Source organism: Callospermophilus lateralis, chromosome 2, assembly GCF_048772815.1.
Source record: "Callospermophilus lateralis isolate mCalLat2 chromosome 2, mCalLat2.hap1, whole genome shotgun sequence".
Classification (NCBI taxonomy): domain Eukaryota; kingdom Metazoa; phylum Chordata; class Mammalia; order Rodentia; family Sciuridae; genus Callospermophilus; species Callospermophilus lateralis.
The window spans coordinates 148,744,408-148,880,584 of NC_135306.1; the positions used below are offsets into that span (position 1 = coordinate 148,744,408).

The window sequence follows — 136,177 nt, forward strand, 5'->3', positions numbered from 1 at the left end:
CCCAAGAACTCAAATCTGGGGTCAGGGGTACAGATAAATAAATATGATAGGCATCTCAAGTGTCATGGTAGGGATAACTGGGCACTGAGGGAGCATCTAGGAGGGCAGGGAGTAGGGAAAAATGTCACAATGCTCTAATCCTTGAGCTGAGGCTCCCAAGAGATGTGTGTACCAGACCATGGGACACATCAGGCAGAGTGCTTGGGCTAAAGCCTTTGGGGACAAAAGAACATCTTGAATTATAAAAATAGTTTTATTTTTCTGATTCAAAATAATAAAATGTTTTCATTAAAAAGGGATTTTTTAAAAAAGGAAGAAAAATGACCCAGGAAAATAAAAAAGACACTGTGCTGGTTAATAAAAACTTTGGGCACATGAGATCTCTCCCTAGGATCAACATTCAGTATGTAGATGTGTTATCACCTGACCCAGCCCTGGGACACATAATACACAGGTGCACGGGAGAGGCTGGTGCCATGCTTGGAAGGTGGAGAGGGAGTGACAGGTTAGGAGAGGTGGCGAGGTAGGGAAATCTGCAGCCAGCTCAATGTGTTTCACATTACAGTGCTGCTACTCACAAGCTCTGTGAGGTCAGGCAAGTCATTTAACTTCTCTGAGCCTCATATTCTTCACCTGAAAAGCGAAGAAATTATCATTACTCTCACAGACTTTCTGTGGTTGATTGAAATGATATCTGTAAAGCTCTTAGCTTGGTATCCAGCACATGGAAATTATTTGTTAGATGGGACAGATTATCATTGCTGTTAAAGCCAACAAACACCTAAGCATTTAGGTTTACGTTATTAATCTTCAATGATTTTGGTTAGGGCAGGTCTCTTTCAGCAATGCCAACATATGGTTCATAGACAACCAAAACACCACTGCCTTTCATTCTCAAGCACACAGGACAGTCACTATTTTACTACCATGCAGCAATTCCAGGCTGAATATATAGCCTAGAGCCCTAGTCCTCAAAAAATTTGTGCTTACATTCACCCTTCAAAAAGGACTCAGGGCTGGGGTTGTGACTCAGTGGTAGAATGCTTGCCCAGCACATGTGAGGCACTAGGTTCTATCCCCAGCACCACAAAACAAAAACAAATAAAGATATTGTGTCCATCTACACCTAAAAAAGATTTAAAAAAATAATTTGAAGGATTCAAATTTCTTTGACTCTTAAGTGTGTGTGTGTGTGTGTGTGTGTATATATATATATATATATATATATATATATGATTTATTTATTTATTTATTTATTTATTTATTTATTTGTGTTTGGGCTGCAGGAGATGGAACCCAGGGCCTCATGCATGGTAAGCTGATGTTCTACCACTGAGCTACATATCCAACCGAAGTTATGTAGGACTTTAACATAGGTAGACCTTTCATAATGAGTTTAAATAAACTTGAAGAAACTATAGTTTCCAGTATTAATGTCAATATTTGAAATAAAGCTCACTATTTTTAAATGTCCCCTATCCACCGGGAACATAAATACCACAGAAATTTGATGCAATTATCCACTTAAAAATAAGTTTTCCCAGAACAGTTGCACTTATGTTGTTATGTTTTCCCCTCTAACTTGTATTTCCATTCCACACAACCCTGGGAATATCTTTGTGCACCCTTGAAAATCCACAGTTCCAGTGGAGTTGATCCATGACCTCTTCCCCAGCCGCTCCTCTAGTCCTAGTTGGCAGAGCTAACTCAAGTTCAGTCTAGATGGGTCATTTTCCAAGAAGACCCAGCTGGGTATTTTCCCAGCCTAGTGATCCAATGAAATTTAGTTTCTTTCCATTCCCTTTATTTACTTATCAAGAAGGTTCTGAACCAGAGTCCCAGCATGCAGGGACAAATAACACTCTTACAAGATTGCTGCTTACATAAGTAACAATTTCACATATTAATAGCTACAATAACTGAGAGTTTATAATGTACCAGGAACTGTACTAAATACTTTTTATATGTTTCCATCATCTTTACAATGCAGTTTAACCTGTTATCATACTATTAACACTTTTTACCAACAAAAGGATTCTGTCTTGAGATCAAACTCCTCCTTCACTAAATCAAATTACCAGAATTTAAAGGGAAAGGTAGCATCATTTTTCTAGACATAATTGAACCAGAAGCAGCACATGAAGAAGTTAAGAGATACTTCAGGCATTTGTTTGTTTGATTGTTTTTGGTGGTGCTGGGGATTGGGAGATTGAACTCAGGACCTTGTGCATATGAGGCAACCACTCTACCAACTGAACAATATCCCCAGCCCAAGGCATCTTAATTGTATTGATACCTGTTGTGAAAGTGATGGATCAAGACAGTGAATGGTGGGGAGGGGGAAATAGTAAATAGAAACCAGGAAATGACCTAAATTCCTTCTATCAAGTGCTTTTTTCCTGGTGGCACTGGGGATTGAACCCAGGGCCTCGGCACATGATAGGCAACAGTTCTACCACTGAGCTATACCTCTAGCACCCTATTGGATGCCTATACATAACTAAAATGATAGTAGGTAAGAAAAATAAATGATTTGGGACCACAAAGTGTTTCAGGATAGCAAGTCCAATACACTTCCATCCGTGAAGACAGGATGTCGCTTAACAGCCGCAGGAACGAACGCTTGGAAGACAAACCACTAGAGGGCGGCAGAGGACAGCGGCGGGGTGGTCCATCGCCGGTGCCCGGGGCGGTCCAGCGGCAGCCCTGAACCGTACTGAGGGACACGTCCGCCTACCTTCTCTGACGCGGACTCAGCTTCTCAGGCAGTGAAAGGGAGGCAGGTCACCTGTAGGCAAGGTTATGGTCCAAAGCTGTCCAATAGAAATATAACGTGAGCACATTTGTAATTTCATGAGCTGAGCACAGTGGTGCACTCCTGTGAATACCAGCTGAGGCAGAGGATTCCAAGTTCAAGGCAGCCTGGGCAAATTAATAAGATCTTGTCTCAAAAAAAAAAAAAAAAAATAGAGAAGAAAAAGATTATTTTTTTCCCCCAGTATTGTAATTGAACCCAGTGGCTTTCTAACACTGAGCTACATCCCCAGTCTTTTTTTTTTTTTTTTTTTTAGACAGGGTCTTGCTGTCTTGAATTTGGATCCTTTTGCCTCAGCCTCTGGAGTAGCTAGGATTACAGGCCTGGCTAATAATATTTTTTTTTCTTAATTCCATAAATCCAAAATGTACTTCAACATATAATTAACATAAAACTTATTCAGATGTCTTACTTTTTCTTTTTTTTTTTTTTTCAGTATTATGTCTTTGAAATCCAATGTGTGTTTTCTATTTACAGTCATTCTCAATTTGAACTGGTCACATTTCAAGGGCCCAATAGGCACTTGTGGATATAGATAATTTTAATTAGGTAGTTGCCTGCTGCAGAACAAGTGAGGCCAAGGACTCCTCCTTGTAGCCTTGACCTCCAGCCCCTGCCACTCAACACCTGTCACAGATATTCAGGATGCATTGACCAGTGTCTCCTCACCCCTCAGGCCGCCTCTTGATACACTAGAGCTGCTTTCTAAAATGCAGCTCAGCCTATGGTGCCCCAGATTAGGACATGTTCACAACCCCTCTAGCCTTCTTCCTTCAGTTTGAGACCAGAGATGTTCAGGCTAGATTTAGAAGTTTCAAGGGTTCAGGCAGCTTAACTTCAAAAAGGCACAATGACTGGGAAGGCACTGGTGACAGTAATTGGACTCTTGATCCAGTTTCACATGGAAACGGCAGATCTGAAAAGAGGTGAGAGAAGGCCGGGGACTCATGAAGCCCAGTGTGCATCCCAATCGTGTGGCCCTGAGCAACTTGCTTAAAAATTTCCCTGTGCCTCAGTTTCTTCATCTGTATAACAGGGGTAATAGTACTTGTCCAAAAAGATTGTTGTGAGATACTTACATAGTAAGAGCAAAATAAATGTTAACTTTTAAAAATCTACATTTGCAGCTCTAGTGTATCAAGAGGTGACCTGAGGGGTGAGGAGACAGCTGTCAATGCATCCTAACTGTATTTCAACACTTTTTAATAATTACTGTTTGGCCATAAGTATAAACTACTGAGAGCTATCTCAGTGGCCGTGCTGCCGAGGATCAAGACCATTCTCTGTGGTGCTTTGACTGGGCCATTACAGCATCACTTTCTGTCCCATTTAACTAAGTAGAGCCCATCATTACCACTCTCTGCCAACTAAAAATTTTTAACAGAATACAGAAAAAGATTGTCAATTTTAAAAAACCTCTTTAAAACAATTTAGTTGTTTGCTAATAACTGGATACCACTTATTGAGTACTTGCCAAGAGTCAGATATTTTCCTACTTTGCTTTTTTTAAAACATGCTTGAAATACTCCATCCCTATAACAACTTTGTAAATCACATTCTGTATTTTACAGAAGGGGAGACAAGTCTTCAGCTAAGAAGGGGAAGAAGTGAGACTGAAATCCAAATGGTCTGACTCCAGAGTCTGAGTTCCACTCTGCGCCACTTCTTCAGTGTTCAGATCCCCAGATAAGTAAGTGATCTCCTACTGAAGAGCCAAGCGCCTGACAGCCGCATGTGAGGGGTTCTTCACCACCTGCCTGAAACATACCTTTCCAGCCTTGGCCCCAGACCAGTTCTGCTCTGCACACATTTATTCTCCTTTCTGGAGCTGATTTTCCAGTTTCTATGTCTTTGTGAATGTTGGTCCCTCCCCACTGAGGACCCTTTTCTACTTCTCATCAGCCAGATCTGTTCCTCCAACATTTAAGCCTCACCTGGAAGGCCTTCCGTCTGTGAATCCTTTTCAGATCCTTGCCTCTGCCTGACCTGTCCCTGTGCTCTGGGTCTGTGTTCTGGGGCACTGGTCACATGACATCACCGTGAGTTACCCTGGAATCTAGTTCCTCATACCAGGTGTCAGCTTCCTGCATAGTAACAAGGACCAGGATCAGGCCAAAGCTAGAGCCTGATAAGCCAAGGCTTGGTTTCTGGCTCCCTCACCCACTCTGTGGGTATCTTAAACAAAGGGCTTAATTCACGGTGTCAGGAGTGTTTTGATATTATGTGTACATTCCTGACACATAGTAAATGTTTCAAAAATGATGATCTCTTATGATCAAAGACAATGACTATGTTATATTTTTCTCTGAATTAAAATATAAGCAGATAGTTTATTCATAATCATTAATATGACAATCAGTAAAATGATATGAAAAGCGATTTGGTAATAACCTTAAATATGTTAAATACATTAACCCTTTGACTCAGAAATTCCACTTCTTGGAAATTATCTTACACATATGTTCCCATATGTGAGAAATATATATGCATAAGAACAATCAGTGAAGCAAAAGATTGGAGGCCACCAAAATTTCCAATGCTAGGGCACGGTTTAAACAAACTATAGTACGTTTACTGAATGGGAGGGATACTAGAAATCATGAACAAGAATGAGATGGCTCTGTGAAGAGTGGGATAAATTACTTTTTAGTATTAAGTTGTTAAAAGAGCAATTACTTTTTAGTATTAAGTTTTTCTACACCATGCAGAATGGTGTAGAAAAATGTTATAATTTGTGCCAGGTGCAGTGTGTATGCCTGTGACCCAGCGACATGGGAGCCTAAAATGGGAGGATCACAAGTTTAAGGCCAGACTGGCCAATTTAGGAGAGAGATCCTATCTCAAAATGAAAAATAAAAAAGGCTAGAGGTGCAACTCAAGGGTACAGTTCTCCTGGGTTCAATCCTTAGGACTGCCAAAAAAATATATTTGTGTGTAAAAACTGGAAAGGCAATACATATAAGTGCTTATATATGCACCAAATATCTCTGAATGGAAACTCTAGAAATGGCTGTCAGACATGGTCTGTGTATAGAAGGTCTGCAGGGGCTTAGCTTCAGATCCATGGGAAAGAGACAAACTTTTCTTTTTTGGTTTTTGTTTTGTCCAGTACTGAGAATTGAACCAAGGGCCTTGTGCATGCTAGGCAAGCACTGAGCTATATCCCCAGCCCTTTTTATTATATTTTGAGATGGGGTCTCCCTGAATTGCCAAACTGTCCTCAAACTTGTGATCCTTCTGCCTCAGCCTCCTGAGCAGCTGGGATTACAGGAGTGTTCACCATGTCCTCTGTGAATGTTGTATGATGTGCATGTATGCCAATTAAAATCTTAATTAGAAATTTAAGATCATTTTTTGCATTTTTGCATTATCATAAACCTTTAATTAACTTAAAAATAAAAATAGGATCAGTCACAATGGCACATGCCTATAATTCCAGCAGCTTGGGAGGCTGAGGTAGAAGAATTGCAAGTTCAAAGCCAGCCTTAGCAATTTAGCAAGGCCCTAAGCAACTTAGCAAGACCCTGTTTGGCTCAGAGGTAGAGTGCCCCTGGGTTCAATCCCCAGTGCAGAAAATAATAATATTTTAAAAAATAAAAATAGGGCAGTGGTAGAGCACTGGCCTAGCATGTGCAAGGCCCTGGGTTCAGACCCAACACTGCAAAAAAAAAAAAAAAATTAAATAAAAATAAAAGTGAACACCTGAAACTGTTCAATCTCCCCCCCACACACAATAAAGGAAATGAAAATTAAAACAATGAAATTCTACTTCTCAACTGTCAGATTGGCCAGCATTTCAAAGCTGGTGTCACCAGGCATAGCAGCACAGATCTTTGATCCCAGCAGTTTAGGAGGCTGGAGCAGAAAAATTGCAAATTTAAGGCCAGCCTTTGCAACGTATCAAGACCCTATCTCAAAAATAAATAAATAAATAAAATAAAATAAAAAGTAAATAAATAAAAAGGACTGAAGATGTGGCTCAGTAAAAGAACACCCTTAGCTTCAATCCCCAGTACCAGAGGGCAGAGGTGGGGGGAACTAAAGCCTGGTGTCAGGTACTGGCTCACTCTGGTTCTGTCATACCTCCTGGTGGTAGAGAGAAATGGTACAGCTAATTATAAAGCCACTAGGCAGTATCTGGTAGAATGTACTGGCTCCCTGTGACCGGGTAACCCCATTTTCCAGTGTCAGTTCAAAGCTGAAGGCAGAGCTGTGTCCCTGCAGTGCTTAGCATCAACCTTGCAGCGACAGTTTCCTGTGCACTGGTCTTAGTGTGTCATTTCCAAGTTTGTTTTAGTTTTTTTTTTTTTTTTTTTAGTACTGGGAGAATATCATGCATTATATGTATATATTAAAGGTCTAAAAGTTTAGAAATATGAACCAGGTATGGTGGTATATGCTTGTAATACCAGTGACTTAGGAGGCTGAGGCAGGAGGATCTCAAGTTCAAGGCCAGCCTGGGCAACTTAGTGAGACCCTGTCTCAAAATAAAATATTAAGGGCCAGAGATATAGCTCAGTGGTAGAGCACTGTTTAACATATGCAATTTCCTGGGTTTAATCCCCAGTACTGAAAAAATAGTAAATAAATAAAAACATACGTATATGCATGTGTGTGTGTGTGTGTGTACCTGAATAATCCTCTAGTTTTCCCTTACCCTTCATTGTCAGTTAGTTGGTTGACTTTGGGTTTCAAGTTTCTGGGTGTGTCTGTTGATATTTGAGTAAGAATTTGAGTATATATATATATATATATATATATATATATATATATATATACTTGTATAAATAAACATATATTATCTACATAAACATTTTATGACATGGTTCTCAGGAAATATTAGGGAAGAAAAAAAGGGAAATGAGAGGGAAAAGTATTTCTATCGCTTAAGTTCACTACCCTGACATTTTAGTCATTTTTCCTTCGTTTTTTAATGCATGGTTTACCCCTGTGCAGTGTTGAGAAAGTACACAGTTTTGCAAGATATTTTTTCCATCAACTTCCTAATTTGGTATTGACTAACATCTGTGACAAGTAGTGCAACTGTCCCTGTACATCTCTCAGTTGCTTGCGGGTGGGAAACAGGGGGGCAGGTTGTGAGGGGGAGGTGGGGGAGAGCTCTCTGTGCTCTGGCTACACACCAGGGCAGAGTTACTCAACCTTGGCACTGTTAACATTTTGATCAGGATAATTCGTATAGTGTAGATGAAGCTTTAGGCTAAAGTCCCAGAAATGGGATTGCTAGGTCAAGGAGTAAGTGCACTTATACTTTTGTCTTACTGATTAATTGTTTTTTCCTGTTTCTGACTAGCTTGTAAACTACAGGAGAGCAGGAATTTTAAAACTTTTATGCATTGCTATATTCTCTAGTTCTTCAAACAAGACTTGGCACAGAGTAGTTGCTCAGTAAATACATGTCGAATGAATGAATGAGCCTCTTCCTGGAAGCCTGGAGATGTGCTTCTAACAACCATTCCAAACTTGGTCTCCTTCCCACCCTCAGGGCTTCAGATCTTTAAAGGCAGCAGATAGTCACTGTCTGGTCCCATTGCCTCTTCCAGAAGTCTCTAGCTTTTTTCCTTTGCTGCTAAAGGACTGTCGTTCTAAGGCCTGGTTATTCTCTTCCTCTGTTTCCCTTTCTTTACCCTAGAAGGCATTAAAAAAATCCTTCTGCTAAGCAGCACACATCATTTCCCCTCTAAATTCTCTTCCCTGACTATAGTTTCCTCTTTTCTAAAAATTTACAGTCACCAAATACTTGAAGGTTTGTCAGGTGGCAGAGAAAAGGGGATAATTTTCAAAACATAAATTCATTCATGAAGTGGTATTTTTGTGCCAGGCCCCTTATTGGCAATGAGATGAGAGACATAATGAAGACTGTTCCTGCACAGGAAGGCAGCGCCCATGAACGGCTTCCTCAAGGAAAGGGTCTTGTCTTCTCATCCTGGAGTCCCGGGTGCTTAGAGCAGTGTAAGGCAGATTCAAGATGTCCACCTGTCCTCCTCACCACCACCAAAAAAAAAAAAAAAAAAAAAAAAAAAAGTTAGCTGGTTAATATTTAAGTCCCTTAGGCATGCGTAGGGTAATAAAAAGGTTGACCTGCATAATTCTCTGGCTTTCCCTCACCCTTCTTTGTTAGTTGGCTGGTTGACTTTTGGTTTCGAGTTTCTGGGTGTGTCTGTTGATATTTGAATCAACTATTTAACAGCAGGAAACTTGGCCATTCTGATTCCAGGCATTCCTCTTCTCAGTGAATACCTAAATCAGCATTAGAGTTTCTCCTGGGCTTGCAGATCCCATGGGAGTGGGGAGGGAGAAGAAGGGGCTCACATTTGGAGCCAGTCTGATCTGGATTCAAATTCTAGCTTCACAACTCAGTAGCTTGGCAGTCTTGGGCAGCTCAGACTAAAGCTCTCTTCTTCTTGGGTTCTAACCCTGCCTGCCTTCTCCTCCCACCCCCATGACCAACCACCCCAAAGGAGAGGGATGGGGGTAAAGTCCAGAGCCCATGACTCAGGATTGGGCAGGAGGCAGAGCTTCACAGTGGCAGTCTGTAGGCCCAAGGTCAGGCTACGTACTTCATCTTCAAGGCTGAGTAGATTCTATAACAAAATCTGGAATCCATGGCCATAGATTATTTCTGAGGATCTTTTGTGGCTGCAGCTCTAAACACCTTTTAGCTCTTAATCTAAACTTCCTGGGACTTTCTGAGAGGTTCAGATATAAATTAGAGCACTGTTTGAGTGTCTTTAATCCTATCTGGCACTCAAGTATCCATAGCATGTGTAACCAGGAGAGCTCTTAATAAACTTAGACAAACAAAACAGTACAGAGGATTTATAGACATTGGATACCTTCCTCGGTATTTATGTTGGAACAGGGGAACCCATATTTCTGTATTGACTGGGCCACCAAAGAAAGGTCATGTAAGAACAAATAAACTAGAGGTTCTTTTAATTTAAAAAAACTGAGCACACCTGTAATCCCAACGACTTGGGAGGCTGAGGCAGGAGGATTGTGAGTTCAAAACCAGCCTCAGCAAAAGTGAAGCACAAAGCAACTCAGTGAGACCCTGTCTCAAAATAAAATACAAAAAGGGCTGGGGATGTGCTCAGTGATTAAGTGCCCCTGGGTCAAACCCTGGTTTAAAAATAAATAGAAAAAAAAAAAAGAAAAGAAAGATTTTTCTGAAGATTTGGCTGGCATGGTGGTGCATGCATGCAATCTCAGATCTCAAGTTTGAGGCCAGCCTCAGCAACTTAGTGTAAACCCTGTGTCAATATAAAACAAAAAGGTCTGGGGAAGTGGCCCCTGGTTTAATCCTCGGGTACAAAAAAAAAAAAAAAAACAACAAAACTAAAGAGACATGTCAACTCAATGCAATCTGTTGACTAGTTGGATCTGGATTTCAAACCAGCTTAAAAAAATACAAACAGGAAACACATATGCTCAGAAGCGTTCACATGTGGCATTTAGGGAACTTTGGAAACTGATATCTGAGATTGACCATATCTTGATAACTGCTGAAGCTGAATCATGGGCACTGGGAGTTCATTTTGCTATTTTTTGCTACTTCTGGATACGTTTAAAATTTTCCATAATAAAATAAAATAAAATAAAGCCAGAAAAGAACAATATAAAATATTTCAAATACTCATGTCAAAGATTTCTTTTTCCTTACATGTCATCAATTGCTTAAAAATCTCACCACATTTTTATATTGAATCACAGTTTCTGGTATAGATTCATGTTTTTCCTGGAATTTATTAGCGTCTTCCCCATTTTTCAGAAAAAAAAAAATGTGCTTTCTTTACCTTATGACTAAGAGAGTCTATCTTCTTTAATTGTATTGTTAACTGAAATTCACTTTTTTTCTTAAAGACGTTATTATGAGAGCCTTCTTTTTCTGTGTTCTAATTTAAATCCAATACATGTAGGCAAACAATTCTCACTGCAGGGTTTCTTTTCTTTTTAATGTTGTTTTTCTTTCAAATTTTTTTTTCAATGTTTGTCAGATTTGTTTTATTGTTTCTTGGTGTGTTTTAGGTCAGGCTCCCCAGAAGCAGAGCCTCAGGTAGTGTGTTAGTCTGTTTTCTGTTATTATAACAATATACCTGCAGCTGGATATTTTCTAAAGAAAAGAGGTTTATTTAGCACACAGTTCTGGAGGTTCAAGGAGGGCATGCTGTTGGCATCAGCTTGGCTCTGGTTAGGACCTCATTGCTGATGGCGTCAAAATGGTGAGATGTAGTTCAGGGATTAAGAACCTCTGGGTTCAATCCCTGGTACCACACCCCACTGCCCCGGGCAAAAAAAAGAAACTGAGATATATGTATATTAATCAGATTTGTGGTATAAGCCATAACAGCTCAAAGCAGAAAAGGTTAAAACAGGGTTTTCTACTTTTGTTTTTTGTCCCCTGCCACTTCCACTCCCCAGATCAGAGATTGAGGCCAGGGCCATTCTACCACTAAGCTACATCCCTGGTCCTTTTAATGTTGTGTTTTTTTTTTTTTGTTTGTTTGTTTGCCAAACAAATCAGTTAACAACTTTATTTTTTACATATAAAGGCTGATGAAAAACCATTACTGGTCCTATTAAAGAAAATCCAACATTGCAATTAAGAATAAGAACTATTATTTACTCATTAAATACTACTTAAGTTTTCTAACACACAACTTGAAAACATCCAGCATGCTTCTTTAATTTCAGTACAATGGATTTAAGACCAAGTTTACAGGTTACATACGTCAAAGCCAGATTACAAATTATCATAGTCATCATCATCATCATCGACATCGTCATCATCATCATCACGTTTTCTTTTCAATGCATCTGATGATTCATTGGCAGTATTTTGTGAGGATACCATATTAGTAGTAATAAGAATGTTTTTGAACCCAATTAATGATGGATTAATCAGAACATTCTGAACTGCTGATGTTGCAGGAATTGAGGCTTTTACAGCAGGGGACTGTGAAGTAGGCATCTGTACTGTAAACCTTTGCCCTGTTAGAGACATTGGAGTCCCTACCTTAGTTGAAACAGACATGGTTTGTGGGGTTGGTGTGCCTAGTGTGGGAGTACTTGGTCTGCTAGTAACTGAACCAACACTTAACCGTGGTACTGTTATTCTTCCTGCAGAAGTAGATGCTTTCTTCTGTAAAGACTTGAGCCTATAGTTTGGAGCTGTTAGGCAATATCTATCAGGAGGCAATCTAGGACCCGAATATGGCTTGATCAATGGCAAAGGGGTTTGATTTCTTTGCCTTGCAATATCTAATAAAAAATCTCTCGGGGGAGGAGAGGTAAAAGACTGGTCAGCTAGACACTGGATTGCCAATCGCACATCATCTGCATCAACAGTAGCTTTCTTAGCATGGCTTGAATAAATTTTAGCATCATCTAGAATTGTGGTCACATATCGGAAGGCAAATTCCAACATCTGATTTATAACTCTTGGCTCATATTCTGTAATCCCCATATCCTTCAGGATTTGTGCCATCATCTGTGCATCTTTCGGCATGCTCTTGGGAGAAGCCATCTTGCCAGACTCCATGATATCCGGTGATCAAACTTCTTGAGCTAAATCACCCACATTAATGTATTTCAGTCCTGATCTTGAGGCAAGTTCTTTGCCTAGTGTAGTTTTTCCAACCCTTGGAGTACCGGTGAGCAGAATGTTCGGTAACAACATAGTCCTCCACAGCAACCACACAAGCGCCGAGGCTCACGCGCTCAGCGCACTAGGGAGAGGAGTAATGTTGTGTTTTGAGACAAGATCTTGCTAAGTTTCTCAAATTGGTGATCTTCCTGCCTCAGTCACTGGCCTGCAAATAGGTTTTCTTTAGAGAGGAGGTGAAGAGCACGGTAGGATGGGTGGAGGGGAACTTTAAATTTTTCCTTACATTTGACATTAATCATGAATAAAAGCATTATTATAATTATTATTTAGTTGTTTTATAAAAACAACCATAATGTCTGTAATCGTTGGGCAGGGATAGGAACTGGTCAATATAGATTCTGTGCAGGAAGGAGGGCCTTGGTAAGGGGTTCCCAGAGAACAAACTCTTTCCTCTGCTTCAAGGTTCTCATTGATCCAGCAATTTGCCCAGCACTTGCTAAACTCCGGATCCTATTTTAGATTGAAGCTTCCTGGGGAGCCACCTTTGCCCTTGACCTTTAAACCACTTGTTACAAAAAGATTGCAGATAGGAAGGGTACAGTCCATCCATGTTTCCCCTGAAAAAGTTGGGGGATTCCCAGAAAACACGGTGACCAAGCTTGCTCAGGGTTGTTCAAGTTTTAAAATTCCAAGTCTAGCTTTTCAGGAAACCCCTTTGTTTTGGGCCAACCTGTGCAGTTGCTCAGCTCCCCTTTCAAGGGAGTCTTCTGAGAGTGCGATTCCAGTCCAGCCTCTCATTCTTCATTCATCTTGCTTCTGCTAGAGGAGACCAAGGAACCCTTAGCTTGTGAGTCTTTTGAAGTATGTTGTTGGGTTTCACTTTTTTAATTCTTTCAATTGGAATGTTTAGACTATTTCTTTTCTTTTCCTTTCCCTTCTTTTCTTTGGGAGCTGGGGTTGAACTGGGGCCTCACATATGCTAGGCAAATATTCTACCACTGAACTACACCCTCAACCCCAATTTCTTGTGTTTTTAAATGGGTTGCTCTCAAAATTACAATGTGCATTCTTAATTTATTCAGTTTAGATAGAATAAAATATATGAGGCTGCAACAATATAATTCCATTTGTTCCCTGCCTTTGATGCTATTATTAGCTTTTTTTTTTTTTTTTAGAGAGAGAGAGAATTTTTAATATTTATTATTTTTTAGTTTTCGGCGGACACAGCATCTTTGTTTGTATGTGGTGCTGAGGATTGAACCCGGGCCGCACGCATGCCAGGCAAGTGCGCTACCGCTTGAGCCACATCCCCAGCCCCCTTTGATGCTATTATTGCCAGATATTTGCCTTTACATGCATTAAAAACCCTACAATAAAGGGGTTGGGGTTGTAGCTTGGTGGTAGAGTTCTCGCCTCACATGTGGAGGGTGCTGTTAGGTCCTTAGCACCACATAAAAAAATAAATAAATAAAATAAAGGTATCGTGTCCATCTACAACTAAAAAAAAAATATTTTTAAAAAAGCCCTACAATAAAATGTTATTATTTTGCACTTAAAAGTGGAGGATGAAGCCAGGCCTGGGGAACACACCTGTAATCTCAGCAACTTGGGAGGTTGAGGCAGGAGGATTGCAAACTGGAGTCAATCCTCAGCAACTTAGCAAGACCCTGTTGCAAAGTAAAGAACTGTGGCTGTGGCTCAGTGGTAAAGCTCTCCTGGGTTCAATCCCCAGTGTGGGATGACAGGGAGTTGAGGGGGGAATATATATATATTTGCTATTTCTGGTGCTCTTCACTCCCCTCTGAAGAGCTCACTTTCTACCTGATGTCATTTTCCTATAGCCTGAATAACTTCATTTAGCATTTCTTGTACTGCCATTCTGCTGGTGACAAATGTTCTCTTTCATTTATCTGAAAATACCTTTATTTCAGAAGATTGATGGGTTTCTTTGGTTCTGTTTTTAGTACTTTAAAGATGGTACTCCCTTGTCTTCTGGCCTCTGTGGTTTCTTGGTTTTCTCCCTCCCTCTCTTCTTTCCTTCCTTCTTTTTCTTTTTTCTTCTTGGTACTACAAATTGAATCCAGGAACCCTCTACCATGGAGTTACATCCCTAGTCCTTTTAAATTTCTTTTTTTTCTTTTTTTTTTTTTTTTTGAGACATTGTCTTGCTAAATTGCCCAGGCTTGAGATCCTACCTCCTCGGCCTCCCAAGTAGTTGGGATTACAGGCATGCACCACCTCACCTAGCTCCTCCATGATTTCTGATGAGAAATCAACCCTCATTTGTAGTGTTTCTCTATAGACAATCTATTTGTAATATGTCTCCCCCAACCCATGCCCTTGTGGCTGTTTTCAAGATTTTCTCTTTATCTTTGGTTTTTGGTAGTTTGATAATGAGGTGTTTGGGTGTTGCTTTCTTTGGATTTATCCTACCTGGGTTTTGTAGAACCGCTTGGATTTATAAGATGGTGTTTTTCATAAAATTATGAAATTACTAATAATTATTTATTCAACTATTTTTTCTGTCCCATTGCCACTTCTTTTTCTGAAATTGAAATTACATGATTTTTGTTTCACAAATCAGTAAGGCAATCTTTTATCTTTCTTCATTCTTTAAATTGAATAATTTAGATCTATCTTCAAGGTCACTCTTTCTTCTGCAGCCACCAATCCGATAGTAAGCCCAATCAGTGAATTTTTCTTTTCATATATCATATTCCAAATTCTAAATTTTCTAGTTTGTTCCTTTGAAGGCTTTTTTTTTCCCCAATTACATGTTGAAATTCACCTGTCTGTTCACTCATTATGAATGTGTTTTCCTTTAAACCCTTGAACATATTTTTACTGGTGGATTCAATTTCTTGTCTAATAATTTCAACATCTGGGTTATCTTAGAGTCCGTTTCTATTGACTGCTCTTTTGCATGATCTATTTGGTTTTTTTTTATAGTAATTTATATTATTCTGGATTCGTTTCATAATAATGTTTACTTTGCATTTTTCATTATAGATGCTGCGGTGACTAGATTTTTGTCATCTTTAGAGAGTGTTGAATTTTTTTACAATAGGCAGTTAAACTGCTGGCTGGTTATCTTGAACTTCTGGAGTTTTGATTTTTGTGCTTTGTTAATAAGGATCTATTTCAATCTTAATTAAATTTGGCGCTGGGGATGTGGCTCAAGTGGTAGCGCGCTCACCTGGCATGCGTGCGGCCCGGGTTCGATTCTCAGCACCACACACAAACAAAGATGTTGTATCCGCCGATAACTAAAAAATAAATATTAAAAAATTCTCTCTCCTCTCTCACTCTCTCTTTAAAAAAAAAATCTTAATTAAATTTTTTATTATTTATAGTTTAGAAAAGTTTCTTTCAGCTTAAAAATCTGCAATTGTTAGTATCATATGCAATGTTAAGATTGTCAAATTTGGAATAAATCTTTAATAATTTTCTTTCATATATGAGCTGTAAGATTTTGGATGTATCTATTATATATGTGGATAAATCTTAAATACTCTTTCATTTTTTAACTGGTTTCTCATGAGTTTTATATCATCTGCATCAACGTTAGTATTTCACATCAAATCAGGAAAAAACATTAACAATTTTTTCAAGGGACTGGAGTTCTTAGAAGACAAATCTAAACAGTCCCTGCCATCTTGGTGAGCTGCATTGTCTCTGAACCTGCTTCCTCAGAATATGGCCCCCATCTTCCTTTCCAGTCCCTCCCCGGCCCTCTGTGCTGGCCACGGGTCCATCTGAATTCCCCTAAGTGTCCTACTCTTTCTTTCTTCCCTGGCTTTACAGCTGTTGTGCATTTCTCCCTGGAGTGCAGTTTTGTTATTCTCCTGAACTGCTGGCACCTCCTCTAGTTGTTCTTCCCTCTGCATCCAGGGCAGTCCATGTAACAGAGGGATCCTCTCAAAACACACTCTGAACATGTCACCTCTCTGCTTAAATCCTTTAAAGCCTTCATCAGTATTTGGATGATGACCAAACTCTTTACATGGCCCTCCAGGCTCTGCATGGTCTGCCTATTTCTCTATCTTTATTAGGAGACACTTAGGAGCTCGAAGCCTAGGATTGATGGATATGGATTGAGGTGGCAAGGGATGAGTCAGGATGACAGATTTCTGGTTGGGCTGAGTTAGGGAAGTGCCTTGGTTTCTTAACCTCTAACATCTCAAAGGAAGGCATCAGTCGGCTGCAAATCTTTTCATGAGTGGAATGTTGAAAATTCATCATTCACTCCTCAGCTCACTCCCTCTCACTTCAGTTTGACATTCAACTACCGGGCCAGCCAAGCAGAAGCTTGGGTTTGAGCACTAGCTCTACCTTGCTATGTCCTTGACTTCCACACTTCCCCTGTTAGAGCTGTATTTTCTCACCTGTAAAGCAGGAAATATATTTTCTGTCTCTTTTTTAATATAAGAAATTATTAGTAGTAGTAGTTGTAGTAATAGTACCAGGAGTTGAACCCAAGGGTGCTTGCTTAACCATTGAGCCACATTCTCAATCCTTGTTTTAAATTTTTTTTATTTTGAGACAGGATCTCACTAGGTTGCTTACAGCCTCCCTAAATTGCTGAGGCTGGCTTTGGACCTGTGATCCTCCTGCCTCAGGCTCCCAAGTCACTGGGATTATAGGTGTGTGCCAGTGCTCCCTGCTAACATAAGAAATTATTATTGCAAGTGGTAAATTTCAGGTATGTGACAGCTGGGCCCTAGCTTGAGATGACCATCTCCTCTGAGCCTCAGTTGTAGAAGTCATTTACCTTTTTGGAAAATCACTCTGGTGTTCAGACAGAAGATGCACTGCAAGCGGACTGGGATAGGAAGGATAGAACTCTTTTATCCTCTCAACCCTAACTTCCCTTGGAGAAATTCATGGAGAGGTGGCCTGCATGGACTATGGAACAGACTCTGCCCCAAACCTCTGAGTCAGCTTTGATCCTCCTATCCACAGCTGGTCCTTCAGCAGGTACTGTTGACTCTGCCTACAAAACACCTAGGAGCACTTTACCGTCTTTGTTTCTGCTGCACCCACCCTAGGCCAAATCACCATTGTGGCTACTGTACTAATGAGATGCCAGCCTCTGCTTTTCTCTAGTGCCAAGTCATCCTCATCCAACAAGGCCAGTGTGACCTTAAAAAATGTAAAGTAGATACTGCTATTCATCGGCCTAAACTTTCTCCCTGAACTTGCTGCCCCAAACTTCTCACTTCTGACCTCAAAATGATCTGACTCCTGCCTGCCCCACCTGGCCACTCCTTCCCGGTTATCAAAACCCAGGCACACTGTCCTGGTTCCTGCAATTCTATGGTTGCTGATCCTTCCGCCTGTCAAGTCTCCTGGGGCATGCGCCTCACATTACTGGTTTCTAGTCTGGAGGTCTCAACCCAAAGGTCATCTCCTTGGAAGGCCTCTTCTGTGTACACTTGCCCCTATCACTCTCTTTCACTACTGTATTATTCATTTCCAATATGTATAATCCCTTGAAATTAAATTGTTGACACATAGTTTTTCTCAATATTATTACTTTTACATTTTTATTAATTTTGATATAGAAAGAATACATAAATATGTTTTCCATAGATCCTGACAGGTAAAGCAAAGTCCCCTCTTTTATATATCTATATCTATATCTATATCTATATCTATATCTATATTTTTTTAGTTTTCAGCCGGCACAACATCTTTGTTTGTATGTGGTGCTGAGGATCGAACCTGGGGTGCACGCATGCCAGGTGAGCACGCTACCGCTTGAGCCACATCCCCAGCCCATAAGTCCCCTCTTAACTAACCCCTTTTCCCCTGTCCTAGATTTCTTCCTCGAATGAAAGCTGTTTTGTCCTGTTTTCTACTGACTCATAAATTTCTAGAACCACGAGTTGCACATTCAATAAACAGCTATTGAATAAACATTAAATCAAGGGTCAAATTCTGGCTCTACTCTGTATTAGCTTCCCTTTGGAGGGTGCTAGAGGAAGGGAGGTTAGAGGCCAAGGTCAAGAGGAAGCAATGAATGTAGGCAAACTACTTAGCTTCTGAGTATCAGTTTATTCATTTATATAGAAAAGGAAAGAGTATTAATTCTCAAAGAACTGTGAGAATCAAGTTGTGCCAGGCACACCACAAACACCCTCACGAGGTTTACAGGCTCTTGGGGATGTATTTGACATCCTGCATGTTGACTCCACAGTCTACCAATCTGTTCAGTGTCCATAAATGCTAGAGCCACACTCTCCAAACTGGGCTGGAAAGAGCTCTGTGGGGGTGGGGGCTAACCTGAAACCATCTGGTGCATCTTTCTGGACTGTTTGTTTTACTTGGAAGTAATTTAAAACATTATTTGTTATAGTAAAATAAACACAAATACTTATTGAGTAGAATGAAGAATTTGCCTGAATTTTAAAATACAGGTGCTTTGGACATCAGCACCAGTGGAGATCATCTGCTTTGGTGGAAACTGTTTTATAGGTGGGGAAGCTGTGATGTGGCAAATGGCAGGACCAGGCCTCTCCATCCTGATCAGGGGCCTTTCTGGCTTACAAAGTGAGTCTCCTGCCATCAAGGAGGCCTTTCGTTTGCTCCTCTCCCTGAAGCCCTGTAGGAACAGCAGGTGGCTTTCCTCTCCTTCTCCTCTGGGGTGGGGATGGAGCCCAGAGGTTAAGAAGGGACACAATCAGGTTCTGGGCTTTAATCCATTTTCTCCTGGCTCCTAATGTTGCCCAGACATGGACCACCCTGCCAGCCCATCAGCCTCTACTCCCCAACATCTGGACATAATTATAGTAATTATTCTGGGATATCATTACCAACTCTATCTACACTGTATAAACAATACATTCTATATAAACAGCATAGGTAACTGCTTTTGAGCATAATTACAGGAGATGTTTGCAGACCCACAATTGCATCTTAGTAAAAGATAGCTTCTCTTCCTCCCATTAATACTACAATATTAGAGACCTATCAGGGTGAATTAGCCAAATTCCAGGGGTGACGGATGAGAAAGACCTCCCACTACCGGCACAGCAAGAAGGGACCTCCGGCAAAGCTGAGTCCCTCAAAGAGCCAAAAGAAAAATGGATTAAGGCCCAGAACCCTACCAGCCCCTTCTCCTCTGGACTCCACCCTCACTCCTACTGGGGAAGGAGAGAAAGCTCTCTCTGCTGTTCCTGCAGGGGTCAGGGATCTTGAGAGGAGCCAGGATTTCCAAAGACCAAGAAAACTGCAGAGAGGTGTGGGCTAATCTCTGCTGGCAGCTGCTGTAGGCTAGTCCCAGCTGAGACCCGCAAACTCAAGCGAGTCCAAGCGAGACCTTTCCACCTATCAACAAGTCAGTGGGCTGAAATTACTTTACAGGTATGGAAATCGGTTCTAAGGGGGCTGGTACCCAGGGTCCCAGCAGCAGGCCGTGGAGCTGGGCCTTGGCGCTTTCCACGATGGGACCCTGCCGAGCCACACTCACAGGCCGGCAGCAGGCCAGCTCTTTGCCCCCTTGCTTATCTCCTTCTCACAGCTTCCTCTTTCTGGCTGCCACCGACTGTCCCTGCTGGCCTCCGGTACCCCTCCACCCCCACCAATTCCCTAACGTCAGCGCAGTCTGCGGCCCCTCCACCTCCTCTTCCTGTCCCTGTTGGGTGGTTAAGTGTTATCTCTCTAGAAGCGCGGGGGTGGGGATGGGGAGGGTGGAGCGTGGGGCGAAGGCCTTGCTAGGCATCCGGAGACTCCCACTGTCCCAGCGCAGGGGTGCAGCCGGGAGCTCGGCAGCTCGGCCTCAATTCCCCGACCCGGGCTTCCACCCACCCGAACACACAAAGGCTGCCCAGGCGTGCACGGGAGAGCGCGCTCGCACCCACGGCGGTGCGCACACACACGCACAACTGCACAAAGACGTGCACACCCTCCCATCCACACAAATACACTCCTGACAGGCCCGCGCACAGCCGTGCACCCGCACCTACACACTGGCGTGCGCAGACGTCCCCCTCGGTGTGACACAGGGGCACGAACTCGGGTAGACCCCCGCCCCCAACAGAGAGCTCTCGGTCTGGAGGCTTCCCACCGGCTCCCTGGGCTCTGCTGGGAGGCGCGCGCACACGCAGACACGCACACAGAGACAGGCACACGCGCGCACACCCGCACGGCTCCACGCCCCTGGCCGCTGCCCGGGAGCTGTGCGGCGCGGCGGGCGGGCGGGCGGGGACCCGGGGCGGGGGCGGCGGCGGCGGCAGGGAGAGCAAAGGAGGCGGAGCGGGGAGCCCGGAGCGGGCTGGCCAGCGCTCCTCCTGCCGGCCGGGGATTTTCCAGACTGGGCGCTGACGCCGCGGACCTCCCTGCGGCCACCGCGGACCATGGGCGACAAAGGGACTCGGTGAGTGCGGGCGGCCACCCGGCCCCGCGCGCGTGGGGGCGAGCTAGGCGAGAGCATGGGCGGGGGGTGCAGTCTTCGTTCGCGGTCACCCGAGGACCTGGTACCCGGCTGTCCACCGCAGGTCTCCTGTGTGGTCGCTGGCAGGAGCTGGGGGGCGGGGGTACTTAGAGGCCAAAGACAGGGCCACCCCATCTGGCTTGTGGCCGCTGACCGGACGCACACAGACTGACTGACACCCAGCACTGGCCAGCAGACGCAGAGACTCCTGGGGCAGGCTGACACACAAAACACACGCTCATATGGACACACAGACACACTCATGATAGCACACACACTGACAGCCACTGACACACACTCTTCACATACAGTGACAGGATGTCACACACACTCCCTGGCACACATTTGCCTGCTGACACATTCCTACTGACAGCCCTGTTGGCATACGCAGGTCACACTGCAACACACACCAACTCTAACACACCCTCATGATGGCACACACATGTGCTGCACACTGATGCACACATACACTGTCACTTGGACTCTGTAACATTCCGGCTGGCATGCACACATTGTCACCCTCACATGACACTGACATGACATGAGGCTGGCATATGTCTCACCATCACAGTGGAAGGCCAGTGCTGACCCCCACAGAGGCACATCAGACTGATGTCTGCGGGGACTAAGCACCCAACAGGAGGGAGCTGCCAGACCTGGGGCTACTGACACCCTCATACCAGTATCCAGGTGACAGGAGTGGAGGCAGCCCCTCTAGAGTCTGGGAAGGCAGGTTCCCATCCACTCTGGTTCCTTTCCCTGTGACCTCCTGAGGCCTGGGGGGTGGGGGGGTGCTGGCAAGGGGCTGTTTTAAGAATGGAGAGGGGGTTCCTGTGTCTTAGGGCCTGCTCTGAAAGTCACAGAAAGGGATAGATGTGCCTCTGAAATGGGAAACTGGGACAAAAGAGGCAGGGGGCTGGGCAGGGCAGCCTCTGGGGTCAGCCCTTCTGAAGGAGACAGCTTGGCTGACCTCCTGCACTGTCACCCTCCCCACCCCTGGAAGTTCAGCTAGCAGCCTCTCCTGCGCTCCTCTGCTCACCCTTTCTGCACCTGCTCTTTTTTGTTACTTTCTTTCTTTACCTTATTCTGTTCTCCTGTCCCATTTCTCCCTTCCATCTTTCTACCTCCCCCTCCTTGCTTCCAACATTTATTTATTGAGCTCCTGCTATATACTAGGCTGTAGTGTGGGGGATCAAATTCGCGCCTCCCCTGAAAGAATCAACAGACCAAAGAGAAACCGCCCACTGTGGTCATCACATTTTGAGGCCCCTGACAAAGTGATTCCTCACCCACTGCCGCCTGATACTCAAAGGTCCTTCAGCGATTATTCCCATTTTCTAGGTGAGGAAACCGAGGCTCAGAGGTAACTTAGACTCTTACAGTTGAGAAACTGCTTCTCAGCCGTCCTCTTCCAGTAGGTTCATTTTCTTCTTCCTGTTTTCCCAAAGAGGAACCAGAGGGTTAAAGAGGTCACCTGACTTGTTAAAGGTCAAGAGGGGGTTGGAGGCAGGGCAGAGGCCAGAGCCCACTTGGTTCCTGTCTCTGTGGCTCTCCTTTGGGTACTGTCAAGCCCTTCAAGGGCCCCAAGTGTGTGGGTGGGGCAAGGTGCCTGCTCTGTGCTGGAGGCTCAGCCTTGGGGAGACTGCAGAAGATCATAAGGTGTCTGCATTCACCTTGACAGTTAGTCCCCACTGCAGCCACTGGCCAGCACCGCAATCCAGGTCTCTGTCTTAGCAGGAGGGTGTGTGACTCCCTTCTCTAACACGTCAGTGTCCCCCAGAACCAAGACCCCCCTGGCCTGTGAGGTCAGGTTCTTTCCCTGCAGGGCACAGCAGGCAGCCTGAGCCATTGCTCTTCTCCTTTGTTCTGTGCTGCTTGGCAATCAGGGTGACTCAGCCCCTCTTGGGCCTCTCTCTGCTGCTCTGTGACTTGGGGAGAAGTGTCATTGCTCCCCTGCTGGCATGAGTTGTCAGCAGGATGAGGACACCATGTGCTGCCAGGCATCTGTTGGAGACCCTGTCTCTGGGGTCAGGGCTTTTTCCTTGACTCCTCCTGCTCTGCCTCAAACTCACTGTTGGACCTTGAGGATGCTGGGCAATTGCCTTTCTCTTCTGACCTTAGTTTTTCCATCTGTAAATGGGAACTATCAATATTGACATTTTCCATGGTTCTTCCTGTGTTTACTGAATTCGCTGGGCATGGGAGGAGGTGCTGCCTATAGCCTAGAGACAGGTCTGATTAACTATCCCGCCGGTGGCCCTGCATGCCCGCCTCAGCCTCCCTAGCAGCCCCATGAGGTCTCCCTCTCCCTTTTCAGACAGGTTCTATATAATTGGGAAGAGAAAGGCAATCTCACTAATGGGCCATGTCTTGTTCTGAAGCCACGAGATTCTACTTGATTAATTGAAAGAGGAAACTGCAAATATCCAATACACTAAGCATCAGGCGTCATGACATCTATCTCTCCATCTGGGGGTCCAGAAATCAATGAATCCACTCTGTTTCTATCCCTTACTAATTTCTAATGACAACATCATGGATAGAAACATCAGGCATCATCTTACTGGATTCTCCCCATGATCTAGAGTAAAGCAGGTGATTATAATGCAGGGTGACATGTGCTTTGAAAGGCCTGAGGAAGAGTCCCCAACCCAGTCCTGGGCCGGGGGCATGGGAAGGAACTGGCATTGGAGTTCCTGAGTGTCATCTGGAAGGATAAAGAGGCCATGGGTGCAGGACTGGTGACATCTTGCCTGACCAAAGGTGCAGAATGCGCAGAGGCTTAGAGGCATGAAGCACTGCATAAGGCCTAGGAGTGGGTTGGGGATGAAGGATGAGCCTGAGGGGGTGAGCGAGGACAGTCTGCAGCCTGGGAATGGCAAGTTAAAGAGACAGGATTTTTCTTGGTGGTTCAGGCAAGGGTGTGTGGGGTGGGGTGGGCTGGAGCTGATTTTCCTTTCAGAGAAGTGCCTCTGGCAGTGGCCAAGAGTGTAGATGGGAGGTGGGGAGGCCCATAGGGGGTTCCCTGAGAACTAAGGCTTTGAACTCAGAACTACAGCTTTAGAGAGGATGGAGCTGAGAAATAGAATACCAATAAGGAAGTAGAGTCTGTCAGACTTGCTGGTTTGTTGGACCTTCTTGCTGAGTGACTGGTATGTGCTAGAATTATGTGCATCATCTTATTGGATTCTCCCCATGATCTAGAATTGTAGGGATTGTTGCTCTCTTTATGCAGTTAAGGAAATGGACTAGGAGAGAGTAAGTAATTTGTCTACTGCCATGTAGCCAGCAAGCATCTGAGCCAAGGCCTGCCCACAAAGCCCTTTTGGCTACTTTCTAGTTCCATTCAGAGCAAGCGGAGTTTGTTTGACTCATAGTTGGCCTCCCCAGCAGTGCCTTGCCTCAAGTATCCCTTTTGGGTCTTACTGTTCTTACTAATTTCTAATGACAACATCATGGATCAAATTTAGACATCAGGAGGGACTTCCTGAGAGTCAATGGGGTGGAATAGAATTTCCTTTCCTGCTGATGTTTATGAATTCTTTTTTCTAGGAGAGGAGGGTGGTTGTGATGGGAAAGTGTAATCACCAGCTCTCCGTGAACCTTGGCTGTCATTTCTCTTGGTGGTTAAGCCCTGCGTGACCTATCTTGGCTGGGACATGGGGAAGTCCTGTGGCTTTGGCCAGGACTCCTCCTGGGATTGCTGGACATGGTAGTGGTGAGCTGGCCCACTGTCTCTGAATCAGGCTGACCTCTGGGCTTCCGATGTCTCCAGTGGCTCTCTCCCTTCCACGTGTAGGCCTCCTCACCTGGGGCTGAGGCTTCTCATTGGCATGGGCACAGGGGTCCTGAGTTGTCGGCTGCCACCTCCAGGTCTTTTGTACCTCAAGCTGTGGCAATGAAAGAACAAGATACTGGGAGTCAGCACACCCCAAAGGGCTGCCAAGCCATCTACTGCTACAGAGTGGCTGTGCATCTGGCTGAGCCCCCTGGAGGGTGCACATGCAGCAGTGTGACAAGGGAGCAGGACTGCTGGCCACAGGCTGGCAGTGAGGAAGGTGTAGGGAGGCCTCTGATAGATGGGACCTGGATCCTGGTGGGAAGCAGGAATTTGGAAGTCTTGAGAGTAGAGTCGTGGGCTGTTACCTTGGGGAGTTTGGATAACAGTGTGTGGCGAGGCGGAGAGGATGCTCAGGGTCAGCGGGGGCCCTGGAAAGAGTCAGGATACAGGGCAGCTGGGTCCTAGGGCCCAAGAGACTGGGAAGGACCCACAGAGGTGGGGCTGCAGCAAGACCCCATGCTTAGCCAGAAGGCAGTGGAAGGTGACCTGGGATTTGGGTGGAGTAGGGAGGCACAGTCGAGCCACGGAGGCAGAGGGAAAAGTGGCAGACCCTGCTTTCCCACATGCCTGAGTATGCCCTGGGCTGGGAGTCAGAGGGGGCTGTAGTCATGGGGCCGGGATGGCCCTATCCACCTGCCCCTCTGCCTTGTGTCCAAAGGCAGAAGATCACTGCCCTGCACTGTCCTTTCAAAACCAGGCTGTGGGGTGGAGGAGCCTGGGTGGAGTATGAGCTGGCCTCAGGGGAGACATGTATTGTGCTGGCTCTTGAAAAGAGGGTCCTCTGACTCAGGCTGGGGCCCTTGGGGAGGCTTCCTAGAGCAGGTGACTCTAGATGGGTGCCGGAGCATGAGGAAGGCTTGGGAAGGGGCAGAGTTGTTCTGGATGGAAGGAAGAGCCTCTGCCAAGGTGCAGACACTGATCAGGTGCGAGAGTGAGGTGCCAGGCCGCAGAGGAGGTGGCAGCCCTGGCCAGCAGGCCTTGGGTACTGGAACAGGCAGGGGTCATGGTACTTCCTCCTTCATTCATACCTTATGTGTCTTTATTACTCCATTGGTGTGCTTTATTATTATTATTATTATTATACCAGGGATTGAACTCAGGGGCACTTGAACACTGAGCTACATCCCCAGCCCTTTCTTTTTTTCTTATCTAGACACAGGGTCTCGCTGAGTTGCTTGGGGCCTCACTAATGCTGAAACTGGCTTTGAACTCCAATCCTCCTGCCTCAGCCTCCCCAGCCGCTGTGCCACCACGCCCAGCAGTGTGCTCCTTTTGGTTCAGGGCTATCCACGGACTGGATAATGGGCCAACAAACAGGTTCCTGTTGATAGGAATGTCTCATAGAGGCTTGTTGAACTGGACCAAATTTTTTCATCCCTTCTTGCTTCTGCTCTCAGCCCAGGGGCTCCATAAGTGGTGAAGTGACTCTTTCCCATTGGAGAATTCCCAGTGTGAAAGGGATGCTTCCCACACTGGACTGGAGGCTCAAGGGAGGGTGTCATGCTTCTCCATCAGACTGGAGGCCTTTGAAGGGAGGATGTCTCCCCATCAGGTGGAGGACTCCTCAGGGTGGGACCTTGACTCTTGGGATTAAACTAGGTGTAGTCTAAGTGGTTTCCAGGCGCCCTCCCCCACGTGCAGGCTAGGTCCTGTCCCAGAGGTGGCGGGGGTGGGGTGGGGTGGAGGATGGGTTGGGGGTAGCAGGACAGGGTGGCTGCTTTGAGAGGGGAACAAAGGCCTCTCTTGTCCCTGCTCCCTCTCCCCCTCCCTCACCCAGGGACCTTGGCTGGGTCATCTCTCTGGAGACGGGCTCCTCCTTCCTGGGACTGGCCCCATCTTCGTTCCTACTTCAGAGGAACTGCTTGTTCCTGCCCAGGAGTCCTGATGCCAGAGGAGGCCCCCCAGAGGCCTGAGGGACTATACCTCACAAGTCCCTGGGGCTCCTGTGACTGAGGTCACCATGGTGATGGAGCAACTGTCCCTCTGCCTAGAGCTTGGGCCAGGCCTGGCTGAGACCCCCATGGAGCTTGGGTCTCCTGCATAAGGAGGATCTGACCCCTGAATTTCAAGAGCCTTCAGCAAGAGGCGTGCTGTGACTTTGTGTCAGGCCCACAGGAGGCAGGACTCTTTCAATGTCTGAACCATTCAGGGCTGGGTGAGGCAGGACCTCCCTTTTAGGTTGGCCCTGGGCCTCAGGAACCACAACCGGTCCTTTTGATTCTTTTGCAGCTTTGCCCCGGCTCCTTGCCATCAATGGGCATGGAGTTTTGGCAAAGAGCCAAGGGAGAGGTGAGGAGTAGGTGACTGGAATATACCATCCCTGGAGGGTCCCAGTGTTTGCTGTACTGCTTACTCATTGCTGTGTGACTTTGAGTGTGCCACTCACTCATTCTGGGCCCTGGTGTCTCTATGGAAGTCAAATCAGACAGCATGTGTGAGGCCTTCTCTTATGTTCTGTCATTGGGTTAGGGAATGACCTGTCTCCCAGGGACCAAAGATGGAGGATTGGGCAACTCAGTCTTCTGCTACAGACCTGTGGGTGGGACTGAAACTGGCAGGGAGCCAGGTCCTAGGTTGGGCTGGTGGTGGGTGCTGAGGGCCAGGAATGAGTCACCTTCTGCTTGAAAGTGTTGTCATCTCTCTCATGGGATCAGATCCTTTTTTAATTTTTAAATATTCATTTTTTCGTTGGACACAATATCTTTATTTATTTATTTATTTGTATGGGGTGCTGAGGATCGAACCCAGGGCCTCGTACATCCTAAGTGAGCACTCTGCCACTGAGCCACAACCCCATCCCGGGATCAGATCCTTCTTCACCTGCTGTTTCTACCTCTCTGGTCACATCTCCTGACTCCTCCAGGGGTACCGAAGCATCTGCAGTAACTGGCAGGTCCTCAAAGATCATCTGACTTTGCTCAGGCTGTTCCTTCCTTATGGACACCCTTCCCTTTCTTCCCTTCAAGGTTCTGCTCAGGATCATTTTCTTCAGGAAACATTCTGTGAGTCTCCAGGTTGCTCAGGGGCCCTTAGTGATCTGATTACCATAGATTAGAAGCTGATTAGCTTAGTGGTTAGGCTCTGGGAAGAACCAGATTTCCTGGTTTCAAATCTCAGCTCTGGCTGTCCTCAGCTGGGTGACTTCAGCCAACTTTTTAACCCTTTCTGTGCTATATCTCCTTCATCTGTAAACCAGGGTAAGAGGTTGTCTTGAGGATTAAATGAGTTAAATGGGTCTAGCTCAGAGAGTCCCTGGCACAAGCTTAATGCTATAGGAGTGTTAGCTCTAGGACATCCTCTTTCTGAGTCTGCTTCCATCACCAGGCTGAGCTCCCCCAGGGAGGGACCCTGGCTGATTCCCAAGGCATGGCCCCGTACTGGGGATCGGGGATCAACCCAGAAGTGCCTTGATACTGAGCTATATCCCCAGGTCTTTTATTTTGAGACAGGATCGCAGTAAATTGCCCAGGCTAGCCTTGGACTTGGGATCCTCCTGCCTCAGCTTCCTGAGTACCCAGGATTATAGGCATGCACCACCACTCAGCTTGGCCTCAAAGGATCCAAAATACTCAGCATTATCCTATATCATCGTTGGTCCTTGGTACCCAGTGGGTGACTGTCACTCAAGAAGATCTCCATCTAGAAGAGGGTCTTGGGGAGTTCCCAGAGAGGATGGGAGACCTCAACTCAGGAAAAATGAGGGTCTTTGACATATGTGATGGGAAAGAACGTCAGCAGGTGCAATAGAGGCACAGAAACTTATTTAGGAAAGCAAAGCATATCACCATCAGGTGGAGGACTCCTCAGGGTGGGACCTTGTCTCTTGGGATTAAAATAGGTGTCAGTCTAAGTGGTTTCCAGGCGCCCTCCCCCATGTGCCATGGGAGAATGTGGGCCATCCCAAGAGTGAGAGATGCATTTTGGGAAGTCCTGGCTTCTAAAAGAAAGTTAAGGAGGGGTGAGTATGGGAAGGTTTGTGGGGAGGACATCAGTCTGATTAGCTGGAGATGGTTTGTGGTAGCCTGGTCATTCTCAGGATCCTTAGGCTGATCCGTAAATAGTGCTAGCAAGTCTCCTAAATTATAGGTATCTCTCTTAAGGTAATGATCATAAGTGAGTTATGGTAACTTTAAGATTTACAGATTTCCCGGAAATCTGGGAGTGACAAGCCCAGAGAAGAGATGGGTTTGGGGAGTAACAGACCTGGAAAGGTATGCAGAATCTCAGACTATGTTTCCTGGTCCCTCCTTTATGCCTCCTTTCTACCTTTTTCCTCCTATCCTACCTTGACTTGACTCATACAACTCTCCTTCCCGGGCTTCAAGGCTTTGATCACATGTGTCATTCCAGGAAGTCCTAACTGATCTCCAAGTGCTTTTTGGTGGCCTTTTTCCCATCTTCTCTCTTGCACACACTTGTCCCTAAGTGAGGGCCTCATTGGATCTTGATTATTTGCATACCTGTGATATCCTTATATGAGGTCAAGAATTCTTGAAGGGCACCCAGCCCGGGTCTGCTTGTCCCTATCCGCTGTGTAGGCCTGGCCTGGCCCTGAGCTCCATAAATATTTGTTCAGACAAGGAAGCTGGATATAAGTATTTCACTGGGAGAAGATCTACTTGGGGGGGTGGGCAGTGTGGTTCGTGGGAATGATGGGATATTATTGTTAGTTTCAAAATATCGCAGAGTAGCCCAGAGACGCAGGGTTTAGATGAGTCTTTTTAGCTCAGAGGGCAGAGGTCACTAGATGATTGGATTTCCCTTACTGGGAGAAAGTGTTTTCTGACCACCAGAGCTTCCTGGCAGGAGGATTGGTGGCTCCTTCCAGCCTCTGGGCTTTTGCGCCTATTGCTGCCCCCGTTCGAGTGCTGTCCTAGTGTCTCCCTGGGTTCAAGTCTTCCTTCCCGTAAGCACCCCAGAATGGAGACAGGCTCTGCTGGCCCCCTCAGGGTGGGCACCGTTCATCATCCCATCTTGGACATTTACTGAGCCTTTCTGGCTCTGGGCAGTAGCACGGGAGAGTTGGGAGTCCCCTCTTTAGGGTGGACATCTAGGTCTGGCTATAGTATCCCCGGTGTGGTTTGACCTGGCCTGAGCAAGGAGCATGCTTCCGCCTCCTGCCTTGATCAAGGAGCTCTTTATGTAGCTGAAGAGCCCTCCCTTGGCGGGCAGAGCCCAGAGCTCCCCATCGACTGCCCACTGGGCAAGTGCTCAGAACCCACCTCATTACTAGGGACAGAATTCTGGGCACTGGATCCAGAAGGCTGTGGTTATAATCAGCTAATTAAACCACCCAAGAATTGCTCCTTGGCCCAGAGGAGTGGAGGGAAGGCGGAGGCTGGGAGAAGTGTGAGGGGAAGATGAGAGCTGGCCAGCTGTGGGCAGAGCTAGGAAACGGGAGGGGAAGTGGGGAGAGAGGCTGGGGGACAGGGGGACAGATGCAGGGAGTGTGCCATGTGGGGAGATCACCCAGGTGACATGGGAGCCAGGGACCCCACTTCTTCACTAATTCCAAGGCAAACCTCTTCTCCTCTTTGGGCCTCAATTTCTCCAGGTGTCAGGCAGGAAATAGAAGAGGCTTCAGTCTGGAAGGTCTCTCAGGCCTCTCCTCATTCAGTGAGGAGGGGAGAGGCCTAAACAGCAAGCTGTCCTCCAGAGATGTTAGGGCCTGGCCAGCCCTGCCTCTGGGAGGGCGAAGGTCCTGGCAGTTGTGTGGGGGAGGGTGTGAGGGAGGGGCTGCTCCCACCTTAGGCTCAGTGCAGTAGGTTGATCCCAAGGGAAGACTTGCTGGAGGCCTGCGGCTTCCCTGGCACATCCTGCCCTCAGGCTGTGGTCCTACCCAGTCCCCACCTTGTAGTAGGGACTGTCCCATGGTTCTCAAACTGGTGTTCTCAGGGAGGGACTGTTTAAAGCTGGGGCTCCCTCTCTTGGGCTCAGCAGTGTTTTTTTTTTTTTATCTGTAGGAATTTCCCAAGTAGCATCCCCCCCCCCCCCCCCCCCCCCCCCCGTGTACCTAGGGGAGGAACTCCCTCAGAGGCAGAGCCCCCAGGTTTGGAGTATGGATTTTAGGGTCTGACAGATGGGGCTTTGCTGTTCAGCTGTAGCTCTGTGACCTTGGCCAAGGGTTTTAGACTCTCTGGGCCTCAGTTTTCTCATTTGGGAAATGGGCTTAATAATGCCACCCACCTCCTGGGATAGCTGTGGGCAGAGGGTAAAGGCACATAAGAAGTCCTTGTTTTCTAAGACTGGGGGCAGAGCTCAGCTTTTGTCTTCTCTTCCCTCCCTCCTCCTCTCTCCCTCCCCGCCTCTCCCCAGCCCGTCAGGACTACACACAGCTGGGTGCCCAGGAGAGGGGGCCGAAGAGGCCAGAGGACAAGCTCACAGGATGGCAGGAAAGGGAAGTGAGATTGCCCATGGCCAGCCCTAGCAGAGTGGTGTGGTGCTGCCGGCCCCTCTCCGCCCCTCACCCAGAGCAGGTTTCCTAGGAGGAAGCGGGGAGAGACAGAAAGCTGGAAGCGGTTGTGGAGGGAGGGCCCTTGGCATCTCAGCTCCGGGGGCCTCTCTCCCTCGGTGCTATCCCTGGGTGCAGAGCCCAGAGGCTGGTTTCCTGCCAGGGAAGCCAGCCGGCCACTGTTTCACACACTCAGAAAACAACATCCCTTCCTGGTTCCCAGCCCCTAGCAGGAGGTGCCCGCCGCAGAGGACTACGGAGTCTGGGGGGAGAGGTGGCAGAGGAGGGGAAGGAGGCCTCCTCTCCCTTCCCCTCCCCCTGCCTCTCCTGCCACCGAGGAAGCGAGCAAGCGCTGGGCTCTGACTTGCAGGGGCCTCCCGACTCCCAGGAAGCTGGTTACATAAGTCAGCATGGCTCTCTGATCCCATCCTCCATTCCTCCCCAGAGGGGCCACACAGGAGGAGGCAGGCGCTGCCATGATCAGAATGCCCAGGCCCAGCGGGTCACGGTGACTGTCCCCATCCTGGAGTGGTGGTCCTGCTGCCTGCACCCTTTGGGGAGGAAGCCGAGCACGCGAGCCACTGGGGTTGGCTCGGAGCACTCTCTCCTCCCACACTCCTGGGAGTTGAGCTGCAAAGGGGAGAAGCCTCATTAGAGGAAACACAGTCCTGAGATAATTTGCCTACAAACTGCCCCCAGAGAGGAGCTGGCCTCTCAGCAGCCTGAGGAACAAATAGCATTTTTCAGTTTGTTTCATTGATTCCACAAACATTTCTCCAGCTCTGGCTGTGTAACTGGCAGGGCCCAGACTTCCACTACAGGCGTGTCCCTGAAGTGGCCCAGCCCACCACGGTGGCTGGTGAGAAAGCAACTTAAGGATCAGTTCTGCATGTCTCCCACCTAATCCTGGGCCCTTTCCTTAGGTTACGGTCCTGGCCTCCTGGCCTTCCGGGGACCATTGTGACCGAATGTTGCCTCCCTGGGCCTCTGGGGCAGGAGTCTCCAGGTTGGTTTAAATCCTTCCTGTTAGGCCACCCTGCCCACAAGAGGTTCCTGAGAATAAACGTTTCTCTGAGTACCTGCCACATCCCAGGCCCTGTGCTGGACACTTGAAATATTGAAATATGAAGAGGAAGCAGAGTCTTGGCCCTCGGGGTGCTCTGATGTTTTGGAGGAGAAGAAGTTAGAGGCTCACATCATGCCGTCAGGCGAGGGGTAAGAAGGATCCATTTGTACCTGGGACAGAGCAACCCAGCGTTAAGGATCAGAAGCTCTTCAGCAGAGCAGTCTATGGAAGGTGCATCTGATGGGAGCCAGAGGCGAGGCTTGTCTTGGAGGCATTTCTGTGATGCTAGGCTTCCTCAAAGACTGTGCCAGGCGCAGAGTCAGGCCCTGGCTTCCTTGCTGTCAGTAGGAGTGTCTTGGGAATGCAGACTGCTTGAAGACAAAAAAAAAAAAAAAAAACAGAATCTGGGGTAAAAAGTGAAAGTTCTTCTCAGTGGCTTCACAAACTTGTGTGTGTGTGTGTGTGTGTGTGTGTGTTTGTGTGAACTTAGCAGGGAGTGCTCTCTATCACTGAGTTACACCCCAGTCTGTCTGTCCTTCTTCCTTTTCTTTCTTTCTTTCTACTTTGAGACAAGGTCTTCCTCAGTTCCTCAGGCTGTCCTCAAACTTGCCATCCTCTAGCCTCAGCATCCCAAGGCATGGGATTGCAGGTGTATGCCACCATGCCCTCCAGGTGTATCAGGACTCACCCTGATAAAACCTATCATTGGAAACCAGATCTGCTTGGGTCCACCCTGTGGCAGGCAGGGAGAGTGAGCCCCCGCTGAGCAGACTGATGGCTGTTCACAGGGAAGCCAATGGACATGAAATGTTGGAGAAACAGTTCCCGTTTAGGGCCATGGCCTGATCTCTACAGCTTGGAGGGCTACCTTGGGGGGGACACTGAGCACCGTGGGGCAGCGGGCTAAGGTTCTCACATCCCCCTACTAGTTTTTCAACATCTGGGGAGAATGTTTTCCCCCTTTCTCTTTAGTATCTTTTTTTTTTCTTTTTGTACCAGGGACTGAACCCCGGGGTGCTTAACCACTGGGCCACACCCCAGCCCTTTTTAGTATCTATGCTAATGAAAGTGCCCTGCACTTTAGCAGAGCTCATCAAATAGGTCCTTAGGTCTATCTAGGCCCAGAGAAGTGTAAGAAACCTGGAGGCATTTAAAAACTCAGCAAAGAGATTTTTTTTTTTTTTGCAACAGATTTTTAAAATATCTTAAAAATGACAAAGAGGATGACATGTCATAATCAAGTGGTTAATATGCACGTTGTCGCTCCTCACATGTTGAGCGCTGCTTTTTCCACAGCAGCCATTCAGTAGGCAAGCTTGATATGAGCCAGCCATCTCGATGTTCACCATCTTGCAGAGTAAACGTTAGTGTAGAAAGAACTTTTAGAAGACCACGATGGGGCTGCAGGTGAGCCTTGGCCAAGACACAGACAGATAGGGCTTCTTCCACCTCCAGCATCAATTTGAGTATAGCACTGGGAGAGGGGTGCTCTGGGCTCCATCCCTCAGAAGAGAAACCCACTCCCTACAGTAGCCCCAACTCCAAACTGAAGGGTGAGAACCCTTCCACACCTTTCTGCTTCCCGAGAGGTCAGCTTCTGACCTGGATTGGTGCAGTGGTCTTCTCCTTACCCCTTGCTCAGTCCAAACTCTGAGTCATCCTCTTACTCTGAAATGTACACCTGACCATGTCCCTTCCAGCTTAAAAACCAATCCGTAACTTCCCATCCCCTACAGGACAGTCCACATATGTTAGGTGGCCCTGGAGGCCCTGCTGCATCTGTCCCTAACTTCCTTCCCAGTTCTCCGCATTACACAGCCAGTGTGGCTGCACTGACATGCCTGCATATTTCTCAGCAGTCATTGTACTTTCCACACTTTTGTGCCTTTGTTCAAGTAAGTCTTTTTGCCTGGAATGTTCTTCCACCTCTGACTGGTGAACTCTTCCTTACATTTTAAGTTTGAATTTAAAGATGCCTCAAGCAGTTCAGGGAGCCGTCACACTGGGTTCCAGGCAGAGACCCTTCCCTTGGCTCCATGTTCCCTCTTAAATCTAATGGATGCCCTCCTCCTGCTCCCTCAATACCTTGCAGGCTTCCCTGATGCCACTTTGTACTGTTGGTGGCTGACCTGTCACTTTCCTCTATCCTAATGATAGAGTTTGGCACAGTGTGGGGCCAGAATTAGGGGTAGAGGGAGTGAATCTGGGAAGATTTTTCTAGAGGAAGTGAGCCCTGAGCTGCTGACCCAAAGGAGAAGCGCTCTTTCCCTCTTCTCACTTCCTTCCTAATCCTGCTGCTGAAAGAAAACAGAGAAAACTGACTTTAAAAAGGGAAATGTGTGTATTTTGAATTGAGGGGGTGAGCTCCCGAGATGATTAAGTAAGGCATGGCGTCCCACCCGGCCCCCTTCTTCCTTCATGCACTTCCTGAACACCTAGGACTCGAAGATGTGGGCTACAGAAACGAATTGTGTAAAGCATGTCTGAATGTGTACCCATCACCGTCAGGTTCACCTGGACCGGACTCTTTCTTTTATCTGTCTCACTGGATATAAGTTCAAGTCCCAACATGCCACTTGTAGCTCTGTGACTCCTGGCATATTTCTGAGCCTAAGTTTCTTATGCATATCATAGAGGTGAATAATATACTAGGGTTCAAACCCAGGGGCACTTTACCACTGAGCTATACTCCAGTCTTTATTTATTTATTTTTATTTTGAGGCAGGATTTCATTAAGTTTTTGGGAGGTCTTGCTGAGGCTGGCCTCCAGCTTGCAATCTTCCTGCCTCAGCCACCCGAGTCACTAGGATTATAGATGTGCCACCACACCAGCTTTCAGAAGCTTCTTGAGGGCAGCAACCATATCCAGTTCATCAGTGCCTAGCCCGGGACCAGGCACACAGTCCATTAGGGTGGTCAGCCATTTCAGTCTATCTGGGACTGCCCCTGCCCTGCATTTTAGAAAGCCCTCAGCTTAGTTCTGGACAAAATGGGACTGGGGGTCCCCCTAGGGTACATTTTGCATAAAGGTCTATGGAATAAGTATATTGATGAATTAGTCATTAGTGCAGGACAGAGGTGGACTTGGACAAACAAGAGCAAGTACTGGGTGCTCACTTGTGTGTGAAGGGAGACTTGTGACACAGGAGATGGCAGAAGTGTCTGGAAGGCCCAGGAGGTGGACAGTGGGAAATGGGAAGCACTTGACAGGGTGTGGATAAGACCCGAGGCCCAGCCTGAGTCTGTAAGGTTGCTGCTCTGAAACAGGCTTCAGACTCCCAAGGCCCACGGCTCCTCAGACACATGCAGAGAAGGCAGTGATTGATTTCCGCTTTTCTGAGAAGGCCCTTAATGAGCCCCCAGCTGCTCCTCTGCCTCAGTAACTGAAGGCGGCTCACTAGCTGACCCACTGTGTTTCAGCAGGTAGGCCCAGGTCCTCTTTGGAATTGTCCCCTTTGGGCTGAGAGGAGCCTGGGCTGGAAGAGGAGAGCAGGAGTGCAGGTCCAGGCTCAGAAACCGAGTGAGCCTCAGTTTCCCTGCCTGTGCCACAGGGATACAGCCTTCCCCTGGGTTTCTGTGAGATGTCACTTGTGGAAAGCCCATCGGTCTGTTCGGTAGTGCACAGCAAGAGTCATTCGTTTTCACCTCTTATAACATGGGGACAATAGAACTTGCCCTGCATACCTGCCAGGGCTGTGGTGTGGGCAGCTGGGCTGTGGGATGTGGGAACACTTTGCTAAAATGCGTCACACCCTACAAATATTTGGGGGTGGGGTATAGTAGGGCTGCTCCTGCCAGCCAGGGTTTCAGGCCTGGGAGCAGGTTGGGGAGGCGGGCTGCTGACCCTGCCAGCCCAGATGTGGAAGGATCTTCTTGGGGAGGGACTCCGGGATCACAGAGAAATCTATTTGTGCTGCCCGTCTGAGAAGCAGACGCTGTGGGCAGGTCCTGGACTCATCGGAGCTCCGCTGCTCCCGAAGCCTCCACAAGAGACAGACTGGATCACTGCAGGGAGGGTGGAGTAGCAGCGGGACTCAGTGACAAGAAGAAGGATTGCCCTCAGTCCTGGAGCCTCTTCTGTCTGTTGGGCTGGGGGCAGGGCCTTTGTGAAGGCGGGTTGTGCTCAGATCGCCTCTGGGCCCTTCCTCCAGCCCCGAGGCGGACTCACCGGACTCACCGCACGGCCACTGCACCTTCAGCTCCAGGCCTTCACGTTCTGCAGCCCTCCAGAGGCTTGGCCATGCATCCGCAAGCTCAGGGTTCTTAGGAAATGTGCAAAGGAAGACATTTTTGTATTCTTTTAATTTTTGGAAGTGGGCTTCCAGACTCAGTAAGCTTTGAGCCCATCCGCTGGGCTCTGCCTCTGCCCTGGCAGGCGCTGGGTAGTTCTTGGTATGTCCTCCGGGGGCTCTCACCTCACATCGGGGACCTGGTCCTGGGTGAGAGCTCTCTCTTCCTGCTGAGGCAAGACCTGAAAGGCATTGGGAAGCCCATCCTGGGCCAGGCTGAGCAGGTAGCATCTGTTTGCTGTGCAAATGAGGGACTGGAATGGTCTCTCTGGCCCCACTCTTCCTCATCTGCAAAATGGACGTAATACCTATCTGGGAAGGCAGAACCAATGATCCACAAGTGGAGCTGCCTGGTGTGGCCCCGGCTTATCTTGGGAGTTGAGGAGTGCTGGTAGGCTGGATGCAGATGGCTCAGGACGCTGGTGGTGGACCCTGGGATACAGGCTGGGGCAGGGGTGTGGGTGGTGTCAAACGCACTAAGAGGGTGAAAGCATCTATAAACTGTGCGGTACAGCTGGCTTGGGAAGGGTCTGTTGGAACCTCAATGGGACCTTCTGTAGGGGTGGGTAGACATCTGGACGGGCCTTCCCTGCTCCTGGTCTGGTTGAATGAAGAGTCTGACTCGTTTTGTGTACGAAGAAGCTCAGCCTGAAAGCTAAGCTGCTTTCCTGCTCAGGAAGAGAGACAGGCCAGAGGTTGTGCCGCATCCTCTGCTGTCATAGGGGAAGGGTATTTTAGTGGCAGGGTCAGTTTGCCTCCTGTCCTTCTCCAACATCAGTGCCCCCTTCAGGGAGGGGACGGAGGTGGAGAGTGGGGTGGGGCGACTGAAGAAGGAGCAAGGGCCTGGGTATCAGGCTGATTGTCAAATCCTACTTGTAATGCTGTTATTTTGTTTTCTTTGTTTGTTTTGGTACCAGGGATTGAACCCAGGCGTACTTAACCACTGAACCACATCCCCAGCCCTTTTTATTTTTTACTTTGAGACAGGGTCTCACTGAGTTGCTGAAGCTGGCCTTGAACTTGAAATCCTCCTGCCTTACCCTTGGAGTCAGTGGGATTACAGGTGTGCACCACCATACCCTGCTGCTTGTCATGTCTGTGACCATGAGACAGTTACAGAATCTTTCTGAGCCTCAGTTTTCTCATCATTAAAATGGGATCATAATATCTTTTCCCCACCCCCACAGGGTTGTGGTAAAGCTTAAATGAGATAACATAGAGCTGGCACTTGTTATTTTTGTATTCTTTTAATTTTTTAGAAGTGGGGTTTCCCACAAGTGCCACTTCTGGCATTTGGTAGGTGCTCAATAAATGCTGATTGTGCCTCTTGCCTGCTTCATGACTTTGATCAGCCTCTGTCTTGCAGTCTATCCATCTGTCTGTCCTTCTCCAACATCTGTCTGTGCCCTGCCTTGGCTGTGGGCTCTCTGAGGTAAGGGCTGGGTTTCGTTCATCCATAAGGGCCTTCCCCTAGCTGAGTACAGAGCCTTTAAGACAGCTGGGATTGGTTGGCAAGAAGCCAAATGAACCCGGGGAAAGGAGCATTCCGTTTTAGCTAGGGCCTTGCTTACCACATACTCCCTGTGTGCTCCTGCCAGAGGACTACTGTGTGGACTTCCCGTGGCCACTGTGACTCCCACTTGGCTCTTCTCAGAGCCCTGAGCAGCCCCTGTAGTCACATCACTATTTGGTGAGCTACCAGCATCTGCTTCTCCCCACTGGAATGCAAGTAAGTGCCTCAGGAGCTGTGTCACCAGTGTACAGTGCCTGGCACCCGGGGCACGCAGACCTGTGCAGAACACATGGCCGTCTCTGTTTTTCCTTCTCTGAAGCCAGGCCTGTTCTCCCTTCCAGCACAGCCACTTTCTGGTAGTGGCAAATCCCCTGCCTCTTTCAGCTCCACTTCCCTTGTGTCTAGAACGGGAGAAAGAGCAGAACCAGACGAATCCAACATTCAGCCGGGCCTGGAACTAGTAATACTGTAATGTCAGCTGCTGTTTTTCCAAATGTACTCCCAGGGTCCCTCCAGTTCTGACCTTCCGTGCTCTCTCTGCCTTTGGCTGGGAGGAGACAGGGGAGAACATTCCATTCCGAACAGACCCTCTCTCCAGGCCTCACAATGGATTCGGGGCTCTGTACAAATTGTTTATGTTTCCTGGCAGAATTTATTACCCAGCCTGGCCTTCTGCAATTAATTACCCAGCCGAGCAAATAACTTGTTCCCGGGAGGCTGGGCTTGGCATAAACATTTACATACAGCTGGGGGCCAGCCCAGGGGCTGGGCTGTCCCAGCAGATTTTGAAACGAAGGGAAAGAGGATTAGGGTGGAGTAGGGCGGACAGCTTTCCTTCCACTAGCAGGACTCCTCAGCCTTCCCAGGGGCCGTGCTTATGCTTTCTCTTTCAGTCTTTGCAAATACACAATATAGAGTCCCTGTTGGCAGCTGGGGAGGCTCAGGGAGATTAAGCCCCTTCTCAAGGCTGCCCAGCTTGCAGGGGTGGCAGGATGTAGGTGAGTGGATTAGAAGAAAGAGGCTAGAAATTTGGAAATGGAGAGAGATTCTTCTTTCTTTCTTTCATTCAATATGTATTTGTTAGGCTCCTGTCACATGGGATCGGAGGAGGCAGTGGTGACTCTTTGTGACCATTTGTCCCTTATGCAGAATGCCTGAAACTCACCCAAGATGGTCCCATTAGCAGCCAGAAAGGGGGTGGCCTGGGACCAAGTAGTCAGAGCCACTTCATATATAGAGGGAAGGCTCTGTGAGGTCAGCCGTTCCTCCTTCCCAGGACCCAGAATTCTACTATCCTTCATCCAAAATGCTTGGGAACCAAATGAAAATGAATTCCAAAGTGAAAATGAAAGTGTTTCCATTTCAGAGTTTGGAATTTTGGCATATACATAAAGAGCTACCTTGTGGCAGGGACCCAAGTCTAACAATGAAATGCGTTTATGTTTACTCTGTGCCTTGTGCACATAGCCTGATGGCAGTCTGTACAATATATTTAGTTTTTGATTTTTAATTTTATTTTTTATTTTTAGGTGGATACAATATCTTTATTTTATTTTTATGTGGTGCTGAGGATCGAACCCAGTGCCTTGCATGTGCAAGGCGAGCACTCTACCATTTGAACCACATCCCCAGCCCGTGTACCTCTGTTTTGACTGTGACCCACCCCATGAAGCCAGGAGTGGAATTTTCCACTTGTGGCATCCCATCGATGCTCAAAAAGTTTTGGACCATGGAGTTGGATGTGGTGGCCATCCCTGTGATCCCAACAGCTCAGAGGCTGAGGCAGGAGAATCGCAAGTTCAAGGCCAGCCTCAGCAATTCAGCAAGGCCCTAGGCAACTTAGCAAGACCCTGTCTCAAAATAAAAACAAATAAATAAATAATAAAAGGCTGAGGATGTAGCTCAGTGGTCAAGTGTCCCAGGTTCAATTCCCAATACCCCTCACTCCCAAAAGTGTTTTAGATATTGAAGCACTTTGGATTATAGATTTTCCGATTGGGGGGGTGCTTAGCCTGTGTCCTTGAGCTCTGCTTTTGGTAAGAGATGGCTCAAAGCGGTTGGTTTGAGTTTTCACAGCAGGAAGGGATAGTGGGGACACCTGAAAAAATGTTTTTCTTGGTGCACTTATGATTAAGAGGCAGTCACTGATACCACGCCAAACCACTCCCACGCCCCTCCTCCTTCAGAGCCCTGAGTTCTGCTTTCTGACAGCTTCCAGCCCAGCCATTCCTGCTCAGCAGCCTTGCCCTGCAGACCTCTGGAGCCCTCTGCTGGGGACCATCTTCCCTCCTTGCAGAGAGGAAAACTTGAGACCCACCAGGAAAGGAGCTGGGCACTGCTGGCCTGTACCCTCCTTCGAAAGGGCCGGCCTGCCCCTGGCCCTGCATCCTGGAACCCTTAGCTGGTCAGGAGCCCCTCCCAGAGGGTGGGACCATAGCCCTGGGCTTCTCTGGCTTCAGGCTCTGGTGGAGTCTGGGGCTCAGCTTGAGATATCCGTGCCAGGCGGTCAGTGCCCTGTCCAGAGCCAGGCATGTGATAGGTGAGGCCCAGAAAAGGTGGGCTGGGAGAACGCTGGTAGGAGGCCACATGGGAAAGGGTCCTGTAGTTTGGGAGGCAGGAGATTTGGGTTCAAGTTACCATCTAACCACACATGAACCCAGCGTTGTCTTCTGGGGATGGAACAGAACAACAGTTTTCGCAGGTTTGGGGTGAGGAGGGACAGGCAGCATTTGACTATTCGCTAGTGGCCAAAATGTGGGAACAAAGTTGCCTTAAATGTCCGTCGCAAATTGTGGTATATCAGTGCCACAAAATATTATTCAGCTGTAAAAAGAAATCAACTATTGACTCAGCTATAAAGTGAATGAACCCTGAAAATATGAGGCTAAGCAAGAAGCCAGACACAAGGTCACACATTATCTGGAAAAGTTTATCCCAGCAATTCAGGAGGCTGAGGCAGGAGGATGGAAAGTTCAAGGTCAGGCTCAGTAACTTAATGAGGCCTTAAGCAACTTAGTGAGACCCTGTCTCAAAATAAAAAATAAAAATAAAAAAGGGCTGGGGATGCAGCTCAGTGGTTAAATCCCTCTGGGTTCAATCCCTGGTGCCAATAATAGATATGTGTAACAATTTGTGTGAAATATCTAGAATGGGATAAATCCACAGAGACTTAAAACAGACACTGGTGGTCACCAGGGGTGAGGGACAGGAAAGAAAGGGGAGAATTGCCAAGAAATATTCTTTTGGAGGAATATTTGGAAATGTGTTGGAACTAGATAGAGGAAGTAGTTCACCAACCTTGTGAAGGTATTAAATATTGCTGAGTTTTTTTAAACTTTAGATGGTTAATTAATTGTATATTATGTAAACTTCAATAAATCTCCTTCTTGTGTGTGTGTGTTTGTGTGTGTGTGTGTGTGTGTGTGTGTGTGTGTATGTGTGTTGTTGTGGATTGAACCCAGGGCCTCAGGCATGCTAGGCAAGCACTCTACCACTGAGCTGCATCCCTAGCCTCAACAAATTACTTCCTAAAATTAGTAATAATAATAATAATAATGGCAGTATTGAGCTAAGACATGAGTGTTACTGTTGGAGAAAGGGTAATGTGGGCTGTAGCAGGCTAAAGGTGGGATCAGTTTGACAGAGAGGTTAAGACCGAGGTTCTCAACCTTTCTTAGTCTGTTTTCTATTACTGTCACATAATACCCAAGGCTAGATACTTTATAAAGAAAAGAGGATCACAATTCTGGAGGTTTAAAGGCATGACAGTAGCATGATCTAGGCTCTGGTGAAGGCCTCATGGTGGATGGTGTTGTGGCAGGAGTGTGTGAGTGAGATCACATGGTGAGACAGGAAACCAGAAAGTATTTCTGGGGTCTGGCTTGCATTACTTATTTATTTGTTTGTTTGTTTATTTCATCACTGGGCATTGAAGCCAGGGTCTCATGGCTACCGGGCAAGTGCTTTACCACTGAGCTATATTCCCAGCCCATTTTCTTTTGTTCTGAGACAGCATCTTGCTAAATTGCTGGGGCTGGCCTCAAACTTGTGATCCTCTTGTCTCAGCCTCCTGAGTTGCTATGATCACAGGTACAGGCTATTGTGCCTGCAAGGCTTGCTTTTTTATGACAATTCTCTCTTTCAAGAATGAAGTAATGATCCCAGGAGAATTACCTTAATCCTGTCTAAGGGCATAACTGCCTCCCACCAGGCTCACCTCCTTGTCTTTCTTTCTTTCTTTCTTTCTTTCTTTCTTTCTTTCTTTCTTTCTTTCTTTCTTTCTTTCTTTCTTTCTTTCTTTCTCTTTCTCTCTTTTTTTCTTTCTCTCTTTTTTTTTTTATTGGTTATTCAAAACATTACAAAGATTGCAGAATCACATCGGTTACACATCCATATTTTTACATAATACCATAATAGTAACTGTTGTATTTTGCTACCTTTCCTATCCTCTACTATCCCCCCTCCCCTCCCCTCCCATCTTCTCTCTCTACCCCATCTACTGTAATTCATTTCTCTCCTTATTTTTTTCTCATTCCCCTCACAACCTCTTATATGTAATTTTGTATAACAATGAGGGTCTCTCCTTCCATTTCCTTTCTTTCTCTCTTTCTTTCTTTCTCTCTCCCCCCGCTCTTTCTTTCCTTCCTTCCTTCTTCTCCTCCTCCTCCTCCTGCTCCTCCTCCTCCTCGGAACTCAGGGCCTCGTGCATGTGAGCATGGGCTCTATCACTGAGCATCAGCCCCAGCCAGCCCCAGCCAGTCCCATGCCCTTTCACCAGGACCACACTGGGGGACATATCCAAGCCATAGGAGTTCTAGAACAAGATGCAAGGGTTCAAAGCTACGAGGCGGTGGGCAGCTTATTTATCCTCTGTTTTAGTTTCCCCATCTATAAAATGGGAATAATGAAAGTGTTTATTCTGGGAATTTTAATCTTTTATCATGGGAATTGTAAGACTTTCACAAGGATCACACACGTCCATATTTGTAAAGCGTTTGGCACAAAGTCGAAACTACATTAAATACTTTATTATCAGTCATTCACATTTTGATTTACTTGTTCATTTACTGAGCCAGGCCCTGGCGGGCTCCTGGGGACACAGCTGCGTGCGTGACTCAGTGCCTGCTCTCAGGCGCTCCCTCACATCCTGGTGGAGGAGTCAGCCCTGCCACCCTCGCCCCCTCACGGCACCTGCGACTTCAGCTGTTAATGAACATGTCGGTCATCTCCTTCCAGAGCTGTGGAGCAGGCCTCCCAGGTGGGCAGGCTCTCTTTTGACCTTTGAAAGTGTATTGGGCTTGGGCTGGTTCCCTGGGCTAGAGGAGACCTGTTCCCTGTCTGTCACCGCGGAGGACAGGCGGGCTGAGCTCTGACGTCCTTCTCAGCATTGCTAACCCCAGACCTTGGAGTGTCCCAGGCCCGAGTTGGGCCTTTGCTGTAGATGTGGGATAGGCAGGATTGGACCACAGAGCCCTGGGGCTTGAGGTCCAGAAGGGCTCATAGAGGTCCCTAGAGGTCCCAAAACGTGCAGAGATGTGCCTGAGAGTGCTGTGGAAGGAAACACAAGCCTGGTGGGGATTGGCCTTTGGTGGCCTCTGTCCATACCTGTCCTTAGCGTGGGCTGTGGAGTTCACTAGCCTATTTGGGGGTGGGTCTGTGCTTGTTGAGGTTTAACTTATAAGAAGTGTTCTGCCCTTTGGGGACTGGCATTCTGGGCGGCCAGGATAGAAGTTAGGGTGGTAGTGGTGGGGGTTCCTGCCTGATTGTCTGCCTTGGAGAACTGTCTTCTGCCTTCCTTGGGAGAGGCCATTGTCCCCTCTTCTTACCCCACAGGTCCCCCTCCTGCAGTCATTTAGTCTCCGAGTGTGACCTCAGCTCTCCTGGATAAAAAGAAAATCTGATTCTGGCTGCTGCCCCTGCCCCTCTGCCAACCCCTTCCTGGTTCTGTGTTTACACCTGGCTGGTGGCTAGCCTCTGTCACCACCGTGAACCCACCCACAACTATGACACCCACCCAACACACACAGTCACCTGTGGCCACGAGTTCCCTCCTGTTCCCTTCCAGCGAGGCCTTCCTCCGCTCTGTGCCCACATCCCCTGCCCAGCTCTGCCCAGTTCTCCTCCCCTTCCTCCATTGCCCGCCTCGCTCCCCATGCACCTGGGGCCTTCTGTCCCATACTGTCCCAGAGACCGTCCTTCGCAGCGGGATTCAGAAGCGTCATTGTAGGAGGGAGTTCGCTCTCCCTGCGCCTTCTAAAAACAGCTACATCATGAGAGGAGACACAGCAATACTCTCCTGTGGTCTCAGGAGGGGACAAAATGAGCAAAGGTGCCGCAGGAGGGAAATGGTCCTGAGGGGGCATGTGCTCAGCCCTCTGGTTCCCAGAGCACCCAGGTCTTCTCCCCACCCCTGCCCTTCCCTCATGTAGACCCAGGCCTCAGGAGACCCAGACCCAGGAGCTGGGCGCCACAGTCAGAGGGGCTTCCTGCGGTAGGATGTTGGTTTACTCATCCCTTGGTTCACTCATGGCCTTTGCTAATAGCTCCATGGTACCGGGTGCTGTTCTGAGCTCAGGGGACACAGTGAGGCCAGACCTCATCTCCACCTGGGGGCTGATAAGGGTAGCTGCATGGGCTCAGGACACAGTACAGTCCAAGGGCCATTCATTCAGTTCCTCTGCAAATGCTCACTGAGCGCCTGCTATGTGTCGGGCCCTGATCTGGCGCTGGGGCGTCAGGCCAGCCGTGAGCAAGCAGCGGGTCCTCCTCCTGGAGCTAGTGCCTGGTCTCCTGCGGCGGACACAGCCCCAGTGCTGAGGTGTGTGGAGAAGAACTAGCCTAGATCTTTCAGAAGTTCCCTAACCACAGCAGCAGCAGAAACCCTTCCCAGCAGGGCACAGGAGAGGATAGCCTCATCCATAATCTCATCATTTAGAAAGAGCATTTAAAACAATTTGTAGTGTTTGTCTTTGCTCTTTGTGTGTGTGATTTTGTGTGTATACACCTGAATTTCAAGCACAATGTGTGTGTGTGTGTGTGTGTGTGTGTGTGTGTGTGTGTGGTTTTTGCAGTGCTTAGGATTGAACCCAGAGGTGCTCTGCCACTGAGCCACATCCCCAGGCCTTTTTATTTTTTTATTTTGAGATAGGATTTTGCTAAGTTGATGGATGCTGGTCTTCAAACTTGCAATCCTGCCCCCCAAGTCACAGGGATTGTAAGAAGCATGCCACTGCACCCTGCTCCAGCCCAATGTGCCCTGCCCAAGCTCAGCTGTGACTAAACTCTTTATAAGATTTTAAATGCTGCTTTTTTTTTCAACATTTTCCATGCTGTTGATTCATAGCATCTACACATATCCCACTGTCCCACGTGTGGGGTGTGTGTGTGTGTGTGTGTGTGTGTGTGTGTGTGTATACACACATATTTATTTATTTTTATCTTTTTAAATTTTTTTCAGTACTGGGGATTGAACCCAGGACCTCATGCATGCGGGGCAAGCACTTTGCTGCTGAGCTGCATCCCCAGCCCAGCAACCATATTTGTTAGTGACTGCTTGAAGTCTCTCTTGTGGATGCTCCAGTTTATTTTATCCTCCCCTTATTTAGCTTACATTATTTCCAGGTTTCTTGTTATTGTAAATGATGCTGAAGTGATTCATCTTGTAGCTATTCAATCACTTCCTAAAGATAGGGCCCTGGAAGCAACAGGGGCCTGGGCATGGTTTTTGCCCCCTCTCCGGCTGCCGGCACATCTTTCTGCTTCTTTCCTGCTCAGCAGCTTCCCCTTCTTGCCCCTGGGGGGAGAGGAAGTTTCCTCTAGGTAAATCTCAGTGTAAGTTGTTCTGTATCTTTTGATATATAACCAATCACCCCAAAACTTAGTAGCTCAAAATGACAGCTTTCATTTCATTATTCGTCATAGTTTCTGAGGGTCAGGAATTTGGAAAGAGCTCAGATGGGCGATTCTGGCTCAGGTCTCTCATACAGTTTCATATGGCACAGATACTGAAGCAGCTAGGTACTTGGAACACCTGTTGATGATATTTCTGGAATCAACCCCCCACCCCACTCTGCACCATTGCTAGCTCCCTAATCTGGACCATCTTTATCACCTAGATGAATAATATTGGCTTAAACATACAGCACTCCTTATTGGCTTGATATTGTTCCTATTTCTTTACATACATGAAGTTTTCATTTAATCCCTATAATAATCCAAGGAGGTAGGTTCTGTTGTGATATTAATTTTACAGAAGAGAAAACTGAAGTTCTGAGATAATCCGTATCTAATAAATGGCAGATCCAGGACTTGTTTTTTTTTAATAATTTATTTTTAAATTTTAATTTGTTATATGTGACAACAGAATGCATATTACACATATAGAGCACAATATTTCATATCTCTGATTATACACAAAGTAGAGTCACACCATTCGTGTCTTCATACATGTACTTAGGGTAATGATGTCCATCTCATTCCACTGTCTTTCCTACCTCCATGCCCCCTCCCTTTCCCTAATCCTCCATGTGCCCCCCCAACTCTATTATGAATCAGCCTCCTTAAATCAGAGAAAACACTTGGCATTTGGTTTTTTGGGATTGGCTAACTTCACTTAGCATTATCTTCTTCAGCTCCATCCATTTACCTGCAAATGCCATGATTTTATTCTCTTTTATTGCTGAATAATATTCCATTGCATATATATACCCACATTTTCTTTATCTATTCACCTACTGAAGGGTATCTAGGTTGATTCCACAGTTTAGCTATTGTGAATTGTGCTGATATAAGCATTGATGTGGCTGTGTCCCTGTAGTATGCTGTTTTTAAGTCCTTTGGGTATAGACCGAGGAGTGGGATAGCTGGGTCAAATGGTGGTTCCATTCCAAGTTTTCCAAGGATTCTCTATACTGCTTTGCATATTGGCTGTGCCAATTTGCAGTCCCACCAGTAATGTATGAGTGTGCTTTTTTCTCCACATCCTTGCCAACACTTATTTTTGTTTGTATTCTTAATAGCTGCCATTCTGACTGGAGTGAGATGAAATCTTAGAGTAGTTTTGATTTGCATTTCTCTAATAGCTAGAGATGGTGAATACCTTTTCATATATTTGTTGATTGATTGTATATCATCTTCTGAAAAGTATCTGTTCAGTTCCTTAGCCCATTTATTGATTGGATTATTTTTTTGGGTGTTAATATTTTTGAGTTCTTTTAAAAAAATTTTTTTAGTTGAACATGGACACAATACCTTTGTTTTACTTATTTATTTATTTTATGTGGTGCTGAGGATTGAACCCAGTGCCTCACATGTGCAAGGCAAGCAAGCACTCTACCACTGAGCCACAACCCAGCCCCAAGAGTTTTGAGTTCTTTTGTGCTCTGTCTGATGTGTGTGTGTGGTAAAAATTTGCTCCTGTTCTGTAGGCTCTCTATTCAGGCTCTCACTGATTGTTTCTTTTGCTGAGAAGAAGCTTTTTAGTTTGAATCCATCCCATTTCTTGATTCTTGATTTTATTTCTTGAAGTTAGGGCCTCATCTGACATGATGGAGATTTGGGCCTATTTTTTCTTCTAATGGGTGCAGTGTCTCTGGTTTAATTCCTAGGTCCTTGATCCACTTTGAGTTGAGTTCTAGAAGTTTTCTGGTGGTAGTTTTTGGATCCTCTACGTATAGAATCATGTCGTTGGCAAATACTGATAGTTTGAGTTCTTCTTTTCCTATCCGTATCTCTTTAATTTCTTTTGTTTGTCTAATTGCTCTGGCTAGTGTTTCAAGAACTGTGTTAAATAGAAGTGGTGAAAGAGGGCATCTCAATCTTGTTCCAGTTTTTAGAGGGAATGCTTTCAATTTTTCTCCATAAATGGAGATGATCTTTACCTGGGGCTTAGCATAGATAGCTTTTACAATGCTGAGATATGTTCCTGTTATCCATAGTTTTTCTATGTTTTGAACATGAAGGGGTGTTGTATTTTTTCAAGTGCTTTTTCTGCATCTATTGAGATGATCATGTGATTCTTATCTTTAAGTCTATTGATGTGATGAATTACATTTATTGATTTCTGTATGTTGAACCAACCTTGCATCCCTGGGATGAACCCCACTTGATCACGGTGCACTATTTTTTTGATGTGTTTTTGTATTTGATTTGCCAGAATTTTATTGAGAATTTTTGCGTCTAAGTTCATTAGAGATATTGGTCTGAAGTTTTCTTTCTTTCATGTGTCCTTGCCTGGTTTTGGAATCAGGGTGATATTGGCCTCATAGAATGAGTTTGGAAGTGCTCGTCTCTTTTTCTATTTCAAGTGCTTTTTCTGCATCACCAGATCCAGGATTTGAACTCAGAACAACCTTATTGAACCTGCTCCCTTTCCTACCTGGTTCTCCTATTCCCCTCCAGCCTCTCCACCTTTCCATTCTCCATCCAGCAGCCAGAGTAAGCATATTAAAATAGAACTGCATTGTGTCAAGTCTGGGTTGAACCCCTGCCTGTATTGTATCATGGTGACAAGTAAGATCCAGCTGTCTGGCCAGGCCTCTTGGTGACCAGGCCTGCCCTCCAGCCCTGTTGGCCTCACCTCATTTCCCTCACATCTCCAGGGAGTTCCACTTCTTCCTCCAGAGTCTCCTGCTGCAGGTTCTACTGTGTTGGATTTCCATGAAGCATCCTTAGCCCCAGCCCCTTTCAGAGCTCTTACTGCTTCTCTAGCTCCTAGTCAGATGTCTCTCCCTTGGGAAAGCCTTTCCTGAGTCCTCAGCTACCATGCTGGGCTCTGGGATCCCTTGGCATACTTCCCTGAGAGTCACCATGTTCTTCTGTTGGCTGCATGTCAGTCCTACAGGGCTGCTGTTTTGCCCACTTGCAGGAGATACACTGTGGCCTGTTCCCATTGTGGGCCACACCGTGGCTCTGCCCAGAGTTGTGCAGTGCAGAGTCCTGCTATCTTCCCTGCAGAAGGGAAGCTTCACCTAGGCAGGTCCATTGCAGGAATCCTCCCTGGTCACTGTAGGTCTGGCAGCCAACAGGTCTGGTGCACAATAGGCACTCGATCAATATGTGTTGGATGTTATTAATAAAAGGAAGAACTAACATGCATTACTAGGTGATAGACACTCTAGGCTGAACCCTGAGAACTGCCATCCTCACTTTACACATGAGGACTCGGGCTGAGTGACAGGAGGTCTATTGATGGACGCCCTGTAGTGAGTGGAGGTTTCAGCCAGGACCGACTGGTTCTCTAAGATAAGAAAGTGAAAGGAAGACTACTAAGTTCCAGCAGCCTTGAGCAATTGGGATGAGGATTAGAAGAACAGGACAGATGAAAGTCATCCCAGTGTCTCACTTCTGCCACTGGAGGCCTGTCCTTTACCTTGTGCCTCTGCTGCCAAGAAGGGAGGCAGGAAGGCCCCCTGCTGCTGGCAAGGGAACCTGGGGATTCAGACACCTGGAGAATCAGGTCAAGGACCTCTGGGACCAGACTGAGGTCCCAGGAAGCCTCTCAGGCCCCAGTGCTGAGTGTGCGCTTGTGAACATGTGCACAAGTGTCCAGATGGTGGTGGGGACAGGGGCAAAGACAATGCCTCCCTCCTTTTGCTCAGTCCCACATTTCCCCCTGTCTTCTTGGCCCAGTCTGCTCTCCTGCCAGGGGAAAGGCCTTCATGCCCATTTGTGATGGACCGAGGGTGCGGGCCAGTCTTTTCTGGTCTGGGAGTCCATAGTGCCTCTGACCCAGACTCCCTCCTTTGGGCTTCTTGGGTTCCCTGCAGACTCCGGACTTTCCAGAGTTTAGGCCTCAACTCCCGTCTGACCAGTTTTGTTCTACTATATGTTTTGAGTTTGTGCTAATCCTTGTGTTAGAGCCCGGCCCAGAGGTCAGGTCGGGGGCTTTAGGAAGTGTTGGGGGACTGAGAGGGGCTTGAAGAGGAGTAGGAGTCACCAGGTGGAGCCCCCTTCCCTTCCCCAGGGAGCCTTCAGCCCTGGGGTACAGAGCTGGACAGGTTCCTATGACTGTAGGGCCTCCCCCAGACCTTCCCATCTCTGGTGCGGCTACCCAGCTCTGAAGCTTCCAGAGGCTCCAGCCCCAGGGCCACCATCCCACTCCTGCCCCTGGGGCCCCAGCTTCTTCCCTCCCTCCCTCCTCCCAGGTCTCAGTGTGCTGGGGATTCTGTTTTGGTTGGAAGGAGGTGTTGGAGGAGTTTGCGTGTCTGGCTCTTTCCTCCTCTCCTGTTCCTCCTCCCCTCCTCCCACTTGCCGCTCAAGATGTTTCCTCTGCCAGCCTGGCCCCGCTCCAGGCCCTGCTCCAGCCCCTGCCCCGCCTTGGGCAGGCAGCAGCCATCCTCCTGCGCCTGGGCTTCTGTGGGCTGTGGCTTTCCAGAGCCTCCCTTGATGCCTTCAGCCGGGTACACGGGTCTGTGGGGCAAATCCTCAGGGTGAGGGCAGGTCACCTCCTTTCTCTCCACTGTGTAAAACCCACATCTCCAAGAGGAGGGCGAATGCCCACGCCAGAGCTGCCTCCTGCTTTGGGTGGACTCCGGTCCATCCTTTCCCCCTCAGGGCCTCTGTTTCCTGGGGAGTCCAGAGCCCAGGCACGTAGCAGGCCTTGTGTTCATTTGGTAGTTGGGGCTGCTGCGCCAAGCATCTTCACCCTGAGCTTGGGTCAGTGGGAGGCCTTTCCCCAGCCTCAGTGGTGGTCTGCAATGTAGGATTTGAGGACAAATCCCCAACTGAGGTCCCGTCACCCCTGGGGATACTCACAGCCCCATCTCTGAGTGCCCCTCCTGGCAGAGGTTCACAAGGATGTAAGCAGACAGAGCCTGGGCTCAGCCTGTATCCTCAGAAGTTTCTACCGTGCCCAGGGCCAGAGCAGATGCACAATAAATATTGGTGGGATGAATGGCTGCAGGAGCAGTCGGGGAAGCAGAGAGTGGCGTGACAAGAAGTGAGGGCAGAGAAGGTCCTGAGGGAGCACTTGCCAGAGGAAGTAGAGCTGAGCCAGGTATTAAAGGATGAGCAAAAGTTAGGCAGAGTGGGGAGGGCGTTCCATGCAGGCAGAAGAGCTTGTGCAAACTCTGAAGCCACATGATGTGACCTGGCGCTTAAGGTATGTGTGAAGAAGTGGCCACAGAGTCTGGAAAGAAGGGCTTATATGTGGGGGAAGCCCCAGTGAGAGGGTGAGCACCCCGCCTATTGGAACGAGACCACCTGGGCTGGCCCTAGGTTTCTGGGCTGAGGCCAGGGCTTGGAGGGCAGGCAGGCAGTGAGGGGGCGATCCTGGGGCTTGCTGGGCTTGGAGATGTGCAGATCCTTCCTGAGGTTTTGGTTCTACTTTCCTGGGGAGCAGGTTGTGGGATCCGGGCCAGCTGTGGTTGAAATAGGCTTGTGCCAACATGTAAGATAGAGCCAGGTTCCATTCTGGTTTCTATACTTGTCTGGCTGTGACTGAGCTAATTATTGACTTCCTTGTGCCATCACAGCCTCTGTAATGAGGACAGTGGAACCTCCCAGGCCAGAGTGTTGGAAAAGCTCAACAAGACAGCCTGTGCAGAGCTTGCTTTCTTCTTTCTTTCTTTCTTTCTTTCTTTCTTTCTTTCTTTCTTTCTTTCTTTCTTTCTCTCTCTCTCTCTCTCTCTCTCTCTCTCTCTCTCTCTCTCTCTCTCTCTCTCTTTCTTTCTTTCTTTCTTTTCTCTCTTCTTCTCTACTCTTCTCTCTCCTCAGCACCCCTAACTAACTCTTTGGACTGAGGCCTAATTATAATTCGAAGGACGCTGGGCATCCACCGGCCCAATAGCCTGGTTCTCAGTGTCTCTGGGCTACACCATCAGTGTCTCCTTTAGAAATGCAGCATTGAAAAGTGCAAATTCCCGGGCCCTTGCATATCTTCTAAATAGGAGCTCTGCAGGTGGGGCCCAGCAAGCTGGGTGTTAACAGCCTTCCAGGTGATTCCGACCCCTGCCCATGTGTGAGACCCCCTGTCTTATAAGACTTACACCCTTGAGCACCTCAGTTGGAGGAGCCTGGCTTTGGCCTTGCCCAGGGAGGGTACTGGCCTCCTGGGAGGGCATTTGCACAGGGCCTGTGCTCAGCCCCTGGTGGGTTAAATGTTCTGCTGTATCTGTCTTGAGGTCTGCATAAGGAGCCCTGCATTTTCATTTTGCACTGGGCCCATAATTTGAGTAGCTGGTCCTGGGTGCCGGTCCCAGCTGGGATCCCCATTAGTTGGGTAATCTCAGGGAAGTCACTTTCCCTCTGTGGGTCTTCCTGTCCTTCTCTATGCGATGTGGGGTGGGTGGGTGGGGGTATGTGATAATCCCCCCTCTGGGTATAACTGTGAGGATTAAATGTGATGCCTGGTGTAGCTCTCAGCATGGGGCCTGGCAGAGGCCAGCATGGAGTGACATCCTGAGGCCAGGTGCCAGCACCATGCATGTCTCTGGGGATACAATGACCGCCACATGGACACCATCCTTGGCTTTGTGGGGCTCATGATCTGTAGGAGGGAGACAGCTGAGGGGCAGCGGGGGCCTAATGTGGGAGTCTGACCTTGTTGGGGATCATTGAAGGCTTGCTGAGGAAGTGCCAGGTGAGTAAAACTCCAAGAGATGCAGTGGATGTGAGCTAGGCGTGGCGGGGGTGTGACATCCCAGCAGAGGCAACAGCATCACGACGGTCATCAAGTTATTTATTTATTTATTTAGGTACCAGGGATTGAACCCAGGGGTGCTCAACCACTGAGCCACATCCCCAGCCCTTTTTAAATGTTTTATTTAGAGACAAGTTCTTGCTGAGTTAGTTGCTTAGGGCCTCGCTAAGTTGCTGAGGTTGGCTTTGAACTTGCAATCTTTCTGCCTTAGCTCCCGTAAGCAGCTGGGATTACAGGCGTGTGCCACCATGCCCAGACATTAAGTTATTAATAATAAGCCTCTGGGGAAGCCGAGGTGAGATGAGAGACAGGGAGGGTGGAGATGGGCCACCAGAGCTGAAGGTGAGTCAGAGGCTGTCTCATCCCCAGGTCTGGGCTCCTTTCCTTTCAAAAGGCCTTAGACTGCATCCTGTTAGAGAGGGAACAGGTCCCTCACCCAGAGCTCCTGGAGCGACCGGGAGGATAGCTTGGCCAGCTGGTGCCCCAAGCAAGTTGTTTAGCTTTGGAAAGCTTGGCTTACATTCCTCCCTTCTTCCCCTCCTCTCTCCCTTTGTCCCCAGTACTGAGGATGAACCCAGGGGTGCTCTGCCACTGAGTTACATACCCAAACCTTTTTAAATTTTTTACTTTGACGTAGGGTCTCACTAAGTTGCTGACACTGGCCTCAAGCTGGCTGTCCTTCTACCTCAGTCTCTGAGTCACTGGGATTACAGCCATGTACCACCACACTGATCTTTGGCTTTTTCTTAAGTGAAATGGGATTAATCAACCCCTCTCATTGGGCTATTGTGAGATTTAAGTGAGATATTGCATGAAACTCAGCACCCTAGCCCCAAAGGAAGTACTCAGCGAACAGTTCATTTCTCTGTATCAGTTTGGAAGCGGGGAGTCCCATTTTGGATTAGGAGTTTGTCTGTCTCAGGCTTGCTCTCTCAGGCCAGTGCTGAAGCCCTTGTTTAGTTGTCAGGAAGATGAGTTTGATAGTACCTCTCTAGAGATGATCAGATGAGAACAAGAACTAACCAGACTTAAAGGCCCAGAAGCGGTGACTGGTGACAGCTGAGTGTCCTCCTCTCTAAGAGACCCTGCTGATGGGTCCAGCCTAGGAGTAAATTAAATCCACTGGGCTATATTATAGAGGCGGGTGTTGTTGGGCATGGTGGTGCACACCTGTAATCCTAGCTACTTAGGAGGCTGAAGCAGAATTGCAAGTTCAAGGCCAGCCTGGGCAATTTAGCAAGACCCTGCCTCAAAATAAAAAATAAAGGGGTTGGGGGCATAACTTAGTGGTAGAATACACATGGATTCAACCTTCGCTACCAATAAAAAAGGGGAGGGGTGTTATATTTTTCTCTGATTTGATTTTGAGACTCTCTCTGGAGATGAACTATAAACTCTAGCCCTGTCCTGCCAGGGCTTCAGAAGAGGTAGACCTGATTTCAATGTGCTTTTCATGCATGGGATAATTTTTTTTTTTTAAGTACCAAGAATTGAACTTAATCACTGAGCCACACCTCCAGCCTTTTTTTTTTTTTTTTAAATCTTTTATTTAGAGACAGGATCTCATTAAATTGCTTAAGGCCTCACTAAATTGCTGAGGTTGACTTTGAACTTGCAAATCCTCCTGCCTCAGCCTCTGGAGCTGCAAGGGTGCACCACTGTGTCAGGCTCCAGATGGTGGGTTTAGAGCAAGGAAACAAAGTTCCCTAGAGACGTGCTGTGACTGAGAGGGGTCACTGCGGTGTGTCTGCACAGTCCAGAGTGGGCACCAGAAAATAGTTCTGTAAGGCAGACGCTAGGACTGAGCATAATAAAGACTGGGAGGAGGCACCAAACTGGAAACTGGGTGGAGAGTGACTGAACCCTGCACCTGACTTCTGCTCACAGCAGATGCTGAGGAAACCTAAACCTCTAAGACTTCGCTGCTGGGTGGTGGAATGAGCTCCCCACCCAGCAGTGGGCGCTGGTGGCAGCAACTGGGAGGCAGGCGCGAGAGTTCAGGTCCAGCTCTGTCAATGATGAGCAGCTTTATTTTATCACGGGTTTCACTGAGCCTCAGGCTCTGCGCGTGCATTAAAGCAAAGAGGTGTGTTACGTTTCCCATTTAGAAATGGAGAACACAGAGACTTGGTCCGGGCCCAAAGTTGCCCAGTTAGTGAGCCGCAGGCTCCAAAGCCTTCACCACCATGAACCGACTTCCATAGTGACACGCTGTGGAGCCAGGGGCAAGTCTTACCCTTCTGGAGGCTTCTGTGTTGCCATGCATGCCCTGGGGTGGGTGGGGGGCATGTTTCAAGAGGCTCCCTCAGCTCCAGTATCCTGGGATCTGCGTTTCTGAAAGGGCCTGTCCTCTGAGACCTGGGTCCCCACACCTGCCCCACCTGCTGCTGCCTTTGCTATGTAGGAAAAGACCAACTTACCTGGACCCTCTCACCCTAGTATCCCAGGCTTCCTGCCATCTCGGGCTGATCCCTGGCCCCTGAACCCTGTCCCTTCCACAGGAAACAGTGGTGGCCAGGACCTGTGGTTTTTGCACTCTGGGACTGATGGGGCTGAAGCCCTGTGGGAGGGCCCAAAGTGGGAAAGAGTTTGGTGGTGCCCCGTAGCTGCCCTCGGTCGGTGGGCTGGAGGGCATATGGGGGCAAGGAGCACATGGGGAGGAGGGGTCTGAGGGGTGGGCAGGGCCAGATTATGACGAGCTTGTGGGAAGGGGCTGAAAGCTCTCATTCAGAGGAGGGGCTCCATCAGGCTTGCATTTGCAGTGATTGGGAAAACACCTGTGACGGTAAAGGCAGCCTTCGCCTTCAGTAGCCCTTAGTCCTGTACTGGTACTATGAATTCCCAGATTCTGTGGCCTGTTAGCCAGGAGAACGTGGGCCAGTCACAAGCTCCTGGGATTTATTTTCCTTACCAGTAATGCAACAGGAAAAGGACCTTCCTTCCCAGGGATTTTATCAAGATCAAAGGGAGACGATGAGAGATTTTATTTAATTTCAGTTAACCCTGTAAACATGCAGTCATCCATGTCCAGCTGCATAGCCAGGACCGTCCTCTGTGTGATGGTCAGGATGTGGCAGGACTCAGACATGTGACGGGACTCAGGGCTCTGAAAGGGCCGTGTCATAGCAACCATCCCCTTGTGGGTGCAAAGCTTTACTTCCTCCAGTTCCCTGCCCTACGTCAACCTCGGCCCTGCAGTAGCACGTCTTATCTCCTCCTCAGACTCTCTCTAGCCTCAAGGCCCCAGCTGGGGCCTTGCAGCCTTATGAGCCCATAGAGCTTCCCAGTAAATGAGTGTGGTGTGGAGGGGAGTGTGCAGGACCCGAGGAAGTCACAGCCCCACTCTGAGCCTCAGTTTCTGCATCTGCAAAATGGGAATGAAATACGTACTATACTAGTCCTCTAATGTTCCTATGGCAAAGTGCCATCAATGTAGTAGCTTGAAACAACACAGTTATATTCTCTTACAGTTCTGGAGGTCAGAAGTCCCTAGAACGGGCCAGCAGGGTTACGTTCCTTCTGGATTCTTCCCAGGGGGGAATCCCTTCCCATGCCTTTGCTGGCTTCAGGATGCCACCTGCACCCAGTGACTCCTGGCTCCATCCTCCAACTTCAAAGCCAGAGCATCACATCTCCAATCTCTCTCAGTGCGTCTGTCACCACATCTCCTCTCTCTCAGATCCTCCTGTTTCCCTCTTATCAGGCCCCTCGTGACTACATCAGGCCCCTCGGGATCGTGCAGGAGCATCTATCTCCCCACCCACCTCGAGATCCTTAACTAAACCACTCTGTCCCTTTTACCACGTGAGGGAGCAGAGCTGTAATCTTAGCCTGGGCATCAAGTTGTGGGCACCTCAGGGCCATAATTCAGCCTCTCAAGTCAGCTGGGAGGAAACAGACTTGTGAAAGCCTTGCATGGTGCTGGGGACTGGCATCAGCCCCAGTGTGCCTGCCCGCCTTCCTCTCTGTGGCCTCTGGCTCCCCACCTGTAAGATGAGCCTTGCCCACGGCAGTAGTCAGAACTTACCTTCTTCAAGGTGCAGTACAGACAGGTGGGCTGTGCTCGGGCAGAGTGGGGCTCAGAGGAAGCATGGGACTGAGCCAACACCAGGACACCTCCTCTCCTCCTCCACGGGGCAGGTCTCCTCTCAGTTCCTGGCCCAAGCATTTCCCATCATTCCAGGGATGGCTGATGGGAAAGACTGAGCTCACTGCTCCCTGGGGAGGGCAGGGTGGGGGAAGGAGAGTCTGGCGCAGCTGCGGCTTGGAGAGAAGGGGAGAGGAGACTTTGAGCGGGAAGGTCCAGGTTGTCAGCACTCGGAGGAGTTGGAATGGTGTGCTCTTCTGCTCCGCTGCTGGCTTCTCTGTTGGTGGGGACAGGTCCTGGAAATAGGGGAAGGTGTCAGGGTCCAGCAGGGGCCAGCATGAGGAGTTGCCTGGGCAGGAATCCCCCTGCCTGTGAGCATCCGTACATTGCTTTAATGTTTTGTGACTTTGGGCGAACTCTTTGCTGTCCTTCAAGTCCCAGCTTGGCTGCTTCTGACTTTCTGTCACTTTCTCAGCTGCCTTCCGGGAGCCACGATGCCCCTCTTGGCAGTGCTCTCCCTCGTGGGAGAAGGAGGCTACTTACTGGTCTGCACATCTGTGCCCTCACGCCTCCATGTGGGGAGCGTGCTCATAACAGACCCCCAGCTTCCCACGACCACTGTGGTTGGGTGTAACAGGATGACCCTAGATGGCCTCCTGGGGTCTGGCCTGGGTAAGGTCACCCCATGGCAGTCCTGCCCTGAGCCTCCAGCAGGCCTCCACGACTGACTCACAAGAGACCAGATCATCTAGGTCCTTCACTTTCGGTGATGTGAATGCCCGTGCTCACAGCCCAGGACCTCCTACGGATAATCAGGACACCAAGAGGGCGTGTTAGTCATGAGGTTTCCCGATGAGGGCAAAATCTGAGCTATGGAGGGGTTGAAGGAGAGTCCGTTGAGGACACAGCGTGTACAAGCTCATCTGCTGCACTCCAAACTCTCTCAGGAAGCCCAGGAGGCCCACGGGGACCACCGTGTAAGTGCTGGGAGACAGTGTGGCATGGGGTAAGGCTCCTCCACTTCCTGGCCGAGTGTACTTCTGTGGGATTTCCTACCCACCCCTCCCCACCCTGCCGCCTCTGGAGGCCCTCGCAGCCCTGCTCACCTTGGTGCTTCTGTGCCTCTCTGTGCATAAGCCTCCCGGATACTGAAGCCGGGTTCTGTGCCAGGAATGCACACGGCTCAGCTCATTGACCACCCTCAATACCCTGAGGCCAGCGTGTCATTCCACGGTCCAGCTGAGGCCAGATGCCATGTGAATCAGACAGAACCGTTAAGTGCCAAGCTAGAGACCTTGGCCCTGTTCCCAGCTGCTCTTCTCCACCTCCTTTTCCAGGTGTGCAGCTCTCCCTGGGGTTTGGGAACCAATGACCTGAGTCTTGGGCCGGGGCAGCAGAGCTGGTTCTGGGGTTGTCACTCCAGACGGGTTGGCAGTTAAGAAGGGGTCAGCCCTGCTCCTCTTGGCAGGCTTCTCACAACCTCTACTGGGGCAATAGGAGGAGTAGGTGCAAGGTGTGAGGGTGGGCGTGGGGGTGTCTGTTACCAAGTCAAGGGGGTGGTTTGGAGAAAGGTCCAGAGATGCCCCAGAATGCTCCTCTCCCGCATGACACCTCACCGGGTGCAACAGCCCTTGGCCGGCTTCCCTGCACCCCATCACCTGCAGGCCTGTGTACGTGTTTCTTAAAAAATGCTCCATAGGTCAGCCTTGTCCTACTACCAGGCCTTCCTCTCTGTCCAGCACTGTCCTCCCCAGAGCTCCTCATGCCCGTTGTCTCCTCTCAGCTGCCCAGGCTCCCACCAAGAGCTGGTGAGCCCTCTGAAGCTGCGAGGGACAGCGACCTGCCCAAGGCCACCCAGCAAGTCTGTTTGCTGTGGTGCTGTTAGCATCATCACCACATAGCTCGGTGCCAGGGCCTCACATACACTCCAGGGCCGAAGTGCAGGACCCTGATGCTGCAGGCCCGCCTGCCCTGGCTGTGCCCTTTCTGAAGCACTTTGTGCTGACCACTTTCCCTGCCCTGGAGGCTCTCCCACCCAGAGGGAAAACACCCAAATGGATCTTGGCAGGCTTCTCACAACCTCTACTGGGGTAATAGGAGAGGGTAGAGATAGGGGCCTTCTACCAGGGAGGGGGGCTGGAGTTCCCTCTCCCAGGGCTCCCTGCATTGTGGTTAGGCCTGATGGAAGGCTGCCTGAGCACTTTGTTGCTGGCCATCCCTGTTGTGACCTCTGGCCTCCCAGGCCACCTTCTGAGAGCAGAGGATACATAACGGGCAGAGGGAGCAGCAGGGGCTTTGGGGCCGATGGGCTGGCATTGCCTCCTGGAAGTTGCTGGCTGACTGTGGCCTCATCTCTGTCCATCTGTGGGGCCCAGATTCCAGTTCTGTAAAATGGGGATAATGCCTACTGTCGCGTTCCTCACGACAGAAACACTCAGGGTCCCTTCAGGGGAACTGGGCTGCACAAAATAACCACACAAGAGATGGAGATACCTTTTTCTTTGGGGTCCTGTGACGGCTCCTCTGACCTTAAGGGTCCGCAGAAAGAGAGAGAGCCAGCACGTGCTGACCCTTTTATTGAGGAGAAGCCATTCAAATGAGGCCAGGGGTCAGGTTTCAGGGGGTTGAGTCTAGCTTCATGATGTCCACTGACATCTAGGAAGGCCACACCCAAAGTCAGAGCAAGAGAAGGGGACACACAAAGGGAGTTTCCATGGAACATTCTATCCCAAACAGGGCAAAGGGGTAATATCACAGAAACAGGTGAGTGCAGCTCAATCCATGGGGCGACATGCCTATGTTTGAAGACACGTCCTCAAACTTTTGGGACTAGGGCTATGTTCAGGTCTCAACGAGAGTGACGATCAGAGCCTCTCTGTCCGCTCTCAGGAAGGAGAACGCGAAATTATTCAGACTGGCTGCCCACACCTACCCCCACCCCAAGTTGTCCTCAAGATAAAACACAATAAACAGGCAAAGCTCCCAGCCCATGAACAATTAATGATAAATCTTAAAATAATAATAATAATTTTTTTCCTAGATTCAAATAAAATCACTCAGTTGAAAGTTTCAAAAGAAGAATAACTATGATTTTAAGATGTGTGAAAAGCATGTTTTATATTGCTAATACTCTTTTGGAGTAGTATTACCTCTTACCTCCTAAACTAGACCACAGGGTGTGGAATCATGAATGTTTTGTTTGGAACACACTTAGGATAAATTGTGTCTTTCAAGGAATATAATAGGGATCCAACCCATATGCTAGGCAAGCATTCTCCCACTGAGGTGCACCCGAGCCCTGCTTTTACTTGAAAATCTATTAAGTAGTTGGTTTGAGCTACCTACATTTTCTATTTCCTGTGCTGTGACCTTGGGCAAAGTATTTAACCTCTCTGTGTCAGTTTCCAGTTGGGTATAATAGGAATATATTGAGTGAGTATACATTGGATAGAGTTAATATGATTATCTACTTTACAGGATTCTTGTATTAAATGGGTTAATATAGTGTTTAGAATGGTGTTAGGCTTGTATTAAACACTTAAATATCACTATTAATAATAACAACAACAATAATAATGATGTCTTTTCTTCATCTTTTTTTTTTTCTTTTCTTTTTTCCCCCTTCCCAGTACTGGGGATAGGACAAGGGGTGCTGTACCTCTGAGCCACATGCACAGCTCTTTTTAAATTTTTATTTTGAGTCTCACCAAGTTGTTGAGGCTGGCCTCAAACTTGTGATCCTCCTGCCTCAGTCTCCCAAGTTACTAGGATTACAGGTGTGTACCACAGGGCTGAGCTAATAATAATAATTTCTGAATAAAAATATGCACTCAGATTTTTACTGAAGTCCAGTCAAGTTGCTATTCAGTAGAGTGCATTCAGCTCACATTTACACAGTGCTAGCTCTGGGCTTGTTTGGACTTTGCTCTTTTGATTTCATCCTTTTTTTTTTTCCTTTTCTTTTCCGGGCACTGGGAATTGAACCCAGGACCTTGCACACGCTAGGTAAGTGCTTCATCTACAGCCCTTGGAACCAGACCTCAAATGCTAGCTCAGCAACTCCCTGGCTCAATCCAGTGGCCCGGGCTCCTGGGTCTTAGTTTCTGCCTCTTCTTCCCAGCCCCCTGGGACTGGGTGAGGCTGAGCTCATAAAAAGTGTCAGCAAAGCACTTTGCGGATCGATGCTAACTAATAGCAGCTCCCAGGAGCTGGTCTGAGTAGGGAAGATGATTGTGGAGCTGCTTGGACCAATCTCAGGACAGAACCTAGGGAAGGCCAGTGTTGTCCTCAAAGCAGGATCCAGGAAGGGCCCTATTCTACCCTCTGCCTGATGCTCATGCTGCTCTGTAACCAGGAGGGGTTGCCAGCATGGTTTGGAGGTGGGATGGCCACAGGGGAAGGGTTTTCTCCAAAGAGACCAATCCAAGGCACATGTAGAGATCCATCCAAGCCACACACCTGGTTGCATTGAGGCCAGAATGAGTGCATGGAGTGGTGCAGGCATCCTCTTGTCAGGATCCCCCGGCTGCCCCATAGCTATCTCTCTAGAAGTTGTTGGTCTTGATTGAAATAAAGGGTCTCTGATCTTCACCCAGACACGAGGCTGTCTTAAGTTTGGTATGGAAGCTGTGTTCAGTGAGGGCAGGGATGGGAAGTTGGCATGGGATCCTATGCAGGGAAAGATGGGGGATAGGCCCCTCCTAGGTCTTCCCTAGAGGGTAGCCCACCTCCGTGTCTCAGACTGAGCTGACGTCTGATCTGGGAACCGCTGTGGGGGCAGCAGATAGTGACTGTGCTTTTTAAGAGCTTCTTTCTGAAGGAGGAGGCATGGCCCTGTGCTCCAGGAGAGAGGGGGTCCTGTGTGATGGGGGAACATGGCTTCTGTTCCCTGGGACTCCCTGTCACATGGAGGGGACATGGTCATCTTGTGCTCTGGCACTTCCCTGTCTGAGGAATGAGGCATCCCCTTTATCTAATCTGATGGAGGAGTCATGGCCACTCCTTTAGAGAGATCCCTATGTGAGACCTGACCAATGCCCTCAGGAAGGACCCCTGTCTGATGGGGGGGGGGGTTCCCTTTTTGTTCTCTCACTCAAGAAACCTCATTTGATGACCTCTGCCTTGGGACCTCCTTCCCTGCCTGATTCATGGAGAGCCCAGGCTCCACAGGCAATAGGCACAGAATGAGCTGGGCAGCTAGGGAGTTAGTTGACTTCTGTGGGGTGGCAAGTGAGGGTGACATGGAGGGCTTCCTGGGGAGGTGCCTTTGTGGCACACTCCTGGACAGGAGGTGCTGGCTGAAGATAAAGAGCCGAGGCTCCCTGGGACTGGGGAAGGAAGCTTGAGGAGCCATGCCAGTGAGCTCCAGCCTCACACAGACCACACTGCTGGAGTAGAAAGGGGTCCAGGAGACAGCCCCTCACCGTGGCCTGTCCCTGCACAGGCCAAGTGCTGCCAGCCCAGAGACATCCGCCCTCCTCAGCTCGAGAAGCCCAGAGGAGGAGAGGAAACAGGACGCGTATCAGGAACGCCTTTTCCTTTTCTTTGTAGCTTACCCCTCACTCAGGGCTGGGGAGAGAGATCTGCAGGGCTGGCCCTGGCCTGGCTGCTGCTGCCTGCAGTCCCCAGCTCTGGGTCTGACAGGCCGCCCTGCACCCTGTGGACCCTGCTCTGCTCTGCTCCAGGGCTGGCCCTGGAACACCACAGAATCTCAGGGATCTTAGCTGCAAAATGGGGTAAGGCTTCCTATTGGCCTCACCGGGAAGTTGATGCTGTTTTTCTCGCTGTGGGATTTGCATCATTATTTCTTGATCCCTGAGATGTGCATTGAGCACTTCCTTTGTGCCACCTCTGGGATGGGCAGGGACAGGGAGCACAGGGGAGCCCCATGGGGAGGAAGTTTGTTGGGATTTGTCTGAGGAGTTGGGGGACTTCCAAGTAGTGATGTCCTGTTGCTTGTGGGCGTGGGTTCAGAGAGGACCTGGCTGGAGATGGAGATTTGGGCTTACCAGGTCTGGTGGCAGTAGAAGTGGTCTTGTGGCTGGAATTCCCAGGGTATTGCTTGCCATGGGCCTGGGAAGGTGGCAGAGGCCAAATTCAGCTCTGGAGCTACTGAGAGCTGGACATGGAGCAGAGCTGAGGAACCGCTTGGCCAGGGGTTCCAGAGATACTGAAATGGGGTCACCTGGCTGGGTGCCTTGTAGAGGAATGTTGAAATGTCATCTTAGCAGGGAAAGGTGTGGGGAAGGGTAGACACAGAGGGTGTGGAGGAGTACGAGGGCCTGGACATCAAGGAGCGCAGTCAGGTGGACTGGCGTTCTTTTCTGTTTCTCTGGTCATTCAAGTGATTCCTCCACTGGGCAGAGGGCTCCTGGGGGGAGTGTCTGTGTGTCTGTGTGGTGTGTGTCTTGTGCAAGTGTGATGTGTGTGCATGGGGAATGTTTAGCATTTGGCGGTGTGCTATGTGTGGTGTACATGTGTGACGTGTGAAGCATCAAAAGACACTTGTGGTGTGGCGCGTGTGGTGTGTCTGTGACACGCATATGTGGATGTGAACGAGTATCTGGTTTGCATGGTCTGTGTGTGTGTGGTGGGTGTGGTGTCTGTCCGTGTGTGGTGGGGTGTGTGTATGTGGGGGGGGTGTGGAGTCTGTGCCCAGGGCCATGTTCAGGTTCTTGTTTCAGACTGCAGAGCAGGCTGGTGCTGAGCCGACCACCGGACTGGAAACTGGGAAGGCTTGTGAACTTTCTTCTGTCCTTAAAGTGACACTCAGTGGTATGCTGGTAGCAACTGGCCCTTTGGAGAAAAAAAGGAAGTTGGAGGGATTGCAGCATTTGCCAATTTCTGTGGTGTAAATACTCCTGCCGCAGATGTCTGTTCGGTGTGATGCTATTGAGCATGGATTTGAGGAGCACAGGAGACACCATTACACAGGATCCGCCCCCAACCCCACAGCTATCATAGACATAGGGAACCTCAAAGAAGATGATAGGAAATCCCATAGGGTCATTAGGGAGTGATAAGCTTGAGCATGATTCCCTTTGTTTTTAATGTGCTTTAATTAATTGCGTTTACTGGGATTTCTCAATATCCGCACTGTTAACACTTGGGCTGGAGATCCTTTGTTGGGGCCCTGGGACTAGTGCTCTGTGCCTTATGCAGGCAGCATCCTGGCCTGTACCTGCTAGAGGCTGGGGGAACACTCCCCCAAGACAAGACCTCCACATTGTCTCCAGAAATTGCCAAATATCCCCTTGGGTGCAAACTCAAATTCCTTCTCCCCTGTTGAGAACCACTGATAATGACTTTGTGTAACAACTAACTCAAAAATTCCTAAAAATCTGGTGACAGTCATCTCTTAAGGGTCTGGACAAGCCAGCTCCAAGCCACCACGGGGACCATATCTGGCTAAATAAAGGGCATGCCCCCCCACTTCGGGCCATCATTCGGGCCTTAGGCCTCAGTCCGTGCAAAGGCCCTGGGCACAGAGCTCTCAGCAGCCTGACCCACCTACGGAACAGCTGATATGAGATGAGCCCCCAGAGGATCCACAGTAACACAGGAAAGAAGTGATGTTTCTGAACTAGTGTCTTGTTCTAATATACTATACTATGTTATTTTACACACCTACAAGCTTGTACATTTAAACTGGCAAAACTTAACCCCCTTCAAACCACTCCCCATGTCTGCTTTTTATTTTTGTTGGTACCAGGGATTGAATCCACGAGAGCTTAACCACTAAGCCACATCCCCAGCCCTTTTTATTTATTTATTTTTAAATTTTGATACAGAGTCTCACTAAGTTGCTTGGGGCATTACTTAATTGCTTGAAGGCTGGCTTTGAACTTGTGATCCTCCTGCCTCAGCCTCCTGAGCTGCTGGGATTACAGATGTGCTCTGCTGTACCCAGAAGCCCCCCCCCTCCCCCCGCCTTTTTTTAAATTGTGAGACAGGGCCTCTCTAAGTTGCTAAGGCTGGCCTTGAACTTGCAACCCTCCTGTCTCAGCTTCCCAAACTGCTGGGATTACAGGCGTGCAACTGTGCCTGGCCCAACCCCCTTTAAATAAAATCTTCCTGCTGGTTTGGCGATGGGCTGTCGGGTACACTTGGTCTCTACAGGTTCCTGCCCAGGCTGTGCGTCATCCTGGTGATTAGGCTGCCGCCTCTAATTTATTTTTTGGTCCAGGTCCCATTTTTCCCCAGCTTTGAGCTCAGGGTTTGGCCTCTGGTTGGTTCATTTCTTCATTCATTCAAAATATTTATTAAGCATCTATTGTGTACCAAGAAAAAATAATGACTGAAGGAAGATGCAGTTCCTGCTCTCTGGAGTTTGTCATTCTTCCAGTTCCATAGTGTCCACTAAGGAGCAGCAATGGGCAGGCCCCCTGTGGATGCCAAGGGGACAGTGGGGAGGGGGAGGGTAAGGGGCTGATTAGGCTAGAGCCCAGCTGGGCACATCACACACTCTGTTTCTGGGGGAGAATTCTGTTTGTGGAGTGTCTGTGCCCCATCCCACCTCCATCCTGAGCGTAGGTGCCCAGGTACACACACGGGCCACTGGGACCTGGATCTCCTGCAGGGAAGAGCAATGCCCAGTGTTTTGGAAAATAAAAGGAAGGAGAAAAGGGAGTCCAGAAATGTGTCCAGAAATGAGAAGGATGAGGGGCTGGAGTTGTGGCTCAGTGGTAGAGTGCTTGCCTGGCATTTACGAGGCCCTGGGTTCAATCCTCAGCACCACATATAAATACATAAATAAAATAGAAAGACATTTACAACTAAAAAAACAATTAAAAAAAAAAAAAGAAAGAAGAAGGATGAATGGAAGGGAGGGAGGGAGAAGCCAAGCCTGGGGGGTGGGGACAGAGCAGTCAGGACAGGAGCTCTGATGCTTCTTGGTGACAGTTGGGAAGCTGGTGAGCATTGTCGTGGAGAGCGCTGATGGAAGGAGGGGCGGGGCAGGATGAGGGACTGGCTGGGCATGTCTCTGGGGATTTCTGGAAGATGGGGATCTAAATGGGAAAGAGAACATCACAAACTGTGCCTTCCATGTGAGACTGGCAGCTAAAAAGGCCTCCCTGTCTCCAGCAGGGGCCACATAGCCACGCCTCCTGTCCCAGGGCCTCTTGAGGGACATTTAGGGGAGGGCAGGGACTGACAGGGTGATGATGGTCATGATAGTAATGTTATCAACAATGTCAGCTCCCCTTTTTTGGCTCCCTGCTGGCTACCAGGTTTTAATATTGTTCCCAACAACCAAGGGGGAGGCCACCCCCATCCTCCAGAATTGAGGCTCAGAGGATGGGAGACTGTCCCAAGGTCATGAAGGACTAGGCGGGGTCTGCCTGCCTCAGCTCCTGGCTCTTTCCTCCGAGGCCTTTCCTTCCTGCCTCTCGACCCTCCGGCAGGCTCAACAGTGGTCAGGGCCGTCTGTGGGTCCTTGGTAGCCAGCTGCCAGCCGCTTGGTGAGATTTTTACCAGCCTTTGATTTTCACATCTCCATTTCCATAGGTGACCAGAAAATGGGCCAAGCTCCTTTAAGTAGCCCTCCCCTCCGTCCATGGCCTCCTGGTGGCTTCCCTCTTTCCTTCATCTGTACCCTCTGAAAACTTCACGAATCTGGATCACGGCCAGAAAAGTGACCGTGGGCACGCATGCTCTGCCTGGAAGCCCTCGGGAATCCAGAGCTCAGGAGCTGGACTTGGCCAGACCTGGCTCACCTTTACCCCTCAGGCCTCTAGGCACCGCCCTGTGCCCCAGGAGCCCCGGGCAGGCCCAAGGGGGACAGAGTGGGGAAGAGTGGCCAGGGGCAGCAGAAGCCTGGGGTGCTCCTCTCCGGCCCAGCTCTGCATGCACCAGGCTGCCCCAGACACCTCTGGCCCACAGGCTTTGATTTCTCCATCTGGGAAACAGCAGGTTGTTCTGTAAACAAAACCCTGTGGCTCCCCAGAGTTCGGAAATGTGTGAAACGGGGTGACATTTCCTGTCTCCCCCCCTGGGCCATCCAGAGAGGCAGGTGAGCAGGCAGACAGGGCTGTGTCAGGGGGAGGGCTGGGACAGAGGGCTGTGACGCTCTCGCGGAGAGGATGAGCCTGTACACAAATAACCCTGCCCCCAGGGAGAGTGTCACAAGGCCTCTCAGAGCCTCTTTGCCTCTGCTGCCACCTGCTCTCACGCCTCCCTGTTCCCTGATGGCTGTTCTCACACCCTGGAAAGTAGGTCAGAATGTAGGGCGCCTGCTTCTGAGAGTGAATGCCCCCTTGCATGGTGCCCACCCTACCCAACAGAGCCATGGCTGCTCTCAGGGCCAGCACTGGGGGAAGCCATCTCTGTATCCAAAATAAAGTTCTGGCCATTGGCTCTCCACCCCTCAAATGTGCATGCCTCCCCAATGACTGCTGGATGCGGTCCCAGGTCCTTAGCCTGATCCTCAAGATCCTTCCCAGCCCCCTCTACCCTCCTAGGCCAGAGTCAGCACACAGGGATGCTCCGTTACTATCTGGGGAGGGAATGGACCTTTTTATTTTAGCCCACCCCCTTCCCTGAGGCTCCTCCCAGGCACCCAGGACACACCCTGGCCACACCCAGCTACTTACCCTCTCCCCAGCACCCAGAGGACTCAGCCGTTCTCTCCAGGCATTCACCTCAGAGCCGTTACCTCCTCCACACCTCTCTGAGTCCATTAGGATCCCCCTCGTCATACCTCTGCTCCTGAAGTCTTTCTTGGCTTCCCAGACAGAACTCCACAGTTCCATGTCCCAGGCAGTATTTGGGGAGTGTTTAAAAGCATGGTCTCTGGAGCCAGGTTGCCTGAGCTCCAATATCTAGCTCTGCTCCTTACTTTGCTGTCTGACCTTGGGCAAATTACCTAACCTCTCTGTGGCTCCGTTTTCTCACCTGTGAAATAGGATGATGGTAGTACACCTTATAGGGTAGTTGAAAGAATAAACGAGTTAATATTTGTGATACACTTAGAGTAGGATCTGGTACCTGATTTCTCTCCTGATGAGTTTTCTGATGTTGACTAAAGATAGTGTGAAGCTGAAGTTCTTCCCATGTTCATTACATTCACAGGATTTTTTTTTTTTTTTTTTTGATTCTCACACAGGACTGAATTGTTCTTAGTGCTCTCCCAATTCCCTGGTAGTGGTGTTCGTGGCTAGTCTTTCCAGGATGAGTTTTCTGTGTTAACTAAGATATAGTTTGTTCGATGGTGCCCCATCAATGATTCTGTGAGTTTTCTGATACTGGCCTTGTGACTTTGGACAAGGAATTTGGCGTCTCTGAATCTGGAGTTTCTGCTCTGGAGAACTTAGATGGACCAACACAGCAATGTGCATGAAGTGTTTGGCTCACTCAGCACATGCCTGGCTGGTGGCCCACGTGTCTGGTGGGTTTCTCTGACTTGGCCTTGTGTCATGTTCGTTTCCCCAGGTTGCGGTTCTGGTAGGGCTTGGAGCAGGTTTAGAGCTAAGGGAATGATAGACGGGTGGCCTTGACCAAGGCAGGTGCCTGTTTGGTGTGTATCAGCTGCAGTGGAGGCTCGGCCTGAAGGTGGCTGTGACCCTGCCCCTGTGAAGCCTTTCCTAAGCCCAATGCCTGCTGATCCCAGAGAGTGAGATGGAAGTGAGACCATAGAAACCCAGGGAGGGTACTCACCAGGAAGGAGGGTCACCACCGCTGTCCTTTAATCTTCCTCTATCTCCACACTCCTCTCTTGAGGCCCCTCATTTAGCAACTTCCAACCTGTATTTATTGAGCACCTGCTGTGTCCCAGGCACCATGCTATACCCCAGGGACCCAGGGGCAATGCTGCCGAGAAGATCTCGACTCATTTCTGTATGAAAGCACATCAGAGGGGATTTAATGGACTATTACGTTGCTGCGAGTAGAGACATGCTGAGTGTGGAGTTGGGGCCTCCTCCCAGGCCTGGGAAGTCAGGGCAGGCTTCTTGCAGGAAGAGGTGGCTGAGAAGAAGACAGATGGCAGGGGTGATGGCAGTGGTTGCAGGCCTGGGGGCTCTGGGCTGTACATTCCAAACGAGGGACTCTGACCTCCAAGCTTTCAGACATTTGGATTCTGTTTGTTTTTGTTTTTTTTTTTAACTTCTCTTACTAATTTTTTTCCAGACTCTCCTTTCTTTAATGTTTGGGGCAGAACTTGTAAGGGAGCTCCAGCATCTTTACGAAGTGATTTATGATCACTGGAGAACATAAGAAATTCAGAGAGATAAAGGCGTGGGTGGGCGACTGAGTCCTCTTTAGATCCTGTTAACATAGAGGCACATTTCCTTACCTTCTTTCCTTTCTCTCCTCCCTCCCTCCCTCCTTCCTTTCTTCCTTCCTTCCACATTGAGGTAGAACACCATGACATTCACATTTTTAGTGCACAATTTGGTGAGTTTTAGCATGTTCCCAAAGTCGTGTATCCCTCACTACTATTTAATTTCAGAACATTTTCATCACTTCTCCCAAAGAAATCCCGACCTTCCTCCCTACCCCTCGCCTCTCCTGGCCATAGCTGATCCACTTGCTGTCCGTAGGCATTTGCCTCCTCTAGACATTTCATGGAGGTGGAATCAACACTATGTGGCCTTTTGTATCTGGCTGTTTTCAGGGTTCATCTGTGTTGTAGTATGAGTCAGTATTCTGTCCCATTTTATGGCTGAATGATAGTCATATTTTATGTATATGCCACATTAAAAATACATTCATTAGTTAATGGATATTGGCAATTTTCCCCACTCTTTATAGCTATTTTAGATGCTGCTGCTATGGATATTCATGTACAAGTTTTCTTGTGGACACGATTTCCATTTTCATTTCTTATGTGGACATTTCTTTCCAATTTCCAAAATCAATGGAAATTGATTTCTTCCAAGTCCTGGGAGTGGACTTTCTGGGCCATATGAACTCTGTCTTGTTCTCTGAGGAGCTGCCAAGCTATTTGTCAAAGTGACTGCACACTTTGCATTCCCACCAGCCATACGCGAGGCTCAGCGTCTCCTCGTTCTTGTCATCATTTGTTATTGTCCTTTTTTATCACAGCCATCTTACTGGGTGTGAATTAAACCTTATGGTTTTGAATTGCATTTTTTAGGATGATGGATGCTGAGGAACATCTTTGCATGTGCTTATTGGCCACTTCTGTGGAGACTGGTCTATGCAAATAAATCCATTGCCAATTTTTATTATTTATTTATTTATTTATTTATTCATTTATTTAGTGGTGCTGGGTATTGAACCTATTTGTTGTTGACATTGTAGTAGTTCTGTATATATCCTATTAAGACCCTTTCATAACCATTATTTGAAAATATTTTCTCTATTCTACAAGTTGTCTTTTCACTTTCTTGATAATGACCTTTGTAGCCCCAAAGTTTTAATTTTATCTATCTTTTCTTTAGTTGCTTGTCCTTTTGGTATCATATCTAAGAAATCATTGCCTAATCCAAGGAAATGAAGATTTACCCTATGGTTTCATCCAAGAATTTTGTAGTTGTGATTTTTACACTTAAGTCTTTATCTATTTTGATCTAATTTTTATATATGGTGTGAGGTAAGGGTCTAACTTCATTCTCTTGCAGGTGAATATCCAGTTGTACCGTTATCATTTGTTGAAAAGACTGTTCTTTCCTTATTGACTTGTGTTGGCTTCCTTGTTAAAATCAATGGACTGGCCAGGCACAGTGGCGTATGCCTATAATACTAGCTGCTCAGGAGGCTGAGGCAAAAGGATTGCAAGTTCAAGCTCAGCTATGGCAACTTAAAAGACCCTGTCCCAAAATAAAAAATAAAAAAGGGATGAGGATGTAGTCCAGTGGTAAAATGCTCCTGGGTTCAATCCCGTGTGTGTGTGCGTGAGCGCGTGCACATGCACACACACACAATCAGTTGATCATAAATAGATGTAATTTTTTCTGAACTCTCATTTCTCTTTTATTGATCTATATGTTCATATGCAAATACCATACAGTTTTGGTTACTGTACCTTTGCATTAAGTTTTGAAGTGAGGACATGTGAGTCTTCTAAATTTGTTCTATTTTTTTTTCCAAGATTGTTTTAGCTGTTCTGGGTCCCTTGCATTTCCATGTGAATTTTAGGATCAGTTTACAAATTTCTGCAAAAATCCAGCTGTTGTTTTGATAAAGATCACATTGAATTTATAGATTAATGTGGGTCTTCATAAATCAATTTGAATATTGTCATCTTAACAACATGTTTTCTCATTCTTTCTCTTGGGTATTTATTGAATATAAAGTTGAGTTTAAAGGGCTGGGAATATAGTTCAGTTGGTAGAGTGCTTGCTTCTCATATACAAGGATCTGGGTTCAATACCCAGCACCAAAAAAAAAAAAAAAAAAAAAAAAAAAAGTTGAATTTGATGCTAAATATTCTGTTTCTATTTTGATTCCAGATTTATTCTGCTTAACATTCTATTTTAGTCATTTCCCTGCATTATGAAAGATGAGAGCATAATTTCAGTGCTGTATTATATTCTATTGCTTAGTCATACCATACAGAATTATAAGTTCTATTTGTTGGGTAATCTGTCTTAAAAAGTACTTCATCTGGGTCCATTGTGGTGTAGCCCTTTCCCTGACAGGCCCAAAGGGACACTGGAAGGTCTGATGAGCCGGGGATGGGTTATGTTGCATGACAAAGAGTTATGACCCTTGCAGGTAGAATTAAGGTTGCTAAACTATTGACCTACAAGAGGGAGATTATTCTAGATTATTCAGATGGGCTCAGTGTAATACTAAGAATGTTTAAAAGGGGATGAGGGAGCCGAAGAGGAAGTCGGAGTGATGCAGTGTGAGAACTCCACCACTTTTATTGACTTTAAAGGTGGAGGAAGGAGGCCAGGAGGCAGGGAGTGTGGGCGGCCCCCAGAAGCTGCAAAGGGCAAGGAACAGATTCACCCAAAGGTCTCCAGAAACAAACCTGCCAATACCTTGATTTTAACCTAGTGAGACCCATTTTGAACTTTTGAACTGCAGAACTGAGAGGTTATAAATTTATACTGTTCTAAGCCCCCAAAGTTGTGGTTATTTTTCATTGCAGCCATAGAAAATGAATATAAGGGGCATGGAGATTCATGTACTGAAATTTAAATGCATCTGCCTGGAAGTGACATGTGACACTTCTCCTGCATCATTGGCCAGAACTTCTTCGGCCCAGCTTTAGAGGGGACCTGAATATTGGTGAATATGGCCATATCTGTTTATCCTTCCTGCCTGTATTCTATTCTATTCTATTCTGGTTCATTAAAAAACCAAAATTCTCTTGGGTTGATTTCACTATCTGGTAGTGGGCGTAACCCCTGGTTTGGAAAATCTACCTCACCAGACCCTCTTCTGCTCATTACCTCGTGGACCATGTGACACATCCTGGGCATGGCTGATTGGCCCAGGGGTGAGATACCTGACCAAAGCTAACCAATTGCTAACCGATTTGGAATGGGGCCACCCAGCCAGTTAGGAGCGGGAAGCTGAGCAAGAGGCAGAGTAGGAACAGGGTTGGGGTGTGAGTCACATGCAGCCAAAAGGATGGAGGAACAGAAAAACCCTGAGTAAGCAGAGACACGGGTCCACAGAGACAATGGAGCCGCCGCCCCGACAGCCGTGGAGCTGGGAGCACATGCAGCCCCAGGAGGAGAGGTGGAGAGAGGGAGCGACCGCCTGAGAGCCCATGGCTTCCCGGTTTCTGGGTGCAGCCCCCGTGCGGCCTGCCTGCGCATCCTTGTGAGAGTCTTGTCTCCTTGTAGTACCCCTCCTCCTTTTCTTGCGCTACCCTCAGTTGGATTTCCGTTCCTGTCTGCAGTGAGCCTTGGTCAGCCAGAAAAGGAGGAGGGGTACTTGCTCTAGCTATGGATCAGGCTGAGGGGCAGAGGGGACTTGGGGGGGACCAAGCCCAGTCTCCCACAACCTGGGGTTGGTTTCTTTTTCTTTTTTATCTTTTCTTTTTTTTGTGTGTGTGTGCCAGGAATTGAACTCATGGGCGCTTAACCACTGAGCCACATCCCCAGCCCTTTTTATTTTATTTTATTTTATTTTATTTTTTGAGTCGGGGTGTCACTAGGTTGCTTATAGCCTCGCAAAGTTGCTGAGGCCGGCTTCGAACCTTCGATCCTCCCGCCTCAGCCTTCCAAGCCTCTAGGATCCCAGGCAGGGCACCCGGCCTGGGGTTTGGCTTTAACCGCCAGCTTGTGTTCTTGGAAACAGGCAGCAGAGTGGTCTGTGTGGTGTCGCACTGTGGGGTCCTGGGAGACTGGGATCACCCCACAGGGGCCTCTTTTCTGATGGTGTTGGGAGTGGGAAGCTGGAGGAGTTTGGGGGAGGGCTTGGTGGTGTGAAGGAGGGGGTGGGACGTGGGCTCTGGAGACAGACTGTGAGTCGCCTCTCTAATCCTTAATTTCCGCATCTCTGAAATGGGAATGTCGTGAAGTTCAGCCGTGTTCTGGGAAACATCCCTGGAGATGTCCAGGCCATAACAAACATGCACTCAGGGAATGAGAGCAGCTGCTGTTGTTTTAGGAAGCTGAGTCCTGCTTCCTGAGGGAGGTGGCCCCATGCTGACTGAGAGCCAGGACAGTCCCCACTGCTGGCTGTGCTTCCTGCCCCTGGTCACTCCACTCTGCCTCTCACCCCCACTCACCCTTTTATTTCTTCTTCCCTTCCCCTTTCCTGTCCTCATTTCCCCTCTCTTCTGTTATTCCTCATGTTGATAAAAACACCTGCTTTGGGAAACAGCGGGGCTGGATATAAAGCACCCAGCCTCTGGAGGCAGGCCGACAGAATTAGGTCTGGATCCTGATCTAGTCCCTTGTTTGCTGTGTGCTCCTGGGCAAATTACTGCATCTCTCTGAGTCTCAAGTTAATTATTTATAAAAGGAGGGTTATCATCTCCATTTCACAGGGCCATTATGAGAAATAATTAGGTACTCAAGAAATGCTAGCTCCTTCTTCTCTTTCTCCCTGCCTTCTTGAGTACTGCTCCTCCCAGCCTGGCTTGGGTGCCGCTGGGTACCTCTTATCCTTCCCATCAGTCACGGACTGGCTTTCCCTGGCTCAGTTATTTGTGCCCTGAGGGGTGTGTGGCTTCTCCTTTCCCTCAGACCCTGGGTTTCCTAGGTGTAGAGAAAGACAGAGGTTTCTGGAAACAGCTGAGTTCCCTGCGGACTGTGCCACTTTTCTGGTCTCCTCTGCAGGCCTAGTCCCTCCTGGCTTGGGAGCTGCTGGTTCAAACCATGTGATCTGTATTTTTTCTCACTTGAGCAATTATCACACCCCTGCCAACTGTGGCATCTTCACACTCCCAACACTGATAAATATTGGTGAGGAGGGGAGAGCCTGGGGCTCCTGGGGAGCGGGGGAGGGCGTATAAAGCGATGCTCTGACCCCTCAGTGGTCCCTGGGGGCCCGGAAGTGAGCAGAGGACGAACAGGGGCCAGGACTACAGAGGCCATACAGAGCCATCCCCGGCCCCCAGAGGAGGAGCCACCGCGTTGGGATGAGGTGGCCTTTGCCTGGGCTTCCAGCTGGGGGTTAGGTGACTGGTGTCCCTCTCAGCCCCCTGTGGACTTGCTCTCTGCTTTTGACCATCTCTCTGTCTCTGTTCCATCTCTTACTTCACGCCCATGTCCCTGTCCTCTCTTCGTCTCTTCCTGTCTCCCTCTTTCCTCTAACACCTCTCATCTCTGGGTCTCTCTCTTTCCTCTTTTCCCTTCCCAAAGTTACCCTGAGACGTTCTGGGCTGTGTGAAGTTCTGCTGTGTGACCAAGAGTCGGTGGGGGGGACCAGGTGGCCTGGACACTGCGGGGGAATGGGCAGCAGGAGCTCTGGACGCATGCGGCGCGTTTGAGGAGTTGGGGGTCTGTCACTACCTGATGCCCGGCGCTCTGCGGGGTCACCCTGGGTCTCAGTCGCCTGCGGCAGTTCCTTTCTTCACCCACTCATTCCTGCACTCTTCAGTTGGTGTTTCTAGGCTTGCCGCTGGGACCAGCAGTTAGGGGTGCCATTGTGGGCACCTGGGATGTGAGCCTGGGCAGAAGAGGCAAAGATCCCTGACCTTGGGATGCAGGCATGCCAGGAGAGTGGACAGGCCAGCATGGAGTGCACAAGGAAATTATGTAGCAGGTCACAGCGATGATGTGGGAGGAGGAAAAGCAGAGCGAGGGGAGGGTTGTAGGGGAGGCGCAGGCTGAAGTGGGGCTGGGCTGGTCGATGTCTGGGCGAGCATCCTGTGCGCAGGGGAAGGTGCTAGAGCAAAGGTCCTGAGGCAGGAATCACCCTGGTGGGTTTGAAGAGCAGCAAGGAGCAGGGAGGCAGGAGATGGGTGAGGGACCCTACGGGCCCTTGAGGCTTCACCTGTGTGTGAGCTGGGACATCTCACATTGCGAGGTTCCCTTCATCTGCTGTGTGACCAATGGGTGGCCTGAGGACTGTAATGGCAACCACTGTGGCTTAAATGGAGGTCGGGTACAGATGGCAACAGCTGATGGCACTGGGCACTGCCTGGCCTCTCCAAGTGCCTGCAAGTCTCTCCAGGGCACATCTGCACTGGGCGTGGGGATGGCCTGCAGCACCCCTGGGGGCTGTGCTAACCCTGGCTTCACCTCTCTTTCTCTCCACAGAGTGTTCAAGAAGGCGAGCCCCAATGGAAAGGTGAGTCGGGCAGGCTGACCCAGCTCCTCCCAGAGCCCGGACTTTGAGGTCCTTTCCTGGGCAGAGGAGCAATGGTGTCTCCATGGAAACGCATACCTCCCAGGGACAGAGCAGCCATGGCTTCCTGTCAGGGTGACACAGCTCTGTCCTCAGGAGCCCCCCATCCAAACAGGGAGGGGCCCTTTTGGGGGACTTTCTGCCTGGACCTCAGGGAGCCTCAGCTCTGGTCGGGGAGAGGTGGCCTTCGCAGACCCCAAGCTCCATCCTGCTTTCCTCTCGGCTCTGCAGATATCATGACTGGCTTCATTTCACGCCAGGTCTGGGCTGAGCCAGTGGGGATCAGGGCTGGGTGTGCTGAGATGAATCAGGCACGGTGCTCACAGCCAGACGGTGGGGCAGACGTGGAAATGGATCATTTCCGTATGAAGTGCCAAGTGTGAGATCCAGGGATTCCCAGGGGCTACAGGACCAAGCCTGGGTGGTTAGGGACAGATTCCTCTAGAAGGGACACATTTCCAGGCAAGGTGAAGTGAAAGGAAGGCAGGAACATGACTTGGGAGGGCATAGGGGGCATCTGGCAGCTGAGTCCTGGGGTGCGGAGATGGAGCAGGAGCGGAGGCAGGGGCAGCTGCAGGGTGGGGTCACGGGAGTCCTGTGGCTGGGCTTTGGAGCTTGACCCCTGGCCTGGGTGGCAAATAGCCACGTGCACGTCCACATCCCCCTTCGGTGCCCACAGCAGACATCACCCCTCCCTTTTCGCCCTTTCCCGCTGTGCCAGGATTTATTTTGCATTTCTTTCAATCCAGGCCCCTGGGCAGCCTCCACCAATCCATCAGAGTTGGCACTTGGAATGAAAGCCATTTGTCATCCTTATCTCTGGGCGCTGAGGTTTCTCAGTTTTCAGAAGTGGCATGGTTAGATGTGCATTTTACAAGAACCAGTCAGCTAAGGAGGGGAGAGCAGCCCAGAGCTTAGAGCAGGGGGGCTATCTAGCAAGTCCCCTAGGCAACGGAGTCTGTGGGGATGGAGAGGGAGGGATCTGAGAAATACGATGGGGGTGGAATCACCGGGACTGAGGGATTGCTGAGGAGCAGGAACTTCTAGGATGGTGCTCGGGGTTCGTCTCTGGGCCACTGGAACTCTGGCATGCAGGTCCTTCCCGCAGGCTGGTTACTGGGTGGAAGCTGCCTTTGCTCATCTAAGTGGCTCTCTGCCGGGCTGCACTGGGAGGAGCAGTTGGAGAGCACAGGACCAGTGTCAGTGCCCCTGGGGCCCTACCCAGGCCCCTACCTCCCTCATACCCCAGCACTGCCCCCGGCTGCTTGCTTTGCCATGGCTCCTCCTCTCTCAATGGTTACGTGGCATGAAGACCTCTCTAGGCCTCAGTGGCCTAATCTGTAAAATGGGAACAAATAACTCCTTCATCGAGTTTTTGGAGATGAGTTGCTTTTAAAGCTTTGCAGGGATTTGCTATTCTTAGCATTAAGGCTGGGGCAGGTCTACAAGTCCCTTGGTGATTTTTAAAATTTTCTTTTGAGGTGCTGGGGATTGAACACTGGGCCTCCTGCTTTCTAAGCAAATGCTCTACCCCTAAACTACATCTTCAAACCTTTTTTTTCCATTAATATTTATTTTTTAGTTGTAGCTGGACACAATATCTTTATTTTTTGTGGTGCTGAGGATCGAGCCCAGGGCCTTGCACGTGCCAGTGCTCTACCACTGAGCCACAACCCTAGCCTCATCTCCAAACCTTTTAATTTTTTTTTTTTTTTTAATATTTGGAGACGGGTTTGGATAAATTGTTGAGCTTGTGATCCTCCTGCCTCAGACTCCTGAGTTGCTGGGATTACAGGTGTGAGCCACCACACCCAGCTGAACTTGTGATTCTTATCTAAGCCTCCCCAGTAGCTGAGATACAGGTGATTACAGGCATGTGCCACCCAGGCCTGATCCACTGTGATTTGAATAAGGGTTGGGGTTGGGTGTCTGAATCTTAGCAAATCCCAAGGTTTGCTCCAGGGCCTGTGCCCTCCTGCCCCTGCCTTCTAATGCACCCCTGCCTCTCCTCCCCAGCTCACCGTCTACCTGGGAAAGCGGGACTTTGTGGACCACATCGACCTTGTGGACCCTGTGGGTGAGTCCTGGAGGGCAGGGAAGGAGCCGGGTTGGTGGGATTTGCCTAGAGCTCCAGGGAGAGCCCTCAGGTCTCCAGAGGGCGTGCAGCTTCTTCTGAGCAGCTATTTTCAAGTGAAGCCACTCAGGGAGCTGTGGGAGGGACAGACGTGAGAAACTGGGAAAGAATCCTGATGTTGGGTGGTGGATAAGGGCAATGACGTCAAGGCTTACTATGCAGCTACAGTGAGAGTAGTTATCTTTGTTTTTCTGGAAGAGGAGAAGGAGATACGTGAGAGGCTTCATGACTTGCCCCAGGTCACAGAGCTAAGTAGGGAGAGGCCCCAACTGGGCCTCTGCAGAAACCCTTTGTTCTTGTTGCCTTCTGAGGGCATAGGGTAGGAGAGGGAGGGAGAGAGAAACCTTTTTGAGGTCTGTGTACCTGTGGGTCCTACCAGAGGCCGGGTAGGTGGCTGAAGTCACCTTCCAAGGTCTTACTCAGGTTCAGTGTTTCCCACACTCAGCCCTGTTGACATCTTGGTTCAGATAACTCTTTGTTGGTGGACTCTGTCCTGAGTGTTGCAGGGTGATTGGCAGCATCCCTGGCCTCTGCCCACTGAGTGCCAGGAATACCCCACACTCCAGTTACAATGATCAAAAACAACCTTAGATTTGCCAAGTGACCCCTTAAGGGGCACATCACTCCTGGTTAAGAACTACTGCTCAGGCTGGGGTTGTGGCTCAGTGGTGGAGCGTTTGCCTAATATGTGTGAGGCACTAGGTTCCATCCTCAGCACCACATAAAAATAAATAAATAGCCGGGCATGGTGGCACATGCCTGTGATCCCAGCGGTTTGGGAGGCAGAGACAAGAGGATTGCAAGTTCAAAGCCAGCCTCAGCAAAAGCGAGGTGCTAAGCAACTCAGTGAGACCCTGTCTCTAAATAAAATAAAAAATAGGGCTGGGGGTGTGGCTCAGTGGTCGAGTTCAAACCCAGTACCCTCCAAAAAACAAAAAGAATAACAAAAATAAATAAAGTAAAGGTATTGTGTCCATTTACAACTAAAAAAATACATATTTTTTAAAAAGAGCCACTGCTCTTGTTAGAAGATCCCTGGGCTCATTGTCTCTTTTCCCACAAGGGAAGGGAGAGAAGCCCAGAATCACCCCCATTTTATGAATAAACAAAGTGAGGCCAGATAGGTAGCTTTTTTTGTTTGTTTTGTTTTGTTTTAAGAAGGACATGAACAAAGTAATGCCCACGGAGCTAACAGGTTGTGAGTGTGGGGGATGGAAACTGCATAAGGCCGAGGCTAGGCGAAGAAGCTGGGATGTTCTGCTGCTTGGAACTAGCCCCAGAGAACGTGGCCTCTTGTTTTGGTCAGTGACCGAAAGACCTGACAAGAACAACGTTAGAGGAGGAAATGTTTATTTGGCACTCACAGTTTCAGAGGTCTCCATCCATAGATGGCTGACTCCCTGGCTCTGGGCCCAAGGAGAGGTGGAACATCCTGGTGCAAAGGTGTGCAGGAAGAGAGCAGCTCAGGATACGGCATCAGGAAGGAAAGGGGGAGAGAAAGAGAGAGAAAATATACCCCAAAGGGATATCCCTAGTCACTTACCTCCTCCAGCCACACTCCACTACCCTGCAGTTCCCACCCAGTTGATCCCGGTCAGTGGTTAGGTCAAGGTTCTCACAGTTCAATCATTTCCATCTAAACTTTCTCGCATTGTCTAATACATGAGCTTTGATGGGGCTACCTCCTGTCCCCCCACCCCCGCCCCTTTCTCTCTCTCTTTTTTTGGTACCCAGCATTGCACCTAGTGATGCTTAACCACTGAGCCACATCCCTAGACCCTTTTTTTCTTTTTTTTAGACAGGGTCTAAAAAAATTTTGAGCAGGGCCTCGTTAAGTTGCTGAGGCTGGCCTTGAACTTGCGATTTCCCGAGTCACTGAATACAGTGCCTGGCCAGGGGACACCTCATATTTAAACCATATCACCTCTTTGCTCTTGTCTCCAGGGGCTGTCCTGGGACCAGAGGTCAGGGAGGACCTGTGTGGCTCCTGAGCCAAGAGCAGGGTTCATAGAGGGGCAGGTTTCAGCTCACCAGGGGCAATTCCTTGCAGACACAGGGACCCCTGTGCCAGAGGAGTGTGAACAGGCCCGGCAGCTTCTGGGAGGCCAGCTCAATCCAGACCTCACCCTTTATGTCCTGGGGCAGAATGACTCCACTCTTCCTCCTAAGCCAGGTCTGGGGGCTGTGTTTGGTGTCTTCGGAGGCTCAGTGCTTCCTCCTGCCAATTGCATCTTCTCCCTGAACTGGCCCCTGAGAGCCTGTGATCAACTTTGGGCCATTATTTCTAGAGGACTCTGTGAGCTCAGAGCTGAGCAGCCCTGTTGAGGACAGCAGCAGAGGCTGGAGGAGGGCAAGGGCAGGAGGGGACCAGCTCCCCAGAACATGCAGTCACCTGAGAGCTGTCCAGCAGGTGTTTACAGAGCACCTACTTTGTTCTGTGGGGACCCAGAGGGTTCTGGGGTGCTGTCCAGGGTTGATCGCATGACACACAGTAAGAAATGCTTTGCCCATCATGACGTTTTCCTCTGGCTTGATCAGATAATATCCTCCCTATGTTCCCCATCAAACCTGGATGCTGGTTCAAACCTGGCCTGAATCAGGGACATTTGTCTTTTTTCATGGGTGTGAACACTGGGGATTGAACCCAGGAGGACTTTACCTGTGTTATATCCCCAGTGCTCTTTAGTTTTTATTTTGAGACAAGGTCTCCATAAGTTGCTGAGGATCTTGCTAACTTGCTGAGGCTGGCCTTGAACTTGCAATCCTTTTGCTTCAGCCTCCCAAGTTGCTGGGATTGTAGGCCTATGCCACCGTGCCTGGCCCAATGGGATATTTATGACCTTCCCCTGCCTCCAGTATCTGCTCCCAGGCCTCAAAGCCATGCCTTCCTCTGCCTGCCTTGGCCTATCCCTTAGTCATCCAGTAGATAATCCTTGCTTGTCCTTTGAGACCTGGCTCCAGCCTCTCTCCCTAGGGAGCCTTTCATGACACCCCTGGTGGGGTGAGCTGCCCTCACTGGGGCTCCCTATGTACTGATTATCCACTGAGCCCTGGTGTCCAGTGCAGGACATAACACAAAGGACACATCACCACGAACAGAAGGAAGATGCCTGGATAGGGTGGGGGATGAGTTGGGCATGCACTGACCAGCTGTCCCCAGGACCTGCCCAGGATGGGCTGGACTTTGGCCTTCCACTTACTTCCCGTTAAGTCATCTGAGATTCCCAAAGGGTTGGCTGTGGGGGTGACATGGGCTTGGGTGGGTAGTGTCTCAGAGTGGGTGGAGAGTGAGAGAAGGTTTAGGGAGAGATGGGCTGGGGATGCCAGGCAAGGAGATGACCCCGAGCCAATGCTCCTGGCCTCCTGGAGTGCTGGGCCAAGAAAATGTCCTCTGTGTCCAGCTGGGCACTCCACTTTAAGAAACGGGCTGGAGAGGGACATCAGGACACATTCCATACCCTCTGTCATGCTCATGTGTGCTGGGCTCTAAGCACTGTCCACACATGACACATTTCACACCTGTGCACATTGACACAGACCACCCACTTGTCCTCGCGTGGATCACAGTCCCGGATCCACAGATCCCAAATCTAGAATGCTCCGAAAACATAACTCTGTTCTCAACTAACTTTGATATCGAGTTCATCTATCATCAAACTGAGGCTGAACTGATGTGAGGCCTTCGTTAGTCTTACGTGTCACTTCACGATGGGGACATGTTCTGAGAAGGGCATCACTATGTGATCTCGTCATTGTGGGGTGTTATAGTGTGCATACACACAAACTAAGACAACCACTGTGTCACTAGGTAGTATTATCTCAAGGGACCGCCTTCTAAGTGGGGTCCTCTGAAAAGTTACATGGCATGTGACTTTATCTGTGCTTCCCTGCAGAGGTATTCCTGGCTTCCCTAGCAGGTGTCCATCCCACAGGGAGAAGTATCTAAAATACAGAACATGTATCATATTGCCTCACTACAATTCAGAACTTCTGAATTTCAAAGTGTACCTGGCCTACAGGTTTCAGACCCACAGTATTCTTAAGAAACAAATGAAGAAACACAAATGAAGTAGCCTGCCCAAAGTCAATGGCTGGGCTGTTGGGCATTCTGGGTGGACAGAGGGTGGGCACAGTCGGGAAAAGACTGGGCAGTAGAGTGCCACCCACTACTGCTGGCCTTCCGATTTCCTATGCTTTTGGAAGGAGAGGTGGCTGGTATGGGTGGGTGTTGGGGAGGGAGGCCAAGTTGGGAGGGTCTGCTCACTCTCTGTCTCCTCCAGATGGTGTGGTTCTGGTGGATCCTGAGTATCTCAAGGAGAGGAGAGGTAGGTTGTGGCCCACCCTGCACCTGCCAGGGTTTCTTCCCACCAACCTCAGCCAGGGTCTTCCTGACTGCCAGGCAGGATATTGGCTAATCTAACTGCCCCTCCCTGCCCATCTCACTGGTCCCGTTCTGCAAGCTCCCACATAGGTGCTCTTGCCTCCTCCAGCTTGGGCAGCCCTGCCCATGCCCAGGCTAGAAGACCTTATCAGCACCCGAGTACTTTTCTTATACTGTGTCATGATGGTGACAAGGCTGGGGTGCCGAGAGGGCAGGAGTTAGGGTCTTCTTTCACAGAGGAGAAAGCGGAAGAGATTGTGCCCAGCCAGCAGGGAGGCAGGGCAGGGGCTGGGCTGGGCTGAGACCCTGTGTCCTGGCCCCTGCCCTGCACTTGCTTCTCGTGCTCTGCCAGCCCCTGACCCCATCAAACAGTCCATGACCTGTGACCCTCACACATGAGAGTGGGATGGGGAGGATGGAGCTGGCTGAGCAGGCAGCCCTACTTCCTCCTGGGGGCCAGCCATGGGCCATCCTTCCAGGTCTTGAGTAACAGCCCCTCCAAGGGACAGAGCCCGCCCGCTCCATGGGAGCTTGGGACAAGCCTGTGGCCTCCAGTCGACACTCTCGGGGGTGGGTGGGTGGGTGCGGCCCTCCTGGCCCCTCCTTAGTGCTTCTTGCTCCCCACAGTCTATGTGACACTGACCTGCGCCTTCCGCTATGGCCGGGAGGACCTGGACGTCCTGGGCCTGACCTTTCGCAAAGACCTGTTTGTGGCCAACGTGCAGTCCTTCCCGCCGGCCCCCGAGGACAAGAAGCCCCTGACGCGGCTGCAGGAGCGCCTTATCAAGAAGCTGGGCGAGCACGCCTACCCCTTCACCTTTGAGGTCAGGGACTGCCAGCCCCACCCGGGCCCCGGTCCAGAGGGGCCGCCTCCAGGAAGCGCTCAGGGTGGGCACATGGGGGCAGCGGGGGCAGCCGCTCTGTGTCACCCAGTTCCCCAGGGTACGCTGGGACCTGGGGCACTGTCACTTACACTACCTGGTAAGTGTCTCTTCTCCGGCCACTGCTGGGGGTGTCACCTTTACCTCTGGGCTATTCCTCGGACCTTCCCAAGCCTGGGTCACTGGCGGGAGAAAGGGGGGCCCAGAGGTGGCTGAAGAGAAAGAGCCCTGGGTTGTGACAAGGTGTTCCCCCTCAGGTTGGTTGCCAGTATGCCCAGTGTCGACCCAGCTCCCGGGGGTGGGGTGGGGGTGTAGGGGCTGTACCTCTCTGTCCTGCCTTCTTTCAGTTCTGAGATTCCAAGGTTCGCATTTCACAATTTCTGTCTCTGATTCTGTGCATCTTCCCCGTCCCATGAGCGGTTGAGAATGGAGGGGGGGGGGCACAGAAGCATCTTTTCATGTAGATGTATTAGTTTCCTTTGGTTGCTGTCACAAGTGACCACACATTGGTGGCCAACCAGTTAAAATGACACACATTCATGACCTTACCTACCATTCTGTTTCCACGGGGCTAAAACCAAGGCGTGGGCAGGGCCATGTCCCTTCTGGAGGCTTTAGGGGAGCGCCCATGCCCTCGGCTTCTCCAGCTTCACATTCCAGGGAGGCTGCACACACTCCTGTGCTCTTGGTCCCCTTCCTCCACCCTCAGAGCCAGCAATGGTGCCTTGAGCCTTTCTCTGACCTTTACTCTTGCACAGACTCTTCAGCTTCCTCTTCTGTGCTCATGGCTCTCATGAGTACATTGGGCCCACCTGGACAATCCAGATGCTGTCCCCATCTCAGTGTTCTTACCGTGATCACATCTACAAAGTTCTCTTGTTGTATAATGTAACATTGGTCACATGATTTGGGGATTAGGGTGTGGACATCTTTCAGGAGCCACAGTAGACATCATGGAAACACCTTTCTCAACCATTGCTGCGAGGAGTGGGTTGGGCCAAACCCTTTAGATGAAGAAAAGTCCTTGTCTTCACTGGAGGGGCCTCTGGCCCTGTATGGTGCACGGTTCTGATGGGGGAGATACAGCCTATTCCAGGGTCCCCTAGTCTGGTGGGGGCAGTTGTCCTGTCCTTGGGCCCTGGTTGGATGAGTGTGTGTGGGAGTGTGGGAGTGTCAGGGATGTGGAGACACGGGGAGGGACAGTGGTAGATGTGACAGATGGCTGATTCTGTCTTCTAAACAGATCCCTCCAAACCTCCCATGCTCTGTGACGTTGCAACCAGGGCCTGAAGACACGGGGAAGGTAGGTGCCCCCTGAAGGCATCATCTCTCTGGGTCCAGGAGTGTCATGCTCCCAGGTCCCTGGCATTCTCCCAGGGAGGTGCTGGACATGTAGAACCACCCTCCTTGTTAGAGACTCCTATGGTCTAGGTCTGATTGATCCCTCCTGGGTCAACCAGTCTCTTCAGACCAGGTTGCGGATATAGTTAGCCTCACCCTGACATCCTGTGATATGTCCCCCTCACTGATCCTATTATTGGCTGCAACTGGACCAAAATGTTCTGAGGATCTACCCCTGGCCTCACAACCTTGTATGGCGGTGCAATCACCACTGTTCCTCACAGAGGAAACGGAGGCTCAGAGAGAAGCCATACCTGCAGTGCCCCAGGCCCCAGACCTCCAAAGCAATTTCTTTATCTGCCAGGCAGAGATAACAGGGTGTGTCTTTTCATGTTGTTAGAGGGCTGGGGGAGACACTGGAGCAGGGTCTGCATATAGTAGGTGTCCCCGGGCAGGGCTGCCTACTGTCATTTCTGGGCAGCTGCTATGATGAGGACAGCCAAGGGGCTGAGGCTGGAGTCCAGGGAGAAGGACCTAGACACACTGGTCTGGACTCCTGGTGATGGTGGAGTCAGGAATAGCTCAGTGGGAATGTTGGTGGAGTAGGCAGCTGCAGAAGGGGGCAGTGCCGTCCGGGGGCTGAGTACAAGGCTTTGGCGTCATACCCAGGAGTTGTGGGCTGCAGGAGCTTAGCATCCCTTCTGGTGTCCTGGTTTGTAAAATGAGTGCAGGCTGGCTGTGCCCTGGAGACCCTGCCTCTTCCAAGGCCCTGGGGTCAGCTCTGCCTCCTCCACAGGCCTGTGGTGTGGACTATGAAGTCAAAGCATTCTGTGCTGAGAACCTGGAGGAGAAGATCCATAAGAGGTGCGTGAGGCGCTGGCTGTGGAGAGGGAGGGGACAGAAGGGAGGGGCAAGTCTGAAGAGAGCTAAGTCACAGTACCTGGAAATTTGCATGGAGGGCTGCACACTCCAGTCTCGGAGCTCTGGGAGGGCACTCTGGAAGGCAGGCAGGTCATGGAAGGCTTCCCGGGGAGGGTGGCCTCAATTGCTCTGGCTCAGGATCCGCTTCTCCTTTGCACCACTGCACCAGTTCCCTCCCTCATCTTCCTTCCTCTAGTCTCATCCTCTCCAGACTGCTGGTCTTTTTATTTTTGGAAAAGAAAAAAAAAATCCTAAATTCAGATTGTGTTCAACGCTGAGCAGGATGTCTGCAGGCTATCATTTCCCAGTTTTCTTCCTGGGAGGGGATCAGTAGGAAGTGGAGTAAGTGTGTCAGTAGGGGCCTCTAAGCAAGAGAAAGAAGTGGGGAGAGCGAACCCATGTCTCAGAGAAGGGAATGCGCTCTCCTGAAGTCCCTATAGAGAGAACCCATGTTGGCAGCCAAAACAAAGCTGGCCCTGACTTCATGGATGCCCCTCTTGGGGTCAAGTCCTGTTCTGCTTCCTGGCCTGACAGACCTTAGCCAGCAACTCTGATGCCACCACATCCAAAGCCTGTTCCTACAGGAGCCTGGCACCAGCTAGGCAGCCTTTCTAGGGAGTGGTTCAAGTTTGCCACCTGGTGGCCACAGGGTGTACTACAGGTGTTTCCATCAGCAGCCCTGGCAGCTCACGGGCATGAGACTAGAACCTTCTCCCTCACTTCATTGTCCCCCTTTTTCCTCCTAAGACCTGAGACTAGAGGGAAGGAAGGGTACTGTGGGTGTGGAAAGGAAATTGACCAGAACAAGGGAAAGGAGGCAACACTGAGAGCCACCACTCTCATCCCACTACCAATGGGACCTTTAAGTCCACACGAAATGAAGAAGTGCACACGGAAGACTTACTAGTGATAATGGGATAGTAGCTATCCTTTCTCAAGGGCTGACTAGGTGCCAGACATGCTCCGCGAGTGCTGGGCAGCTGTGGACTGGCTTAGCCTTCATAGCAGGCCTGAGGGGTGGGTCCTGCTATTGTCAACATTTTACAGTTGAGGCGGCTCAGGCTCAGTGCAGTGACTCAAGGCCACACAGTTAGGGAGAGGAGGGGTAGGAGTGTGACCCCGGCTCTCTGGTTCCCGGGGGTGGAGGTGGCTTGTGGCTTGTCTGAGCAATGCCAGCACTCCCTGCATGCCACAGAGATGGCCTGAGTCCCCATCCCTTCCTCAGCTCCATGTGTCCTCACTTCCTCTCGGAGCTCTGTCACCCTCACTGAGCCCCCCATCTGTGGGCCTCCGCCCCCACACTGAGGGTCCCCTTTCATTGTCCTGCAACCCTCTGGCTGAACCCCACACCTCCCAAGCCCCTGTTTCTTCCTGGGATCCATCCTCTGAGCATGTTTTACTTAAAGGGCCTTCACTCCATGGCAGGCACTGTCGTATATGCTAAAAACATAGCAGTAAACAATTTAGACAAGTCTCTGTCCATAAGGAGCTTATACTACTAGGTGACATGAGGAGGCAGGAGGTGAAAGCAGTTCCTTTCTTACCATCCTCTTGGGTACCAAGACACAGACCCAAATGAGGTGCTTCCATGGAGTGGCTCAGGGACAGAATGGGGAAGGATGGAGTGGGCCAAGTGGTGACAGTCTAGGTCAGCCTCTCTAGTTAGTTGGCAGTGGGCGCCCTGGCAGCCTCTTAAGTAGGAGAGGGATGTAGAGGTTGCAAAGAAAGGGGATGAGGCAGGTGACCCTGGCATCTTTCACTCCACCCTTTCCACCAGGAATTCTGTGCGTCTGGTCATCCGGAAGGTTCAGTATGCCCCGGAGAGGCCTGGCCCCCAGCCCACAGCTGAGACCACCAGGCAGTTCCTCATGTCGGACAAGCCCCTGCACCTAGAAGCCTCCCTGGATAAGGAGGTATGAAGCTTGGGTTTAGCAGGGGTGGGGCTGTTCCACAGGGGCCCTTATATCCCACTGACTCCCTGCAAGCCAGTGGTAAAGGTAAAGAGGGGTACAGAGGGGCCCGTAGACTCCCTGCCATAATCTCGCCTAGCCCTAAGCTATGAGGCAGCACCTGACAAAGGCGGGGGACTCTAATCCAGCTGATTGATACCTGCTCTGAGTGCAAGGGGCTTCTCCTCGAGGCATGGATACCCCCTTTCCCTGCAGGCAGCTGCAGGCAGATACCTGGGACAAGATGTGGGTTGAAGCCCTGCAGTGAGAATTCAGAGCTGATTCCCTCAGGGAACTGGGCAGCCCTTCCTCTCCTTCCCAGCTCCTTCCAGAGCCTCCTGTGTCCAAACTGTTGATCTGGCAAGGACTTGAGACATTCCCTAGTTCAACCCCTTGCTACTCAGGGTAGATGATATGGAAGAGACTTTCAGAGGCTTCGACAACCTGTCCAATATCACATGTTATTATATTATAGTTATTATAGTCATCCTTACTGGTGGCCAGGACAGGACTGGTGCTGGGAATACACCTTCTAATTCAAATACCTCTCAATGGTCCCACAAGGGAACTGAAAGCTAATATACTTGGTGGCTTCAATGCTATATTTGCATTAATGGGAATGGCTGAAGCCCTTGGGGCAGTTGTCAGAATAGCTTAGATTTGAGGAGCTTGGGAGGGCGGTTTCTCCTTTCCCTTTACCTAGAACGTTGGTGTCTTCCCAACCAAGGCTCTCCTTTCTTCTCCCAGATCTATTACCATGGAGAACCCATCAGTGTCAACGTCCACGTCACCAACAACACCAACAAGACAGTGAAGAAAATCAAGATCTCGGGTACCTGGGGGAGAGGGTCAGCTTGGGGTGGGCAAGAGGGGATCCTTCCAAGAGTTGGCGGGGGTCACTAGAGGCTCTCCTCTTGTCATGATCCTTGAGATAACTACTGCCAAAGACTTCTGAAGCCTAGGGCCTGCCCTGAGCCAAGAGACCCTTGGAGGCTGGTGCCTCAGGCTGCTCATGGCCAGTTCAGGCCATCCCTTATCTCAGGTTTCCTGGGCCCTGGACATGGCTGTCCCTACAGGGATGACCTTTGGCTATGGAATGAAATGAATATTTCAGAGGCTACATTTTGGGTGGAAGAAGGCGGTAGTGTCCTACAAATTCTCCCAGGTAGGCTCTGGTCGTTACCCGGAACTGAGCATCCCACCTCAGGCAGCTGGGAATACCCCCTGGGCTGGGCCCCCCTGGTTCATGCGCCCTTCTGCCTCCTTCCCTAGTGCGCCAGTATGCGGACATCTGCCTTTTCAACACAGCACAGTACAAGTGCCCCGTGGCCATGGAGGAGGCTGAGTAAGTGAGCGCCCGCTGGGCCTCGGGAGTGTGGGGTTGGGTGGCAGTCCAGTCACAGGCCCAGCTGCTCTTCTCCACCTGGCGGAGGGCTGGGCCTCGGCCTTCCTTGCCACTCAGAGTAGATGATGTGGAAGAGACTTTCAGAAACTGTCCACCTGATTTAGTGAACAGTGGTAGAGCACTTGCCTAGCGTGTGAGGCACTGGGTCCGATACTTAGCACCACATAATAAATAAATAAAATAAAGGTATTGTGTCCATCTATAACAAAAAAATAAAATTAAAAAAAAAGAAAATGTACACTGCAGTCAAAAGACTCCATAAACCTTGAACAACAAAACAAGAGCTAAGGAGTGAAAGGAAATTGGGTTGTCGAGTGAGAATAATGACAGTGTACCAGAAACCTGGGTGGAAAGGAGAAACTTTTGCTCTGAGCTCCCTGAGAGCTGAGGCAAAGGCCCTGGGTATACAACTTTTAGTAATCCCCCTCATTGGGTAAAAGGGGTATATGTGGGAGGGTACAGAATAATTGTCAAGAAAACAAAAAATGTCCAGGTTTGAGGAGAGCTGCTACGGGTGAGCATGGAACTTTGTCCCAAGTTTATTGGCAGATAAGATGCGAGGAGAGATCTCAAGAGAGGCATCTTATCTAGAGGAAGTGGGAAGTGAATACTCCCAAAAGAAGACACATCTTTTTTTTTTTTTTCTTTTGCTCCTGGTCTTTGGGAGTGGGGTGGCAATTGCATTGTATGTAGTTTTACATATATGGGGATATTTATTCATATATAATTACAGTCAATATTTTTTGCAACTTAAAGACATTTTAAAAGTTGGTGTGGCCTGTATGGTTGTGCACACCTGTAATCTCAGCAGCTCTGGAGGCTGAGGCAAGAGGATGGAGAGTTCAAAGCCAGCCTCAGCAACTTAGCAAGGCCCTAAGCAACTCAGTGAGACCCAGTCTCTAAATAAAATATTAAAAAGGGCTGGGGATGTGGCTCAGTGGTCTAGTGCCTCTGGGTTCAATCCCTGGTACAAAAAAAAAAAGTTATTATGTGATCTCGGAGATAGTTTTTAATGTGACTGTGCTATGAGTAGATCAAACATTCCCTCTTACTGGTTATTTCTTCTACCCACTATTGATAGAAAAAAAAAAAAAGCCGTGAGGCCTAGAATCCTGGTGAAGGGTGCAGTGAGGTGACCCAGAGCCAGAGCACCCCATATCCCCAGAGGGACACCCTCAGCTCTGCCAATGTGCACAGGAGCGCAGGGTAGCCAGTGGGGACAGCAGGACGCTGCTCCTATGGATGGCCTGCCTGGTCTCTTTCCTTCCTGCGGAGGCCTGTGAGGTGGGGACTGCTACTGTCCTAGTATGACGGTGGGGAGATGGACTCAGAGAGCGGTGACCTGCTCAGCTCATGGATCTGACAAGAGGCTGGCTCCAGGGCTGGCCGCTGTCATCTGCTGCACCCCTGCTGTTTTCTTGAAAGGGGGAGGGAATGGAGCAAGCATTAGAAAAAACGGAACAACCCAAATACCCTGCACCATGGCTAGATGTGCCGTAAAGCAAGCGAAGTTTTCATTGTGTAACCTGGGTGGGGGGTTCATGGTGTCCAGTGGCTTCATTTATGGTTGCAGGTAGCTGTTATTTTAAAGGTAAATGTACTGCGTAGTGCTGTGCTGTTTCTCCACCCCAGGGTCCCTGCTGGGTATGGCATAGATGTGCCTCTTTTTGGTGGCTGTGGTCTCTCTGCCAGAGCCAGGCCTAGCCCAAGTGTTCTCTGCAGTTGGGGAATGGAGCGTTGGCAGAGGGAACTCGGGGCCAGGCCGTGCTAGATGTCCTAACTGGGTTGGGGCACAAGGCTGGGATTGGCTGTGGGTAGGGCCACCTCCATACCTACTTCCCTTCTTTCAGTGACACTGTGGCACCCAGTTCGACGTTTTGCAAAGTTTACACGCTGACTCCCTTCCTGGCCAATAACCGAGAGAAGCGGGGCCTTGCCCTGGATGGGAAACTCAAGCATGAAGACACGAATCTGGCCTCCAGCACCCTGTGAGGACCTGCCCTCCTGGTCTCGGGCTCCTGCTGCTGTCCTTAGTCCCAACTGTCAAGGAAAAGGCTCAGGCTGCCCTCTTCCCTCAGCCTTGTCTGTGGCCTGTCCACAAAAGCTTGAGTGGTCAGGGAGGCTGTCCCGCTTTACCCACCCTCCTGGGGGGGACCCGGAGGACAACACAGGCCACTAGATCTGGCTCATTCGGTCTGTGCCAGCCCTGGTAGTTGGTCTGGAGGAGCAGCCTGGAAAGGCTTCCTGCCAGAGGCAGCAGATCCTGACCTGGTGTCCTCAGTCGGACAGGTGTAGCCTGAGGCCAGCAAGGCCAGAGGGAAGGAGGAACTACTAGGAGGGCCCCAGCAGAAGGGGGACTGGAGAGCTCAGGACGGTGAGCTGGGTGGACCAGACATGGCGCATCCCTTCAAGTCAGGGACCCCTGGGCCGTCTGTCACTACTGCCCCGTGGGTATCACTGAATCCTCCAGGTCACCCTGCTGTAGCAGAGCCTCGGGGACTGGGGTGCCTGTTGCACCCTCCCTGCTGAGCCCTGCCCCCTGGCTGGGCTCCAGCCTGCCTCTGCACCCCCTGCCCTCCCCTGCTGCCAATCCAGGCTGCCCTTGGACCAGCCTCTCTTCCTCACGCCCTGCAGAGGCTGCCCACTGACCTCCAAGATTCCCACCGGCTGCTCTACCCTGGCTCTAACCCTACCTGTCCTCAAGACTTTGTCAGGGCACCAGCCACCTCCTGGAGATATCCTTTCCTGACCCTTGCCCGCAACTGCCCCCAGCCTCTCCAAATTCCCAGTTCAGCCCTTTCTGCTCACAAGTTACTGAGCACTAAACCGTGGGTGGGAGAAGCTGGACTCATTAGTGAGGAGTTAGAGCCCTGCCCCTCACAGCCTTGCCAGACACTGGCCACGCAGGGGTGGGGAGCTTACCAAGCACACAGTGAGGGCTCTCACCTCCAAATCTGGAACTCGGGGCTCCAAGTTCCAGCTTCCTAAGGGTAGAGGTCACCTTTTCTCACCTCCGCTGGGACCAGGGTGGGCCACTCACTGGGCTCCATTGGACATGGTAGCTGAGTGGCCAGGAGAGGGATGGACAGTGCTGTCCTCCACCGTATCCTGCCACCTGCAGTATCTCACCCATCAGAGAACCCTGTGGATCAGCTTCCCTGTATCACCTTGCAGGTTGAGGGAAGGCGCCAACCGTGAGATCCTGGGGATCATTGTTTCCTACAAAGTGAAGGTGAAGCTGGTGGTGTCTCGGGGCGGGTGAGTGTTCTAGCCCAGCCCAAGAGCCCAAATGTGGAGGGGCCCGCAGCCCCCTGCCCCATTCCTCCTGTTGGACTTTTCAGCTGTATCTCTTGTGGAGGAGGAATGGGGAGGGAGGACTTCTGTTCTTTTCCTCCTTTCTGTTCCTCTTCTCAACTCCTTTTCCCTCTCCTCCAGTGGCTCTGGGCCGTCCTTCCCCGTCCCGTCTTTTTCCCACTCTCTTGTCCTCTTCATGGCAGGTCAGGACCTTGTGCTGAGTACTGTGCCTGGCCCAGGAGGGAGAGCAGGTCCTAGAGGGCACCACGATGCTCACACACCTCCAGACAGAGCACCCACACCACTCTTGCCCAGGCTGATCTGCTGGGAAAACAGCCAAAGGGGCTCAGAACCCCTGAGCTGGATTGGGGATTTGCTAGCTCAGCTGACTCCCATTTTATAGATGGGGAAACAGAAGTCCAAATGGTTCCTGAACTCTTCTCCTTGAGCCCTGGGTCACGGGCTGGGTGCTGGGGTCCCAGTAGTGGACTGGATATATTTCCTGTCCTACAGTATATAGTTAGGTGGGAGCTTAGAAAAAGCTCCCATTGCCCCATATATTGGGGTACATATTATAAATCAAGTATTAAGGCTTCTAATTTGTTAAAGGAATCCCCCCCCTTAATTTAGGTCATAAATGTCTATGGAAAGATTGAAAAAATGAAATAACATTAGACATTGAGTCTCTTTATTATTAAAATAATGACTCTTTGCAGGTGGCAGTGTGTAATACTGACTGTACATTATAGGACCTCTCTAAATCCCAAATCCCATATCATGTGACCTTGCAGGACCCACAGTTTTCCATATGCTTCCGGATCCCCCAAAGTCTTCCTTCTGCCTTTAGCTATTCCTGACAGGGAGGAAGAGCTCCTTTACAGAGGAGGATCCTGGGGCCCACCTCGGCCCCTGGGCAGGTAGATGCCACATCAGTCTCCCTGAATGAGCAGTCAGGGCGTGCAGGGGTCGGGGGTGCGTCCCTAGGTCCGTCTGCTCTGCGGGGCAGCAGAGGAGGTGAATAATGTGTTTTTTCTTCCTCTCTGCACTCTCTCCTGACCACTCCTCCTGCCTCCTCTGGCCCACCCAGCCTGTTGGGAGATCTTGCATCCAGGTAAAGTCCCTCCTTCATCCTGCTTGAGCCACCTCCCTGGAGGGCCCAGAGACAATTAGCCTAACTGGTCAGGACCACAGGGCACTGGGTTGAAAGGAATCTAGTGGTCATTTCAGGACTTGGGACCAGGTGTGTGCTGGGCTAGACCTTTCTCTAGGGATGAGGGAGACATGGCCTTTCCTTGAAACCTTGCCGTGCTCTTTCATCCCATTCCAGTGACAGGGACCTTTACAGACAGCAGTGATCTGGGGAGTGGCCACCAGCAGAGCTGACTGAATTCTAATCACCTGATTTATAGGCTGTTTAGGAGAAATGCAGGCCTCGTGGCTTAGAAACTTCTACACTAATGAGAACGAACTGCTGACTGTGTGTTGCTAAGGACAGGTCCTCAGAGATCCAATTTTGTAGACAAGATTCCCTTGTAATTTGGTTGGATGGATTTAACATTCCAAAAATGCCCCCAACATAGCCATTTGGCTTCCCATCACAAGACGGCAGTGTCACCTGTCCTAAGAAATCTTGGTCTAGTTTGAGAGATGACAATAATTCAATTTAGTTCTGTATAATTTGGCAAAGACTTTCTGAACCTAGACTTGTGCCCAGCTTTATGCTGTTCTCCAAAGTCCCAAAGAGGAGTCAGAAGTGTCCCTTTTCCTATCCCTTATGTCTTGGGGGAAAATTAAGGTCCAGATCCTTTCAGCCATATCCTATGTGGTCTCCATGAAGGCTGGCCAGTTCAGTCTTCCATTCACTTCCATCTGATGGCTCACTCTTTCAAGTGAACACTTTGGAAGCAAAAAACAAAACAAGCCCCCCTGCCCCCTGCCCCCCCCCCCCGACACACACACGCAAAGCAGAAAGGAAAGGAAAAAGCCAATGAAAAAGAAAGAGTCTTCAGGAGGCTGAGGCAGGAGGATGGTGAGTTCAAAGCCAGCCTTAGCAAAAGCGAGATGCTGAGCAACTTTAAATAAGATACAGAATAGGGCTGGATGTGACTTGGTGGTCAAGTGCCCCTGAGTTTAATTCCCAGTACCCCCTGCCAAAAAGAAAAAAGAAAGAAAGAAAAAAAAACGTCTTATAAGACCCTCACGTTGCCAGGCAGTTATACATGCCTGTATTCCCAGCAACTCCAGAGGCTGAGGTGGGAGGATTGCAAGTTCCAGGCCAGCCCCAGCAACAGTGAGACCTGGTCTTGAAATAAAAAATAAAAAGGGCTGGAGATGTAGCTCAGTGGTGGAGTGCCCTGGGTTCAACTCCTAGTACCAAAAAAAGAAAACCCAAAGCAAAAGGCCCCTGTGTTCCCATGGAGGGGAAGTACATGGAGGCTCACACTTCACAGTTTAACCAGATCTTTTACCTACAACGTCTGCTGGAAATTCCAGTGCTTCTAGAAGGTAGGCATTGTTCTCCCATGTTTCCATATGAGCTCAGTGGGACTCAAGGCTGTAAAGTGCTCCACCATTGAGAGGGAGGCTGGCAGAGCCTTTCTGATTGCATAACTTGTTCCCTGACCATTCCATTCTCTGTCCCTTCACCCTTCCCAGCTGCCTTGAGCAACAAAACCAATAAATGTGGCTATGCCTGGAGGCACTCAGGGTTTGGGGGGTGTCCTAGGGTGATGGCACCCAAGCTGAAAGATACCTTCAGGGCTGCTTCTGTCAGTCTCAATTCTGCTGTTGTCACAGTAGTTAAGGGAGTGAATTATGGAGCCATCACTTACTATTAATAGTTGTATGTAAGAGACTTTAATCTCCTTGTGCCTCAGTTTCCCAATCCATACATTGGGGGTAAATGATAGGGTTGTTATAAGGATTAAATGAGTTTCTCTAAGGAAGGGGCCTAGAACAGTCCTTGGCACAGTCATGCCATGCAAATGTCTGCTTTTATTATTCGGTCAGGAGCAAGGAAGAGAGGCCTTGTCAGAGGCACTGCCGGTGGTCAGTTCTTCCCGGTGGTCAGTTCTTCTCCATAGCCCCTCCCCTCCATCTTTCACAAGGCTTCCAGACTCTATGCATGGTGTAGATAGCCCTAGCCCTGGGCCTTCATAGCGCTACATCCAGATTTCACAGTGCCAGGAGCTTCTTAAGGCATGGAGAGATGAAGCAAGGGCAAGTGGGGTCCCATCCAGGAGTTGGGAAGGGCAGTGTCAGGGAAGGTTGGGGTGACTATGGTGATTTGAGGTGGGTAAGGTCCCAGAGCACTGCTAGAGCCACCCCATGACCACAGTGCACACTGCCCGGAGTACTCCTTTCCCACCCCATATCTGCTGCCGGCCCATGGAATCCAGGGATTCTTCTCAGGACAAGGGAGGTTTCTATTTCCTTCTGGAAGCAGGACAGCAGGTCTCCTAGTTCAACTCCCGAGAGACAGATGCTCACCGGAAGTGTGGTGGATCTCCCTCTAACAGCTCTCCCAGTTCTCAGAGGGACAGGGGACTGGGGCTCACAGCCTGAGGCTTGGCCCAGGGCTCACTGTGTTTGGGTCTGTGTTTCAGCGATGTGGCTGTGGAACTGCCCTTCACCTTAATGCACCCCAAGCCCAAAGAGGAACCCCCACATCGGGAAGGTAAGCAGGCCCTGTGGGTCATTGGGGTGGGGGGGATTCCAGAGAGCTAGTTTCCTCCTCCACCATGTTACCCCCTCATCCTACGTCCCTCTGAGCTAGCCTTCAGCCTAGTGTCACTCTTTCCCAAGCTCCCCAGGTCTTTTGTGGGGCCCACCACTCATATTTGCTTCTGATCTGCTAGGAGTCAGTGAGCCCTGGCTCCTGCCCTCTGTGGGAGAGAAAGAGAGGAAGCTCATTGCCAGGCCTCCAGGGAGGGGCTAGAAGTCGGGGAAGGAGCCACACAGATGAGATGACCTGTTGATATAGCATTTCCCTTTTAAAAAATTTTTTCCCCAATTGATAACGGAGTGTTTACACTTCTTTGGATCTAAGGCTGTTTCCCTTGAGGCAGACTACGTGTTGCGTATGCAAAGGCAAACAGTGGTCCCACGATTAAACTGAAATGTGAAATGTCATTGATTTTTTACACTCCAAATTCAGAGAGGTTAAAATGTGAAAAATAAACAAAAGCAACAAAACCCCGACCCTCTTAGAGAAACTCATGCAAGCTGGAAATGAATCTGTCATGTTGGAGACCTGTCCCGGGAGCACAGGGTCAGAGGTTCAAATCTGCTGGGACTGCCTTTAAGATGATTTGGGGTGTTTCAAGACCTGGGATGAGCTCCGTTTTGCGCCCCCCACCCCCACCCATCTTAGCCGGCCTGTCCCCAACTCCACACTAACCCCCGGGCACCTTGCCCTCATTGTGTTCAGTTCCAGAGAACGAGGCGCCAGTAGACACAAATCTCATAGAACTTGACACGAAGTAAGCCAAACCCTGCCTGCGGATGTTGGGGGGCGGGCCCGGGGGCGGGGCGGAGGGTCATTTGCATATATGCTTATTAACCCCTGAGGAGCAGCTGGTCTAACCCCGTCTGCTGAGAGCCGCCTCTGCTCGCCTCTTCAGCAACCCGCTTGCCTGCATGTGACTTGAAGGACCCTCCGTGCCTGTTCCTCTTCCTCCTGCCTTGGTGGGGTCTGTCTTCCTCCCTCGTCCTTGCACGTCCGTCCGTCCGTCAGTCCGTCCGTCCATCCACAGCGCCTGCTGGCCTCACAGGGCTGGTCGGGGCCCTGGGCTTGGCTCTCCTCCCGGCCCTCACCAACCCATGGAGGCAGACTGAGGGGTGGGGAAGGGTCTGGGTCCCGTTGCATCTGACTCCTGAGGACCCACCAGTGCAGATTTCCCTGCAGTGAAAGGCCTTCCTTGGTGGCACCGGACAGTGGCTGGCGGGGGAGGACCTGGGCCTGCTGCAGGAATCATCTCCAGGGCCAAGCAGCTTTCTTGCTCCAGCTGCAAAAGCCACCCTCCCTTGTACCCCAGGAGAAATGTGGGATATGGGGACTCCAGTCATACCTTGAGGATGATCCATGTGGCTGGCTCCATGGGGCAGGGGACATTTTGTGGGTCCCTACCTGGTCTTAAGTGGCTGGCTTTTATGGCAGAAAGGAAGCAGCCCTTAGTCCTGCACCCTGCTCAGATACCCCTTCCGCTACCAGACTTCCTCTGCCCCTGTGTAGATTTGCTAGCTCCCCTATCCCACCCCCTCTCCTACCCAGGATCCCTGACGGCAGCATGTGAGTGACACTTTTCTGGAGAAAGGGCCTTTGTGGCTTTCTCTCCATTAAGCCAGCCCCACTGCTCTCTGGAATGCTTCCTAGGGGTAGTTTTTTGGGTGAGTGGGTGGGTTTCTTGGGCTTGCTCTTGAGGGATTCATATTACACTGTGAGGATGTGGTGGTCTGGCCTATCATGGTGGGATGATTTCTACCTCTGCCACAGAACCACGCTACTCCCTGTATTTGACATACCTCCACCCCCTCTAGAGTTAGGGTCCTTTCCTAGGCCTTAGGCACGAGAGTCAAGTTCATGACCCTCCTGGCACTTTTCAATTTCTCCAAGTCGAGTTGTGACTATCCCCAGAGCCTTTCTGCCCCAGGTTGGCCCCAGAGGCCAGAGACCTTGGGGAGTGTGGTTCTGTCCTGGGTCCCTCTGTGTCACATGTGTCAAGCCTGTGGATATGACCTCTCTCCTTCTCCCTGCCCTTGCTAGCATGCCACGTTGTCCTTGTTTCTCTCTGCAGCGATGACGACATTGTGTTTGAGGACTTTGCTCGCCAGAGACTGAAAGGCCTGAAGGACGACAAGGAGGAAGAGGAGGATGGCACCGGCTCTCCACACCTCAACAACAGATAGACTGGCGGCCCGTGCCCAGCAGCTCCGGGCCGCTCTCTTGCACTAGGATGCTTACTTGTCTTCTTCCTGTTCTGGTTTCCCTCCCCTTTGTTCTTCCAATTTCAACTAGGGGACCCCAAGTGGTCTTCCTGGTCACGGTGATGGACCTCTGGCCTCAGGATTGGCCCCACATCACCATGCCAACAGTGCACCACCTTCACCTCTCTCTGCGGTCACCGCTCCACCCCACCCTCTTTTCATGCTCATTCCCACAAAGGCCACCACAGCCCTGGCCTTGGGATTGGGCTTGAGATGGGGAGTGGGAAGGGCAGGGTGGGGCTGGAGGGGCTCTGTCGTGATGGGTGTGAGGGCTCGGAGGAGTGGGCATGAGGGCTCAAGACACGTGAGAAGATGTCCCCAGTTCTACCTGGTAATGGTTCTGGCAGCTAAAAGATGACTATATTGAAGGCCACCCCCTCCCAACTGGAGGGGCAGAACCATGGATAGCTTCTCAATGCCTTTTTGCAGTTTGGACCCACCAAAGACCTCTCCCCCTCCACCTTTCTCCTTGTCCTGTGTCCCTGTGTCTGATAGTGGCATTGGTGAAGCTCGTGAGCTCATAGACCCAGGAGTGGAAAAAAGCAACGAAATGACTTCCTTACCAGCAGACACCTAGATGGAGGCGAGCCGTGTCAACTAGCCGGTTTTCTTTGGGACTTGTCAGGATGAGCACCTTAGCTGCCTTGTGTTGTGGTGGTGACGGGGGGACTGGGTTCTCACATGCACAAAGGTGGGGCTCTTCAAGCACCAGCCCCTGCAGAGGGAGTTTCTGATGGGGCTTGCAGAGGTGGGCAGAGGTGGGAAGTTGAGCCTCCCCTTCTGCCTTCCTTCGCAGACTTAAGACTTTTTTATCACCAGGATCAAGGTGGGAGGTCCAGGGATAGCTGGGGCCACCAGCATCCCCCTCTTTCTCCCTGTAGTCTTCCATGACTAGGCTGGGTTGGCCCTACAGGTGGGGAGAGTGGCCACTGTCAAAGGCAGTCCTTCCCCAGAAGGTAGCAGGCTCCATCAAGATGCCTTCCTGCAAAGGGAAAGAGGCTATGCTTCTTTCCTTGGGGAATGGAGACCCTAGTAGTTCCCAGTGTCAAAGGTACCTAATACCCATTGGCTGGTGTTGGTGTGATTGAGAACTGGGGCCTTTCCCAGGGCAATGGGGCAGACATAGCCATAAGTGGCAAGTATTGAAAGGTATCCTTGTCTGGTCTTTAATGCTAACTTGCTGTATGAGCTTAGGCAAGTTTGTTCCCCTCTCTGGGCCTCAGTTCCCCACTGGAAAACCCAGGGACTTCTGGCTTTGAAAATTTGTGAACATTTGAGCTCTGGTCTGCTGGGTGGAGCCAGGGCCGCTTCCTGTTCCATTGGCTTCTAGAGGGGATTCACAGACCTCAGAAGCAGCAGGACCCAAGAGAGCTCCTGTCCAAACTCCAGGCCTAGGAAAGGCCCTTTTTGGGCCTCCGGGGTGTCACCTGATGTCAAGCCTTGACCATAGCCTGCATGAACTGCTCTGCCCTAAGCCCTGGGTTTGCTGAGACTTGATGGGGGGCTTGTGATAGGGCCTGCAGGGCTTCACAGCCCCCGGAGGATGTGGGCAACATGAGGTTTACCAGGCAAATATACTAATTAGCAGAACGAGGGGGATTCCTTCTCAATTTCTGCTTACTTCTGTCTTGGCTCCATATTTTCCTGAAAAGGGAGACAACACGATTTTTTATTCAAGTTGGATCCCAACTCTTTCCAACCCAGCACCTCTGGGGATGAGCTGCACAAACCTTTCCCCATGGTGAAATGATGGTCATTAGCCTGGCCCCATGTCTGCTAAATCTCATGAATGCTTAACTCAAGGGACCTCCTTCCCAGGTCAGAACCAGGTCAACTGGGGGCAGTCACATTATCCAGGCCAGTCCCATGGTCCTAGCAGCAGGTGCCCCAGGCATCCAGCCCCTGCTGGAACTGGGTCGCTGTGGAGCTGGACGCACAGAGCATGTACCCTTCAGTGTCTTCCTTTGAAACTTGGGGCTGGTACAAGACCCTTTAGCATTGGGGGTAACCTCTCCCCACAAATATCTTTTCCCCCATCCCTAACATATGCACACAAAAATTTTGCCAGGCTGGTTTTTGAAGCTTCCTGCTCTTCAAAATCACACTTGTAGGGATTTTTCCAGTGTTAATTGAAACTTCTCCAGCTGCAGGGGAGTACCAGGGCGCTATCTTTTTGCTCTTTGAGCCAGGACTGCACAAGGACAATGGTAAAGTGTAGTTGAATTCAGCTTCACCATTCTTTGCTGACAGTTTCTGTGCTCTATGCCCAGCCTTGGTGGCACAGAGATGGGTCTATCCCAGTCTCTGTTCCTGGCCAGGGGAAATTCACAAAGGCATTGCATCCAGGGCTGGTTCATATAGTGCCTTGATGTGAGTTAGAACACAGTGTCCTGCCAGAGGGACTCAGAACACAGCAGAATGCACAGTCCTCTGAGTGTCACACAGGTTGGATTTGGTTCCACTTGCCTATTGGCCAGGTGCCCCTCTCCTCAGCTTTGTGCTGCAGCCCTGAGAGACACAGGCCAAAGCATTTCTGTGGTCTCTTCTTGAAGAGGAGGACCCATATCATCTTTCCAGGTTTCTGGTCAGCTCCAGACACCATCACTGAACTCAGCACCTAGACATGACCCAGTACTTCTCTGCAAGGCCCCTCTCCATCCTGGAGTCAGTCTGGCCAGGTGACACCTTGGAGTGATAGTGGGGGTGGGGGAGCCTTACTAGGCCCCAGGACCAACCCACAGTACTGGCCCTTGTTATGCCAAGTGTTTGAGGCCTCTACCTGCCAAGCAGCCCACTTCCCAGTGGGTCATGGGGCTGGCAGGATGATGCCAATCTGGGCAGGAAGGAAGAACTTGGCCTGGGTGAAGCTGCACAAAGCAGAGGGCCAGCTGGGCTTCCTCAGCACCCAACCCAGAGAGGAGTTCAGTCTTGGGAAGACAAGGACTGAGTCCTTTGGCTGGACCCCAGGGCCTTCTCGGCCTCAAAGCCCAGAAAAGCTAGAGTGGGCTTGCCCTGGTTCTGGTCCAGCTGGCTCCCACTCATCAGCGGAAGCAATGCCAGGGCTGAACAGTGCCCAGGGCTGCTTCTCAGGCCTGGCTGTTACCAACCAGTTGGGTTGCCTTGAGCAAGCCCCACACCTTCAGTCTCGGCTTCCCTAACTAAAATGGTACAGAACTTCCTTCCCTGCCTGACTCAGGACATGGCTGTGAGATGAAAACCAGTGGCCCACGCTCTATAAGTTGCAAACAGCCACCAGGTGTGACCTGCAACTTCAAGAGCACGACCCAAGGTCACACAGGAAGTTAACTGCGCGCCAACCCACCCCCCGCTGGTCTTCATCTCTGGCCCTGCTTCTCACTTAGGTAACTGTCAACCAGAATGAGATCAGCCAATTTGGCCTTGGTGACCCAGCTGAGAGGGAAATGCAGACACTATTTGGAAACACCATGATCACCGACATGCAACCAAGACAGAAAAGATGTGCATGTTTTCAGTGATTGGGGAACAGGGGGGTTCTTGGACCCTTCCAGGCCTGTAGTCACCCACATCTCCCACCTCTCAGATCCCACAGAGGTCAAGAAGGCTTGGTACTGAACCCACCATTGCTCTGTAAAAGAAATCCAAGGGTGAGGGGAAATAGAAATTGCCTGCTCCTGGCCCTCAAAGTATAAGGCCCATTCAGGATCAACAGAGCTTCCTGGTGACACTTGAGGGCCCTGGGCCCAGGGAAAGCCCAGATCTCTTGCCCTGAGCCCTGAGCCCCGGCTGATCCTCTCCCAGTGGTTTCAGCAGCCCAGAGAGGCAGCTTGCCTCCTGCCAGTGCCAAGGGCCTGGGTACGCCCTACCCATCCAATCTTGAACTCTTTCAGGGTCCAATCTTGAACTCCTACAGGGTCTCATGGATGCAGGCCTATGCCTGTCCTGACATTTTTCTTTTTAAAATCAATAGGGACCAAAAGAGGCTCCCTACTCCTCCCTCATACAGCCTGCCTGGTGCAAGCAGCGCCGTCTCCTTTCCCTCCCTCCTGGACTGAAGAAGCCCCGCTGTGGGGCAGACCCCACCTGGCTGCTCCTGCAGGCTCACTGCACAGTAGTGAGAGGCCATGTGGAAGGGGGTGCACCCTCCCCCAACATTCCCTCCCAACTTGTCACCCCAAAAGGGAAATCAAAGCACAGGTCCCTGGGACCCTTGATCCGTAGACACTGATAGTGGCTTTCCAGCCAGTTCCACAGGGTACCGTGGAACTCCCACAGGGCCTCGTCAGCAGCTCTACGGGAGGAAGGTGGGGGCAAAGGCTGAGTCTCCAGCCCTCCCCACTTCCCACTTCACCAGAACAACTCTGCTTTTATCTCTCTTGCCTGTTGTGGATTCACTTTAAAAAATTTTGTTTTGAAGAAAAACTTCAAACCACCATTCTGAGGTTTGATCTTAGACCAGCAAGCACAGAGTCTATCCTTGCTTTTCATGTTGGCATGGCTCGGGCTTTCCAATACAAACTGTTTTCATATTGGAGCTTGGGTCCCAGACCAAGGCCCAAGTGTATGCTTACACACACGGGTGCACGCGCAGACACATTTCATGTTTTATTTTGTTTTTTAACCAACCCACCCTGAAGCTCTGGCCTGGGTTTGACTTGGGCAGGGGCTGGTGATCAGAGAGGTTGGGGCTTGACCTAGGCCACATGGGAGACCATGGAGCAAGGGAACAGGCCCAATCCCCAGCCAGGACTCTGTCTCCACCCCTGTGTGACACCCCACTTCCCAGCCCAGGCCCTCAGGATGCCAGGAGGATCAGGGTGACCGGAGAAAGAGAAGCTAGAGCCAGGTTCAACTACATACAGTGAGGGAGATGGACACCCAGGTTCACACAAAGACATATTGAATGAGGACTTTATGACAAAAGTCTCTTCCCTGAGGCCAGGAGTCCCCCAGAGACCTTTCAAGCACCAAGTTTCCTTGGGTAATTCCAGTAGGATTCTATTACCACAATTGTGGCCAACCAAGCATGTGGACAACAGGAGATTTTGTGCCCCAAAAGAGGCTGGCCCCCTCAGGAGGTCGCCTGAATTCTTTCTCTGCCTACCTGCCCCTCTGCCCAGGCCCCTCGTGGGCACTCAGTAGCAGGTGGGTACTTTCGGATCAGCCCTTGGCACAAAATCCCACCTCCCAGGACATTCTAGATGTGAATGAGAAGCTCAGGGCACTGCAAGCCACATGGCATGGGGGAAAGAGAGTGCCATCAGATACTTTATGTTCAACCTGTGCCCTTGGAGACCCTGCTGGCCTCAGTTTCTACATGTGTAAAATGGGGCCAGTACCAGGCTGTGCTCACCTTCACAGGGATTATTGCAAGGGCCACGGGGAGGCGTGTAGGCAAGGGCATAGTTTGAAGTGGTAGCATATGAGAGACAGGTGCCTTACAAACTTGGGGTGAGGTCCTGTCCTGGGTGGCCGATCTGCAGAGCCCCAGGGAACAGGTGCAGAATGTACCGTCCCCCTGGGCAGCTGTGCTCAGCAGTGAGGTCTGGTCACAGATGCTCTAGGACTACCTCTTCCTATGAGGGAGCATGTGAGTCCTGGGCTGGGGGAGGAGGGGTGGCTGGGTGGGTCTCCAGGTCTGTGGCCCTTCTGTGAAGTGACTGTCGGTTATTCTGTGGCCCTCTCACTCCTGGATCCCTCCAGGTGAATCGGCTGCACCTGTGGCATTCCTTAGTTCGTCAGATAAGTTATTCCAGTTTATTCAACTCCAACAGAACAAATGAACAAGAGAACCACAAGGAGGAGGCCAATAAAGGTCTTTTGTGACAGAAGATGCTGCTGTCCTTTTATTTCTGTCTCCTAAGTCCCTGGCAGGACAGAGAGCAAACCTTGTCCTACTGCCCTGGACAAGGTGTGGTGCCTTCATCCCTTGTCTGGCCCCAACTCCAACCTGGTCCTTATATCTGCTTCTGCTGCCAAGAACTTCCTTCCTGTCCAGTCCTGTCATTGTCCAGCATGGGAGAAGCTGCTGAGCCTTTGATCCCTCTCAGAACCCACGGGACGCCATGGCCCTTGGGTGAGACCCTTCTTCTATCCTTAACTCCACTGCCCTCATTTGGAGTCAGTCCTAAGCCCTGCCTTAGCTCTGGCTCTTGTTCTTTTCCCACCTCTTGTTCTTCCTGGACTTCTTCCTGAGGTAACTTCAGGTTTTGAAGCCTTCCCTGCCACGTAGGCTAACAGAACACATGGAGAAATAGGGATCTGTGTGAGGAAGAGTTCACATTTTTTCCTGGTACTGGGGATTAAAGCCAAAGGTGCTTAATGAGCCACCTCCCCAGCCCTTCTTATTTTTCATTTTGAGAAAGGGACAGGGCCTCATTAGGTTGCTGAAGCTGGCCTCGAACCTGTGATCCTCCTGCCTCAGCCTCCTGAGTTGCTGGGATTACAGGCATGTGCCATCGTGCCCAGCAGGCCGATCACCTCTTGACACAACAATAACAACAAAATCAACATTGTATAGAGGATTATAACAGGATTCAGAGTCTACACAATATAACTTTTACAATGTCCAGAACACAACCTGAAATTACTCAACATACAAGGAACCAGGAAACTAGTGACAGAAAACTAGCCTCCATCAACAGATGCCAACTTAGGACTTAGAATTCTGTTTCAAATTATCACAAAAGACTTTGAGGTGGCAATTATAACTTGAAATGGATGGGACAATCATTGTTTACAGCAGAGAGATGGAGACTTAAAAAAATATAGAAATTTTGGAATTGAAAAATGTAATACCTGAAATAAAATATTCACTGGATGGATTCATAGTAAAATGGAAGTGGTAGAGAAAAGATTTAATGACCTTGAGATAGATCAATAGATGTTATATCTGGAAAAAAAAGAAAAAAAGTTGAAAAAATGAACAGAGCCTCAGGGACCTGTGGAATACCACCTTGGGGTCTGAGATTCATGTCATTTGACTCCAGAAGAGAGGAAAAAGAGACTGTTGAGGAAATAATGGCAAAATTGGGGAAAGACAGATTCACATATTCAAGAAGCTAAACGTTAAACCCCAACCAAGTTAAACTCAAAGAAAACCACACAGATACCTATGATAAAATTGCATATAATGAAATCAAAGATAAATAAAAACAAAAAAAAATCCTAGAGAAAATAACACATTCTTATATGTCTTTCCATTCAAAGAATTGCCATCAGAATTCTCAATTAAAAACACAGGAGCCAGAAGGATGTGAAACAGGTTTAAAGGAGTAAAAGAAAAGAATTGTTAACTTATAAATATCCTCCAAGGCGAATGCAAAATATGGAGGCTCTTTTTCTTTTTTTTTTTTTTTTTCTTTTTTCTTTTTTTTTTTAATTTTATTTTTTTATTGGTTATTCAAAACATTACAAAGATTTCAGAATCACATCGGTTACACATCCACATTTTTACATAATACCATAATAGTAACTGTTGTATTCTGCTACCTTTCCTATCCTCTACTATCCCCCCTCCCCTCCCCTCCCATCTTCTCTCTCTACCCCATCTACTGTAATTCATTTCTCTCCTTATTTTTTTCCCATTCCCCTCACAAACTCTTATATGTAATTTTGTATAACAATGAGGGTCTCCTTCCATTTCCAAGCAATTTCCCTTTTCTCTCCCTTTCCCTCCCACTTCATGACTCTGCTTAATGTTAATCTTTTCCTCCTGCTCTTCCTCCCTGCTCTGTTCTTGGTTGCTCTCATTATATCAAAGAAGACATTTGGCATTTGTTTTTTAGGGATTGGCTAGCTTCACTTAGCATAATCTGCTCTAGTGCCATCCATTTCCCTGCAAATTCCATGATTTTGTCATTTCTTAGTGCTGCGTAGTACTCCATTGTGTATAAATGCCACATTTTTTTTATCCATTCATCTATTGAGGGGCATCGGGGTTGGTTCTACAGTCTAGCTATTGTGAATTGTGCTGCTATGAACATCGATGTGGCAGTATCCCTGTAGTATGCTCTTTTGAGGTCTTCAGGGAATAGTCCGAGAAGGGCAATAGCTGGGTCAAATGGTGGTTCCATTCCCAGCTTTCCCAGGAATCTCCATACTGCTTTCCATATTGGCCTCACCATTTTGCAGTCCCACCAGCAATGTATAAGAGTACCCTTTTCCCCACATCCTCGCCAGCACTTGTTATTGTTCGACTTCATAATGGCTGCCAATCTTACTGGAGTGAGATGGTATCTTAGGGTGGTTTTGATTTGCATTTCTCTAACTGCTAGAGATGGTGAGCATTTTTTCATGTACTTGTTGATTGATTGTATGTCCTCCTCTGAGAAGTGTCTGTTCAGGTCTTTGGCCCATTTGTTGATTGGGTTATTTGTTTTCTTATTGTTTAATTTTTTGAGTTCTTTGTATACTCTGGATATTAGGGCTCTATCTGAAGTGTGAGGAGTAAAAATTTGTTCCCATGATGTAGGCTCCCTATTTACCTCTCTTATTGTTTCTCTTGCTTAGAAAAAACTTTTTAGTTTAAGTAAGTCCCATTTGTTGATTCTTGTTTTTAACTCTTGTGCTATGGGTGTCCTATTAAGGAATTTGGAGCCCGACCCCACAATATGTAGATCGGAGCCAACCTTTTCATCTATCAGACGCATAGTCTCTGATTTGATATCAAGGTCCTTGATCCATTTTGAGTTAACTTTTGTGCATGGCGAGAGGAGGGGATTCAGTTTCATTTTATTGCATATGGATTTCCAGTTTTCCCAGCACCATTTGTTGAAGATGCTATCTTTCCTCCATTGCATGCTTTTAGCCCCTTTATCGAATATAAGATAGTTGTAATTTTGTGGATTGGTTTCTGTGTCCTCTATTCTATACCATTGGTCCACCCGCCTGTTTTGGTACCAGTACCATGCTGTTTTTGTTACTATTGCTTTGTAGTACAGTTTGAAATCTGGTATCGCTACACCTCCTGATTCACACTTCCTGCTTAGAATTGCTTTTGCTATTCTGGGTCTTTTATTATTCCATATGAATTTCATGATTGCTTTATCTATTTCTACAAGAAATGAGGCTCTTTTTCTTTGTTTTCTTTCTTTTTTCTGCCCCACCCCCACCTAGTGCTGGGATTGAACCCAGGACCTTAGTTCATGCTAGGTGAACACTCTACCACTGAGCTAGATCTCCCGCCTGTACCGATTATCAGTGAAGGAAAACTAAGAAATTTAGTTTAGCAGACCAACTCTAAAAAAAGAATCCTAAACAAAATTATTTAGGTTGAGCCAATCATGGTGGCACACACCTATATTCCCAGCTACTGCAGAGGCTGAGGCAGGAGGATCCCCAGTTTGAGGCCAGCCTCAGCAATTTAGTGAGACCCTGTCAAAAATAAAAAGGGATGGGAATATAGTTCAGAGTTAGAACTGTTGTCTAGCTTGTGTAGAACCTGGGTTCAATCCCCAGTACTGAAGAGAAAAATTAGGTTGAAGGAAATTGATGCCAGAGATAAACCCAGATCTTCAGGAATTAAGAGCACAGAGATGGTAACAGTTTGAGTAAAAATTTAAAAAAAAATGTATGACTATTGAAAGGAAAAACTATAAAACTTTTGATGGGGGCTTATCAATGTTGATAAATAGAAAAATATACGACAGCTATAAGAGACAATACATGAAATATAAATGGCAACTAGAATGTGAAGATAAAGAGATTTATTTGTTCATGTTTTCTATATTATGCTTGAAATGATACAATACTAACCCTAAGTAGACTGTGAAAGGTTACATATGTACATTGTGATCCCTAGAGCAACAACAACAAAATAGAGCCAAAAATACAAATTAAGATAGAAAAAAAAACCAGACTACAAATTATTCAAATACTCTCTTTAAAAAAGGCAGGAAAGCCAAGACAACCACACAAATAAATAGATTGGAAAAACAGAAAAATGTTATGCTCCGGAGGTGAGGTGTCCCCCAAAAGCTCACATGTAAGACAATGCAAGACGGTTCAGAGAAGAAATGATTGGGTTACGAGAGCCTCAACTCAGCCAGTGAATTGATCATCTGATGGGATTAATTGAGTGGTAACTGAAGGCTGGTGGGGTGTGGCTGGAGGAGATGAGTCCCTAGGGGGAGGCTTTGGGGTATATATTTGTATCTGGCTAGTGGAGTCTCTCTCTTTGCTTTCTGATCATCATGTGAGCTGTTTCCCTCTGCCACACTCTTCTGCCATAATGTTCAGCCTCACCGTGAGCCCTGAGGAGTGGAATTAGTTGTCTGTGGACTGAGACACTCTGAAACCAGGAACCCTCAAATAAACTTCCTCCTCTACAGTTGTTCTGGTCAGGTCCTTTAGTCACAGCAGAGAAAAAGCTGACTAAAACATAGTAAAACCAACCATATCAATAACTACATTAAATGAAAATGGTCTAAATACAATAATTAAAGAACAGAGACTGCCAGATTGAATTGAAAATATGATCTAACTATATGTTGTCCACAAGAAACCCACTTTAAATCTAAGACATAGGTTGATCGCAAAAGGATGGAGAAGATCTACAATACAAAAAACAATCAAAAGAAAGTCGAAAAACCCAAGTTAATATCTGGCATAGTAGGCTTCAAAACAAGGGATAAAGAAGGACAGTCATAATAATAAAAGTGTCTTACCAAGAGGACATAATAATACTAAAAGTAGTATCTGATCATGATGCTTCCAAATACATGAAGCCCAAGGTGGTAAAACTGAAAGCAGAAATCTACAAACCTGGAATGATCCTGTCTTGGTAACTACTACAGTAAGGGGAGGAGCACACAGAGTTGAGTACCCATATCAGTTAATTTGACCTAACTGACATTATAGGATATTTTACCTCAAAACAATAGAACATGCATTCATTTCAAGTGCATAGTAACTAACTATTCATCAAGAAGGACCATCTTGGACTGGGGATGTGGCTCAAGCAGTAATGCACTCACCTGGCATGCGCGGGGCGCTGGGTTCGATCCTCAGCACCACATTAAAAAATAAAAAATAAAAATGAAGATATTGTGTCCACCGAAAACTGAAAAATAAATATTAAAAGTTCTCTCTCTCTCTATTCTCTCTCTCTCTTAAAAAAAAAAGGACCATCTTCTGAGCTTTTCAACAAAATCTTAACAAAGCAAAAGAAACTTAAGTCACAAAAGCAGATTCTCTGATCACACCAGAAATAAACTAGAAATCAAAAACTGAAAGGTATCTGGAAAGTTTGTCCATATTTGGAAATCAAGCAACAATTTTAAATGGGCCCAGTAGAAAATCACAAGGAAATTTAGAACAAATATTAGAATTAACTGAAAATTGAAAACAAGCATTCAGATTTAGGAGATGTAGCTGAAAACAGTGATTATCTCAATGTGTGCAGAGAAGGGCATCTGACAAAATTCAGTATTGATTCACGATCACAAAAACCTCCTTAACCTGACAAAGGACATCTGCAAAAACACTCCAGCCAACATCACAGCTAATGCTGAGAGAACGAGTGCTTGTCCTTTAAGGTAGGGACTAGGCCAGAAGGATCACCACTCCTTCCTAACATCAGACTGGAGTTCTCGCCAGTGCAGAAGGAAGCACAAGATTCAAAGGGAAGACTGATGGTAAAGGAGGAAATAAGATTGTCTCTATTCACAGACAACTCCATTATCTCATTAAAAATACCAAGAAATCTAAAAAAAAAAAAAAAAAAAAAAGGAGCAGGGGAGTGATTTTTGGAGACTGCTAGAACTATTCCCTATCTTAGTCATCAAAACTCACAGAACTGCCTGGTGTGGCAGCTTACTCTTGTAATCCCAGTGACTTAGGAGGCTGAGGCAGGAGGATCGTGAGTTCAAAGCTAGCCTCAGCAACTTAGCAAGACCCTGTCTCAAAATAAAACATAAAAAGAGCTGGGGATATGGCTCAGTGGTTAAGTGCTCCAGGGTTCAATCCCAGTACCAAAAAAAAAAAAAAAAAAAAAAAATCCCTCATAGAACTGCATGCCAAAATGTAGATTTTATGCTGTCCAAATTTCAATAAATAAGAAACACAGAAAGAAACTGAACAACATAGAGTTCGCAGCTGTGAACAGTATTTATAGAGCATGCGCCATTTGCTGGCTCTTGTGCTGGGACCCAAAGATGATAAGATAGATAGATCAGACAATCCTTTCCTTCAAATTGCTCACAAATTCACTGGAACAAGGAACGAGGACGAAGGTTTAGATTTGCTGGTGAGGGTGACTGCAGATGGGACCCTGCGCTCACAGCATGCTTCCTACAGAAAGTAAAGCTAGGACTGTTTTGAAGGATGATAAGGAGGTAGGTAGGTAGGTGAGGTGGGCTATGAACATTTCAGGTAGAAGGGCAGCTCCTGGGGAACCTCTAGGGGTGAGACAATCTGGGACCTCTAGGAAACTGTAAGGGCTTTGTGTAGTTGGGGTAAAGGGAACTGGAGGAGTTTGCAGGAAATGGGACCTATGGGAGGGGGGTTACAGAAAAATCAATCCAAAGGGCTTGGGTTATATCCAAAAGAGAGTGGGAGGGATTTTAGGCAGGGCAGTGGCAGGATTAGATTCATGCATTTCCAGGATCTGTAGGAATGAAGAAGCCGCGGGCAGGGGGATCAGGGAACAAACTGAGATCCACAAAAGAGATCCACAAAAGAGATCCACAAAAGAGATGCAGAGGCTGGGGGTGGAGTGGTGGATTTAGAAGAAGGACAGATTGGAAAGGTGTTTGGAGATATAATGGTCAGAACTTGCCTTCTACCCAACTTTGGAGCATTTGGTCTTAGCACCTTCACCCTGACCACTTCTGCCTGAATTGATTTTTCCTAGGCTTTTGACATAACAGGTTCCTTTTCCATTCTTTAGGGTAGGTTGCCTTCTCAGAGGGTCTTCCTCCCATTCAGAGGAGACCCTTCCCTGTCACTCTCATTTTGCCCTGTTTATTTCTCTCATAAGAAGGATCTTGCTTATTCATTTACTTGTTTACTGTCCAAAAGCCTGGCTCTGGCCAAGTGACCTTGAACAAGTTGTCCATATGCCTTAGTTTCTTCATCTGTAAAGTAGGAATAATAATACCCACTTCACAGAATTGTCATCAGGGTAAAATGGATTAATACAAGTAAAGTGCCTAGAACCCCATTTTGCACTGAGGATTGAACTCAAGGGAGCTGCACCACTGAGCTACATCTCTAACCCTTTTAATATTTTATTTTGAGACAGGGTTTCATTAAATTGCCCAGGCTAACTTCAAATTTGCCATCCTCCTGCCTCAGCCTTTCAAGTTACTAGGATTACAGGCATGCGCCATTGCACCCAGTTTAGCAAATTCTATATAAATGTTAGTTATTACTATTAATATATCCTAAGGGAAGTGACTTTTGTCAGTTTTCTTCAAAATTGTATACCCAGCTTTTTCCTAGCACGGTTCATGGAGCATGAAAAGTACTTCATGAATGATTGCCTAAATGAAGGAACTTTCCCAAGGCCGCCAGCAGATGGCGCAAGTATGCAAAGAAAAGTTGGAGCTGGCTCCGCTCCGACTCAGATTCGCCAACAGATGTCGCTGCAGTTTCCAGAAGCGAGGAATTCAGGTTAAGTCAGTGGCAGGTGCTGTCCACACAGAACCCTGGACAAATATTCCAGAGGCCGGCCTGAACTCATAGAGTATTAAAAAGCCCAAGTGAAGAGGCTAAGGCTAAAAGATGTTTTGCAAGATTGCATATTCTGAAACTACATATTTTTTGTTTACTCACTTTGCTTGGTTTTGTTTTGTAGTACTGGGGATTGAACCCAGGTGTTCTCTACCACTGAGTTGCATCCCCGGCTTTTTTTAAAATTTTTGAGACAGGGTCTTGCCAAGTTTCTGAGCTGGCCTCGAACTTATGAACCTCCTGCTTCAGCCTCCCAAGTTGCTGGGATTACAAATATGGTCCACTGCCACAGCTTCTTTCCTTACTCACTTTGTAGAACAGTAAGCAGGAACAGCCACCCAGGTATCTTCTACCATTATAATCTCAGTTTAACGAAGGGGAGGCAGTGAGAGTTAAAAGAAATGTAAACCTTCAGAGCAGAGAGGGAGGCCATAGTGCCCAGCATGGTGCCTCTCCCCCTTTCATTTTTGTGGGACAGGGATCAAGGGAGTTCCATAAATCTTCTCTGTGCACAGGATTAGGGAATCTAAAAGTGAGCCAGCCCAGCCCCTGTCCTGGGGGAAGCTTATGACCTGGATCAGACAAGGAACAAGAAAACTAGTCAGTACAAATAAAGGTCTGGAAAAGGGCAAGCTCAGGAAAGCTGAGGGGACCCTTGCCCAGTCTGAATGCTTCCTGTGCTGGAAAGAGGGTACCATGTGAGTCAGGGCACAGCACAGGGATTGTTACTAAGATTGCGTGATCTGGTGTGGCTGGAAAATAGGGTCAAGGAAGGGGGTATGTTGGTCACATAATGCTCGGAGACTTTCTGGTCTAGCAGTCTAGCACTTTCTCTTTCCCCTTCCAAGTCTTATCAAAAGTCACTGGTGTCCAGGACCACTAGTCTGTGAAGCCCTAGTTTATTCTTGTCCCCACGTAATTTCTCCTAGTTGTCTCTTTCATGCTAAAGTGTGCCCATTTGGTCACTTTCCTTAGGGGTCTCCCTGGGCCCCCCCCGGCTTCCTGGGATTTGGTTCGACCACATAAACCTCGTGCTCAGCCACGCTCAGCAGAGAGGAGAGACTGAGGAGGAATGGGCTGAATGCATGGGGACCTCAGACTTAGGAATCCCAACAAGCCCCTTTCTGCCTTGGGGAGGGTGGACTGCCCCTGGCTGGAGCAGGACTACTGAAGCCTTGAGAAGCTGCACTGGTGAGTTTGCCCCACTTCACTGTTACTTTGTTTTTACCTCCTCGGCCCAGCAGGACCCGGGTCTGGCTGCTGGAGGCAGTGATCATAGTGTGGAGATTCTCTGTTAGGAAGTGGGGTGGCCCTGCCAGGCACTCAGAGCAAAGCAGGGACAGCCCCGGAGGCATCCTGGGCTCTGGATCTGCTCCCAACCACTGGGTGACCTCCCTGGGCTCCTGTGCTCTCTGAGCCTCAGTTTCCCCACCATCCGAGGAAGGGCTGGTTTAGGTGGTCGGAGAGAGGCTGGAGGACTCCTGGTAAATGGCCCTGAGGCGCCGCTGAGGGAAGAGGATGGGTCAGTGAGGCGTGGGTGAGGGGCGGAAGAGGGGCCTCGGAAGGAGACCAAGTGCATTACCACAGGAATATTAACTGCCCCCGTCACTTCGCCCTGTCTGGGAAAGGCCAGGCCCATAAATTAGGGCTGAGAGTCTGCCAGGCAGAGACTTAATGAAGAAGGAGATGGACTTCAGTGAGAGCAGCCAGTGCCTCCAGAGGTCACAAGTCCAGCCTCCGCCTGGACAGAAAGAACCTAGAGCCAGAGAGGGGCAGGTCGTCCAAGGTCAGAGTGCTGGGCTGGACCAGAAAGGCAGGAGCCAGCTCCACATGTTCTCTGGCGCCCAGCACACAGCAGGGCCTCCCCAGTATTTCTAACCCACGAGGGACCAAGTGACACGGCAAGGCGGGTGTTGAGCGCCCTGAAACCCGGGACTGCAGTTAGGCTAGGCCCGCCCTGGCTCCCACTCCAAGGGGTTGTGGAGGTGAAGGGCTTCTCTGAGAGGTGTTTTTGAAAGGCAGTTTCACGCTGCTTACAGGGTCACAGAACCCGGGAAGTCTGCCATGTTCAAGGGTTCAGCTGGTTTCGTGTCTGCCACATTCCCGACATTACACCCACACCTTCCCTCTCTCTCTGTCGCCCTCTACCAACCTGCTCTTTAAGGGGACATCCTAGAAGTACTTGTTTTCCCTTTGCCATTTGGGCCCTGTGGTCCCCAGGCCTCTGCCCACTTCTCACTTCCAGCAGCCTCCAGAACCAGGGCAGTGCCAACCCAACCCCTATCTCACCTTTCCCTGCAAGGTCTCTTCCCTTGTCCCTCCCCCCTTGCCCTTCTGGCCTCCTGTGGGCATGGCTTAGGTCTGGTTCCTCTCTGTGTCTCTGGGGTCCAGCATGAGGCCTGGCCCCAAAACGAATAAGCAGAAGGAAGGAATCACCAAGTAAGAGGCGGGGTCCCTCTCCCCTGCCCACATCTCACACACCGCTCCTTCCTGACTTCTCCAAGGGCAGCAGTCCTCTGTGCTTCTTAGTGGAAAATGCAGATCCTTCTCTCTCTCTCTCTCTCTCTCTCTCTCTCTCTCTCTCTCTCTTTCTCACACACACACACACACACACACACACACCCTTCTACCTATTTGCAGCCAGGGTTTGTTTTCTTCAGTCCTCCGACTGACAAGATCTTTCTGCCTCCAGAGCTTTCCACAAGTTGACCCTTCTGATATTTCTGGTTTGCAAACTCCAACTCATCCTTTAAACCTCAGCTCAAATGTGACTTCCCCTAAGATGACGCTGTAAGCTCAGCCCTTCCTCTGAGCCCTCATGGTTTCCTGGGATTTCTTTTTCCCTAGACTTTGATCAAATGTGGCTCCTTCTAGCTTCCCTAGGACTGGCAGAGTTGTACTTAGTAAAGGCTGAAGGAATGGCTACTTTTGCAGAGGAGACAAGGCTGGAGAGCCCCATTAACAATCCTATAAAGCCAAAGGCAGATTTCAAAGATGGTGGCAGACCAGAGATAACTTGTAATGGGAACCAGGGACGGCACTAAGGTACAACATCAACTGGTGTATTGTAGGCACTCTATTGATGCTTAGTAGCTCAATAAAACTGAGTTCTTAGTACTTAGTAGCCTGCTATAGTAGTTCTCATATAAAAGCTTCAAAGGTTTTTTGCTGACAATAAACCCACAGCTAATAGCATGATCCTTTATTTGCTAGGTTTTATTGCAGTCTTGGGCCACATCACCAGAGGGCACACCTTTGGTAATGAGGTGATCTGTTAGAGACCCAGTTCTCTAACCTGTTACAGACCATCACTATATTGTCTTAGGGAATGGTCAGGGCATCTTGTGAAGGTCACTGGCTGATAGGAATGTTTCTAGAGGATTTAATACCTTCTTAGGGGAATGACTGGGAGATGTTGTAGGGAACTTGCTGAGACAAGATGAGGAGACTCATGTATGGTCTCCAACTGTGTGCAGAACTATCCTTGGTAAGGCATGCTCCCGGCTCCAAGGCAAAACTAGGACTGTCAGAGGGTTTCAGCATATTCCTCTGGTACTGAAAGGGGTGATTCCAAGGAGAGGAAGTCTGCTCCTTGAGATAGCTTAGGAGACTTCCCACATTACCCTGAGGTCCTTTTCGATGTTTAGAAGGTCTGTATTCTAGAATATATGCCTGGACCTTGACCAGTGGATGAGATTCTAAAATGCCAGAATTCTAGACTTCTGCCCCATGGTTCTAGGTTTCTGTGACTTTGAATGCAAAATAACTCAGTCTGATGACCTTGAGGTGGGAGACAAGCCCCTTTCCTGTCTTCTTTCTCCACATATCTCAGGCGGTCATTTTACCTACACCCCACCTCTAGACTGCTGCTTCTCTCAGCCTCTCTTACCCAGCCAGCCAGGAGGGTGCTGCATGACGCAGGAGTATCAGGAAACCCATCCGAGAAGGTGATTCCAAAGCAGCAGACTCCTTTTCTTCACAGCTGGATTTCCTCCTCAAGAGCTTCAGCTGAGGCTAATGTTGATTAGTCCAAATACACTTTCCTTCATCCTCCAAAGTGAGGGGGAATAAAAGAGGAAGAGGATATAGAGGAAGTGTAGGATCCCAACCTGGCTGTGGATATCACCATTTCAGAGCAAAAAAAAAAAGCAAACTTGTTTGGAGATCAATGTTATCCCAATGGGAGGTCCCACCTTGGGTCTAGCCTCAACCCTGCTATGCACAATCACAGCCCATTTCTTCTTTCACATTCCCAAGGGTCACTGCCCTACTTCAGGGAGGCCCCAAATGCCCTCCCACATGTCACCTCCCACCCCCATCAATGCCCCAAGGTCAGCAGGAATGACACAGCACCACTTACAAGAGCACAGTATCTGAGATTATTGCAGACTTTATAGAAAACTGCCCAAGGGAGGTCCAGATTTCTTGGGTGAGGGGTGGGAGGGCAGGTCTCAAGCCAATATATTAAAGGAGGGGGATTTCCTGTGTGCAGAGGCAGCACAGGCCAGCCATCTGTCTGACCCAGGGAGTGGGAGTCAGGGAGAGGCAGCCCCCTCCCCACTCACCAATTGTGCTTTGGGATCATGCAGAAGGCAGGGCGCTGAGGCTCTGACCTGGAACAAGAGAGCTTGTGTCTGGGACAGGAGGCCAGTCCCCCATCCTCTTCAGGAAGGCATTCGGGGTGGGGTGGGTGGTGGCAAAGAGTCCCCAGAGGAGAAAAGCCACAGTGGGTGGGAGGCAGCATGGAGGGATCCACAGGCAGCAGCTCCCTTCCCCTCCCAACTCTGGAGCCTCCACAGCCTAGTGGTCCTGGTTCTTGGGTGCCATCATCCCTTCTCTCCTTCCTGCACTTTCCTGCAGGAAGGACCCGAGAGCTCATTCTAGGAGAAAAGGGGGTGGCATATCCCAGGGGTGGATTCCTTGGGCCCTGACCAGTAAATGCAAGTGATGGGAATCCAGGGAATAGAGAGCCTAAGATTTAGGTAGGGGATCGAAACAGTCGGGTGGGGGGCTGAGAGGTTAAGATTGGGAGCAAGCTCTGAGTATTGGAGGATCAGAGCCCTGGTGTGAAAGGCTGAGGATGGAATCCACCCTAAGGCCAGAATGGGGGTGTGCTTGTCCCTGGAAAGTGAGAGACAGACTGGAAGCGGAGCCCTAAGTCCGGCCAAGGATTGGGAGGGAATGGCCAACCCATAGGGACCCAATGATGAAGGTCTCCAAGCTCGATAGAGGGCTTAGAGCTCTAGATTGGGATAAAGGGCTCAAAGTTAACAAAATCCTAATGGAAGTGCGCTGCTTCTGAGACCAGAAGGGAATATGATGGCCCCTGAGCCCTGAGAGGGCGGACAGAGGGCTCTGAGCGGAAGATGGTTCAGTGCAGCCTAGGGTGCAGGGGCCCAAGCAAAGTTTCGGAGTCAGTCTCAGAGCTTTTGGATTGAAGGACAGGGTCTCCAGGAGAGGCCAGAAAGCGGGAGGGACTTTCAGAGCCCCAGGTGGGCGAGTAGAGTTTCTGGAATCAGATGGGGTGTCTCTTGGCCTTTGGCTGTGGGAACTCTCAGAGGCCAGGGAGAGAGGGTACAGCTTGGAGCTTCTGAGTGGGGGAGGGATGTCAAGATACAAAGGTCTCCGGCTGGTCTGGAGCAGGTCTCAAGAGATCCAAGCTTGCGAGTGTCTCATCTCCAAGGCTTCAGGCGAGGCAGGAGCAGCCTTCAACCCCCAGGCAGTGAAGCTCAGAGGCCTGAGCCAGGTGAAGTGGCGCGGGAGCCGGCAGGGGCAGACGTGGCAGGTGCGCGACGCGGGTCGGCGTCCTGCTCATAGCGGTAGTGGTAGCCCTCCATCTGGTCCCGGCAGGCCTCGCGCAAGTTGCGCATCCAGCGCTGGATGCCGCGGCGGTTTAGGTAGAGCACCATGAGGAAGATGAGGCCGATGAGTGCCAGCACCAGCCCAAAGAAGACGTAAGAGGCTTCCAGCTCCGGGCCGGTGACATCCACCTCTTCGCCACGACCGTCGGCGTCGCCATCTGCGCAGCGTAGTCGCGCCTCGTCCAGGTCCAGCAGAGGCCGGTCCAGCAGCGCCCGTGGGGTGGCGCAGCGCAGGCGGCGCGCGTCGGGTACGCGCTCCGTGGCGTTGCGCAGCCAGGCCAGCAGGGGGCGCGCAGCGCAACCGCAGCGCAGAGGGTTGTCGGCGAGAAGCAGTCGCGGCTCGGGCAGGCCGCCATCGCGCTCGAGCGCACGCAGCTCGTCGGGGCCCAGGCCGGCCAACGCATTGAGATGCGCGTCCAGCTGCTCGAGGCGCGGCAGGCGCAGCGCGGCGGGCGGCAGGCGGCTCAGCGCGTTGCCCGACAGGCCCAGGAGGCGCAGCTCGGCCAACGGAGCGAGCGCGGCGTCCAGCGCGTCCAGCAGTGCGGGGCCTCCCCGCGCTAGCGCGTGGTTGAGCTGTAGCGAGCGCAGCGCTGGCAGCCCGCGGAAGGCTCCGCTGCCCAGGGCGCGCAGCGGGTTGTGGCTCAGGTCCAGCGCCGCCAGGCTGGGCAGCCCGTCGAAGGCGCCGTCCTCCAGTACTTCGATGTTGTTGTGCGTGAGGCGCAGCGCAGTGAGGAACGGCAGGCGCACGCTGGTCGCCACCGCCTCCTCCCCATCCGCGTCCCCGCCGGCGAAGGCGGCCGCGCGCAGCACCGTCAGGTTGGCGCCCACGATGGTGAGATTGCGCGCGTCGGGCGGTACATCCCGCGGCGGCTGCCGAAGCTCTGCGCCCGACGCGCAGCGCAACAGCAGCTTGGGGCCGCCGAAGCAGTAGCACTGGAAGGGACAGGGCGCGGCGGGTCGGCTCAAGGCCGCCGCCACGAGCAGCAGTCCCGGCAGCAGCGGCCCCCAGAGCCCCGGCTGTCCCGCACGCGGGGCCATCGCGGCCGCCCCGGCATTCAGCGCCCGGGCCGCCGCGCTCACCAGTGAGTTGGGAGCGCCTGGGGGGAACACGGGTGGGGCAAGTCCTTGACCTGGAGCGGCTAGCAGTCTTGGTCGGTCTGTCCGCTGCCTCTAAAGTCCAAGGAATCTTCACTTTCCTCGCTGGGGGTGAGAGGGATCAGGCGGGGAGCAAAGCCCCCCGCCCCTGGTGCCCTCCTTGCCCTGCGCGCCGGCCTCCGACTTCCGCGGCCGTTCTGGGCTCGGAGCCGAGTGGGCAGGGTTTGCCTCCCCCTCCCCGCCTCCTGGCCGCCTCGTCCGCCCCCAGCGTTGTCTCAGGGCCCTCCTAGCCGAGGGAGGCGGGGTGGGAGGCTCCGGAGACTCAGGGTTTCGGCTGCTGCGCTCTCGCTCCCCGCTCGTCAGCCTCAGAGCTGCTGAGAAGTTTGGCTCCCCGAGGCTCTGACTTGCTTCCTCCCTTCCCCCCATCCCCCATTTATAAGCTGGTTCGTTCCTCCTCCCTCTCTGGCACGTGTGGGGCGGGGCCGGCCGGGGCGAGCTGTCAGGTGGGTCTTCACTGAAGAGAATGTGGGAAACGGACTTTTAGCGCTGCCCCTGCAAGAGGAGACCGGGATGAAGGGTGGTCTGAGAAAGTTACTCGTTTTCCAACCTCTTCCTCATCTCTTTGATCGGGGAAAGGGGCTGTGCTAGGAGGGAGAGGACTGGAAAATCCCCAGTCTCAGCCACTGGCTCTGCGACCCCAGTTCCATTAGGCACATCTGTGTCCCCACCCTTGCAGGTCCTGTACCGCCAGCCTTTGTTTGACCCTGTCCCACGCCTTTGGAAAGACTGTGGCACCCCAGCCCCATCGCCCCCAACTCGAGCTGCTCTGCCCTCTCTCATCTGGTTCCCTCCAGCAGGCTGGAACCCTCCCAAGCACTCTCCTAGGCACAGGGACGGGATAGATGGAGTGATTCAGCTCTTCGCTGTTCCTCCCTGCCCCAGCACCTGGGCACCCCCAGGACAGCCTGCCCCTTCTTCAGGCTTCCCCACCTGTCAGTGGTGAATGGAGGTATGTAGCGGAGGCTCCAGAGGCCAAGAGAATGGATTTTGCAGCATAGAGTGGGGTGTCTGAGGGGACCAGGGCTGAGGTGGGGGCTGAGCTGTTTATAGGTTTGTTTTGTTCTGGATTTTACTTACTTATTTTTTTTTGCAGAACTGGGAAGCTCCAGACTTGATTTAAAGAGACAGGCTCCTGAGAAGGAGCATTCCTGGCCTTAGCATGAATTATTCAGGTTGGAGAAGCTGACATTTGATCTGCAGGCCATTCGAGTATCAGGGAAGCTTGTTGGGAGAGAGCCTCCCCTCCACCCCGCAAGAAATAGTCAGTCAGTCTCTTTCTTTTGAATTGGGAGTGGTTGTCAGGTTGACTTCTCTGAGGTTATATATAACAGATCGACCAACTGATCGAAACCACTTAAGGGGAAGACACAGACCCTGCGGTGGCCTGGGTCTCAGACAGGGAACAACAGTAAGGACCAAGGCTGGTGATACTGGGGTTCCCCCAGTCCTCCCTTCCCCTGAGTCTTCTCTTCTCTATCCCCATTATAGATCTCCCAGTTACTAGCAGAGGACAATTGCACATACCAGGATGCACTGGACAGACACACATGAGGTTGTACATACACATGTGCTTATACATGTAAAGGCAAGCTCAACATGAACAGACCTAGGTGTGTCCCCATGTGAACATAAAGACTCATGTTTACTTAGATATGCACTCACATGTATGGAAAGGCTTGTCAAGCTTATGCATGGTTCCAGGCAGGCTCATATGTGTTTCATGCAATACATTCACACTCATTCATACTTGTGCGTGTAGAGAGAGAGATTTTGGTGCATCTTATGTTGTGTCTGTAGTTTCATAAGCACATACATGCTTGGGTAGGCACCCTGCTGAGCACATGCAGGTTCCCAGGTGCACTCTCAGAGGGGCAGGCTTATAAACCCATGATGCAAGCACATGTATCCAGAGACTGCCCAGCACTAGGAGCCCACTCCTGCCCTGTACTGTGCCCTTGGTCTGTGGAGAGCACAGCTGATAGTGTCTTTTCTCACATGGGCATAAGTTCTGAGAGCCCTCAGCTGTTGCACTCCTCTCAATCCTGGCCCACATCAGCTACAGGCCCCAGCTCTGACATCTGCTGGGAGACAGGGGTACTGAGTCTTCTGCATGACTCTATTTCCAGTAATAGGGGCTAGCACAAAAGAGGGTACAATAAACGCTTATAGCAGATCCACCCCCGCCCTGCCCCACGTTGCCAAAGGTGCTTCAGGGCAGCAGGCAACCTTGATTGAGGCCCAGGAAGAACTTAGAATCATCAGGTGCCAGAGAACAGAGCAAATGTGCTCTGTGTTGTTCAAGTAGGGAAATGTTCTATTCTCTGGAAGAACAGTCCTCTCCATCTTTGAGTTGTCAGTGTTGGGTATGCAATAGGTATTCAATAAATGTGTAGCCAGTTGAGTTTCAGACTGTGTTTATTCTCTTCTGCATCTAATGGAAGTATCTTTTCTTGAACTCTTTGCCCACCTGGATTGCTCCCCTTGACTGTGCTCCTTCAGTTCTAGCCCATTCAGTCCCTCTGGGCTCAGCATAATTTCTGCCCCTTGCAGGAAGCCCTCCAGGCTCCCTTCTTCCTCTTTGAACTTTGTTTAGTGGTCAGGGTACTGGGACTTTTCTGAGCTCCTTAGCTTTCCTCAGCTGGGACTCAAGACTGATCTGATTTCCTGTATTGTCAGGACACAGCCGAGGGCTCAGCACAGAGGAGGCACCTTAGAACATTTGCTGAATGAAATAATGGCTTTTAAAACTTTGGCTTGATCCTCCCATCTCTGTGAGGCCAGCTTGGTGAGGATCCCCCATCTATACTTCACACCAGGTGACAGTCCCAGAAAGGTTAAGTGCTTCCTCCAGGTTGCACAGCTGTCTGGGCGCTGAGCCCGACAAGAGCTCAGATTTCCTGCCCATCTCCTTTGTCGCTGCAGTCCTCCCTGTCCGAGGCTGCCTCTCTCCCTGGAGTGTGACTAGGGACCTTGGGCAAAGTTCTGGCTTGCAGGCTTTCCTCAGGACTAAGGGCAGTGAGACCCCATGCCACCCAGGCAAAGTGACTGACTGCCCTGGACCCACATAAGAATTCCCCTTTACAGCCACACTGGACCTCAATTCTTAATTTTTTTTTTTGTCCCCACTAGATCCCAGAATTCCTCTTTGAGCCTTCCAAGGTATTGTCCCCCCTGTGAGCATCAAGGTCCTTCATCTGAGCCCCCTTTCTCCTTGCAAGGATCTTGATTTCTGTGAGTGCCACTGAGCCTTTGTAGGAAGCACAGAGAAGTTTGGTGACTTTTCTGAGATCACTCAATAGGTAGTCCCTTCCCCATCAGGCTCCAGACTACTCAAGTCCTTGGGCAAATCTCTGCTTTTCCAGATCTTAGTTTCCCTGTCTGAAAGAAAAAGCATGTGTGTATGGACAGAGAACCTTTTCATCCTGTGCTCCTTGGCTTTTTAGGGATGTAGGTCAGAGAGGGGGACAATGTACTGTGAGTTTCCCAAGTTGGTGTCCTCACTTTCATGTATGACCTTGAACTTGACTGCACCCAGTTCAGGCCTTAATTTGCCTAACTAGGAAGTGGGGGTCCTTGTAGGTGTGATGCTGTCGTGTCCTGTAATGCAGATTCCTTTATCCTGGTTGCCTTCCCGCTGCCCGCCCTTTCTCTCTGCCCCTCCTTTCTCTCTGCCCCCCCCTCCCCTGAGGTAAATGGAGAGCAGCTGGCAGGCCTGCCATGGTGCAGATCTGTCATTAGGCAGCGGGGGAGGCCCTGCGTCTCTCCTTTTGCATAGCTTCTGCACTGGCCTGGAGGGGAAAACTTCACTGTGGGCCTTGCTGTTCCCATTTCTCACTACTGCCTCCCTCCAGCCCCCACTGTCCTGAGACATGGGAAAATCCGTAGGCCCAAGATTCATTTTCTCCGTTGAGTCAGCAGAGGCCACGGTCTGCTTCTGAGGGGCGGGCAACTGGCTTTTAAATAACTCTCTGATATTTAATACCCTCCTCCTCCACTCTGTGGCCTAGGCCTCTGGGGAGAGGCTGATATAAATGAGTGGGATGAGTCCTCTGAAAGTCCTATGTGCTCTTTACCCATTCCCCCACCCCCAGACTCTCAAGGCACCTAAAAAGGTGTTTCCCTTACCACCTCTGCACTGGACTTCACAGTTGACAGATGATGCTCCATGCTGGACTTGTTATCCCCATTTAGAATTGGAAGCTGTGTTCAAAAAAGGGGAGTGGGCTTACTCAGCTTTTAGTCCAGATCTATACTGCTGGCTGACTGTGTAACTGTATACATGTCCCTGTCCTTCCCTGGGTTTCTGTTTACTCATTTATGCTACAGGGTAATTCAGCCAGTGGGTTGCCACCGGTCCTTCTCCAGTTGTGAAATTTCATGATTTGTTGTGGTCTAGGTCTCTTTCCCTCATAGAGCCACTGTGTTTCTACACTGCTAAAGGGCAGAATAACTGGAGCTCAAGTTCAGGTAGGGTCTGGCCTCAGGACTTTAGTGTAGACTCCAAAGCGTTGGGCGGGAGTAGAGTGGGGAAAAGGGAAAGAGTAGAGTTGGGCCTCTTCCTTTCCCTTTCCTTCTTTCTTTTATAGATAGAAATCAGAAAAGATCAAGGGCAATAGCCTATTTGCATCTTGGTTTCATTAAATCCAGGATCTAAGAAGCTGTAGATGCAGTTGGAAGACGTGGAATTAAATCCCTCTTCCCCAGATGCATCAGAGCCCAGGCTCCTGATAATGAAAATTAGAAAGTTCAGTTCTTTGGGCTTTGCCACTGTTCTACATCATTCAGAAAACAGGGATTGGGATCTTGTTTGGCTGAATGAGAACACTGGCTGATTAAGAGCTCTATGCAAGGGACTGGGGATGTGGCTCATTGATAGAACATCTGCCCAGCATGCGTTGGGCCCTAAGTTTGATCCCTGCACTGAAAAAAAAAAAGCCTGTGGTTGGGGTGACCTCAGATTAATGATGAAACAGGGCATACAATCTAGGTTTACTGATTCCCAACTTGGTGCTGATGTCTCTGCCCTAATTCAGGCAGGCCTTGGGGACTGATGGATGGGGGTGGGAGAGTCAGGTGGGTATCCGCTCAGGTCTGAGAGTTGACCTTACTTTGCCTAATTTCCTAAGCCTCCTCTTAGGGCCTCATGTTTTTTCTTTGGCTGTACTGAGCCTTCCAGTTCTAGAAGCACAGAGTCTTGGAATCAAAGCATTGAATTCTAGGAGCAGACTTGGAAAGCCATAGAACTATGGTTTCTTTGAATCAGAATGTAATATGAATCAGAATGGTAATATGAATGGTGGTGAGTGATACATGTAGGTCCTGCAGTAGGTTGTGCCATCTTTATTCCCAAATGAGTCCTGCCTCTCTGTATCCATTTTTTTGTGATGCTTTCCTGCTCTAACTTTAGTATGGCCACAAGACATCAACAAATTCAATGCAAACAGAAGACTAACAAGTGCTTATGCACAGGGGCTCCCCTCTTGTTTCCCTGAAATTGCTACTTATGGCAACCCAAGAGAGCCTCTTAGAGGAGGAGACTGGAAATGAGCCATCCTGCTGAAGTCCCCTAGACCAACCTGCTCCCAGATGATCTTATACCTGGCTTCAGCTGCCTGTGTGACCCCAGGCAAGAGCAGTAGTACTACACTAATGACTCAAGCCCAAATTACTGACTCAGAATTGTGGACAAAAATAAATGTTTATTGTTTCGAGCTACTGAGTCTTGAGGTGATTTGTTACACAGCAGTAGATAACTGATGCACAGCCTTTGAGTTAGAACCGTAGAATCTTAGTCACAGATTCCATATGCCCCCCCACCCCCCGCTGCCAAATCACAGCATCACAGAATCCTAGGACCTGAAACAGGAGCCATTGGTATAGAATCTAAGGAAGGGAAGAGTCACCTTCTTTAACCTTGCCATCCAGTGCTACCCTCTTCTCATTCACAGACCAATGGACCCTCTTATCCTCTTTCAACACTGGGTACCCCCACACACCCATAGTGGTCCCATAGTCTTCAGTGTTCTGTCCATTCTGTCAGTCTTCTTGCTCCACCCAACAGCTTCTCAATCCCTTCCTTCTGGTCTAGAAAGACTTCTCATGTTGATCTGCTTGCTCTGGCCCCAGGAGCTAAAGGTTGACTTGGTGGCAACATATCCTGGTTCCTGGCAGCGAGCATTACCACCACCGCAAAACCGTTCTCACTTCAACCTGCTGGTGCTCCTGCGGTCCCCTAAGCATGCTCCTTGCTCTGTCCATGGTGCTGAAAATCTTTATCCTGATTGCCACTGCCTGTATGGGAATGGCTACTTTCCACATCCTAGTCCCCCCTGCCCCACCCCCGGTTAGATCATTGGACTAGACTATTTGATGCAAAATTATCATACGTGGTGATGGTTAGGTATAATAATTAAGATTAATGTTCCAAATGTCCAAAATAACAATCTCTTAAATGATACAGAAATTCATATTTGTTCTCTCAATCAATGCATTTGGTAGTTGACAGTCTGAATGGACTCTCCATAGTCACAAGGAACTCATGCTCGTTCCACTATCCCACTCAGCCTTCCTGAGGGTGTAGTCCTTATTCTGTGGTTCAGATGGCTGCCAGAGCACCAGCCACCACATCAGACAGCAAATGGAGGAAAAGGGTAAAGGCTCCATCCTGTTCTTTTATGGGTACTTCCTGTGGTTTCATTCAACACTTTCACTTGGATGTAACACCTAACTATCTTCAAAAGGTCTGGGAAATATGAGGGAATGTTCCCAGCAGAAAGTTGTGGTCCTTCTAACTGTGAAGGAAAGAAAATAGCTATTGAAAAGCAACCGCAAGCCTTTGATAGTGGAGCAGTGGTGCTGATGGTGACGGTGATTGTTGTATAATAGTTGCAGTGTTTACAGTAATGGTGATGGTGATGGTGGTGGTGATGATGATGGTTCTGGGGTGATCATAGTAGTGATGGTAAGGAAGAAGGAGATAATGGTAACGTGGTGATGGTAAATCCTGTGGCCAACATAAGCTCAAATTGAGGAGCACACACTTACTTAAATATTATCCTGGACCAGGGCAATACCGGGACATGGACTTGGTGACCCAAAGTGTGTGGAGCCTTGGAGCTTGCTCCAAGCCACTTGGGTATGATTTCTGGCACCCCAGGTGCTTTGAAGTTCATCAGCTATGACCTCCTCCGTTCTTGAGTATAAGCCACTCCCAGCAGAGCATGAATCAGATCCTGCCTATTTTGGCTGGAAATAACTCCGGAATGGAAACTTTAGGCCTTTGGGAGGTGAAGCAATAAATGGACTTCCATTTATTAAACAATAAACACTGATGAAATTTGTTGTTACAGTCAAGGAAAGGGTTGCTGTGATATACACAGAGAAACACATGGACACATAGCTTCAGCCATAGAGACAAGTCGTTATAAAGACAGATGAGCAGACGGAATTACAGATATGTAGACAGGAGCAGGCCACAGCCACATACCCACAGGGACAGGCACCCTTGTCTCACACAGATGCCTAGGACAATCTCTCTCCCCAGAGAGGACATCTTATTCCAGAGGACAGCTTTCATGTGACCACCTGGGTCCCCAGATGAAGCCAGAAATGACAGTGATTGAGGAATCAGGTCAGTAGCCAATCAGAGAAGGAGCCAGTCTGACCTTTGATGCCCCTCATCTGGAGCAACACTGCACTGGTACACCATGGCCTGTACCAGGCTCTGTAGCTGAAGGTGACTAAGGGGTGGGGCTTGGATAGGAGGAGGTGTGTCCTCCAGGAAGTCTACCCCCAGGGACCCAAGGACACACCTGGAAGCCATTAGCAGAGGGGCCAGCAGGCAGCAGCCCTGGCTCCAGGTGAGAGGCGTGATGAGAACATGTGGCGGCCTCCTACCCGCCAGAGCTGGTTCATGGAGGACACCTTGGCGCTGAGTGGTTCAGCATCACTCCCCTAGCACCCGCCAGGAGTGCAGAGCCCGGGGGCTCAAGATCATCAGCCATCACGCTCCAATTGGCTTCCCAAACCTTTGACACCAGATCCCCTGACCTTGTAGCAACACCCTCTTCCAGGAAGCCTTCCTGGTGCCCGCCTTGCCCTCCTTGGTTTCTTTCTTCCTCTGCTTCTAAGCAGAGCTCCCATGTGCTACCCCCTTGCAACTCCTTTGCATCTCAGGTTCAGTCCTTTCCTAGAGATTGGAGATGTTTGGGTCCCACCTTGGTCTCAGTCTACCCTTGCTGCTAACCTTGGCCCTGGGTCTTATGACAACATTTCCAACTACTGGCATGCTGGAGCCCCCAGCTCACGATGGATCCTCCAGAGAGTCTGCTCTTTGCAGACAGATCACCCACTTCCAGGTTCTTGTTACCCCAGCCTCATGTTACACATTTGCAAGGATGCTCTCTTAGTTGGTTTCCCTAGTGACTGTGGTACTGCATCAGCCTCAGGTGGGGTCTGGGATAGCTCCCCCACTCCTCCATGGAGTTTGGTGTCCTTGGGGATCTCTGAGCTCATCACACCGCAGAAGGCTGTGGCTGGGCAGGAAAACCTCAAAATCTGGTCAGAACATTGATTCTTGCTGCCTCACAAATACCCAGATCTAGGACAGGAACCTTGGGATGATAGATGGACAGCAGAGCAAGCAGGCAAGAAGTTCCCTGTTGGGGAGCCTCAGACTCTGCCTCAGTGGTCCCCATGGCACAGCCAGGATAAGTGAGCTCTCACCCAACCTTGGCACAGGGTCTGGTTGCTCGGCCATTTTATCCCCAGCCCTCCCTGGGGAAGGAAAAAAGAAGCCAGTTGGAAGTTCAGAAAAGGAAAGGCTAAAAAGGAGCCCACAATTGGCACTAATGAGAGAGAGAGAGAGAGAGAGAGAGAGAGAGAGAGAAAGAAAGGAGGTCAGAAGACTGAGTCTACTTTAGAAAGAAAGCACCTGGCCCTAAGAGCATGCCTGCTCCTTGCCCCCATGCTGCCCATTCTAGGGCTTGACCCCCCACCCCCTTCTGACATGGGCCTCTACGCCCCCAGCTGGGGGCAGGGCTCCAAGTCTGCTCATAGACCCTGTCCTGGCCTCTCTGGAAGAAGCAGCTGGCTGAAGGGAAGAGGGGGAGGAGCAGGGAGGGGGAGGTAGGCAGATGAGACTGAGCCACTGAGCGTCCACTGTGTGCCTGTCACTGAGCAGAGAGCTTGACACACACAGTTGCATTTAATTTTCACAATATCCATGAGATGTAGGCTCCTTGCTCCTAATTTTTAAATACAGAGGTGGAGCCTCAGGTAAAGTTGTTGACCCAAGACCACAGGTTTAAAGGGGGCTGTTTTGGGTGCCTTAGAATGAGCTGGAGGGCAGAGCCCTGGCCTATGTCATCTCTGTGCCCCTCACCTGTCCCGCTCCCCAGTGCGCAGCCCAGGGAGGGCAGGGCTTGTGGCAAGTGCTGAGAAGAGCTGTTGAACTTGACAGACAGGAGAGGCTGAGCCAGAAAGTACAGAAGAAGAGGGAGACAGATGGAGGGATGGTGGAGGTGGTACAGAGGAAGGATCACTCCTATCCCAAGGGGTGCCCTGCAGGGGGCCCTGGGGGAACTTTCCAGGGGCCCAAGATGCTGCTTGACTGAACACAGTACTGTGCCCAGCCACAGGGAGGGTGCAGGGGAGGAAGAAGGGCAGGAACAGAGCATTTCTTCTCTCATCTTTACCAACCCCCACCTCCCCAGATGGTTAAGCTGAAACAGACAACAAAATGAAGATCCTTTAACCCTTGATGGAGGCAGCAGATCACTCGTGGGCCAGCTGGTCACAGCTGCTGTGGGTCCTAGTTGGGGGATGGTCACTGGGCAGGAGGGGCACCTGTGGGCACTATGCCTCTCCCGCATAAGCTGAATCTTTGGGCCAAATATCCCTAACAAAGAGGTAAAGAGATGGGGAAGATGACTCTTCTTTGTCCCTGCCTGTGAGTGGGGAGTCACAACTGGGGAATAGGAGAGACATATGGTAGATTGGACGGATGTCTCATAGGGCTGACTCAGTTCCACAACCACCACCCTGAAAGGTGGTGCTGCTCAACCTTAAGTTGAAAGATGAAAAAACCAAGACACAGACGAACTTGCCTAATGTCACGGTTTGAGTACGGGACAGCTGGGATTCCACCTCTGGCTGTTTGGCACCAGGCCTGATCTTAATCAGTATTCTCTCCAGAGAGAAGCAGCCAGAAGCTGGCTGTCTGCACCCACCAGCTATTAGCAGCCCCTTGGTATAGTGAAAAATGTCGGTGAAGTGTGTCTGATTAGGCTCATCAGTGCCCAGCATGGGACACATGTGTTTTAAAGATGGATCACCATTATCCTTGGCTAAAGTGTCGCGTGGGGTTTTCTAATTACAAATTATTCCTGCTGGATTTCATTATACTTCCTCTTGTACTGGCTTTTTGTGTTTTCAATAATCTTCCAAAACTTTGAAAATCATGATTGGCCAAGCTTATTTTCTAGGTCCTAAAATATACAGCTAAGTTTTTTATTAATTAAGACACATGTTGTTATAGTTTTAAAAAGCAAATGCCTGACTCAATATTACAAGGAAGTAATTATTTGAATTTCACCATTCCACACTTAAATGAGTCTAGAGAGCAGGACAGATGTTTGCTTTTCTGGAGAAAGCCTTCATTAATTTAGAAAGCAAATTTCCAATGGTAGAGGAGGCATTCACTTAAGTATTTTAAACTATTTCAGCCAACAGCCAGATGTTGAAGGCAAGTAGCTACAGAACCACTGTGCCTTTTTAGGTTAGACTCTTCCCAGATCACTGAAAGTTCTTCGACTTTAACAGCATTAACAAAGGCAGCAGAAAATACGATATATATCATTAAAAATAAAGGCAGAGGGGCTGGGGTTGTGGCTCAGTGGTAGAGCACTTGCCTAGCATGTGTGAGGCACTGGGTTTGACTCTTAGCACCACATATAAATAAATGAATAAAATAAATATCAATATCTAAAATAAAATAAAATAAAGGCAGAAAAGGTAGAGATCACCAGGGCCCAGCTGAGGCTTACTTAAAAGAATCAGACTAATCTCTCCTCTCTGCTGCTTTGGAAGGACCCAAGGGCTCTTGAAACTTTGAGAAACTTGATTTCAAAAAGGCACTGGGGGGGCTGGGGATGTGGCTGAAGCGGTAGCGCGCTCGCCTGGCATGCGTGCGGCCCGGGTTCGATCCTCAGCACCACATACAAACAAAGATGTTGTGTCCGCCAAAAACTGAAAAATAAATATTAAAAAATTAAAAAAAAAAAAAAGGCACTGGGGCTGGGTGCAGTGGTGCATGCCTATAATCCCGCCAACTCGGGAGGCTGAGACAGGAGGATCCCGAGTTCAAAGCCAGCCTCAGCAACTTAGCAAGGCTCTAAGTAATTCAGCAAGACCCTGTCTCTAAATAAAATACAAAAAAGAGCTAGGGATGTGGCTCAGTGGTTAAGTGCCCCTGGGTTCGATCCCTGGTACAAAAAAAAAAAAAAAGCACCAGGAACAGAAAGTGAGGTGTAGGATGCAGCATTATGCACTAGGAGAATCCCTAGCTGCCTGGACAGCAGGTGGAGGAGAATGGGCTGGGGAAAAAATGGCAGCTTGGAGCAAAAACTAGGGAGTCCTGCTTGGGGTTCAGGCCCCCAATGCTACTGTGCCAATCTGATGTATTTTTGAAGGACTTGGACAAGGTCAAATAAAAGGTGATTATCAAATCTGTAGGTGGCATAGCGACGAGGACAGAGGCAGGACTGGGTTTCAAAATGATCTGGATTGGTCGGATCCATAAGTGATGACCATAGATTCAAGTTCAGGGAGGTAAATGCCAAATTCCCATCAGGGCTCAGAGGTTGGGCTCGGGGAGAGGAGAAGGCACTGCTGAGCACATACTGCATGCTGCACTCTTAAGATATCTTACTTGGCCAGACGCTGTAGTGCACACCTGTAATCCCAGCAGCTTGGGAGCCTGAGGCAGAAGGATCATAAGTTCAAAGGCAGCCTCTCTAACTTAGCAAGGCTCTAAGTAAACTCAGTGAGACCCTGTCACTAAATAAATTATAAAAAAGGAGGGCTGGGTTTGTGGTCAGTGGTAAGCGCCCCTGGGTTCAATCCCCGGTACCAAAAAACAAAAACAAAAACAAACAAACAAACAAAAATCTTACTTAATTGCAAAATCCTGAAGAGGAGGATGTTGTTCTCATTTTATAGGAGAAGAAACTAAATGCCAGAGAAGCTAAGCATTTGCTCTAGGCCATAGAGAAAGTAAAAGATGGAGCTTAGATAAAAACCCAGTTCATCAGACTCAGGACAAAAAATCAGAGCTTAATAACATTGAAAAGAAAATAAGAACACATTTAAGTGATATTAGCCCTGAATTTTTATGCAGAACCTTTCCAGAGTCTTTTCTGGAACCATCCTTAAGCCAGCCTCAAGGTGTAGAGGTAGAAACTCACAGCTCTGGCCTGGGAGAAGAGAAAGCCACTCTACAACAGGTGAATGTAATGAACTGGGCATGCAGAAAGCTCCTGTGGGAGCCAGGAAACCCAGGGCTTGGGCTCCAGGGAGTCCTGGCGAGCTGCAGAGCAGGGGGTGTCTGAGGCAGGCTGGCTTGTCCGGGAGCTGGGGAAGGTGTAGGTGCAAGACCAGGCAGAGTGAAGCAACCCGGGGAACCTCACCTCTGCCACTCAGTGGTGAGGCCTACTGAGGCCCCACTCCAAGAGAAGAGAAGGATGGCCAACCCTGGACCTCTGGCACCCAGCCTGGAAATGGGGAAAGAGAGCAGAAGGCAAGTGGGAGTCCTGGAAGGCCCCTACAATCCAGTGAGGGGACGTGCCTCTGGAGAGGCTGGGTGGTTCCAGGAATTTCACCTCCAAACACAGAGTTATCTGCCACCCCTTGCTGCGTCTGCAGCTGTTCCTTCAGGTGGAAAGGGCTGGAGACTGGTGTTCAGGGGTAGGGAACATGTAAGGAACAGATGTCCTGGGAGTCATTTGGTAGAGGAAAAAGGACAGCCCAAATCTTTGTGCCCACAGGGGAGACAAGGTGAATAACATGGACAAAGGTTTCTAAGGTGGAAACCAGGCCAGGTCGGCGAGGGATCACTAAGGTTAGCAAAGGCCAGGCCATGTTGGGTCCTGCAGGCCTTGTTAAAGTTTTTAACCTTTATTCCAAAGACAAGGAGAAGCTGGTGAAGGCTTTAAGCAGAGAGGTGACATTATTTGCATTTTGGAAAGACTGTTCTCACAGCATGATTGAAAGGCCTGAGGATGAGAAGACAGATGAGGAGAAGCTTGGAGAAGTGCGGGTGGAAGGCAATGGCACTGGGGCAGGGAGATGGCGGGGAGGTGGGGAGACCTGGGGGGTTGAGGTACTCAGGCCTGGAGACAGACTGGATATGGGGCTTTGGGGGCCTGGGGCCTGGGTTTCTGGCTTGTGGATGGTGGAACTTTCACTGAGCGAGGGAAGGCCAGGTGTGGGGTGGGCAGAGAATGTGAACATGGATTGTTCCTGATGAGTTAGAGACACTGTGACGTCTCATGGGGAAGGGCTGGATGGGCCGTTGGATATTTAAGTCTAGAGTTCAGGCCCTGAGTTGGGGCTGAGAGTTCAGAGCTGGGAGTCATAGGCATCTGGACAGTAATTGGAACTACAGAACCACTGTGCCTGTTTCTCCAGGACCCCCTCAGTCTATCACCTGCTCTGGGAAGCTGCCCATGACCCTACCCCACCCTGAGGTTGATCCAGGCCCCCTCTGGCTCCCAGAGCTTCTCCATTGCCATGTGTCTGCTGGCTCCCTTGGATGGCAGGCTCCTTGGGGACAAGGATGGCATTTGCCCTCGTGTCTCTAGAGCACAGCACAAGCCCTGGCATGGAGGAGGACTTAGGGACAGTTTGGCAATGGAGGCATAAACTATCGGCATAAAGGGCTACCATAGAAAGTAATGAACTCCATGTCCCTGAAGGCCTCTGGCTACAAGCTCTACAGCTCTTGGGGGATTGGGGAGATTCCCGTATCCAGCAGGTATCCCCTGGGTACCTACCTGCTCAGCCCTGGATTCTAGTTTTCCAGGATCTGAGTCACCTCTCCTAGGGAGGCAGTAGTGTTGTTTCCACCAATCCCTAAGTCTGGGATTTGTGCTTAGGCTCTCTGTGGCTTTCTCCTCCAGAGAGGTTTCTGGAGGCCATGCTGACCTCAGCAGGATATCCCCTCCCCCCACCAGCCTCTCTGGTCCTGGGGCTGCCACCCAAGCGTAGATGCCTTGCTAGAGTTTAGCAGAAGCTGCTGAGGTGGCGCTGGCTTGGGCTGCTAGGCTGGCTGCCTGCCCTGCCCAGCCTCCTCGACCTCGGCCTTGGCCTGGGCCCTCCTCCTCCCCAGCTGCCTTCATTCTGCCCTACTGTGTCTCACTGCAGTGCTAGACTACAGGAGCCAAAGTGTCCAAGCCTGGTGATCCTAGGAGCCCACCAGAAGGCAGTATACCTAGAAAGGGCAGGAAAGGGAGTAGATTGGTAAAGATGCTGCTAGGCAGAGGGGAGGGGAGGACCTGAGAAGGGATGAGGGCCAAAGAATGTCACACTCGCTGGAAGGGCTTTGAGATTATCCAGTTCCCTGGCTTCGCCCAGGAACACAGAAGAGGAGCAACTTGCAGAAGATGCACAGGATACAAAGAAACCTTGCCCTTAGAAGGGGGAGAAAGGAGGAGGCAGGCAGAGAGCCCTGGAGGCCATGGGAGGCCATGACATATGCTCTGTCCAGCCTGGAAAGGGAATGTGGAGCCCTAGGAGTTGGGGAAGAGGGTTCAGGAGTTGAGGTTGGCTGAGATGGATTTTTTGCTATACAAATCAGCCCACTCTCTCTGGTTCCAAGTCCCTACCACACTGAGAGCTCCTGGAAAGCTGGCGGCTTCTTTCACCTAGCTGGATGTCCTTAGCTAAGGCAGAGAAGAATTCTCCCGTTAGCCTCAGTCCCCTGAGGCCTCGAGATTGGCCCTCCTACCAGACTGGGTCAGGGCCGGCCTAAACTGTCCACGCAATGTACTCAGCACCACTGTGGGAGGAAAGGGCGCCAGGGGTTCACAACTCAGACAGGAGAGGTGCTCGGGGGGCCTCCAGGGGCCCATAGTTCACAACTGAGCAGCCTTGCCCCATTCACAGAGGGGACAGTGAACCTCAAAGCCTGGACAATGAGGGATAAAACCAGCAGAGAGGAACATTCCGGCCACCCAGAGCTGGAATCCTCTCGGTGTGGAAGGGCCTGATAACATGCGCATTTGTTACAAGAGGTGGGAGCGCTGGCTGGTCCCACCCTGGCTCAGCCTTCAGCCTGAGATAGCCGTGGTTCAGGCCTGCAGCGTCACACAGCTCTGGCAGGGACCGCGGTGGGAACCGCCGGGCAGCCCTGGCTTCCAAATCACTACAGGCTCTGGCCATGAGGACTTGGCGGGACTGAGACACGTCAGTACCATGGCAGTCGCTTTGCTTGGATTTCAAATAAAATTTATTTTGCTTATTTTCCCAGCGTGTGTTCACTATAGAAAATCTGAAAAGAGCAATAGAAGTTGAAAGAAATAAAACATGCTTGTTTGAAGAATTTCCCTCCAGTCTTTATTTTTCCTGTATTTTTTCTCCATAATTATGCAAACACTGTTTTTACTTTATTTTCTCTTCTGATTATTAAGCTCAGAGGTGCTTTTTTATTTTTAAGTAAACATTAAAAAGCAGGAAAAATGTTACTCGTGATCCCATTATCCCATCAACCACTGTGAGTGGATATTGGAGTATTTACTTCCAATCCTCTCTGAGTCACGACCTTTTTCTTTTTAACATGGTGGGAACCTTAGGTGCAGGTGCTCTGTGTTTACAACCTAGGAGGTGGCATGATATTTATTAACAGCAAAAACCCACCTGTGTTCAAATCCTGGCTCCATCACTTACCAGCTGGGCAACTTTGGTTGCCAAAGTCTGCTAAGCCTCTGCTAAGCCTCTGTTTCCTCAGCTATAAAATGGGACCAACCCCTATCTAGCTTACAGAGTCACTTTGAAAACTTGTGTATATAAAATTCTTGACAATGCAACCAGCACCTGGTAGGTCTTTAATAAAAGTGTAGTGGACATTTGTCACATTTTTTTTTTCCCCTGAATAGGACTCTTTCATTGCCTTGTACATTGAGTGCGTCTCCCAGTTGGCAAGTTCTTGTGGAAGCTAGGACCGTTCTCCCACTTCAAAGTCAAGGTGACCAGATTGGCACCCCCCCTTTGACAATTTGGCCAAAAGGGTGTCTGGCTCAGGATTTGGCTTGAGAATTAATGAGGTGGGGGAGGCTCCTTTAGAATAGGTGTGTGTTTGGGTCACGTAGCCCTCAGGATATGCATCTGAGTGATGCTCAGAGGCCAAGGCAGTGGGGTCAGCTGTTCCTGTGGTGTGAATCTGGCTGTGAATCCAGCTGCCCGCTCACTTGATTCTCTAGTGTTCTCATCCCTTCTGAGCTGCCTGGTGGAACTGCCAGCAAGTTTTTCCATTTTGTTGAGCCTACATGCTTGCAATCACAAAGGTCACTTCTTAAATCTTTTCAACAGTAGAATACACTAGCTTCCATTCCCAGCCCAAGTTCTCATGAAGAAAAGTTCTGGATGTGCTGTGCTCAGTGCTGGCCTTTTGAATAAAGAACAGGGTGACCCTCAGATCCATGCCCCTGAGCCCAGCCTGGAAAGGGGAGGGGCTGCTGGAGGAAAGAGTGAAGCACAGGAAGGAGTGAAAGGAGGGCTTCCGCCTGGTGAGGGGGGCTCCTGCAGGCCTGGTGTGCGGTCCGCTGGACTCCTCGGGTTCCTGGGCCTCACTGATGAACCCTGTGATCTGAGCAGCCAGAAACACAATTCATCTCCATGCCCTCTGACCTCCGTGCTCTCATGTTTCCCAGAGGACATTGGCCTGGTCCAAGATAAAAATTCTAAGGATCATCCAAGACCCTTCCCTGGCTCTCTTCCTTTGCATCCAGTGGGTCCTGGTGAGCTCTCCCCTGCACACCTTTCTGTCCATGCCTGGCCCCCATCCCCACGATAGCAGTCCACCCTGTCATTGCCTCTCACGTGTATTTGTTCACCAGGCCCTTGCTCACCCCAAGCAGGTCTTCAGAAGGGGTGAGGAGCACGTTCCTGGAGGTCCGCTCTCCTTTGACCAAGACTGCTGGTCTGGGTATCTCAGGCCTAACCAACTTAATAAGGGAGAATATTGGTGCCCCCTTCTAGAACCCCTGGGGCCCAGCCTGATTTGAGTTCATCTCTGTCCTCCTGTTTCCCTCCACCAGTTCCATCACAGGGCCTGGCAGGCTGTCCGTGCTCAGGGAGTGTGGGTTGATCAGGGACTCTGGGATCCTTGCCTCAGGCCTTTCTTGGCATATGCCATCAAAGTGAGACCTGGACCTGGCTACTCTCCTGCCTCATCTCCCCCATCCATGCTCATCCTCTAGGCTCTGTCCACAAGAATTGTTCATAGTTCTCTGAATGTGTGCCAAGCTGTCTCACTGCCATGCCTTTGAACAGGCTGTTCCCTCCACAGCCAGGTCAGCCTGATGAACCCCCACTAATCAACCCTTCCTTTACGACTCAGTGAGTGCTGGCGCTGCCTCCTCTGGGAAGCCTTCTGGAGCTGGCCCTGGGTCCCTCACTGTGCCCACTCCATGCCCTTCCCACACAGGACTCTGCTGTACCACTTGGCACAGCCAGCGCTCCTG

General features: G+C 49.6%; 3 protein-coding genes across 6 annotated transcripts; 1 reads left to right on the forward strand and 2 right to left on the reverse strand.

Annotated features, from left to right (window-relative positions):
• Window positions 1–11,576: 11,576 nt before the first annotated feature.
• On the reverse strand, window positions 11,577–12,567 carry LOC143391286 (transcription initiation factor TFIID subunit 9-like). Its single transcript, XM_076843961.1, has one exon. The coding sequence runs from the start codon at window positions 12,372–12,374 to the stop codon at window positions 11,577–11,579; it is 798 nt and encodes a 265-aa protein (XP_076700076.1). The 5' UTR covers window positions 12,375–12,567.
• Window positions 12,568–20,738: 8,171 nt separating this feature from the next.
• Arrb1 (arrestin beta 1) lies at window positions 20,739–98,346 on the forward strand. Of its 4 annotated transcripts, none has more exons than XM_076846632.1 (16): window positions 20,739–20,817; window positions 75,392–75,422; window positions 77,496–77,556; window positions 81,894–81,938; window positions 82,622–82,818; window positions 84,119–84,178; window positions 85,013–85,080; window positions 86,915–87,050; window positions 87,834–87,918; window positions 88,359–88,431; window positions 90,342–90,479; window positions 91,666–91,749; window positions 92,873–92,896; window positions 95,391–95,461; window positions 96,215–96,266; window positions 97,581–98,346. In XM_076846632.1, exons 1-16 carry the CDS (start codon window positions 20,798–20,800, stop codon window positions 97,690–97,692), a joined length of 1,257 nt encoding a protein of 418 aa, XP_076702747.1. In that variant the 5' UTR covers window positions 20,739–20,797; the 3' UTR covers window positions 97,693–98,346. The 4 variants fall into 4 exon arrangements, with proteins under 4 accessions (XP_076702747.1, XP_076702748.1, XP_076702745.1 ...); XM_076846633.1 differs by lacking the exon at window positions 20,739–20,817 and adding an exon at window positions 62,347–62,494; XM_076846630.1 differs by lacking the exon at window positions 20,739–20,817 and adding an exon at window positions 72,379–72,500.
• Window positions 98,347–117,152: 18,806 nt separating this feature from the next.
• Window positions 117,153–118,322, reverse strand: Tpbgl (trophoblast glycoprotein like). Its single transcript, XM_076843962.1, has one exon. The coding sequence runs from the start codon at window positions 118,320–118,322 to the stop codon at window positions 117,153–117,155; it is 1,170 nt and encodes a 389-aa protein (XP_076700077.1).
• Between the last annotated feature and the right edge of the window lie 17,855 nt (window positions 118,323–136,177).

Bases quoted from the DNA above. Each gene is read 5' to 3' on its own strand.
- LOC143391286 (XM_076843961.1), bottom strand. From the start codon at position 12,374: ATGGAGTCTGGCAAGATGGCTTCTCCCAAGAGCATGCCGAAAGATGCA.
- Arrb1 (XM_076846630.1), top strand. From the start codon at position 72,448: ATGGCTTCCCGGTTTCTGGGTGCAGCCCCCGTGCGGCCTGCCTGCGCA. The intron at 82,819-84,118 runs GTCAGGGACTGC...TCTTCTAAACAG, and splicing joins CCTACCCCTTCACCTTTGAG to ATCCCTCCAAACCTCCCATG. The intron at 96,267-97,580 runs GTAAGCCAAACC...TTCTCTCTGCAG, and splicing joins CTCATAGAACTTGACACGAA to CGATGACGACATTGTGTTTG.
- Tpbgl (XM_076843962.1), bottom strand. From the start codon at position 118,322: ATGGCCCCGCGTGCGGGACAGCCGGGGCTCTGGGGGCCGCTGCTGCCG.